Raw genomic sequence first — 144,179 nt, forward strand, 5'->3', positions numbered from 1 at the left:
GGGTTTTTTTAACTTTCTTTTCTAAACTGAAAAGGTAGAAGGCATACAAAAGCCTGCTACCTAAGATGGTTTTGAAATACAAAGGTTCTGTGTTTAGTTTACTTTTTGGATTAGATGTGTCAGTTCCAACAACCCCAACTAACCTATGCTCTCGCCTGTCCTCTGCACATCTTGTCTCTCTTGCAGAGATTATATCTCATCTATTAGGCCCTTTTTTATTTTTGTTCCCATTGCTTCCACAGATTTTCTCCAAATATTTTGCCACTTCTGAAGATCGACATTCTTTGTCATTTGTTTATTGTTCTCTAATGAAAGTATTGGAGTTGTTTATGGAATACTAATTAAAGTCTCTTTACCCCTTTCCCTTTAGAAATGAAACATTTCACATTGACTCAAAGAAAAGAAAGTGGCATGTAGTTAATTTAGCCTATTCACATTGCAATTTGCTGGACATTTTCTTGTCTTTTTCTAAAGCTGTATGAAAGCCTGTAAGAGTTAAGAAAACTTAAGAAATATCTGTTCTATATGCTTATCTTTACCCAATATATCTAATAAGTCAAAATTACTAAGTATTATTTTAGTTCATCAACATATATTTTCATTTTGAATTCTTAAGTCTTTGTAGTTATTTATAAAACCTAGTAATGCATCTTTCTTTTCCCATCTTTTCTGTGAAAAAATATTACTTGGAAATTATCATTACATTTATTATAAAATGTTCGCGAATAACAGTAGAATTCTGCTGACGTCACTGGAGATGCATTGGTTTTATCTAGTCTTAAAATTTGTAGTAACATAAAAAATTAACTAAATGACAGGAATCCATCATAATCTAATGAGCTAGTTCTTTTTCAGTTATTTTGAACAACAGAAAATTAAAATATAGCTGATATCTATTTCTACTGGCAAACTGCAAATATAGTATTCAGTATCTTTCCAGATCAGACACTTACAAACTTCATTTATGTAAACTTTCCTCTTGAATCCTTTAGCTAATACCTATTTGAGTAAGGGCTGCTTACCCAAGAAGGGATTTTCAGGCTCAAGTCTTGCCTCAATATTCTCCACTTTAACCAGACAATTATCTCACCCTCCTGAGCAGATTACAAATTATGCAAAACTATAAACAAGGTGGAAAGGGCAAGAGGAAAATAGAAGTAATGTATGAAGTATGCATCATGCTACTAGATTTCTTAAAACTAACACAACTTACAATTTAGATACAGCACAGCATTACTGTGAAGATGAATTCAAGACTTTTTGCTGGCTTGAAATTAATATTTCAAGCTTTAAAAATGTAAATAGAAAATAAACAAGAAAAAAGCTAAGGCACTCTGAGCTACATGCTACCTTGAACGATATTTGTAACTTGAAACAAAATGCAGTACACAAATATGAAAGTCAACTAATAAGGAAAAGATCATATACTATTTTATTTCCCAGTGATTCACAAACTTCCCTTGGTTCTGAGTTTTAAAGGCTTGCGATTTTTTCAGAGTAAAACTGAATGGATGTGAATTTGTGAAATCAGTGACACAAATAAATAAGAATTGCAGTTTGTAGGATGTGGTGTTGCAGAAGCATTTTTTTGCTATCTCCTAATGAATAATAGCATACATTAAAGATTTTTTTAAAATATTGCTGAAGAAAAGTGGGGTCTTTCACCAACCAATGAACTCAAATGGGATACAGAGATGATAGAAACCTCTGAGAATAATTTAAAAATAGTATAGATGGCTGAGCAGAGAAAGAAAATTAAGTTTGGGAAAATCTGGTGATGAGTAAATTTCCAAGGAATCTGCTGCAGTTCTACTTAAGTTTAATCAACAGCCATATATGTGTTTTTTTTTTCCTTTTCCTTTTCCTTTTCCTTTTTATTTTTTTTGAACAAATGATGTCTGATGTCCTTCCATGAGTGACTGAATCTCTAGCTGAATTCTGTTATAGGTAGATTTGAGAAAACAGTATTGTGCTTTTCACCAATTCATTCATCCACATTTAACAATTTTTGTTTTGATAACTCATAGTAACAGAAACATTGCAGTAATTACTGTAAGGGAAAAATAATGTTCTTGCAATGATTTCATATGCTCTGAACAAGATTATATGGTAACTGAAGTTACTGTCAATAAAAGCTTGGAATAAAATATTTATAATTTCTGCAATACTATTACAGAAACTGATCTTATAAAGATAAATGCATACGATCTAACACAAATCTACATCTTGATTTTTACACATTTTTAAAACTAGACTTTGTGAAACGAAGTCTGTGTTCTTAATGCTTTGTTTCAGGTGTAGGGAAGCAGCTTCAAAGACACTTCTCTGCTAATTAATACAATCTGGGTCAATTTATCTTTTTTATGGGAACAGTTTTCCTCGATTAACTTTGGCTAGGTGAAGTTCTCTCCAATACTGAAAAAAATGCAAATAGTTTAATCTTAATTTGTTGGAATATGAATTTCTTGGCACACATTTCATTCTAATGTTTATGTAAAAATTGAGCATCACTTTAGTTATTTGATACACAAAGCTGTCAGTCACACTACTCAGTTTGTATGCTCAGTTCTCTTAGTATAATTCTGTTTCTGTATTATTTTTTTTTTCACAGAAACAGTCCAAAGACTAATGAACATTTTTCTTCCTCTTTTCTGAAACTATTTTTGTGAATAATCTCTAAAATATATTTTTTCTTGAGATCTGCCAATGGAGATAAGAAAATTAAAACAAACTGGCATGATCAATCTGAACAAAAATTTTCTAAGAGTTTTTTTTTTTGTTTCTCACCTGCCTCTACAATTTTAAATACTATGGCTTGAAAATGGTTCCTGATCTGAACCTCAGCCCTCACTCTAAAAAAAAATATTAAATGGAGAAGTTATTCAGACTTACTGTTTCTGGAAGACTTAGTAAGCAATAGAGCTACTATAGTTCTGCTTCATAGAGAAGAAGGATGTGGGTAACAGTGTCTCTGTTCTGCAGATGTGTTTCATTTGGGCTTCTCTACCATTGGTTACTAGAGTGTCTGAAAGACATGGAATATTAGAACTATTAGATCACTAGCTAGAGCAAAGAGCGTTCTATTTTACAGTTTTTAACATCCAGTTATTTACTATACCTGAAAAGTAGAAACAGTTTTTTTAGAAAGTTGAACAGAATGCCTAATGATTTATTCATACCTCTCTAGTAACAGACCTTTTATCCAGACGAGATCGACATCCAGTACCACAAAGCATATCTTAACCCCTACCCTGCCAACTAACATAGGATAGTCTCAGTATAACAGTTCCAAATGACATAACACTCCCAACACTTTCTTTTTCTTTGAGTCAGTGTAAAATGTTCCCATTTCATTTACACTTGTATCATGCGTGACAGAAAATATCTGAACTTAAGCTAGCTATTTCATTAAATGTTATTAGAACATACGAGTTCAAAATAATGAGATTTTTCAGATTTGAAGATGATACAATATATATTATATCAATCCAATATTTATTACAAGAAAATACGTGATTATCTGGTTAAGTGATGGAAGGTACTGCATTTCAGACAGGTGTTGAGAAGAGGGAGATTCCACATGTTGTTTTGGTAAGTGGCTTGCTCATGATGGATCATTACACATGACTTTTTGACTTATCTTTATATAGCTCATTTCTGATTTATTTTAAAAAAGCAGAGAAAAAATAAAAACAAAATAATCTAATCCTAACAGACCCAATAATATGTATTTGTTTTAGATAGTATTTTGTAAATTCTTCACGCCTGATTATTTTGTTTTAATAACCTGATATTCATATTCACTTAAGTTATGGTTTGATGTCTTTTCTTATATTTTGGCTATGTTCTAAAATATGTTGGATTTCATGTATTGTTCTGCTGTACTTTCACATTGCTATATATAATGCACTGCTTCTGCACATGTAAAATACTCTAGTTATTTGTAGGGATTATTTTTCACGAAATAGACAGGAAGAATTGGATGAATCAAGACTAAAAACTCATTAGTTTTTCCATATTTCATACTGGAAAATGTTCAGTTTATTCCATTTAAGGATTTATTTATCCAAGACCTTCAAATTTTTTTTAATAGATGATATTTTGTGCATAGATAGTCAATGTGATTGTAGTGTAATAGTTCTACCACTAACAGCTTATTCCTTTATCCTAAATATTCACTGTCTTTGCATGTAGAAGACAGTAACAAATTTCATGTAAGCGCTCCCTAATGTTTGTTAGTTAACTTTGAACTGGGAAGAAATAGTACATGTAGACATCTGTTTTTAAAATGCAGTGGTGATTATATTTTTCTCATATATTAGAGAATAAATATTGCTTACTAAATTAAGCTGAGAGATTTCATTGAATAACTTGCAGTCTTTTTTGTCATCTAGATGGGAAAAAAAGTGTGAATACACACTTTAGATCACTGTGGAAGAATGGTTTATATACTATTGCACAGAAGAAACAAACTAGCTAGCTAACTGTAGATATCATTGTGATAGGATGATCTGTCACTCTTCACCTACAGTTTGAGAAAAGGTATGAACTTTTTTTCCATTTGCAAATCTATTTGCATATTCCTAAGATGATCTCTAAGATGATCCCACTACAAAAAGGGCAAGTCAATTACATCAAAATTACATTGCTTTGAAGAGGAAAAAGAAATGTACTCCCCCAATCAAACTTTAAATAATTATCCAAGTATAATATATGAACGATTTTCCAATTTTCTACCAGAAGTGAATAATTAGAATTAATCGATTCTAATTAATAATTAGAAAATGAATCCTGTCGTTCTGCTAGAGAGACAATGTCTTGACTTGGAGTAAACTTAGACTAAATTAGAGGAGTAACTTATTGTTATTATGGACTATAATTTCTATCTACTATATATTTTGGTCTCTTCATTTAATTACATATGTTAAAGTAACTTGTCTTGAACATACCTAGTTCAATTGCTTGTTTACTTACGTATTGCTATTTCTGTTATTTGAACAGTAATTTGTGTTTTTGCCTTTACTTAAATTTTTATTTCATTTTATAGTGGACTATGTGCATTCCTGAATGACTGTCTCCTAAAAATGGACCATTGATCAAAAATCTTCCAAATAAATTGTAAATTTGGAATCCAACTGAATGACTGCGATAAAGTAAAAATATTCCCTGAGTTATTTGTTATGAAGGTTCACTCTCACCGCTTAAGAAGAATCAGTCCACTGAACTGGTTACTGGGTGTCAGGGTCCAGGGACAGAATGGTTCAGGTCTACTGGTCCAGGTGCACGTAAAACCTCAGTGAGCTAGAGGATTGAAGCCATGAACTAGGAATTTCAGTTTTTAGCATATTTTCTAACCATTTTTATCTTTCTTTAACACAACCAATTCAGATTTTCTATTTTCTATTTTAACAGTTTATGGACTTTTGCTTCATTTTTCTTTACTTGAACATCTACAAGTGTTGAGAACACGGTCACAACTACATTATCAAGAGAAACAGAAGCCAGAACTTCCCCAGTGGAGATGCTTTATTCTGTGCTCTTGCAATCATAGTCTGAGAGACAATAAACATCTGTGGGCCACACAGGAACCATTTTGATCACTGTGAAGTTCACAGATTAGATGAGAGATATTGAAGGAAAACCAACATGAGAAAATTGAAAAACCTTGGTCCCTTAGCTGCATTTCTCTTAGTGATTTACTGGAAAACCCAACCATCTGCCACTGATGAGCAAGTAGTAGGGATGTAGTTAGAAATTAAGCTTACAGAGCCCTTAACACAATCTCACCTTCTCCATTTTGTAAACCCAATAGAACTTTATAGTTATGTGGGAGTAAAAAAAAAAAAAAAAGTATCTCTAACACAATATAATGAAAAGGATTGGGGGAAGTGTTCTTGGAATAACAATTTTTTATTCAGACAGAAAGAACAAATCTCTCTATGGAGCTATCTGTTTTTTCTGTACAACTTGTACTTGTTGTTTCATCTGCAACCTGAACTACATGTAAAAATCTCCAGTAAGATCAGTTGCATGTGGATGGGGAGGTGATGGGATCGAGGGCTGTAGAGAATTAGTAGATACAGGAGAGTTATGAACAAGCAAAGAACATAGGTTCCCTAATAGCGTGACCTTGAGAGAAGCTGAGATGCAATTTTTGGGTCAATTTTTGCCTGAAAAAGAAACTTGTTTCTAAGGGAAATCAGCCATCTCCTATTCGAATTATTCTGGAACTTGAGGTGTTCTCTTTTAAGTAAACAGGAGAAACACACTACAGAAGCAGTATTTTCTGCCATTGCTGCAAGCTGCAAATCTGTTAAATTCAGCTAGTCAGTCACATTCAAGAAAGACAATAGTACAGTTACAAGTGGATATATCTTAGTTTAGAATTTTATAGCCTGTATGTAAGATTCCTGAGACTGATTTCTTTGTTTCAAATTTATGTGATCATTAACATTTTTAATGACTGGAAAATGACAGTTTCTATTTTTTCAAATAACTCATTTATGCCTGTGTCCTTTTTATCAAATAAGAACATTATTTGTGAATGTACAGGGAATTTCACAGAAGGTAGTGAAAGACATCCCACATCATCCTTAGCCTGTATTCATTCATACAAAGATTACACAAAGACATCTCTAAGAATTTGAATTTTCTGTGATACCTTCAGTTGTTTCAGACAGCTTGCTGAGATGGAATTTTTTTCCAGACAGTTTGATGGCCCGATTTTACCCTTACTGTGAATCAAAAGACAAATGGCAGTGAACTAACAGTCTTGTAAAAAGTACATGTTCATCAAAGTCATTCTGGTAAACAAATTGTGTCAGCTCTATTAATCATGTCAGTTTATGCTCACTTCTTGCTTTTCTCCCCCAGCTCAGTGTAGTTGTCACATACTGTGTTTGCCTTATGTCAGAACAAGAATATTGGGCTGAAGATGGACAAACCAACATAGGACTAATACATTATTTAAGTAGTTGTCCTGATCCATACATCTATGTAGCTTTTGCTTAATAAGTCAAACAGCTACAATACCAATGGATGAAGACTGGGCTGTTTTTTTCCACAAATCAGTTTTGTTCTTACTTTTATTTTTATTCCTAAACTGATTAAGGAGCTCCTTGTCAAGCTTTGCATGTAATACTAAGTACATGTAGTCTGTTATCTATGTTCAGAAGTTGTGATTTTTATTTTATGCCTACAAATTTGCATCAGTAGGTAACAACACAATCTCTCACATGTAAATAGAGTTCCCATAAGATCTTACTGTTGGAGGACACGGAAGCATCTGTGGGAAATTGCATGCTCATTTTACAATCTGTATGCCTTTCTTGAAATTAGCTATGTGACAATAAGATTGTTTCCAGATCTGCAAGCTTTTCATTTTTATAAGAATACTGTGACCAAAATCAGAAAATAAATCTGTGGCTTTTTCTGTATGCATTCACATTTTTCCATTTTGCTGTGAAAACAAAACAAAAAAGACTTAAGTAGGACTTCTGGGAGAAGCCCCACATGTATAACCATCTGTTTTCTTGCTAGCTATTTTTTTCCTTGCTGTGAGGGTGGCTTCTTTAGGTTTTACCAATTGCCAGGCTCAGGTCTTCCGCCCCAAGGAACTACACACCTTGTAGACAGATGTGAGTATGGGAGAAACAGAACAACTCTCCCTCCCTCTCTCCCTCACTTCCCTACACATACACCCATCCCCACACACAAGTGTTTACAAGGGTAAGCCTCACATGACTTTTTATCTTTGCCCCATTATGGCCACTGTAGAATACCAAAGAGTAATTTCACCATGCAGCGATCTCATGAACTGTGGAAATGATCCTTCTGAGCAGCAGCCCAAGCATTAATAATTTAATGACTGCAGAACTGCAAGCAGTGAGGCTTATTTTACCTCATCCTGTAACTCGTGAGCTCCTTTAGGACATAGGTATGTGTGCAAGATCAGAGCATAAATTGAGCACTGTGCAGCCACTGTTTGACCTCCATATGTTCTGGTACATCAAGTAGTCTTCCAATGTGTGTTAGCGGGGGTCAGGCACAAGCCAGATTTCCATTTGATGAACAGGCACAATTAGGTAAAATTACAAAGTTTGCAAAGTGTTTAAATGAAAATAATAAGGCTCTAAACTATAAGTAATGACACTTTCAGAGTGACACTGGTTGTGCTTTTAAACATTTAGAGCAGAGATCTAGTTCACAGTAGAGGATTTCCACTTCCTATTCTGATATCTTAAGTGAATTTTGGCTCTGATGTAAGCAGTAATGGGTATCTGAGTTTTAGCAAAGAAACGAGAGAAATACCAGCATTTTCTTGTGTACTTAAAACAAATGGATCCAGTGCATCTATGCAATACTTCTTGGATATTTTCTATTATAGCAGTACTGCAAGAAACAATGGGAATGACAGATTAACAATACATGGAAAATATGGAAATATTTTCAATTTTTTCCAAGACTTACTGGCTTAATATTACACAAAGTACTGCTTACAAAATAATAATATTAATAATAAAAAAAAGCAGAGATGCTTTTAATGTAAACAAAAATATTTATTACTCATTCCGGCAGTGAGTGACAGAATGTTCTTCCTTTTGTTAATGAAAAAATATGAAAGAGCTTTATTTCCTTACAACTTATCTATAGAACTGGACTAATGCCTTGAGATAGTGATTTTTGCAGCACACACATAAGCACTTTTTGCATTTGTATGGAAATAAAACAACATTCAAACTGCAGACTCGATTCTGAATTTCAAGTTATTTTCAATAACAAATACAGAAATTGCCCAGGACTTGATTCTCATTCCAGCTCAAAAATATTTGTGCTGCTAAAGCAGTGAGAATTAGCTTTACGTGTGTCATGGTCTGAAGAAAAAAGTCATCTGTGCAATTCAATTACAGCACTCAGAGCCAAATATGCTACAGTTGGGGCTTCTCTCTATAAAAAGCTTTAGCGATACTGTCAGCCATTATACTGTTGATTAGATGTTAATGGCTGAATAAAAGCTTAAAAGGTAACCCAGCTGACTTTAATCAGTTTATCAATCCAAAACTATTCAAAAGTAACCAATTACAATAGACCTGACCAGAGTGAAGACTTACTTGAGTGCACTGCTGCTGTTTGCAGCAGCGCAAATCTAGCAGTCAAAATTAGTTGTGTATTTTTATAATGTTTTCATAGATTACTTTATATATAAATATTGCTTTATTTCACTGATGTGTTTTAAAAGCAGGAAGATTAGCAAAATGTCAGTTATCAGGATCATTTTTATAATATTTCATCTGGTATTCTAAAGATAGGAAGTATGATGTATACATAATACATAAATCCTCTATGAACTGAAAGCACTAGCTATCTTATGCCCTCGGTAAGGCAGAAAAATAGGGGACCTAAACGCTTAGGACCTAAATGTTAATAAACACTTAGGGTAGTAAACTATACTAAAGTTTAGGGGAATTTCAGCTAAATCCCAAACATAATGGAATTATCAAGGAAGTTTTGTTTAAAATTTAATGCAGATGTTAAAAGCTGCATTTTAAATAAAGTAGTAAGTAACTTAGACTAGGAATGAAGTTACTCAGTTAGTAACGTAAGCCAGCAATACAAGAGAAAACAGTAGGGGAAAATAATTTAAGTTCAGTAATTCAGATTAAAATACATGTGTTTTAAGAATCTTCATTTACCTTTCTGAAGATAAAGCCTCTGGGAAAATAAACATAGCAATTGTTGATGAGGCAGCAGTATGTCTGATGAGCAGAATCACTGCTTCTATCTAGCAGAACAGTATTTAATCCAAATAAAGTTTAGAGGTGTGAAGTTTGGCTTCTTGGAGTATGCTTGTAGTCTGCAAACTGCTTGCTCTAGTTTTAAGGATGTGTGAGTAGCATGAAAAAATGTTTAGTGCTCAGAATTAAAATTGGCTCCAGAGATTTACTGGCTTCTTATGTCATTGTTCAGAAACGTGTTTTAAGGCCTCTTTCTTTCTCACAGGTTCATTTGATTACTGATCACACACACTGAAGTCACAAGCAGATATAATTACCAAAAGGACAAACACAGTTTCTATTTTTAGAGAGTAGGAGTGTAGGGAACATAAGATTACTCTTTTAATACTAATAAAAAAAAGATATTCTAATGGGCTGAAACATAACATGATGCAAGAACCTCCTGATGCGTCATGTACCAACAAATTACCAGAGCAAGATGTTAATATCCAAATCTCATTAAAAATCCTACAAATGGATATGAAGTTTAGCTACTTACTTTTGACTGTGAAAAGCTGCAAAAGTTCTATTCACTGTCTAATGTGGGAGATAGTATAAAACTAAGAGGAGAATATACTTTCAAAGATTTATAGACCTTCAAGTTTGTCTTTTTTTTCCTCTGTAGACCTGGGAGCATCTTAAGAGCACTAAGCAGCTTGAAGCCTAACGCCTAGCCAAACCCCACTGTTATTCATAGGATTCATTCCTGAGGGACTTCGTCAGCTAAATGTTCCCAAACTGTCCATAAGGGATCAATATGTTTTGTGTGCTCCCCCTCAATGCTCACAAGTATTGCAATGGCGATGTCTCTTCCTGTGTTCTTCTAGATGATATCTACATTGTCCTCCTAATAAGCCCCACGTGGCTCTGTCAGGAACAAGTCCCTAGCCTTCTGCTTTGGGTTTGGCCCATGTGCCTTAAGCGTGGGTGCTGGGAACCCTGCAGAGGTGAGAAACTCAGACCTGATTGCTCAATACCCTCCTGCACAGAGCTTTCCCAAGACTTCCCACCTGAATGAGAATCCAAAGCTCACGGCTGAGCAGAAACAAGAACCTGCCCACTATCAGGTCATCTGAGAACTTCTACTCCTGAGGTAGGTCCCCTATTCAAAGAGTTGGTCCGTATGGTTTATATCTTCCAAAACTGACTACTGCATCATGTATCTGGATGGCAGGAGCTAATCACAGTGTACATAATGAAAACTGTATGCTTTAATCACTTAGTGTCCACAGTCCTGGTCACTGATTAGCTCCACCTGTCACAAGCTGGCAAAGCTGTTTTCAGCAGGTCCCAGAACCTCCCATTTTCAATGAGTGCAGGCAAGCAGGAAGAGATTAAGATTTACTAAAAAAAACCAAACAAATAAACATCAGTTCCCCTCTGCACACACACACACCAAACACCCCCACACCAAACAAACCCACACCAAACACCCAACCCTTCCAAACCAACAGACAAAACACAATAAACTCAAGAAAAGCATGTTTAGAGCAAAGAATAAATTTCAACATGCCCATTTCCCCATCCTACTTCCTGCAGCTACAATGCAAGCATGAGGCAGAGAGGAAAATTACCCTGAGCTTGGAGATATCCCACGCCATGTAGTTTAGACTGGAAACTTGATTCAACTTAAGGCAGCAGAAGTTATTCTAGGAAGTCACTGCTGCTTGATAGAGATAGAAATCCCATAGGCATTCTCACCTTCCACGATGACTTACTTTGGTGTTTGCTACCATACCCAGGTATGTGTATTTGTTATTTTTTCCCTTTTTCCCAGTGTGCATGCAGCCCTGCGCACTGTGGTTAAGGCTGAGGAATGATGAGGCAGCTGGGGCAGCATGCTCTCATTGGAAAAAGGGTTACCCAAGGAACTTTGGAAGTAAACCTCCAATGGTGCAAATTTGAATACAGCACACAACTAAGGTGCTACTGAGGTTTTGGACATAATCATTTGGATTAGGACTAATGCTTGAAGATATTTTCTGGTTAAACTGGAAGTGATGGGAAGGAAGATATACGAGGTTGCTTCTAACTCTACTGGGGAAAGTCACAGCAGAACAGCAGCCTAATACTTGTGGGAACTCTGCATATAGTGTTATCTGTGAAGTGCTCATATAGTAAACAAACTGATATTATGGGAAGGGAAAAATATTGTGAGCAAAAACTTGTACCTAGTGTGTGCAGGTTATCTCAAGAGTAATGAATGCATTTGCATTTGCACCAACGTGCGAGATCTTGCAGCATCTCAAAATTGATACTCTGGGGACATGCATTTGGTAGACCTAAGGGAAACAGTGGCAAGTGTTAATGAGTGACGGTCAGCTCTACTGAAATCTGTCCTTGTTGCACTCCCTTTATCCTCAGGTTCTGTTGCTTTTCTATTTTTTTTTTTACTCCTAAAAATGTGCCTGTTGATACAACATAGACTTAAGTAATGTGGCTGCAATGAGGTTGCCTGGGTTGGCACAATGAAGAGAAGATAGTTTCTTGCTATTCTGTGGGTTCTAAGGGGGAAGTGGTGCTGTTTGGTAAGTGGTATATTCTTAAAAGATAAAGGGCTTATTTTCTTTTTAATTGGAATGCTCATAAACAATTTAGCTGGTTGTTCTTTTCTATCTGGTGCAGACCTTTCTCTTAGAAAAGACTTCCTGAGGCAGCTCAAGTCCATTTAAAATCCAGCTCTTTGATGTATCTTAAGACAAGCTAAAGATTGGTGGGTAAAAGTGGAAGATCAGGACGAAAAAGGTCTCTGAAAAGCTATGGATGGTTGTTTCTTTTTTCTTTACAGTTTTTCCACTAGAGGGTGAGTTGTTCCGTGTCGTACTGACATGTCTGAGCAGAGGCTCCTTCAGCCAGGCTGAAAGGACACAGTGGGTTGTGTGCTTCTTGGAGATTCACTGCTGTTTCACACCAAAACTGCCAATAAGGGATTACAGTTAACTGAGGAACCAGGATACTCGTCCAATCTGTTATTTATAGCTTTTAGTTTTAACAGTGTGGAGCTGATTGCTCTTTTGGTGCCTATTTCCACACAAGCTAGAAGTGTGTCCTTTTCCAGTGCCTTCTGTAGCTGCTGCAGTGTGGCAGCACATCTGTATCACAGGAATTTTGCTTGGTGTTATTTTTATTTTTATTTTTTTATTTTTTATTTTTTCCTGTGTCATTTCTGGGCAAAGATAGCATAGGTGCTTTATCTAAGAAAAGAATGATAGTTTCACATTCATCTATGTTAAAGGGTGTCACCACACCTCATCTCCTGCTTAGCGCTGGGAGAAAAGAGCCCTTCCTGTCTTGTGGTTAGTCATTATGACAGCTTGTTGGGGGAGCCCTTGCTCCAATGAATACCTGATCAACCTCTTATTTCAATTTCAAAGCTCTCAGTAGGATCAGCTTTCTCCTAGAGTTATCAATTTTCTTCTTATTTATTTATTTACTTATTTATTTATTTATGATATAGAAAAAAGGCACAATTTAAGAAGCAGCAAATATCAAAAATTAGATTAGACTAGTAATATTTAGACAGATATTTTTTGTATGAAATAAGTATGGGGAGAAGATGATGGCACAGTACCAGTTTAACTGCTCCCAAATGCTGAGATGGAGCAATATGAATGAATTCTGCCAATTTTGAGTTCAGTGCTGACATTCAGAGAAGTAAACCTTGGCAGCACTGGAGTTGCCTCAATGAAATTCTCGTCTCAGTCAACTACTACAGCAAAAACAGCAAACAAAATATTGTAAAACACTGTGATACTGAAAAAGTCATAACGTTGTAGTGCTGATAAAATCAACTGTCAGTTCTCACCTGTGTTCCATTTGGGAGATGAGATCCTGTTATAAATATTTCCGATTTATAACAAATATTTTTACATGTACACATGAAATTCTGAAGCTGATATAAGAAAGTTATTGATGGAGTAGTCAGACATTGAGGAAGTTAGTGATTACTATAAAACTGATATATTTTGAGGTCAGCCTCCATGTATATCTTATTTGTGGCTAACTTACAGGATGTAAAGGGCATAACAGCACAGAAAAAAAGTGCACGGGCACAAATGGCACAGATGACAGCAGCATCATTTCTGCAGGAAATGGGGTGCCAAATATTCTTTCTGACTCTGTTTTGAAATAGATAATGAAATCACAGCAGCACATAGACTGGAGAGTTGGAATTCTTTTGTAAATCTTGCAGTCTTTTAAAAATATTGTAATGTTAATTTGATGTTTCCATCAACAGGGGGAGTATGTGAATGGTGTAGGGTACTTTCTTCCCTTGGTAAGGAAAGGCTTTATAGGATGCATGTATATCATTGGAAAAGCAAGGAATACCATTACTCATTCCACTAATGAGGGCTTGAGACAAAAACAAATGACTTGCTTTATGTGAGAACCACGTGACTGAGCAGGGATTTGCATTCTCATCTGCTGCCCCGTCCTGGCATGGTTTAGCTTGGACAGCAGGTAGCTCTGGTTTCACCTTTGTGTATATGCAACTTTCATAATACTTCAGAAACTTACTCCAAAACTCAGTAAATAGGCAAGACTTTTCCCTGTGTTACTTGTACTTTCTGATATTTTCCAAATACCAGAAACTGAATTCAGAATAGTCTTAAAGGAAGGAACTGTATGGAGAAGGTATTTCTCCTGCTTCAGCCCATTGTTAATTAGTCTGGATGGTTTTTGTTGTTTTCTTTTTATAACCCACCCTTCTTATTCATAGTGGCTTTTATTTTTATTTTGAGTAGTGCTGGGGAATCCAAGTAAGCAGTTTTCCTAATCCTCTGACTGATGGTGCTTTCCCTTTGGTATTTAACATATTTTTGACAGGGCATTGTTCTTGTTCCATATCTGAACTCACTTTTTAGGGATTTCTTCCACAGTACAGCCAAGAAATTAACCAGAACAAAAATGCCCCCTTTGTAATTAAGTTCCCGTATGAAATACTTTCTCATTGCAAACAACCCCCTCAGCAGGGGATTCAGCGATATGATGTTTGAGGGCCCTTCTCCCCCAAGCCATTCTATGATTCTCTGAAAATAGTTCCAGGAAACTATGAAAATCAAATATTGCTCAAGTTCTTTAAGAATACTGCAACGAAATATCCAAAAACCAATTTGCGCAGTAGCTTGTAAGTTGAAGTGTAGTATAATTTAAGAGGTTGTTTTATCATATGTTATAATGAAAACACTGAGATCTTGGAAACTGGACATTATCAGAGAAGAAACTACTTACAATGAAATGTATTCAAAGGGTTTGTAAAAATAAGGTATTTTTAATTTGCTGTTCAACTTTTACGCCGTTTGGTTGGTAGGCATTATGTTACACTGAATAACATAACTATTATAAGAGTAAGATAAATTTTCCCGATGAGAAAATAAGAGATTAAAATCAATGCAAAATGATGGTGACTAAAGTTTTCAGAGTCAATATGCATTATAAGCTTCAGAGATCCTCTTTGTTTCCTTAGCTTTTTACTATATCTGTAATTTGGACCAGCCACCAGAACAGTGTCTACTCAAATTGCAGGAAAGTGCCAGCAAGGCTCAGAAAGAAAGCTCTGCAAATTGCTAGCTCACCTCTGAGCTCTGGTGTGGATTATAGGATCAAAAGTCATTACAATACATGCTTTGTTTGCTATTGTATGAATGAAAACTAAGTTTACTGTGCAGAATGCTTGGTGGTTGGATTTTCACACTTCAAGTCAAAAAAGGAGTCTTCAAATTTCTGTAGCAACATTTGTAGGAAGGCTGAATTTATTTAGAAATATCCCCATATTTGTGGGTTTGTAAGTTTAGATCCTCTCCAATACACTGGTGAATATGGGTAATTTACTCATAATTGCCCTTCCCTGAAGAGATGCCAAGAAAAATGCAAACATTTCCATTTCCACTGTGTGTACAAGACTTTAGAGTATGATATATTTTATTGGAAAAAATTATGACAAAGGCTATTCTAAAAATCAGTCACTACTATGCTGATCACGCTCATCCTGAAGAAGAGAATGCTGAGAGGAGATCTTATCAAATGCTTATAAATATCCAGTGGGAGGGAGTCGAGTGGATGGAGTCAGGCTCTTTTCAGCAGCACCCAGCAACAGAATAAGGGTCACAAACTGGAACGTAGGGAGGTCCATCTGAACACGTGAAAACCTTCTCTACTTTGAGAAGGTGACAGAGCTCTGGAACAAGCAGCCCAGAGAAGACGTGGAGTCTTTCTGGGGTTATTTAAGACCCATCAGGCTGCTTTCCTACTGTAGGGAACCTGCTTTAGAGGGTAGATTGGAGTAAATGGCTTCCAGAGGTCCCTTCCAGTCCCTTCTATTCTGTGATTCTATGATCCCTGAATTGGTGGCAGACCAATGCAGAATACTTCAATAGTTTTTTCTATGAGCTTGCTAGATATCGAACACCAATGAGTGGACAAGGCTGCACTAAGAACCACTTCCTGAACTGCAAAGTAAGCCTCATGGATGACTTAATGGTACTTTCAAAGCAGTAATTAGGGGTGGAGAGAGGGGACTTTTATAGCTGTTCAAATGATGGATGCATCTGTTAAAATAATGGAAAAAAGTTCTGTAAAAATAAGATGGTATCAGGAAAAAAAATACCCATACAGAAGAATAACATAAAATAAAGATATCAGAAGCACTCAAAAGCAGGTCTTCATTAGGTCTGTTTATTTATTTATTTATTTCCAGTCCTTGTAAGAACAGTGAAACCTTCCTGTCTTTAACTCTTGGTGAAATACCAACTTGTGAATTCCCTGTGAGCTGGTTAGAAAATGAGACATCTAATACAATCAGATTAATCATTTTAATCTTCTAAAAATATGTTGGTAGTTCAACATGATTTCCACATGTAAAGCAAAATATTAGTTTTGATGATAGCTGTAAAAATAAATTTTTAGACAACTTCAAAACAAATTGCACCTTACCCACATCATCTTTTTTTCTTTTTTCTTTTATTTTCTTTCCTTCACAAAATAACTGCTTAGAAAAGAATTATCTCTCTGGTCAGAATAGTTTGATTAATGCTTTTTAATTTCCCAAGATATCGTGTTGTCTTAAGAATGTTTACCAAGTGGCAAAGGAACATCTGGATAGAAAATGACTTGGGGCAGAATTCCTTAACTTTGGTAGTCAGCCTAGCACCAGACTTGTAAGCGGAGACTTTTATTGCCAGGGATCAGTGTCACAAGTTAGTAGCCAAGCACCACATATGAGATGCAAGGACAATTAAAACCAGGGAGTTAATTATCAACCTTATCCTTTCAGCTATGAAACAAACAAATGGAATCAGAAACTTAGCTGATAGTCTTTTTTTTTTTTTTTTTTTTTTTGGTGGGGAATAAAATCAAATCAGTGTCTTTTGTTTTTTTCATTCACACACAAAAAAAACACACACATATATATATTTAACTTGTACATTGTTTTGGTGCTTACTGACCAATCTAAAATGAATATTATCAGCGCACTGGGATTTGGAGCACAAAGACTGCTAATTAATAAGTTAGATGCATGATTAGAGAATAATGCCCCCATGGCATTAATCGTATCTCAGAGACTTTGAATAATTATTTTGCCCTAACTTCATTGACCCCAGAAGAAAGTGCCTGGCTTGAATAAATGAGTTTAAAAAACTAAAAGCTGTATGGGATAGACATGGATCCAAACACCTAGAACATGAATTGGGAAAGCTTTTTAAGGCAGAATGCTCTGTAACTACAGGTGCACTGTGAAACTGTTTTCTTTGTTTTCTCTGGCCTGCCTGCAGTTTGGGGAGCTTGTTTTTATTCCCTGTGCTTGGACTGCTGCTGCAAGGTAACAGGAAAACAGGTTTCTTTTGGATATATGAAACTTAACATTCTTGATTCATTTGAAACAGCCTCAAGATATGTTTCTATTTGGGAACATCTCAGAGTAAACTCAGGGGTATTTTTGGACTACCACTTCAGATTATTTGCACATAAAATGTTTCTGGGTCTCTTCTTCCAAGTTCTACCTTATAATGAGCAAGAGAGCTCATTTTACCTTCCTTTTGCTAAAGGGAGGAGCTACTGAAGATCTGACTTAACTGAAGTGCCCAGAGAAATGCAGGAACAAGTGACATGCATTGAGTGTAAGCACCCTGAAGATAATATGCTGTTAGGAAACAACTGATGTAAATTGTCAAACCAGCCTAATCACCCCACATCAATGCCCTGGCACAGAAGATAAGGCTTCCCTGGATTTGTAAAGTTTCATGAAGACTTATATCCACCCAGCTGGCAGAGCTGCAGAAAAGTGCTTAGGAACTAGAATGGACCCCAAACTGAGCATGTATTCTCAATGTTAAACTTCTGCCAAAACTATTTTTAAAAAAGCAAACACTGTATCAGGATGTATAAACATGAGTATTATATGTAAACCAGCTGCTCTGTTGAATACAGGCCTCAGCTGGAGCATTACTGCATCCAATTAGAGGCAACATATTTCCAGAAATTTGCGGATCAACAGAAGAGGAGGGCAAAGCAGAGCAAAAACACTGATCTGAAACCAAGAAGATGTGGTTTTAAAGAAAGAAATGGGATGATGGTGTACAAGGAACAGAAAACTGAGGGGATAGATGTAAGCTTTCAAATATGTAAAAGGCTGCTGCAAAGACTTTCAAAATGTTTTCCAGGCATTATTTTGGGCATTGATTCATTAATCTTCGGGTCAAGGAATAACAGTAAAATGCAGCCAAGAAGATTTAGGTTAGACATGAGGAAAGATTTTCTATCACTAAGAATAACTACACAGTGAAAGACATCTTCGAGGTGAGCTAAGAAGTCTCAATTGCTGGAATTTTTTAAGAAAAGATAAGACAAACATCTGTCAGGAATTGTTTAAGTATAGCTGATTCCACCTTTAGATTAGTTGACCTTCCTACTACACTCTGTGATCACAACTGTTTATCCTGAGTGATTTGTAAGATACTGGTTTAAAGGTTATGAGGTCAAATGTGGTGGATATATTGATTTCCCACTGTCACTGACTAAGCTGGGTGCTGGTTGTGGAAACGATGAGCCAAATTTACCGGTAGCCAGAGAACACAGTGGAAGAGGGCAGAGTCTGAGGTGAGTACTAGGGGTAATTTCCTTTTCCTCTCTTGACCTCTGGTTTGAATTTAGCTGATGAACTCACCATCTGTACCTGCTTCTTAAAGGAGCATGCTTGCACCAGTGTGCTGTAACAAATGGCATTTCCAAGTTCAGAACTGATCACTTCAAGTGGGAAGAACAGCAGGGTAACAGAGCACTAGATAAGAGAGAGTGTAGCAGGGAAATAGACAATAAAGATCTAAATTTCAGTAAGACAGAATGGAGACAGTGGTAAGTCATTATCAAAGCAATTTAACATACAACATGAGGTCAATTGAACTTTGGTGGAAGTGAGAATAAGCCGAATTTGGGATCTGCAGCTAAAAAAATGAAACTAGCATCTTAGCACTCAAATCATGAGACATTGTGCCATATGGCCAAACTGTATTTTTAAACTGCCCTCATCACCTGAATATAAGAACTCTGCAGTAATGCATTAAGTGGGGTGATTTATATCTGCCAGAGAGGTTTGTTCTTTTGATCATTGCTTTTCCTGAAGGGCACTGTATTGTTCTGGTTTAGGAGTTTTTAAATGGTATGACTGATTAAAAAAATGTTCCCCAACATATGACTTTGATATCCATGTTTCATTCCCAGGATATCTTTAGGATTTATCAGTCCAGGCATGTGAAGCTAGTGATTTTCACTTGGCTGGTTTTGTTATTTCATTTTGAATGACTTTGTGAATACATATAGCTCAACTCCAAAAATCACCTAATTAATGAATTTTGGGTCATAACTTTCACAATTCCTACTTTTTAATATTTAATGAGCACCAGCACTTTCTAGCAAATTTAACATCCAGACAATGGAAAAATCTAAGAAAAGCAGGAAATGACCTTTTTCTTTATTAGAAACTTATTTATTATCATTATTAATACTACTATTGTTATTAATATAAAGCTAGTGCACTTTTCCTGCCTCATCTGTTACAAAAACAATGCTTGTGTTCTGTAACTCAAACATTATCTCTTTATGTGGCAAAAGAACAGTTTCCATGGAGCAAGCTGGCATCAGCTGAAAACTTTTAATATGTGATCAAAGAAGTTCAGTCATTTCTGGACTACAAGTCCTTGATGAATTGGATCCAAATGGTCTTTCAAAAATGTAGATTGCTACTGACTGGAGTGAATCACTTGCATAATAACATCAAAAGATTGGGTTCATCTAATTACTCTTAACAGTAGTAATTCCAGGAGCTCTTTTATACCATGTCTAAAGTGTTAGATATTCCTGACAGACAAATTTTGGAACATTTTTATTCAAGAAGATGTGATTATCAATTTCGCACATATTTCACATCTTTGTTGAGATGTTCATAAATATTGTTTACAGATATCATTCAAAGTTTTGTCAAAAGCAAATTGACTGTATTAGCCAACTTCACCTTATTTCCCTTTCCTTCATACTCACAGTGCACATCCTTTAAAGGCCTTTCATTCTTTCTCAGGTTTTCAGAATTGATATGCTTGGATTCTGATGCTCCTGCTGGTTTAAAAAAGAAATGCAACACTAATAAATTATAATAAATTGTCAGTCTCAACGGGTCTGTGACCTTTAATCTGTACGGGGTTACGTGCAACACTTCATTTCCCCTTTTTTTACCTCTGGCTGTTTCCCTTGCTGTTAGCCAGTGTCCTTGATTTATGGGTGGGCCACCAGCAGGATATCTCACCTGCAAAAATAGTTCACACTGTGTTGTTTATTGTACTAAGTAGACTTCATGCTGGCTGAGGATTTTTACAAGGGAAAGGAGCTGCTGTCAGTCTTTCTGTCATCTGAACAACGCTGACTCCAAAGTTCTCTCAAATTTCTACAAGTCTAGGAGCAATAAGCCAAAGCAAGCTATTGGCCCTTCTGCAGTGAGTCAGACTCTTTTGGCTTTTTGACTAGGAGTTTCACAGAAGATGAGAAAAAAACTAATGGAAAACAGGGATAAAATAAATTAAAACAAAACAAAGCTAAACAAACAAACAACAACAGCAACAACAAAAAACAACAAATCCACACTTAATTTAGACCAAATATTTAATGTTGCCCACATCTTTTAAAATATCTGATTTTCTCTCATGTTAAATTATTACCTGCTGTGACACATTGCTATTTCTTGTGATTAAGACAAAAGGTTTTGATTTGCTGAAGAAAAAAAACCAAACACGCCTCAATTGTCCCAGTGCTACAATTTTAGTGCAAATACAAGCCAGAAACATTAGTTGCATATTTAGCCTCTGAAACATGAGCTTAGAGGCAAGAAAAATATCCAAGTCAGTAGAATTACCTGCTTGTTATGTTTTTTCTGTCTTCATATTTATGATATTTTCTAAGACGAGAATAGTCTATGACAAATGTAACATTAAATAGAAGTAAAGATAATATCTATTGATTATTTTATACATTTACATTGCCAGGTTCTGATCAGGACTTCATATAAGAGTCTACTGTGTCACTCTAAAATTAATAAGAAGTTCCAGAAGCTGTCAGCACTTTTGGAAGGACATTCGTTATTGTTGGCAAAAATAAATATATAAGTAAATAATCGTTATATGTAGTTCAGAAATACCCTTTCTCCATTGTGATCTTTAACTGATTCTTATTGCTGGGCTTACAAGGCAATTGGTGACTATTGCCTGACATGGTCAGCTTTGTTGGATCGCTGAGTCTCGACTATTAAAATATTTTTTACATTATGGAACCTTTAACAGCCATTTTTCTGTATTAGACTGAATTCTGAGAGAATAAGAAACATGCCGTTGCACAGTGCCTTCTGAGGATCTCCTTAAGTGCAGATAGGATGAGCTACAATAATGACCAATTTTGTTGTTTCCACTATTCATTTTCTTTGTTACTTACCATGTGTTTCCAGTCTCTTTGTTTGATCCTGCTGCTACATTTCTTCTATTGTATTTGATTCCATGTTGTAAAATGAAATATTATTGTAGACATGTCATTTCTGTGTGTGTCAGTAAGGGCGTTTTACATCTTTAAGAATGTAATTGTGGTGCAAATGAGCAAGTGGAAGAACAGGGAGGGAATAATTCCTCCCAATCCATCCAAACAATTACTGGTGAATTCTGGAGCATCATGTTACATGTACATGACATCAAGCTACTTATCTCAATAAATAGGATGAACTGGCATGTAGCCATAAAATGAGGGATAATGGCTATAAACTGGAAGAGGGTAGATTTAGACTAGATATTAGGAAGAATTTTTTCTGTGAGGGTGGTAAGACAATGGAACAGGTTAGACTAGTGAAGCTGGGGATGCCCCCTACCTGAAAGCATTTGAGGCCAGGCTGGATGGGGTTTTGAGCATTCTAGTCTAGTGGAAGGTGTCCTTGCTCATGGCAGAGGGGTTGGAACTAAATGATCTCTAATGTCCCTTCAAATTCAAACTGTTCTATGATTCTGTGATATGATTCTATAAACAGAATATCTGTGATGCAGCCAAACAATATTTCTGAAGTTAAAAGCACAAATTAGATTAACAAAACCTAAAAATGAAAGTTAGGATTATATTTCACAAAGAGGGTAGTGGTGCACTGGAGCAGGATGCCCAGGGAGACCGTGGATGCCCCATCAATGGAGGCATTCAAGGCCAGGCTGGATGTGGCGCTGGGCAGCTTGCTCTAGTGGTTGGCAGCCCTGCACATGGCAGGGGGTTTGAAACTAGGTGATTTTTATCGTCCTTTTCAACCCAGGCCATTCTATGATATGTATGCTGCAGGCACTCCCCCTGAAAGTGTGACCAATTATATTCCGCTTTAGTAGTTCCTAATGTTTTTGTATACTTTCTTACTGTCTGTCCATTGCTAACACACACACTGGGTTCTTCACCTCAGATCTTTTCTGTGATTCTTTTATTCATCATCTGTCTGTCTGTCTCTGTCTGTCTCTCTGTTTGCCTGCCTACCTATGTTGTACCTTGCAATCATTCAACTTTGAGGAGGATTCTTACCTAGAGTATTTTTAAGCTTACCAAGTAAGTCATATTCTTAAACAAAAATATTTTATTGATGAAAGAATATTTTAAAATAGCACTTTAAAAATTGGTAAAGTAAGAAATAAAGTAGAAAGTACTATTTCTTAATTCTTATTAATCCAAATATTTGCTGTATGCATATGCTTTTCATAGCATAGTGGAAACACTAAGTCACAGTTTGAAACAGTGACTGAGCACCCTGTAGGAAGGCAAGGCCAACCCAGGAGAGTTCAGGTGCATGCAACGCACCTGAGTGACTGCAAGGGGTGGAGCCAGAGTCCACCTCTTCCCAGACCTCATTTAAGGGTTGGCAGTGGAGGCAAGGGTATCTCTTGTTGGAGATTTTTGCTTACCTGAGGTTTTCTAAAGGTAAACAAATTTTCTTTCTTTGTGGCTGCTGTGTTTAGGATTGTTCTCGTTTGCTGCAGCCAAAGTGTTTGTCACCCCACTATTATTGCTTTCCACCATGTTATAGATGTGTTGTCTCATTTTCCAAGCAAACTTAAGTAATAGTAATCTATGAACAAAATTCTGTTGGTTTAAATTCTTCTACTGATCCTAAGATAAGTTGCAACTGTCTGATATGTTTTCCTAAATAGAAATTAAGCATGAAGTGAAATATACCTTTGAAGTTATGCTTTCTGGGTTAGTCTAGGCAAATAAACATATCATGTGTTGTATAGTTTTGAATTTCAAGAGACCTGACTTGAGATTTGGGCTCAGTGTTTTATCAACAAGCCACAATGCAGTAACCCAGTTTTGTATACTGATTTTTCACCTTATAGAACGCTTATCTTGTTTTGCTCAGTCTGACAGAGGTTAGCAGAGACACAGGGAGCTCTTGCATTCCCTGCATGCATGATGCCTGGCTCTGTAATGTAATGGATACAGCTACACTACTCTCATTCTCCTAAACTGATATTTTGAACACGCAGTCAAAATATCCTGAGAATTTTATAATCCTTAGAGTGATCTTTGCTTGTCAACATTAAACATGATTTATGTTAATGTTTGCTATTGACTTCTTCCACGTTGCCTTAAGCTCTTCATTAGGGGTAGTATATGTGCTGAACAATACATAAGGTCAAAACCGCATCTCAACTTAATAGTCTAATATCTGTACATCTTAGTTCACAGCTGCAAGGAATAAACAAGAGAAAGATATATCTAGATATTCAAAGTGGTGGCAAAATCAGTTTATCTTGAAAGACTGTGGAGACTGGTATTTAAATCCTTGAATACTGCCTTCTTCTGACCTGTCTTGCTTCGGTGTCAGTATTTTCTTCTGCAACGCTTCCTATAAAATCCAAATACTCCATATAGACCTTAGCATATAAAGTGTTTTTCCTTATCTCTTTATTTGAGGAGAGAGGTCTCTGGAGAGACCTCACTGTGGCCTTGCAGTACTTGAAGGGAGCATATAAACAGGAGGGGGAATAATTGTTTACAGCGACTGATAGTGATAGGACAAGGGGGAGTGGTTTTAAACTAAGACAGGTGAGATTTAGGTTAGATATCAGGAGGAGTTTTTCACTCAGAGGGTGGTGACACACTGGAACAGGTTGCTCAGAGAGGTTGTGTGTCTCCCATCCCTGGGGGCATTCAAGGCAAGGCTGGATGTGGCTCTGGGAAGCCTGCTCTAGTGGTTGGTGACTGTCTTCGGCAGTGGGGTTGAAACTAGATGATCTTTGAGGTCCTTTTCAACACAGGCCATTCTACGTTTGTAGTGTGCCGAAAGCTAAGTTAGGAGTTATATAATTTTTATTAGACCACATAAGCAGCTGACTTCATTATGTACAATTTCTTTGATTTCTACCATGCTAAACCACCTTCATTGGTGAAGGATTCCTTATACTTGCTTTCTATTCTCTCTTCTTTCCTCTACTTCTATATTCACTTGTCCAGTTTGGCATCTCATAGACATCCTCTCACTCTTTCCCCTCCACCAGGGAACAGGATAAAGTAAGACTAAACAGTTCTGGGGTCAGTACAAATATGAAGGAGATTGGTTACATATTAGGATCAAGGGCAAAGTAGATTCAGCTTGGGAAAACTTATTTATTTATCTGGACAGGCTGGAGAGTTGGGTGGAGAGGAACCTTATGAAGTTCAAGGGTAAGACATACACCTGGAGAGAAATAACTGCATGCATATGTACTGATTTACAACTGAATTGCTGGAAAGGAGTCCTGCAGAGAAGTACCTAGGTGAACTGATAGACAACAGGTTGAGTATGGACCAGCAGTGTGCCAAGGTCAGTAGTATCCTGAGGTGCCCTAGAAAAGGCATGGTCATCAGGTCAAGGGATGTGATCCTCCCCAACAGTCCAGCCCAGAGAATACTGAGAGGGGATCTTATCAATGCTGATAGATATCTGAGGTGTGCGAGTCAAGCTGATGAGGCCAGGCTTTCCTGATGCCATGACAGGACCAGGTGCAACAGCCACAAACTGTGATGCTGGAGGTTCCATATAAACATGAGGAAGGTCATTGCTGTGAGGGTGGCTGAACACAGGAGCAAGCTGCTCAGAGGGGTTGAGGAGTCTCCTTCTTAGGAGATATTAAACTGTCTGGATACTTTCCTGTGAAACCTACCTGTGTTAGCGAGGGTTTGGACAAAATGGTCTTAAGAGGTCCCTTACAGTCTCTATGAGTCTGTGATTCTATGATTGTTTGTTTTAACAGAGCTGGATGGTGAGAAACAAAGACTAGAAACTAAAACACTCTCACACTTCACTCTATTATTTCTGATTTCTCTGTCATGTCCAGCACAGGAGGAAAAGGAGTTGCATCTACTCCATAATAGCAATTCTCTGCAGCTAATTTCTCCCTGTATCTTTTCTCTGCTCCAGTATGGGTCCACTCCATAAGCTGCAGTCCTTTAGGGTAAACGTAAAGGATCTGCTCTTCTCCATGTGCTGCTCTTCCATCAGGACATAGTTACCTGCTTGGGTGTTGGGTCTTCAGTGGCTGCTCTGGCATAATCCTCTTTATGGGAAATGCTTTTTCCTCTGCAGGGGAACACATGCTTTGGCTCCCAGAGCATCTCTTTCCCTTCCTTCTTCTTTCATCTTGCTGACTTCTGGGTTGTTCATCAGTTTTGTTTTTTTTTTCCCCTCTCTAATCCCTCACTGTTGACCACCATTTTGCCCTTTCTCAAATGCAATGCCACCATCTTGACTTCTGGGTCCACTGGTCCCTCTGGTGAGGCCATTAGAGGCCAGACTGATTCCAGCTGACTCAATTTACAGAAAAGCCTGGCAGCTCCTTGCCAGCACCTGTGCACCTGCATGCAATGTGCTTTTATATTATTATAAGTTAATTTGGTTCAGAACCTGAAGGTGTTCCTGGCACCTTTCTTCAACCAATGCTACATATAAGTGAATATTAACTTGAGGTCTGCTTTGTCTGCTGATTTCTTATTTGTTGCTCACTGCTAAAATGCAAGATGTATTCATCCTATAATAGTTATTAATTCTGATCATCCTATGTTCACTAGGACAAGGTAAACCAGTCACAGGGCACTAACTAGTCACCAAGAGTCCTTTGCCTGTTCTGAAATGTCTGCCTTGGCAACTCCAAGATCTGTGTTTGTGGGTTTTAAATGGTAAAAAATGAAAAGCATGAATATTAAGCAAAATGGTTACTAATTAACACTTTCTTAATCTCTAAAGCTTTGCAAATTTTAATGAAATTAGCTTGCTTTACTTTTCTATTTTGTGCTGAATAGTCCTTTTTTTTTCTTTTTAAAGAATGCATAATGTATTTTTTTTTTGTCTGTTTAAAATATTCTTCTCTTTTGGACTATGTAATCCAAAGTGTTCTGGAGGGGACATTAATATCATTAACACTATTGAAAAGGATTGGGTTTTTTTGCTGTTTTTCTTCCATCTCAACCCCCCTCCCACCCCACCCAACAATATTTGTCTTATGTTTAATATTTTACTTATTTTCCTTTTGGTGCTGAAACAGCAGTCAAGTAGGAAATCTGGAATATGTTCCACATTTTTCTCTTCTGTCTGTGATCAGTAAACTGCAAGAGATGAAAGGGCTTGCGACTTGAATGCTTCCTTTCTGTATTTTATTGAACCCTGGAAATAGTTCTGTATTCTTTTTCTTTCATTCATTTTTCTTCTATCAGCATAAATAAAAAAAGGAGAAAAAAAAAAAAAGGGGGGGGGGGCAGTTGTCTTCCAAATATATGGATCTTATTTATTTATTTAGCACGTTTAACAATGAGTCACATGAAAAAGATGAGTATTTTCATAAAGGCGTTGTGGGTTTTTTTTCTTTTTCATTAAGATGCATGGTATTTCTGAGAGTATGTTATCATCCATAAGGATATGACTATCATAGTGCGAGAGCTACATAGCTACACTCTATTTCTTGGGCTCTTAAATTCTTACCTTCTGGATTCAGATTTCATATATTACTGTGGCCAATTAAGTAAATCATCACAAAGTACACACTCTGACTGCATGTATTAGCATCTGTGTTAAAGTATGATCATTCTGTCCTCTTCTAGCTATCAAGAAAAAATTACACAGACTCTAAGAATTGTAATTTAAGTTTCATGTTGCTTACTTATAGCTATATGGCAAGTACCAAACTGTGATCAGACAGCTATGAATATAAATCAGATAAATGACTAAATTTACGGAGATCTTATTTAATAAATATGACATCATGAATTATATGTAAGTGGTTTGGAAATAGTTTTTCAATGAGCTAGAATGCTTGCTTCAGAAATAAAATACACCGGAGTTCAAATAGATTACACACAAAAGTTTCAAAATGTGGCTGAAGCCTGGAGATGGAACACTAAATGCACAGCACATTTAGAATAAAAGTTTTCTATTTTTCACAGTGTAGCATATTGGATTTTCTTTTTCCCTTTTTCTTTACTTGCATGTGAATCAAAGCAGGAAAAAGCAATTGAGGCCGTTTTTCCATTCTCTTACCACCAAAAATGCAAGGACTTCATTTTAATCTTCCCTTATTCCCAAATTGCTATAAGGTAACACTGTGAGGCCTGCCTGTCAGTGTGCCATTTCCAGCATAGCACCATGCAAAGATCTGCATTGGTATTCGTCAGTCATTTCTTGACGATTTATGACTGAGTTGAAGTCTTTCCTTTCCACCTCCCCCTTTCCCACTACTGCAGGAATTTGTGATGAATAGGATGGAAAATCTACAGCATGTGTATAAGTTAACAGGAGTCTGTGACTACAGTTTAAATCTGAGCAGAAATCAAGTAGCCTCTGAAGAATTAAAGGGGTTTTAATTCATTTAAGCTGACCAGCCCTGGTTTTACTACTCTACAACTGTGAGCCTTTGCCATCTAGGATATCTATTCTATTCTAGGAATAAGAAAATATACATTATTTTCCCTCTTCATGCAAAATGATGAGCTTCCTTCTTCATCCCCATGTCAAGCCATTCTCAGTGACAAAACTGGGAACTACATAAGTCAGCTGAAGTTGTTGAAGTTCAGAGCAGAGCATATCACTTGAGAAACTATGGTAAGTTATTATACAGATTACATAGTAAGAGCCAAAAGTAATCATGATGTAGAGGAAATCCTGTAACATTTAGACTGATTTTGGTCATTCACACTGAGAGCTTTCACTCTAGTCAAAGATATTGTAATAGAAAGCTGCCTGGACGTCTAGACTGTGGAGCAGGTGCTTTCAGTGGTGCACAGTGTCTTCCTAGTTCCTTAGATCTTCAACTCTAAGAAGCTGATGGTTTACCTCATGTCTTTTTCTGATGTGAATCTGCACACAGGAAGAGGGAGAGATGCTGTGTTTCTTGCATGAAGAGGAGAGGTTTATGGAATGAAGTCTGTGACACTGTCCTGCTGCAGCAATAAACTCTCTAAGGCAGTGTCAGGATACTGAAAGAGACAGAGTGCACTCTGGTGAACTTAAAACAAGGCATAAGTCTTCGTATAAAATCTGATCTAGAACCAAGTTAACAAAATCCACGAACCAATGTGAATTAGGGCTTAAAAGACTTTCTAGGCATTCTATGAGTTCTAATACAAAAAATCAATTTTGGCCAAAAGGGCGCATAGAACACAAAAGACAAAACCGAAGGCCATCACCAACTATTTTTTTTTCATGGTTTTTTATGACTCTGTGGATAACAGACAGTTCATTTGCAATCCTTTCTGCAGTCTGCTCTCAAAAGCCTGAATGCAGAACTGAAACAATAATTAGTGAGGGAAAGATTATGATGAAGAATCTGTAACAAAAAAAAAAAAAAAATTTAGTCTGGCACATATGTGGTGAAGTAAATATTAAGCTCATTATATGCATTAAAGAAATAATGCATGGGTTTTTAGGGTTATCACAATGTATTTTTTAGATACATTAGAGTCTTCACCTCTGGTAGATGAAGTTATTGGATTTGTTACCACAACTGTAGCATCACAGATGACTGTTTCACTGCTTTCAGGAGCAAAGGCTGACTTCAAATATCACAATAAACCATTTCAGCCTGTTAAGATTCTGGGGTTCTACGCCACTGATGAATGGCTCCTGACTGTTACAATTCACAAGTGTATTTTTCTTCTTGGAAGTTTTAGTTATATATTACAAAAAGCGATAGGGTATTTTATATTCTTTTACAACTTGCAGAAAGTCCAAAAAATATCTTGAATTGGAGGTTTACCAAGTTTCTTGATTATCATACAGTGAGGAAAGGAGCTTTCAAGCTATCTAATCTATCTAGGTAATGTATATGTAAAGTGGTTCTCATATTTAGCATTTCTCTTGAGCTGGCTCTCAACCAACTTTTGTAAGTGCATCCTTGTGCCAAAAGAAAAAAAAAAAAAAAAGAAATAGACTTATCTTCATTATGTCCAAGGAGTTTAAATGTTATTTGCTAAAAACTGAAAAAGCCACTGCTCTAGATCCAGAGCAGCTGCTGCTGCCCACATAATGTTAATGCACTTACAAAATTTCAGAGTACAACTTTACTTCCACATAATATATGTTTACAGGAGTGGAAAAATCTATTCTCAGTGGGAATGCATTGAGGAGGCTGTGAGAAACATTTGACAGCAGTTCCTTCCCTACCTCAGGTGTTCAGTCTCCAGCATAAGAGAAGCAATAAAATAATGTGGGTTATTGTCACCAAGCAACTTACTAGTTTCCATGAGTTGATAGTAGTTTCTGATATCAGAGAATGCTCACTTATGAAGTATAGAGTTACCATTTTCTATGCATCAGTCTCTACTTAGAATTTCTATGATGAGACTGACAGGGAGAAGGTGAAGAAAACATAAAGCAAAGGCTTTTGAACCTAATCTACTGTATTTTTATAGATCTGCAAATCTCAGTAAGTGCAGTAGTGTGATTTCAAGCAGTCATAATTGGGCTATCATTGTCCTTGAGAATTTCTTCCTCTGTTTCCTGTCCCTGAAATATTTCATTGTGAGTTTTAGGGAGATTATTCAAGCAGTTTTACTACTGTGCTTCTTAGTAATCTGTCTCCCTTTATTTCATAGAAAATAATAGACTGCATGTTATGTTTGTACTTTATGTTCAGTAAATATTGACAGAAAAGTACATAATTGTTGAGATTACATATAGGTCTGCTACCAAGGGCTTTCTATAAAGCTTTATCTTTAAAAAAAATCATACAGTACAAAACAACATAATATTAATGTAAAATAAGAGAAAACGGAGTTCTCTGAACACTTGCTAGGAAAGCAACATCAAGAAACATATTTAAAGTATAAACTGTACAAAAATATATTACCAATGTTGCAGTTGAATGGATGATGTAAAATGCTTAATAATGTAAATCAGTTCTTAAAGGATTTACCTTTGTCTCTTTTGTCTTGTGGAATATTATTGCAAATAATTCTATCAAACATGGATAGGAATGTTTCAAAAACAGTGACTGATTGCTTCGATCAATACACCAGATACTATTCACTATTGCTGAAAATAAACATCCTAAGAAAATTCTAAATTGCATGTGGATATTCTATTACAAAGTAACTGTTAAATTATGTGAATCCAACTGTAACTGTGTGAACACTAGATATGCAACAACAACAGCTTCATAGAGGAAGTTTGGAAAGGTCAAAACATTAAGGCACTTCTGTGACTAATAATCACTCTTAGCTGGAGAGAAATTCCATTTGATCAGTGGTAAAAATCATTGTAATAAAAAACATACATTTTCATTTAAATCAGTGTGAACATGATTAGGAGGCTCAAGTCAGTATTAGTTTATACTTAGTTGCATGTCAAATCAGAGCATTATATAATTACTTGCTTATGCTTTTTTGTGCAAGTTTGCCTACACAGGCAGTAAATTTGCACTGCTTTCCCTTACAATAAATACAACATTGTAGATTAAGTTCTCTGGATAACAAAAATAGATTAGATTTATGTCTATTCCCTGTACAAAGCAACACAGAAATTCCTAAAAATGTCTTCATGAAAACCAGGCACTGGAAATTACTATTGAATCTTTCATGTGATGCTGCACATTTTTATTACAATTCCTACTGAAAATTTTGGTTTTTATACCAGTGTTTATTTTTAATTGGAAAAATAATAATAATTTACAGAGTCAGAGCAGGGTGAGTACTGGAATGTACTTCTGGAGATGTCTAGTCCAACCCTGATGCTCAAAACAGAGGCATCTACAGCAGGTTTCCCGGAGTTGTATCCAGCTTGATCTGTAAGTTATGCAAAGGGGGAAACTCCACCACCACACTATACAACCCGTGTCAGTACTAAGGTACTCTCATAATAAAAAAAAAAAGTCTTCATACATGTAGATAGGATTTCAGTTAGTTCCTATTGTCTCTTCTCACTGGGCTACACTGAGAAGAGTCTGTCTTTCCCCTGCCTTGACCCCATCAGGTATTTAAACACATTGTCTAGATTTAACCTGAGCCTTCTCTTCTCCATGACAATCACCTCCAGCTCTCTTGGCCTCTCCTTGTATAACAGATGTTCCAGTTCCTTCATCATCTCTGATGTACTTCAGTAAGTTCATGTCTGTCTCACACTGTGTGGCTTAGAAGTAGATCACCAGGTCCTCCTCTGCAGAGCTGTTTCCCAACTGGTTGGCTTACAGTTTTTATTGGAGCTATGAGAAAGGAAATTTTTTTCTGACTATTCAACCTGTTGCAGATTTGGAAATATTCTGAGATATTTTTGTCTGAACGCATTGGTCAGAAACAACCATAGTCATAAATAAACTTCCAAGTGGTGTATTAATATGAAAATAAATGAAAAGAGCTGCCCAAGCAAACAATATCTATGTGAAAATTAACTATTGTTCTTATATATATTCTTCACATGTAAAAGTTATTTGAAGCTGGATTATTTAAAAAAAAAAAAAAAAGGTTTGACAACAGTTGCATCCTGGAAGTTAAGAATTAGATTAATCTTACCCTTCTTCATATGCACCCTAGGCTCCCTTTTTTAATCAATGGAAGGGGGAAGGCTGTTACTCTTATTGAGATATCGACTTAGAGGTATTGGATTCAGAAATGCAAAGGGATTAAATTAATTTTCTATGTCAGATAAAATAATATTTTATTTCTTTATGTATAAGTTTATGCATTTTATACTGTTCACATTTAGGTTGAAATAATAAAATTCACACACTTGAGGTAGATATTTTCTTTTTAAATCCTTCATTATTTGTAGATTAATAACAGACAAAAAAAACTTATTCTTGCCTAATACAAGGCAGTCTGATCTGCTGTGACTCCAATAACAGGCTTCACTAATGTCTGCAGTATTTGAAGTACCAGTGATTAAAGAACTTGGTAGCATTCAGATCTCCTGTCTTCTTGATCTCAATTCATTTATTTTGAACATGCTCAGAAAAGACCATAGAAACAAAAAAAAAAAGTAATTTAGGTTTATTAGCACATAAGCAGATATACATCAAGGCCTTTCCCTGCTATTTAGAATAGCAATTTGCTTGTCAAGTACCTTGATACCAGGAGACTGGTATTCCTTGTGATACGTCTCCTAAACATGAGTTTCTCAGCTGAAACCACAACATGAGAGGTGAGATGTTGATCCATGAACCTATTCTACTTTTTGGCAGAAAAAGATAGACATTTTCTGATTAGTTCAAAATAGAAATACAAAGAGGATTTGAGAAAACAGTAGGAATAATAAAAACAATAGCTTAGTCATAAACCAAGTAATTCTTAAATAGAAAATTTTTCTAGAGAGTAGAAGATTGCAGAACAGAGTTGGAAATGTAAAGTAGAACACAGTTTTCCTAAGAATGTCAAGAAGTGACCATAACATTTTTTGTGAGGAAACTTAAATAGGCTGATCAAGTTGATAGTCTCCATTTGACTTAAACAACTATGTCCAGAAAAAGGAGGAACAATAATACTGATAGATACATCTGATGATGATACATCTTAAGAACTTTCATTCTTAAAATAGAAAAGATGAGATATATTTTACCTCTGTTCAGTTTCTATAGGAGCATTTCCCCAGGTCTAGGGGAATATTCTCTTTTGCCCTAGGAACATGATACAAAGCAATATGACCTTGAGGCACAGACAATAGAGAGACTTTCTCATGTGATAATCATTATAACCAGGAGCAGATATTCACAGAAATCTCCTGCAGTAAATATTTTGTCCAAAGCTTACTGCAGCCACTGAAAGCTTTTCTGAACTTAACCTCTGGCTTAGAAACATCTAGTCCCTACCTTAATTTATTTCAGTCCTGTAACCAGTAGCAGCCATATGTAGTCCTCTCTATTTTCTCACTTTCCCTGAAATGTATCCATTATTTTTACCACCTTTTTTTACTAAATCATCACCTTTTCCTCATTGAAATCTCTTCTAAAATGACACTTCTTTTTAAACACACCAGGAGTAAATTTAAAAGTTAAAAGAAAACACTTAAACCCAATATTGCTAGCCTCAGGGAATATCTGTATTTGTGAATTTTATTAGATAAGGCTTCTGATAGTAGTTATTTAGTAAATAACTTATTAACAATAATGTTAAGATCACTTTTACAGTTGTCCATCTTCTTTGTTGTATTATATTGACAATCTCCCTTTTTTTTTTCTTTTCTTTTTTCTAGAAAAGAATGGTCTCCTGTACTTTGTACAAAGTTCTTTTCCTTGTTACAAGATGGTTATCCTCTTTTTGCTTCTAGCTGAGTCTTAGCATGGCTTCTCTAATTCAAATCAAATGTGCACACCACATTTTTCATCACAATTAAAGACTAGCTCCTGATAGAAAAATAGAATTAGAATGAATTAATTGTTGGTACAAGTTTGATACCAGATACAAAGAATCTGTTTTTAATTAAGTGTCCCTCTGGTGAAAATGCTGTGTTATAAAAATGACAACTCAGCATGCATATGAATACTGCATTATAACTTCGATGTCATGTTTGCATAGTTTACTGTTTTATGAAATGTATTGCTGTGCTCTGCCCTACTGGAATTGAATTAAATTATGAAACTCAAGCTGGCACAGAAATAATGGACTGAGGATGTATACAACATTACATTCTTCCCACTACTTCTAATAACAAATAAACTGAAATGTCATCTGGTTCCATTTTTTGGATGAAGTAGAGTAGTATAGAAAAGTCAGGAGGGATGCTTTCATGCTTCTTAGAACTCTTAAGATGATGTAAAATTCTGAAATAACTTTTCCTGGCTGAAGAAATACTCAGAGGAAAATGTTTCAAATGTGACAAGCAAGACGTCTTTTGATATGATTTTGTTTTGAGCAAAAATTATGCTGTGGAACTGTCAATGCAGCTGTGCATATAATTCAGGGTTGAAAATGTAGGAAATATATCTTCACTTCAAAACAGAGACTGAGACCTTAAGATTAGTTTAGCCCCATGACGCTTTTCACAACTGATAGATTTTAAGTGAGTATCTCTTAGCTATTTTAAACGTGGAAGCTTTCCTGCACATACACCATTCTTCCTCATTTCTCCTAGCTGGCATGTCCTACTTTTCCTTTCATCATCCTCTGCATGTGAGATGATACTTGAACTTCTCAACCTAGTTTTGGTTTCTTTCTCTGATTTATACAAGGGAGGAAGACCTAATTGAAAACTGATTGTTTAATGTGTGACTGTGTGATGTTTAACAGCCATTTCTGCAGTATATAATAGGGAGTAAAATGTTTCACTTGTCTGACTGGGCTTTTGGAACCTAAATGTTTCAGAGTGCCTGGAGAATACTGAAATAGGAGTACTTAATATGCTTGAATATTTTTCAATTTTATCATGGAAAAAATATTTATAAATTTATTGGAAGCATTTATACTATACTCTAAGATAAATATAAGAAAGGTTGCATGTCAGATTTCAATTGCTTAGAAAAACTGTATGAGTTGTTTGAAATATTTATGTTGCTTATAAGTCATGTTGTGGTGAACTAAAATGAATTTAGCCTACCAAGTGTAACAAATTTATTCGGAAATAGTGTATTAAAAAGCTGTAGTGGAGACTTCTTTCCTTGACTTTTTACTTACATAAAATATGTTAATTATTATTATTTCTTTATTATTATTATTATTTTTTAGAACAAAGCAACAAAAACATGTGAAAGAATCACAAGGCAAAGGAATGTTCTTAGCAGTCTCTCAGGAAGCTACCCCACTGATTTCCATCATCAAGATGAAGTTCTACAGAACTTGGAGCACAACCTGTCAATTGTGCCTCACCCATCTTTGGAAATATTGGCCACCTTTGTATACATTCCTCCTTCACATTTTCATCAGAGTCTCTGGTCCACCTGTGATCATATGTGCTACCATACTAACACCATTATATCCTATCATAATCTGTACAATGGCACTGAAGAAGGATCTCCAGGAGCATTTGAAATATGATACAGAGCAATTCTAAATGGCTAGAATTTGAGGCAGGAGAGGGGAGACCACTGCATTCAATAAAGATATCAGAGTGATTTTGATTTAAGGGTGTGAAACATCATAAATGAGTGATACATCACACGCACAGGTCAGGCTTTCACTTGGATATATAAAATAAAATTGATTTCTTAACAGATTAAATGATTGATCAGTAAGTAAAGAACCCAATAAGAGAAATAGACTGAATCATCAGTTATTTAGATATTCTTCCTCTGGAAGGAAGATTCTATCCTTATCTAAATGTAACATAAGCTTTGCCAGCTGATCAGTTTTTACTCAAGAAGCATTTTCAAATCACCTTCATATTTTATCCAAATGAGCATTCATTTCAAAATAACTACACTGGAATTGAGGACAACTTATTCTGAAGACTGTCTGTAGATGTGCTATTACTCTTTGTGCATGTTTGAATTTGTTAACTCACAGCTTCATTCCCAGTTATTTTTGCCTCTTTTATCATTGCAAATGCCTATAAATAGACTTCAAAATACCACTGTAGAGTGAACAAAACAGAAGATTTCAAGGCTCTATGTGGCTTGTTCAGAATCTGCAACTTTCAACCATATAGATTCTAATGCATTTAGGACATTATCTATTCCTGTGTTGCACTCTATGTTATTACTTCTTATATGAATAGTAAATTGGCTGATGAAAAAAAGGGTTGCTAAACCATAAACGTGGAGGGATTTTTTCAAGTTTTTAATCCTGTTTACTTGGAGAAACAGTTGTTGCTAATGTTAAATGTTAATCAGAGTAGCAAATCAATATTTCCTTACATGTAGAGAAGAGTAATCAGTAAGATAGGAAATGAACCATGTTGTTAAATCAACTGAAAATCAAAGAGGTACAAATGATTTAGAATGACTGAAGCAAAACTAAAATGCTAAAGAGTTTCAGGGTCACCACAGCAGACTGAGCACTGACTAATGCTGCTATATTAGCTGATTTTCTGGCTTTCTTGTAAATTAATTAATTTTACAGATTTGGAGGATATTAATCTCCCATAATTTAGGTGTTAAAAGTTGGTTTAAATCCAGGGTAGTCTCCCTAGGGACAGCTCATGGTGAATGAGAGAAAGAAGGCATTCTTTTAAACTGATTGCATTAAGATACACAGTATGAATTATTTCTTCAAGTTATGTGATTGACCACAATGAACATAGGGAATTAGACTTCTAAAATGAGGAACCTTAGGTTATAAAAGTTCAATCCCAATCTGTGCAGACTGCAAAAGCCTTTTTTATTGTTAAAAAATAATATTGTGTTATTTTTATATTATGAGTTTTGAATGTTTGCATATAGAATACTTTAATGTAAGACTATGTTGATAACTGATAAAAGACAACAGATATAAGAAATAAATATTTCAATTATAGTTTTGAAGATTGTTATTAGCCTTTGAATTATATTAATAACTAGTATTCTCTGAATTATAGAATTAAACATTAAGACTGTCCAGTTAGTGTGTGCTTGACATTGCTACCAGAGAGAAAGGTACAAAATACCCATGGCTGCTGGATAAATACTATGTCCTCTTGTAGTAAATCTTAAAGTGACATAATGATTAGAGATTGTTTTAAAATCTGAAAGCTGTTTTTTATGTCCCAATATAGTTGGTATTGTTGGTAGTATTAATTTGTTTGCTACTGGATTCTCCTCTTGTTATGTAATATTTGAATCCTTTTTTTAGGATACTTCCTGGGAATTTGGTACACTGTGTTCTACTTTTATTTCTTGATTTTTGTTTGTTTTGTTTTTAATATGGCATGCAGAGAGCTTTCATTTCTCTGAAGGAGAGTCCAAATAAGCATTTTATATGGTGTTTCCATAGATAGGGGTTATCTGATTCCTCTGTACAAAAATTTATAGCATAAAAATGAGCATGAAAATTTGGAAGCATCAGTACTAATTCTTTTTATACCTGCGACATTATTTAAAGACAATAAGCATTGAAGAATTTGCAAAGATTTAAGGAAGCCAAATGTGTTTTTTAAATGTGTGTACAATTTTTCCTAGTTTTTTTCCTTGTTTGCTGTAGATTATGGAGGATACATCTGTTGTCTCCAGAGAGTGGAATGCAAGGAGTATGTTTTCATAGAGATACACATTAGAGATACACATTCTTTTAGTGTATTTGTTCATTGCAAGGCTTGGATAAATTTTTAAGGATCACTTTTAAATTTATGAGATAGCTTTCTATGAAACTGTAACATTTTAAGAAAAAAAAATAACATCTTTAAATAAATTTAGTTAATTATGAGAAAAAGGTTGAAAAGTAGGCCCTTGATACTTCAGTGCAGGCCATTAGAAATTATGCTGTTGATTCTCTGGGTCTGGAATGTGCTCTGCTGTACATTTTGGATTTTGATCAATTGTTCAGTCTTGTGATGGTAACCAAGTTAAGTTTTTACAAATAAATGTAGTTGTTTCCAACATTTATGTTTAGTTTAAGAACAGAATGGTGATCTAATATTTCTTCCTTATTCTGCATTGTTGCTTTTTGGCTATTTTTATAGATCATTTAAATAAAAATGAATTATACAAAAAGTTGCAATAGTTTTCTAGACTAAAAAGTGAACATTTTTGTTAATTTTATTACTCTCATTTTATCATAAGCTGTTTGTTTTACTATTCAAAAGCTAGTCTGTTTTAATTATGTATACCTTGAATTTTGTGCTCTGCCATGCTTGCATGGAACCTCATTATGCAGCAGTCATATTATGGGCAAATCTCTCACATCGCTGAGAAAGTGCTGATACTTCAGTAAAGCATGGCAGGAAAACAATTTCTGTATGTAATCCATATATATATATACACACACACACATAATCCATATGTACATATACACACACACACATTTATATGCTTATGTTTCTGTGTGTATATATATGTACCTGGGAAACAGACAGGAAATATATTTTCCTTTTTCATTAGATCATCCTTTGAGAGGTAGGTCACCTACCTAATCAGAGACACTCTAGTCATCTTCCAGCACTGTGTAATCTCAATATGCTGACATTTGAAACCATTGAGTTTGCTCCATGCAGACAGCACAAAAAGTACACATGCGTCAGCATATTTAGGTTGAATACAAGGGAAAATTTCTTCTCAGAAAGGGTGGTAATGTGTTGGAACTGACTGCCGTGTGAAGTGGTGGAGTCACCGTTCCTGGAGGTGCTCAAGAAACATGTAGATGTAGCAGTGAAGATGTGGTTAGTGGGCAGAGTGTGGATGGGTCAATGGTTGGACTAGATCTTCTTAGAGGTATTTTTCAGCTTTAATGATTCTATGAAAACTTCCACCAATTTCTGATACTCTGCTAATTTGCAGAATAATTCTTTTTTGGTTGACTCAACCTTTATAAACGTACCATACATTTTGATAATAAAACTGGTCCTTAAGGAAAATAAAATCTGTAATAAGCACCTGAGCAGATAATCCTAATTTCTGTTATATATATATATTTTTTTTTTAAAAAAGGGGGAAAAAAACCAACAAAAAAAGCCCTGTAATTAAAAGTAATCCTTTCTGTCTGGCTGACCACAGGTTTAGAGTACACATCCAAGCAATGATTTCTCTTATAATTGAGGAGCTCATCTGCACGTGATTTGCCAGAGAGGTTGGGCTGTTTCTATATTGTTTGCTCAAGTTTCTTCTTTCTTTTCAGATAATCTTTCGGAGTATAAAGCAGGCAAGAATAAAATATCTTTGAAGAAGAAAGCACTGAGGTTATTCTCATAGCAAAAGGCATTGGGTCAGTAATTACAGTCAGTTTTATATAATTTTATATAATTTTAAATTATTATAAGTTATAATAATTTTAAATTGAATATTGACTTCTACATTGTTTTTACAGTGTCTCATCATTAAGTAATCTGTGAGTACTTGTGCGCATATATTGTTTTGGTTTTGTTTTGTTCTGTTTTCCAGAAGACTACTTAGTAGGATACAGTAAGTGGATATAAACATAACTGCTGTCTTGGAAGCATCAGTGGAAAGCAACTCCTTTTTTAAAAAATGAGGACATTAACAAAAGGAAAATAATTTCTACCCATAAGGTTTAAATATGCTGGATGCTGTTTGTCCTTGTTTGTTTTTTCTAGTATTTTACTGAAACTAAGTGTATTGGATTTATTTCAGGTAACTTGTTTCACGAGGTTACCATTAAGTTACAGTGCAATAGTCCATACATTGCTGCAAGCTCAGCCTGGCGGATGCATATTCTGCTAAACGGGAAAGCTGCCATTGGATGGACGTTTCCCCGTGCGCTCATTCTCAGCCCTAGCGAGGTGCCAGGGAGGATGCATCCATCGCTGCAACACCCTATGCTCGGGGTTCCTCCTCTTCCTTTCGAGGAGAGCTGCCTGTCTGGTTTTGGAGCTCTGGCAAAAAGCCTGAGCTCATTGATTACAGATCACTGTTAATAAAGAGCATTTGTAATGCAGCAGTGGTGATACAATCTCCACACGCCAGTTCATGATGGCCCTTCAGTCTCTACAATTAAGTCGTCCAGCAGGCATGCCCCCTGTTGCAGCTGCTCTGTCAATCTCATTTTGTAGTACAAATGATCTTAGACCCAGTGTTTGACATGGGGTTTTAACACCAAAGAAGGCAATTCTGCAACTTCAAATGAGCCTAATTGGTTGTGCGCTCAGGCGTTCACTCAAGCTGCTTCAGTCCATCAGAGAGAGATTTCCAACTAATTGAACAGCTCAGAAGAAAAAGAACCACGGAAATCACAATGCGCTGGGCCGATGGAGAGGGTTTTTTCTTGATAAAAACCTTCAAAATAAGATTATTTTTATTTTATTTTTTTTAAATAAGCCACCTGTCAATCTAGAAAGTGGTTTCATCGGTACAGAAATTCCTAATGAGGCATGGCCTAAAAATCAGGGTCTATTAATAGCAAGCTCTACAGGTAACTGTACATTTCTGTTGAAAAAGTTTATTTTGAATTGGCAATGTATTTTCTTTAGACTGGAATGCTTTTCTTACGACACATAATAATTATGTGGTAATGGACAGACAGAGGAATGCCATTCAAGCCAATCTTAGCGCTAAAGTGTGTAAAGTTATTCATGTGTACAAATGTTGAGACTGGGCTGGGTAAGATTCTGCTCACGTAAGTATTTGCCTGTGTTTTTCTTGTGTTTTGTTTTGGATTTTTTTTTTAGAGCATTTGATTTTAAAGTAGAATGTTTATTCTAGAAAATTATGAAGATGTTTTCTTTTCTGAATTGTATCTTTTTTACTTCTTGTTTTTGCTCTATTGATTTAAATAAATTCCCTTCCTAGGTTGATTCAACAGAGACTCTTGCCATGGTGTTTACATATTGTATGTCTAATAATTCCATATCTATTCCACAAGTGATTCAAACAGATAATTTATACAACATTTGTATTCGACGTTTGAGTTAGTAGTTCACATCTGAACTGATGACAGCTCAGTATCTAGTTTTTAAAAAGAAATAAAGGCGATAGAATGGATAAAACAGTATATATTTATTTCCTATTTAAATAGGAAGAACCCAAAGATTTTTCCTTCAGTAAATAATAGAAAACTTTATTTCAATAGACTTTCTGGAAGGAGCTGATTAATCCAGTCTAATAAAGCATTTCAATACCTGTTAATTGTTTACATGTAAGTAATCCTCTGGTTCCAACTGCCAGACTGTATTTGCTGCTGTTGGATTTTGATAGTATAGAGGACTGAACCCATCTTTAAGTTCCTGTTGAATGTTCTGTACACAGTCAGGAACAATGCTTGCCCCTGTGATTTTTTAAGTCCTATGACATATACGTATATATTTATGTGTGCGCATATACATACCTACACATGCGTAAAGATATAGCTACATAAGTAGATAATATAAACTAATTATTCCAGATTGTGGAAAATTTCTGAGGTTCTGAAGCTTGTGCCTGTACTTGTTTGTTTCCCAGGAATGTTTACACAATTAGACCATGAAATTATGGTATTTCCCAATAAAGTGAGTCCTCAAGTGGCTGTGAGGACTGCAAAACTCCATGAAGTCTGAGAGCACCTTTGGTCATTGACTAGGTAATTATGCCATCATTTATATATTATTTGCCATGTTTAATGCCCAGTAGCAGTGAAATCCAGCCCAGAGTACTGAAGTCACATAAACACATGTATGCTAACATTTTACAGGCATCCATAGAAGTTAACAGTCTCATTTGACTTCAGTGGGAACATAATCAAATGCTCCAGTTTCATGAGCAGAGAATTATTCCTGAGTTGTGCAGTGAAGAATAATATCTGCATGTTTAGAATGTGCTTTTCCCAATCACTTGAGGTGTTCAATTGCTCCAGTGTTGAATCATTACTCAGAATGTTAAAATTCAAGCATATGTAAGAGGATATAAGCATAACATGGTTACTTAAGTAAAATATCCTTTTATTTCAGGAATATTCCCTAAATTAAATTAAAACATCACGATGTTTATCTCTCTGAGGAAGTATTTCAGTGTAAACTATAGCCCAAGAATATTTTTTTGTAAAATCTGAAGACTCATATAATACATATGATATCGAATGCACTTGTAATCCTATAGTAAAGACAGTAATTGCCAAGTGCTTTGTAGGTCCCTTAACAGTGGGATGGAGCTGTAGCTACAGGGATCCCTGTTGCTGAACTCAGCAAACAAACTGTCCATGTAATTCCAGATGTTTCTGGTTTTTTTTGTTTTTTTTTTAGGGCAGGGGACCTCCCAAGATCAGAATGCCAGCATGTCTGAGGCAAAGAAGCCACCCTTTGACTCTGTAAACTCAGTGGTCCTAACCCTAAAGCTCTGCAAGAAATTGAGTTGGATCCTCAGGAGCAGATGGGCTAAACAGATCCATGTTGTCAACTTCCTTAGACAATTGCATCAGCCAAAAATCTCATGTTTGATTTGCACACAGACGGTATATTTCCAAACAATAAATATATAAATAAAAAGAACCGAAAATCTTATGCAGAAAAACAGCTGTACTCATTTGTGCTACAAACGAGTTGAGTCAGCCCCTGAATCGAGCCCTAATTAGTTTAGGCACACGTAGTAGTCAACAAAGAATGGCAACAGACAGAAGAATGGGCTGTGTTGAGGGGATTAATCTCTAGCAGAAAAAAATGCCTGAGAGAGGGAGCTTGATGACAGCTAATTGCTGCCCTGAGGACCAAAATAATGGGCAGCCTGAGAGAGACAGAAAAAAGAACGGGCTGGTGGAAGTAGTCATCAGGTGTTTGCAGTGATTAAGTTCATTGTCCACAATGTTTACTTTGGTGTTCAGCATTAATGTCCATTTGGAACTAGCACAGTAAGGAGCCTTGTTAAAATAATAAGATCTTAGTGTGAAATGTATTGATGGAGTCGGAACTCTGCGCAAGTGCCCCTGTCACAGTGGATATTCAACCTGAATGGCATGTAGAGTTCATGCGCTGGGAGCCTTGGAAAGAGCTGAATAGCCTGATGTTTTCACACCGCAGCTCCTGCAGACACTTAACATCTGCACTTAATACAACTTCCTCTAATGGCAACTGTTTAAGTGAGTGATGGCTGAAGAGATTTTTTGCCCTTTAAGATTTGTTCTGTCTGTTAACATCCTAGTTTCTTTAATCGCGGATATATGACACGATGCTACAAAACCACTAGTAGCTAGAACATTTTTCTGCACTATTTTGCAAGTATCTTTCTAGAGGTAGAAGTTAAATACAGTTTCTGTGGTTGCACCTAAAATTGTGAGGATGAATGTTTAATATTTGATTAACATGGAATGTATTATCCTAATCTTATGATTTTTTTATGAATGTGTTAATATTTGTTACTAAAAAAATTACAGTAGTACTGCTCTAATCAGAGTACATTGCCAGCATTAAGTGACACTGATATTCAAGCACTGAAAGCAGATGGTCTGGAAAACCTGAACTCTGGTCCATAAATGTATTTAGTATCTTGTTCTGCATATCCACCACAGCAGGACAGAAATAAACTGACAGAAAATTATGGAACAGTGCTTTCTAGAAGAGCAAGTAGCAATTCCAAACAAATAAAAATGTATCTCCATGATTAGCCATCCCACTCAGAAAGAGACATGAGAATGCCTTACATAATGTATAAATAGACACTGAACAATCCATGGAATCGTGTTCATCCATATGTAGACACATGAGTGGTTTATTAAAAATAAATGTCAGCAGTGGTTGATAATAGATGAGGTAAGCTATCAGATATTTAAAATTTAATCCTTAAAAAGAAGAGGAAAAAAATGAAAATCCTGTTGTTTATATAGTTCCAGTAAGAGATAAGAGATAAGAGTAGAAGAGTATGAAAAAATGGTGCAAGATCTATCATCAACTAGCCAGAATGTTAATTCAAATATGGTATAACAAGACAATTTAAATCCGCAGGATTGGAAAACTTATATCCACCCTTTACAGAAGAAAACCAGTGAAATTTCTCATTCATTTTTTCTTGATTTGTAAGAAACATAGGTATAATGTCCTGACATTAAAAAAAAAAAAAAAAGGTAACCAATGTTTTTTGAATAATGGTTAATCTTCTGAAAAAAGCCATGGAAAATCTCATAACAGGCATAGTCAAATAACAAATTAAGACATGTTCACATAATCTATGCCAGATGATTAAGTTAGCTATACTATATCATAAACAATATGAGGGCTCAGTACTTCGTTGTGTTATGGTAAAAAATAGTTTAATAAAAAATAGCATTATGCCTCAATTGAAGAAATTAAACTGATCTTCAAACTCCAGTTCCAAAAGGAAAATCTACTCCCAAAGGTGTCAAAAAGACTGGTTAGATCCTGCCTGTTTCTGTTCTCAAGTGACCTGTACCAGTTTTCTATTGTTATCTAGATAATGAAATCATTGTTCATGAAATCATAATGATTAAAAAAAGACAATAAAACTCAGAGGAAAAGTTTGCATGATAATGAATGTCCTAAAATTTCAGAATTTACCTTCATTCCAAGTAGAGAAGAAAAACTATGAACCTATATATTTTCTAATAAAGGAAAAAAACCCTGCATTTGACTGTATTTACTTTAGTTTAGCATCATTAGTCTTTTTTAACACCAAAACATTTCCCCAGAGAGGAATTACATAACACACCTTTTCTTCATATGCACTTGCATGTCAGATGCCACTTTGTCAGACTGCCCCTCTGCTGCCATCTGTCACATGACAATAAAATGTAATGGAATCCCGGTAGGAAGGTTCAACCTCTAGTGCCACATACCGCCAACATCCACCTCTGCCACTGTGGACTAACACAGTAAAAGAGGAGGTATTGTATTTGGAGCAGCCTCATACATTAGCACGACTTGAAAACAGTCCTGGTAATAGTGACAACCATAACTATCGTATGACTTTGTCTGTAGATCAGGCATGGCTAGGACTAGTCTCTGGCCTCAACCACAAACAGTAAAATACAGATCTTCATAAAGCTCACCTCATCTGTATCGCCTTGCTACCAAGTTCCCAGTCAGCCTGTTGGGTGCAGACTATAGCTTGTGTCCTTTCCTGAATGTATCAGGGTGCTGCCTGGATCTTGACCTGAAGTCCTGCCGGAAAATCTGATAACAGTTCAACAGTATGGAAAGGTCTGATCCTGGATAAGTTTACCATGAAACACGTAGTACATGTGGTCACATAAAATAAGCCTTCCTCCTCCTTCATTTTCTGTCCCGTTTGCCATTGATTTTCCTGTAATTCCCCTCATGGCTGACCACTAGCATCCCCAAAACAGTTAAGCAACTGTTCAGTTCTGCTCGGAAATTTATTATTAACTTGGCTACTGAATTAAGCTGCTTAAGAAGATTCTTTCTACTTGATCAAGATGTGAGGTGTGCTAGCTCTCCCATGGATAATCATTTTAATCTAGTAGCTACAGTGCAAACCTGGGCAAGGTTCCTCACTGAGGGATGTGAACTGGAGTCACTAAGTTACCTCCCTTAGGTAATGGAAAAAAGTAATTAGTTTTGCTTGGAGTGTTGGACTTGGAGTGTTAGCAACTCTTGGAGTGTTATCCATGAACAAATATTGTTCAGTTGTTGACTGTTATTTTTTTATGAGATGGTAACAGTGTACTCTGTGGAAAAGCAGTAAGCTGTTTTTGCTTTAATAGATTTCAGTCTTTTTTTTCAAATTACTGTTTATGAAGCATAGAATGTTATAAATCAAGCATAGGTGCTTAAGTCTCATACTGATAGTTTTCTTCTGCAAAAATCCTGCCAAATCCATTCCTTGCCAAAGGAATTTCTTTCTTGGGAAGTAATATTAACCACCAGCTGGAGTAGTATGCACTTCCCCAGTCATTGATATGGCTCCAAGCTCTCTCTACCTGGGAGACTCCTAATCTTGTAAAAGACTCAGATGTTTCTGTCTGCAAAGGTACAGATTGGTTTTATGTCTGTCCTTCAACTGCCTTGGCTCAGCTTCAGTTCCCTGGGGTATATTGAGCTTGGGCTTGAACAATGAACTTCCCCTCTCCTGCCATATTGAGGTGGTATCTAACAGTTTGTGCATCTCTGACTGTAAGATGGTCTTTTTTATGTGAATGTAATGGATGAGGACTCAGGGGCAAATGGTTGACCATTTCATAACACAGACCCTGTGATATGCAAAGCTTTCACAGAATAAGGATGTATGTTTGATTTCAACTCTGCACTTTCTGTCTGTTCTAATATCCTTTCAAATTGTCTGACAGGGTTGAGAGACACGGCAAGAGGAAAGTGCGTTAAGAGGTTTACAATAGTTCTCTTTTCCAGGAGCAGTGTTAACAAGAAAAGACCACATTCCTGGCACAGTCCCATAGCAGACATTAATCTCAGTCCTCTGGGATGGTAAGGGAATGAGACCCGTGAAGACTCGATGTCTTTTCTAAGAGTTACTTTTAATAGTCCAACTAAAATGGCCACACTGTCCAAATAATAGATCAGTGCAAACAAGAAGTGGCCCATTTAAATTATTTCTTGATTATTGCTTCTTCCATTAAAAAACAAAACAAAAAAAATTTTTTGATTGTTCTCTTTCTGTTTAATCATCTTTTTCCATATTGCTGATGCAAGCATTTACGAAACACTGGATGTTCTGTTTTCCAATACAACTTAGTGGCCAAGACTTATAAATAATAGTCAAGGTATTTTGCAGTTAAATGCACCAAGAATTTCAGTGGGAATGCACGCAATCATTTCTAAGTGTTGGCATTTTTTCTTCATAGTCCTGAAAGCAATGTGATAATGAAAGGTTTATTTGTGATGGCTAGCTAAATAAGTTACTGTTGAACAGAGGATAAATGTTGTGTGGTTTTGCTGTGTTCTTCAACGCGCTTTTCTTTTTCTGAAAACAATAATGCTCATGCTGTTTTTAGTTATTTGGCACAGTTCAGATCTTGACATATCAGATTTTCTTATTTTCTTGTCTTTTGCCTATTTAATACATCTATTTTGGTAATTTATGCTGGAGATTTCTCTATCAAAATCTTTCAGCTAGGTAGCAGTAAGAATGAAAGCCTCAGTTCCCTGCAACTCAACACTCATCACAGGACTCGGAAAGGAAATCAGAGGATTTTCAGGTTCTGATGAACCTCTTTTATCTGAAAGCATTTATTATACTCATTTCTAGAAGAAAACATTACTGAAAGTGTGCACAACAGAAATCGACTCAGAGGAAAATGTGATTATGCAAGTATTGACAAAAAAATGTATTCTGGAAATACTGACCATGGTTCTATTGAAAGCATAGTTTCTGTATGAAGCCTTGTGTTTGGCAAGCATGTGATATGATTACCTGACTTACACACTGTTTCTTTTAAAATGTTAGGTTCACAGCACTCTGATATTCTACTTGTAAAATATTACATTGGGTATTTATTTTATTATCCAAAATGTAAATAATATGAATCTCATGTTTCATTCATTAATTACAAATATTCAAATCAGTGTAAATGAACAATATGGACAAATTCAAGCCAGACTGCTATGCATGTGAAAATCAGTTTCATACATCAGACAGTATTTGCAAGTACTTCCTGTGACTTATAGAGGTTAGTTTAAATATTGAATGGCTATTTTTCCTCTAAGCAAAGAAAGTACATCAGACAAGAGATATTAGTAATTATCATTATTCATTAGTGTTTATTAGTATTTATTGAGTATAGAGATATTGTTATGAAGTCAAATACCATTTTTACATATTAAAAAAGCTGGATGTTATTTAATTTTTAAATTGATATTTAAATGGTTTGGAGTTGGTGCTCATTTTGATTATTATGTGTTATAATGCATGATGGAAACTATAGACAAGTGCTGTGTGAATATACGATATCATTAGGACAAATCTCATCAATTGGTGATATATTTGAAAGATAAAAACAACAACTAAATACCAGTTTTTGGATAGATATGAGTTTTGTTTTTATCATATTTCTTTTGCTTACATGTCTTACTAACTATGTAGTTTCTATAGCAACATCTATTGACCGTTGAAATAATGAAAGCAGCTCTCCTGCAGTGAAATCCCTCATGCTGACAAGCACAACTCCTATTTTCTTTGTCCAGTGTTGCCCATTACTTACATGACTGACTCAACTGTCAAGATGCTTGAGACATTCGATAATTATTTCTGAATTAGACTAAATTAGACAAGGCATTTAACCTTCACTGTACCTAACTAACACCCTAACACTTAATATAGGAATTATTTCAGTGTGCTGAAAATACAATTTCATAACAGAAAGAATTTGAAATATGTATTTGTAATATTAAAAACAAGGTGCTTTAATTTTGGAAAGCAAAACCAAACAGATGTTAGTTTCTGTAATATTTTTCTTTTTCTTGCTATGGCTTACCTTTGAAATACAATATTTTTGCTTCTTCAATTCTGCAAACAGTATCAGCACCTGGATTCTGGACCTGAAGGAAGGACATGAGTAGGAAAAGCAGGAAACTGACACTTTATCTTAGTATCTCCCTGAACTAATGGTTCATCATGAAGTTTGTGGGAACTCTTGGAGTTCCCACTGTTGGGCCAACATCTAGCTGAAATAATGGAATAACAGCTGATGCAATTTAAAGAGCTTCCTTCAATTTCTGTGTTAACTTAATGATGCTGGCTATCATTCCATTCAAGCAATTACATTTTTCAAATTAAATTCTTCAAATGGTCGCACTATGTAAACCAGGTTGATGAGCCCAAAGCACTCAGTCAGATGTAGCTATTCTGCAACTGAAATGAAGCATCTAGCTTCATTTAGCATTCTAGCTTCATTTCATTAGTTATGGAACAGATGATATTGAGGGAGATCACACGACACGTGCATGGCAATAAAGGGATTAGACCCAGCCAGCACGGGTTCACCAGGGGCAGGTCGTGCTTGTCCAACCTCATCTCCTTCTATGACTGGGTGACCAGACAGGTAGATGAGGGAAAGGCTGTTGATGTAGTCTACCTGGACTTCAGCAAGGCCTTTGACACGGTCTCCCACAGTATTCTCCTAAGGAAACTGGCAGCCCGTGGTGTGGACAGGTTCACTCTTCTCTGGGTGGAGAACTGGCTGGAGGGCCGTGCCCAGAGGGTAGTGGTTAATGGAGTTAAGTCCAGCTGGCGTCCTGTAACGAGTGGTGTCCCCCAAGGGTCAGTTTTGGGGCCCATCTTGTTTAATATCTTTATTGATGACCTAGATGAGGGAATTGAGTGTACCCTCAGTAAGTTTGCAGATGACACAAAGCTGGGAGGATGTGTCAAACTGCCTGAGGGTAGGGAGGCCCTTCAGAGGGATTTGGATAGGCTGAACAGCTGGGCTGAGCAAAATGGGATGAGGTTCAATAAGACCAAGTGCCGGGTCCTGCACTTTGGCCACAATAACCCCATGCAATGCTATAGGCTTGGGGCAGAATGGCTTGAAGAATGTAGAGAGGAAAAGGTCCTGGGGGTGTTGGTTGATGCTCGGCTCAACATGAGCCGGCATTGTGCACAGGTGGCTAAGAAGGCCAACAGCATCCTGGCCTGTATTAGAAATAGTGTAGCCAGCAGGAGCAGGGAGGTGATCATCCCCCTGTACTCAGCTCTGGTGCGGCCGCACCTCGAGTACTGTGTTCAGTTTTGGGCCCCTCACTACAAGAAGGACATTGAGGCCCTGGAGCGTGTTCAGAGAAGGGCAACAAAACTGGTGAGGGGCCTGGAGCACAAGTCTTATGAGGAGCGGCTGAGGGAGCTGGGATTGTTTAGTCTGGAGAAGAGGAGGCTCAGAGGAGACCTTATAGCACTCTACCACTTCCTGAAGGGGGGTTGTGGTGAGGAGGGGGTAGGCCTCTTCTCCCTGATAAGTAATGACAGGACGAGAGGGAATGGCCACAAGTTGCGCCAGGGAAGATTTAGATTAGACCTCAGGAAGCATTTCTTTTCTGAAAGAGTGGTCAGGCACTGGAATGGCCTGCCTAGGGAGGTGGTTGAGGCACCATCCCTAGCGCTGTTCAAGAAGCGTTTAGATGAGGTGCTAAAGGACTTAATTTAGTAGTTGGGTAGAGATAGTGATAGGAGGATGGTTGGACTAGATGATCTTATAGGTCCTTTCCAATCTTATGAACTTATGAACTTATCTAAACTGAGTGATATCTGAAAAATGGAGGATGAAGGCTGCACAGTTTGGACTCCTGGCTGTGTGCATAAGCAAGCCTGTGGAGAATTCTGCCTTGCTGTGGTTCACTGTAACCCCCTCTAGGCAGATGAACAGTGAAATCCATGGACAGCAATTGCTTTTCCTTTTGGACTGCTTTCCAAAACTTTCCTCTAGCTCTCCAATCAGTCTGGCTGCTGATATTGTGTGTTCATTGATATAAGACAAAGAGGAGTGATGGCTATTTCTGATTTAAAGTGATTATACTCTGGTTAGCTTCTTCTCCTAGAGTACTGTGCTATTTTTCTGTGAACTGTTAATTACTGTATGCACATTGAAGCTGGATGTAGCACTTTCTTATTTTTGTAAGATTTAACACTGATAAACTGATTTCAAATACAGGTGGAACTGATAAGCTGAGCATTGCTCATGACCAAATAATGAGTTCTGGTAAATTGTGAAGTTACTTGACTTGTTTCCCTTTTGAAAAGATTGTTTTGAAACCAATTCGCCACACCACAAAAATTATTTATTGATCCTTAGGATCTGCCTTAAAAATGCAAAATATGACTTTTGGGGCTTTTATTTTCTTGCTGACATGATTTATCCCTTTTTAAAATAAATGAAGTACAGGAAAATATAAGGATAAGAGTAAAACCTAAAACTATATTAAAAATCTAATTATTCATATAAAGTTTTGACTGAATACAGTTTGTGATTTCATCTCAAAGAACAGCAATGCAAGAAGCAGTGCTGATGAACAACAAAGTCTGCCAGGTCAGCACAGAGCAGCATGGCTGAAAAGGGTGACTAGTGAGAATGTAATGGAAAGGTTACTCCATTGGATGTGATCATGTTTTGAAAATGGTTAATTGGTGTTTTCTGGAAAGCAACTTTAATTGATAATGATTAATTTTTTTTGTTCATCTGACATGTATGTGTACACTTAAGGGATAAAATGAAAGTACCAAAACAAATGCCTTTTTTAGAATTTGGAAATTGACAATTTTGGAAATTGTTTGCCACCATCTAAAAAAACTTCAGATAAGTCTCACACAGGGAAAAGAAGGATCTTCAATAAACTGCTTAGTATTACTTTAACTCAATTGATTTTTGTGTTAGAGCTCGGTAAGCTCTTAAGAATTTAAAAGCCATCATGATTTTAACATACAAATATTCAATGCTCAGCCTTCTATCATCTTTCATCTGAAACAATCCAAGGAGATTCAGGTGCAGTTCACCAGAGTGTGTTCTAACTGGTTTGCTTATCATATCAAATACACTCTTTATACAGTGAGTCAATCTCAGGTTTAGTGGTGAAAACTGACTAAATTTATTAGTAGCATGGATTCTTCTCAAGGTTTATGCCATAGTAGCCAAAATCAGCTATGGTCTCTTCAGTTTAATAATGTGGTATTTGGACAGATGATTGTTCTCTTGAGTATTTTGAAATAGGAGTAAGTTACTGTGCAGAATCTGTTCAATCAATTTCATGGCTTGAATACATTGTCCTTGGCTAATGGGTATCATCTTAATTGCTGCATAGAAATGTTACTCTGCTGTACAGTTCTTGCCATGGTAGTATGCTGTTATCAGTAATCATCTCTCAGGAATATGTTGACGCTAATTTATGTATTTAAATTCGTTCATAACTAGCCAACCATTTACTAGGACATGAAAACTGAGAACTTAATTTGATTTTTTTTCAGATGAGCTTGTCAAGTTTGTTTATTGCATAGAACAACTTTACAGGCATAAACGTCTAGATATATAGATTACCTACATTGATAGATCTTTAAGACAAAAAAGAACAAGTAAATATTTTGGATAATCAGCCTTGATGATACAGACTAGTAGATATTTTACTGAAGTTACAAAAAAAGGTGAAAAAAAATTCTCAACAAACAAAAACAAAAAAATAATGCTGTAGCAGTGTTATATCACTTTTTCTTTCATTTTTAACTCATTGTCAAAACAAATAACCTTACCATCCATCTTTTGTGATAAAAAATTAAGATGAAAATTAGCTTTAAATTCATGTCTCTCCTGTTCATAGATTAATGTATTACACTGAACATACTGTATTCCCACTAAAACGGGTCTGCAGTGAAACTACAGCAGTTCTGATGCATCTGAAAATGTTTATGGTATATTAAAAAAAAAGTCATAGCATATTAAATCAATATACCAAATTTCTTCAAAATTTTTCAACTTTCTTTATTACAATATGTTTGTATGTTCTCCTCTGCTCCTGTGAATGAATGTCTCTGCTTGTCAGACATATTTTGTATATCTTCCTTCTGTCTAAGAACATATGGGTAGCTCAGATAATTCACTGAAACTGAATACCTAACTTCCTGATGAATGAACATAAGTGGTATGAAGAACATGCTATAGAATGAGCATACAAACAATATGTATTTGTTATTGTATTTTCTCTGTAGAATAATTCTCGTCTTTATTTCTTTCAAAATACAGTAGTGTTTTCATACCACTTCTGCCCTTGTGAGGCCTCACCTGGAGTACTGTGTCCAATTCTGGGCTCCCACATACAAAAAAAAGTCAGGGATCTCCTTGGAAGAGTCTGGCAGAGGTCTACAAAGATGATAAAGGCTATGGAACACCTCCCTTATGAGGAAACGCTGAGAGCCCTGGGTCTGTTCAGCCTTGAAAAAAGAAGACTCAGAGGATATTTACATCTGTAAATATCTAAGGTGCAGGAGGCAAAGGGACGAGGCTGGACTCTTCTCAGCAGTGTGTGGTTATAGGATAAGGGGTAATGATCACAAACTTAAGCATAGGAAGTTCCATGCAAATGTGTGTGAGAAATTCTTCACAGTGAGGGTGATGGAGCACTGGCACAGCTGCACAGAGAGGTGGTGGAGTCTCCTTCTCTGGAGATGTTCAAGACCCACCTGGACGCCTACCTGTGCAACCTGGGCTAGGGAGCTGCTGTGGCAGGGGATTGGACTAGATGATCTCTACAGGTCCCTTCCAAACCCTACAATTCTGTGACTGTGTGACTCACTTGAGAATCATAGTGTCAGGAACAAAAAAGAGAAAAAGAAGATGATGGCTCTGCAGGAAAGCATAGAGCCCAAAGGCTGACTCTTTGCATAGCACTCCTGGTTTTACCACACTCCAAAGCCAAGCCAAGTCATTTCTCAAGCATCTCTGTTTTTACCTCTGTAAAATGTGGGTAGCAATGCTACCCTGCAGCAAACCACAGATATGGAAGAGTGTATTAGGCTTCCCATATGACAGTTCTCATGCAAGTGCTAACTATTTTGTAATGCAGTATGGATGTTCTTGTATGTGGTTGCCTTTTGATGTTAAGGAAAGATTGAAGCAGCGTTAAGTACAGCACAGATTTATGGATGGGTGATATGGATAAAATTGATGAGGCAGTCCATCTGTTGCCCTTTGTGAAAATATTTTGTGTATTAGGAAATTAGTATTTAAGCATAGATACTTTCCACACCATGTAAGATCTTCTATAATTTTGAAAGACAAAATAGATCCAAAAGTCAAAGTTTTCCACTTTCACCCATAAAACAGAGTATGGATGTCTAGAATACGGATGAGACAACAAATTCAATGGTACTGGTAGAAGACAAGAAGTCTTTATAGATATTTAAGTAGTCCATCCACCAGTTTTCTCTGGCTTATACCCAGCTATGAACTGGCTTCCCTCTTGTCAGATTTTTATGACAACCAATTAAATCAATATGACTGTAAAACCATATGGCAACAATAATGCTCTGAATTTCTGTCCATTACCACTTCAGCAGTAAACCAAGAACACAAAGTATTTGTTATTGCTTATTTCAAGAATTCACTGAAGAATATCTCTTTCTTAAATAATGGATTCACTGTGACTGTGTCAAAGGTGATCAATGCCATGGATACTATCTGTGCTGCTGTTAACAAAGCAGCGTGCAGGAGGAGTTAGCTGTTTTTTTGCCATCTAGAGCCATATTCAGAAAATGTTGCTGGAATCTTAATGTGCATCTGTTCTTGCCAAGACATATTTTAAAATATTAGATATTAATCTTGCCACAGAAAACTCTAGGAGACAAACCTACACTAATGTGAATTTCTGGGATTTCTGTTTCATGGGTGACTAGACATTTGAGTGCTGCAGACTTCACTAAGCACAGCTTCTTTCAGTGAGTGCATTAGAGCTGTGATTTGTGGCCTTTATCAGCCATGAATTTATTTTGGAAAATATGCAACTTGCTCCCTGCACTTCTAGGTCCTGATGGATTTTAATTCAGATAATGCCATATTCACAGGGCTCATCAGGCATGGCAGTTTCAGTAAAAGGTTTGACTGTAATTCCCATTTCTGTTTAAGAGCATAAAATGGACATGGTCCAAAGTCTCTGCTTTTTCTGATTAGTCATTCTAAAATAAGGCTTGATGACTGAAGAAACCATTTGGAGGTCCCCCCATACTTTCATTTTTGGCAGGAGTTACGTTTTATGTTGCTGTGTTAAGAGGAGAGAGATCTGTTCTTTACTGAAACTGTGATTTATATACAGAACAAGTGTGGACATATTTAAGAGGAAGAAAACATATGGGATTGCACTATGTAAGATGACCATGAAGTTGAGACACAAGCAATGTGGTGGTATTAGATCCATAGAAAGCTGTAGGGTACTGTGATTAAGTGACTGCTAGTACCTCAGTTGGCTAGCTTCTGCATCTGTAGTCAAATGATAGAATAGTACATAGATATCCAAAATAGCATAATAGTCTCCTGTGACAATGGCTAGGAGGATGTTTTTGATGTTCCTTCTCATTCTCAAGTTGTTATTGTCTCAATCTCATATAGGTATTAATCTGTGCATTTAGTTGTGATTATAACCTCCCTTGTGTAATGTAATAAGAAATGGTTTTAAATAAGAGTGTAGACTCTTTAAAACTACAGTACAATTATGTATTGTAGGCAAGACACATGAAGAGAGATTATTTTGAATTTTTTTTTTATAGTTCTTTAAATGTCTTCCTACAAATTTAGGCTGGCATCTTTCAAGCTGGAATTAAAAATCTTCAAGATGTATATCTGCATACGTTTTGCTTGAAGTGAGACCACTTGAAATGTACTTAACCCTTGCTGTTGTAATAATTTAAGGGTTCTTACATCTGAGGTATCTGTGAGTGGAAGTAAGAGAATGCTTGTAAGAGTTTACAGGAAAGGTTGAAAGCACATTAAAGAACCATACTTGTTTTTTAAATTCAAACAAAGAACAAAAGGTATTAAAATTCAGTACAAAATGAATTCTAAAGTTTTGTCTTGGTTGCTTCTATTGACTTTTGTGTGTTTGCCTGACCAGAGGTGAACAAAACCTTTTGGATAAACTTCTTTGAATGAATGTAGGGTGTCAGCTTCCTTCAAGGCTAACTCAACTGAATGAGAAGAAAATTTATTATAGAATAAACTATCCTTCAATATTACTAAAAAAAAAAAAAAAAAAAAAAGATAGACTCCTTTTCTATTCCCCCCCCCAAAAGGTTAATATTAGCTTTTAAGCACACTTAAAAGGCAAAATAAAAGTCACAAAATCATTTTACATTCAGATGTTCATACAATGCTGACACTTATACCATTGAAGTGATTTAGAAAGAATATCCCCTGCATTGCATAGCTTTAGGAGCATATAGAAATTTCTAGATATCTTTCTGGATTCTTACTGGTGGTCCTGACATTTTGATAGATGATGTCTTAAGTTCACATTTTGTACATATGCATAAAAGCTCTGATAAACAAGCTCTCCCTAACGATCATGATACAACTGAAAAATGAAAAAACACAAGTACCTTATATCTGAGAAATACTAGAATCTACACTGGTAACAAAGAAAGTACAGATCCTGTTTTTGTAAAGAGAGAATAGCTATCGTGAGGAGTTAATGTGTGAATTTGGTTTTGTGTAGTGACTCAGTGGACTTCTGCAAAGCTTTTGACACAGTTCCTCAACACATCCTTCTCTCTAAATTGAAGAGGTATGGAATTGAAGGATGGACTGTTTGATGGATTAAGAACTGGTTGGCTGGTTTCAGCCAAAGTGTTGTGATCAATGGTTCTATGTCTGGGTGGAGGCTGGCCATGAGTGGTGTCCCCCAAGGGTCAGTCTTGGGACTGGTGCTGTTCAACATCTTTATCAGTGACATAGACAGTGGAATCAAATTCACCCTCAGCAAGTTTGCAGATGACACCAGGCTGAGAAGTGCACTCAATACTGGAGGGAAGGGAAGCCATCCAGAGGGACCTTGACAGGCTGGAGAAGTGGGCCCATGTGAACCAGATGAGGTTCAACAAGGCCAAGTGCAAGGTGTTGAAGTTGTGCTGGGGCAATCCTAGTACTTACACAGACTAGGGGAAGAACTCATGGAGAGCAGTGGAGAGGGACTTGGGAGTCATGGTTCATGAGAAGCCTGATATGAGTCAGCAGCAGGTGCTTGCAGCCTGGAGGGCCAACTACATCCCGGGCTGCATTAAAAAGGAGTGGCCAGCAGGGAGAGGGAGGTGCCTGTCCCCCTCTACTCAGCTCTTGAGAGGCCCCATCTGGAGTAGTGCATCCAGGCCTGGGGCCCCCAGCACAAGAAAGAGGCAGAGCTCTTGGAATGGGTCCAGAGGAAGGCCACTAAGATGATCAGAGGCCTAGAGCACCTCTTCTATAAGGAAAGGTTGAGGGAACTGGGCTTGGTTAGCTTGGAGAAGAGAAGGCTCTGGGGAGGCCTCATTGTGGCCTTCTAGTACTTGAAAGGAGTATATAAACAGGATGGGTAATGACTATTTACATGGGATGATAGTGATAGGACAAGGAGGAATGGTTTTAAACTAAGGCAGGGGAGATTTACGTTAGATGTTAGTAAGAAATTATTCACTCAGAGGGTGGTGATGCACTGGAACATGTTGCCCAGTGAGGCTGTGGATGCCCCATCCCTGGAGACACTCAAGGCAAGGTTGGATGTGGCTCTTGGCAGCGTGGTGTCATGGTTGAAGACCCTGCCCACAGTATCCCCCTGCAGGGGAGTTGAAATTAGATGGTCTTTAAGGTCCTTTTCAACCCAGGCAGTTCTATGATTCTATTAAAAAATCTCTAGCCAGCAGGGAGAAGGTGATTATCCACCTATGTTCTTCCCTTGTAAAGCCCCATCTGCATCCAGGCCTGTACATTACAGTGCTTCATATCATAATTTTCCCATGACTTTGCAAATTTGCAGGTGACTTTAAGATTTACCTCACTCATATCACATGAAGAAAAGGATTTGTGTTTGGAATTATCATTTTTCTGAACCTCCTTGACATTCTAGATAGCATACTCTCTCAGAGTGTGTCCCTATAATGCCTTTGTTATAATGCCTTTGTTTCATAAGGGAGCAGAGCTGACCATGGCTTTCTGATTTTTTTGTTTTTGAAACGATATAATGAAACTGATAATGATCACATGCAGCATTCTACCCCACATTCTGATGGATATTCTGATCCTAGGAAATTTCTTTCTTATTTAGAAAAACACTTATCTAAATGGTTTGGTGGAAAATGGCATTTTCATAACTTTTTGCTACTCATGCATGCCTTGCTGTATTTGACCAAGACTAAAATTTTTGTAGGTAGATCAGAAAAATAAATAATTCACTTAAGCATATGCTTCTAAAATAATATTTATATTATTAAATTAAATGTGTTGTTCCAGTTTCATTAACAGTGCAATTCCACAACAAAAAAGATAACATACTGCTTTTCTTCTTTACTGTATTGTTTCACAGTTATTCGTCTTGCAATGTGTAGTTGATTAGTCTTTGTTTTCATAGAGATAAGTTGCTTTATTTCCACAGTGGAACTCTGGAATTTCGTGCATGAGTACTGAGGAAATAACCAAGAACAGTAATTCAAGTCATGATAATATATGTAGTTAAATATAATATACTAAAATCTTATTTCAACTATTTTAGAAATAGTTTTCATTTTCATTAAAGAAATCTCACCACTACAGAGAAGGCACTGCCAGGTACTTGCCAGGAGGTCAAGAAAAACCTCTCCCAGACAGCCTTCATTAGAGACACACATTATGTGAATACATATGGAAAATGTCATCATTAGATGCTGAATCTTTATTTCTCTCATCTTCTTGGAAACTATCATAGCAGAAGGCTTTATTTGTAGTATGTGATTTTCATCTTCTGAAACTTAAAATGGATAATCATATTTTGGGCAGGGTCTAGTGAGATGCACATAAAATACAGATCTAGTTAGAGAAAAATGCAGTCATTGAAAATACTCCAGAGTAGAAGACAAAACCAAGTTAAATTATGTCTCTTTTCCAAATTACGTGAAACTGTTTGATAGTTTCCATAAAGAGGTAAAATGTGAAATGAAAACAGAAAAATTATTTCCCCAAGAGGCATTGAATGGTTCATAAGAACATAAAATACATATTTTCCAAATCAAATGTGGTAGTATGAAGTATAATTTGAAAAAAGTAACAACATTGAAAACTGTCTTTCCTAATGCCTTACCAATGTTTTCATATTATTTGTTCCAGTATCTCTTTTGGGAAGTAACTATCAGAGCAAGAAAGAGATGACGAAGAGCTACCATTGCCATAAGCACAGTCTTGGAATAAATTCACAGTATTTTTGCCAGATGCCTACAAGAGGCTTATCTCAAACTGCAAAATATTTATAATCAGTACCCACTTTTTGATCTAGATTTGAAGATTTGTACAGAAGGAGAATGTAGTTAATAAAAAGAGCAACAAAATACTTGTCAATTGAAATATTCTGGGTGTGAATGGGGAAAGTATTTGGAAAAATAATACAAAACAAACAAACAAAAAAATGAGATGCCCTTCTTTTCATATATCGAAAAAGATATGAAATTAGGAATTTTAAACTCTGCTCTCTTCAGACTATTAAATCCCTCCCATTTCCATCCTACCATGTGATGATGTTCTGCATTTTACTCAGTCTTACAACTGCAATGAATGTGTGGTCCTTTTTGTTATCTATCCAGCTAGTCAGAAGGGCCTTGTAGTACCTCTGTAAGTTAAAGTGTAAATATATAGTTCTGTAAATCTTCATATTTACTGACTTGAGAATGTATATTGCAAGGATGTGATTTAATATAGAATTTGGGAATTCTTTCCTTTCTTTGAGGTGTGTCTATTAGAAAATATTTAAAAAGAAATTTACATTGCAAAAGAAGTTTAAATAACCATTTATTCAACAAGCCATGCTGAGTAGTCCAATTATACATTAGAGAACAATTTTTCAGTTTCATAAGGACAAATTGTAATGAAAATTGTAAAGTCAGTGGGTTGGGTGTTCATATTTTGTATCATGTCTGCCTATGCTTTACTCGCTTCCAAAATAAGCATATCTGTATAATTGATTATGCAGGCAGCTGATCACTAATAACTGACTTAGTTGAATACAGAGCTGGAGCAATAGATTACCATTGGCATTATCAAGTATGACACTTCCAATAACTTTGTCATTAAGAGTTAAATCCTCAGTTTTACAGCATACTTGCTAGCTCATCTGAGTTATTCTTATACATATGGGTTGACTCAGCTAAACAGTACTTTTATTTATGTGGGTTGAGATCACATAGCATGTGTACTACTCTAAGTCCATTGATTTAGAGGAGTTTCTCCTGGTTTAAGGTTGCATAAGACAGATGCAAATCAGCTAGATGGCTCTGCCTGCCCAGGCGAAGTTGTCCTGATGCTGCAGAAGCAATTCCTTGCCTCCAAAACAAAAGGTGTAAGTTGGCCCTTAACTGTGCACAGCTTGTCTTTTCTGGAGCAGAGTGAGCATATTGAGCCCATGGCCTACACATTCTTCTAGACCTCTTGAAGTGCTCCTGCAAGTTCAGATAATGTTTTTTGGGTATTTGTCTTTTTCATCAAAAAAAATCCTTAAGCAGTTTAAAAAGTGTCACAACCACTAGAATACTGTTTTTTACAGTATGAACTAGATGCTATTTTTTGGAGAACTACCTATACTAGGTTCAGTATTTTCAGGAATTTTGCCAGCATTAAATCATAGAATAGAATCAGAGTCATCTACGATCATCTAGCCCAACTGTCCAGCTACTACCAATATTGCCCACTAAGCCATGTCCCTGAGTACTACATACACTCTTTCTTTAAACACCTCCAGGGAGTATGACTCCACCACTTACCTGGGCAACCTGTTCCAATGCTTGAATACTCTTTTTAAGAAGAAAGTCTTCCTAATACCCAACCTGAACCTCCCCTGGGGTAGTTTGAGGCCATTCCTTCTTGTCCTATAGCTCTTTATGTGGGAGAGGAGGCCGACACTCACTTCTACACAACCTCCTATCATGTAGTTGCAGGAATCTGTAAAGTCTCCTCTGAGCCTCTTATTTCTCCAGACTGAACAATCCTAGTTCCCTCAGCTGTTCCTCATGAGATCTGTGCTTCAGACTCTTCACCAGCTTTGTTACCCTTCTCTGGACATGTTCCAGGGCCTTGATGTCTTTCTTATTGTGAAATACCCAAAACTGAACATAATTCTTGAGGTGTGGCCTCACCAGGGCTGAGTACAGATGAACAATCACTTCCCTGCTCCTGCTGACTACACTATTTATGATATAAGCCAGGATACCTATGCAATTCTTGGCCACCTGGGCATACTGCTGGCTCATGTTTGGCTAAGTGTTGATCAACAGTCCCAGGCTTTTTCTCCTCACATCTTTCTAACCACTCCATCCCAAGCCTGTAGCATTGCATGAGGTTACTGTGATCAGCTCTTGGTTTTGTTGAATTTAATCTCCATTAAAATCCTAAATAAACCATCCCAGGAGGCATATATAGCATGATCTTGGATGAACTGTCCAGTTCTCTCCAAAAGAAAGCCTGAGAATAAGTGCTGACTAAGACGGGGTTGAAACATAGAGCCAAACCACGGAGGTAAAATATTTGTTGATGTAGCTCAAACTTGCTAAGGCAAGATGGTCATGCAAATGAAAGTCCCCTTAGGGTTGTTTAGTCTCATCAGTAGAAGTTTATATATCTGGTTATTAAGAGAATTGAATAGAAATAAAGGGATTTTGCAAAATAGAGAGTTGCAAGATGCACTCAATTTTATTTGAGATGGATGAAGTCTGCTAAATATATATTATTGTAATGTATAATTGTGACTAATTCAAAAGAAGAATTCTGAAAAGGTACCACTAATGTTTCAAGCTGAACTGTTTACTTTTTCCCCAGGCAAGTAATTGGATTTTGGTAATGGCTTTCAATTGCGTGCTTATATGTTACAAATGCTTTTAAAGATTTTAAATCTGTACCTGATTTATATTCAGATTGTGTCTCTCTGTAATTTAAATCTGGTACGGTAATAAGGAAAACAGTAAGCACAGTAATCAAAACAAGATCATGGAATAAAAGTGATTAAAGTGCAAATGCAACCTAGCTATATAAAATAGTACTAATACTAATAACTGAAGCAAGGCTATTTAAGATCTAAGGATCTTGCATTCTTTTTTTATGATCTAATAGAAGCTATTCTTACAACACTTTTTTTTTTGTTATAAGGCCTTTGACTAAATGGAAAAATATTCTTCCTGAATAACTTTACTCAGAGACTTAATAAGCTGTTTTAGCTGAAAGGACATCTGATAAAAGTTATGAAATTCCTGTGATAAATTAAAGCTATCTCTCTTAAAATTTTTCCACTCTTTTCTTTGCTGAGTAACTGTAAAGCCATTATGCTCACATTCACATACTCTACAGTAAGCAACTGGAAACTGTTAGAAGTTAAAGAACTAGTATTTGGCACTTATGTATGTAACTGAAACACTGTTTCTTCCTGCAAAATTCGGGTGTGCTTTTCATCAGCATGAATCTGAGTCTGTAGTGTGAAATTCCATTAGCTGATACTGGAATAGGCTTAATGCAATAGCAGCAATATGAAAAGGCTTATGTCTAATTCACTGCAGTACACCAGGCCTCTCCCTATCTCAGTGTATAACTGTGTGATCCATAAAAGAATGCTGGTAGACCTTCCTCCAAAATATGACTCTCTAGGATGAAATATGGGACTAGTTCATTTTTTTGTAGACTTCAGGTACCCCTGACCTCTTGATCTTTTGTATGTCTCTATTTTTTTGTCTTGACAGACCACATGCCAACGTGCAGCCCAGAATTCCTCACCCGGGTGATTTATTGTTTACAGCTGTCCCAGCATTTCAGACATGGCAGCTGCTTTTCAGATGTCTTCAAATTAGAACAAAACTCCTAGATAGAGGTCCTAATGCAAACCTGCATGCTTGCATAAGGAAGGGGGAAAGTTGACGAAAAAATCATCTGAATTCTGTTTTAAAAGCTCTCAAATGATTCTAGCCTCGAGGGCAAAGGAAAACATTTGGTTTATTTCGTAAGCTCATTAGGTGTGGGAGAGCCTATTTGGCATTTGCTATTGACTGAGCCTGGGCGAAAAGTGATCACTGGCAGGATGCTCAATAAGAGATCAATAACAAGCGTGTGATTGGATTAGCTACTTGATCAATGCTTTGTGCTAATATATTAACAAGCAAATTACCAGGCAGCCCATAAGAGCAGAGAGCTGACTATAATTGTATTACAAACTATCGTGATCTAATGACCCTTGAAGTGCAAAAGGTTATTTATACAGTGAAATGGCCTAAAAGTGCTTTAGGTGATGCTGCATTATTTCAGACAGAAAATCTTCCCCTCAATTAGCTAACGTTCAATCATATGGTTAAAAATGTAGTTTGCATTCTTCCCACGTTTTCAGGCTGGTTTTAGCCACAGAGCAGATAGAAATGGGAGAATCATTGAGAGTATTTTGGTAGAAAGTTAAAGGCGGCAGCATTTCCACAAGAATTCGGAAATAACCAGTGAAGAGAATGGGAAAAGAGATGGCTCTTTGGGGTACAAGGAAGCATTAGAAGTAGCAAGGTCCAAGTGGGAAGCTTGCTATGCAGCTGAGAAAATTGCTCAAAGGTATCTAAGCTCACAAGACACAGCTGTGCAGATACTTAAATTTAAATCTGAAAATTCTGCATGAAATTTAGAAGTTATTTGTAACATATTGTAAAAACAGAAGTATAACGCTTTCTAAAGAGACTGTGTAGATTTGATTTTTCTGCCACATGTCCAGAGTAAGGTATCTGCAGCTTGAAGTTGTATGTATGCTGTATCTTTAAGTTTCCATAAAGAGCAGGTGAGCATGTATAAATGCAGGATCAATGTGGGTTTTGAGACAAGGGATCAAATCTATCTTCTGAGTTTGAACCTCACAGTTATATTGAAAGGTAGGGGGAAAAAAATAAAAAACAGGAAAATAAAAACCAATGCTGTTCCTTTTGCAGTTAATTCTCCTTCCATTTTATAGTACAAAAATCTGAGATATTTCATTTCTATTCTTTATAGACATCATTACGTTTATGGGAGAAACAACCCAGAAAATTATACAAGTGTAAAAAAAAATTATATATATATATATATATATATTGTCACCACTTCTCATTCAGCTGGGCAGACTTTTAGCTGCAGTTTCAGACTTCCAAAGCTCTGCTTTCCCTGCTCACTTTTGCCTTCACCCCTGTCCTCCAAGGGAACTCATTTCTCAGTTATTCTCTGGGCGGGCTGCAGAGTAGATACAGCTGAGCAAACAATGGCTGTGCTGCTCCCCATGGTGCTCCGTGTGGCAGAGGAGGAAATGCTGTCAATCACCGCACATTCAGGCAGTGGGGAGCTGCTGAGTTAGTGATGGGCGTGTGTCATTTCAGTGATTTCAGACTGCCAAGGTGAGCCAGGATACTTTGCCCAGCACAATAGTGTCACAGTGCATTACCTGTATCATCAGCGTCTGTTCTCTGAGTGTGAATGCAGTTAAAAATGTTTGTCCATTTTGTCTCAGTCTGTATCTTTGTTTTTTTTTAATATAATTTTACATAAGAAGCTTCTCACAGATGTGTGTTGATGAAATGGCGTTCTCTGGTGATGATGGCTTTGAACCACATGCGATTCATTTGACTTCTGCTTTCTTTTATTTCCCTTTTTAGAATTCCAAAGTGACCATCTGAAAGTGAACGTTTTCACAGCAACCGACACCTTTACAAATGACTTCAAAGTAATCCATTTCCTTTTCAAAGCCACATGTTAGGAATTGAAAAAATAACTGCAGTCATTACTTAAGAGCAAGTATGGAGGAATTAAACATTAGAAATATCTCCTTATTTCTTTTACAAGCATTCCCTCCCTTTAAAATGTGTAGGCTCTGGACATGACAATGAACCTAATTTACTGTGACAGAACAGTTTAGTCAATGGATCTTCAAGTAATCAGATCTCTTAACATAATATCTGAACATACATTAGACTTTTTGCTGCCACAAAGAAATTACTCAAAAGAATATGTGCCTGTATATTGCTCTAACCAAGCACTTCCAAAATCTTTGTTTGCAATTTTAGACCTCAGTTTGAAGCGGAAGGCAGTACAGAAGTTAAAGGGTGTAATTTCAAAAAAGTGCTGAGCTACAGAACCAAGCTATCATTTGTACTCAGGTATTCTACTATGGGTCAGGAAGAGATACATACTCCTATCACCTGTAGTGTGAGGGAGAGAAAGTGGTCACGTACAGCTTGTCTATTTGGATAGTTCACATCCATACTAAACCTAGGCTTTAAAAATTCTTTGAAGATTCAGAGATCTTTTTTTGTTAAGTAATTTTATGCTCTTTAAATGACATCTGTGTGTGCCCATGTGTATATGTGTCTATATTTCCCCACATACATTCTGATAACTATCTTTGATAAAATCAATTACTTCTCAGATTTTGATTTTTCCATAAAGGGTTCTGTTAGGTTACTGTAGACTGAGAAATCCGGTAGTTGGGAATGCTGTCCATACTTGTGCAGGTTCAACATAGCTTAGCAGCTTAAAATAAATACATTTTTCTCTTTAGCAAATCTGCTCTGCCAGTCTTCACAGGCAACAGGTACTTTTCCAACAATAACAGTGATGAGGAAAATTGCAGCTCCTCACTAAATTAAGGTTCTCCATGACTGAATCAAGAGCATTTTTAACAATTTATAAATCACTGCCAACTGTAGACCAATACTGTTACGTCACAACCTGCAATATAAAACAAAGCCACAAAGTGGAGTTAATCATTACATCTTCAGTGGAAAATAATACTTCTTTACTAAACAGTAAAATCCCATTTAATTCTTAATCTTCCGTAACTCATCCACAGGTTTATCAAATGCTTAAAATGAGCCGTTAAAGATAATCCTGCATCTTAGCAAAGTTCCATAATGCTATTAGCACTCCGTGTGAAGCTGTAAGTTAATACTGCTCTCCATTGCAGACGAGGTGGCTAATGGTACTTCTAGGAATAACTGCTAGAGATGTTTCTTCCTACACGAATTGGTTGCATGGAGTGAACTGTCTTCTCCAGTGAGGGCCAATTGATGAAATCTTTAGGGAAAAAACTACTGCCTAGACTCTGTGCCATGTGGTTGGCTGCATGTGAGGAAGTAAAGGGGAGGGGGGGGAGGGAATAAATAAATAAAAACTTGAAGTAATCTATGACTGGCTAGGAAGATTATTAATACACTGCTAGACCATTTCAGTAATGCCATTAAATGAATAAATAAAAGTGAAATTGAATTGGAATTTTTTGACTCTTTTAATTTAAACAGTGACAGCCTCTGAAACACTATTTGTTATCCTTCTGCCAACCACATAGATAAAATTGAAGAGACCCAGGAACAAACTTTTCAAAACACTAACCCCAATCTAGCGTCATGGCCTATAGTGATAAGAACTGTGGGTCTCAGAATGAGTGTTAACTTCTTTCATCTCAGAGTAGAAACAGAGCCAGTGTGCCCTAGGGAACTATGGAAGGTATCCTGTCCTCTTCTGATAGGAAATAAAGTTTCATATCATGTTTATCTCAGCATCCTAGGTCATAACTTTCAGAGTCTTCCTCCTTTTTCCATCTGACACCATGTAATTCCCACTGATATGTTCTCATTTTCTGGTCTCCAGAAGAAATTGGTCTTGAGAGTAAAATCTCACTGAGATGTAACAAATTGCTTTCTTCTGATAAGGATTCTTCTAGGATTGCTTCAAAACCCAGACGGACATAACTGTGTTGGTTATAGTCAGTTTGAATTTCAACACTTCCCTGAAAAATGTGGAGAGTGAGAAGATGAAATTTCTTTTGAAATGAAAACTGAGACTGAGACATATGAAGCCACAGCTTATGAAGGCAGGAATTCAGACTAGGCTAGGCATAAAGTACATATCCTTTAATCAGGCATATCCCTAAACCTGTTTTATGACCTGGTTCTTTGATAGATCCCTTCCAGTGTTTCTTTTACGTTAAGTCTTCATTTACACTTTGAAAAACTAACCACTGTCACTGAGAATCTGTAACGGCATAACTGAACAAGAATGGGCAGCTTGTTCTCGTGTTTGGCAGCTTGCTTCCTGTAAAGTGGAGAACATAGAGTCAACATTTCCACATCCTTTACTACCCACATGAAAGCACTACATACAGCTCTGGTGGCTTGATCAGCTGGCAGTATGGTAACTCTGTATGGAATAATTATTAGAGGTGACTTACAGAGATGTCACCCCCTTGAGAGAAGATACAGTGCTGAGGAAACCTCCAGAGCAGAATACAGTGAATGTGAAAAGAATCTGTTTTATGATGGTTCCCTAGGCAACATAACCTGCAGTACCAAGGGAGCTTCGAAGATGTCTCTGAGAGAAACAACACAGAAAATGGAGTAGAAACACCTTGGCCAGGCTCTGTGTTAACAACACAGGGATAAGAAGTTGGTCATACTATGGAACTGGTAAACTGCATAGTTGTTACCCTGAGCCAGCAGTTTTCTTTCTTTTCTTTGTTGAAAACACGTATCTGGGCGACCTTTGCTCATTACAATGCCATTATAGTACCAAATCACACCTTCATCCCAGAGGCTACCTGCCTTCAAGATGTGATCACCTCTCATTGAGCAGGCACTTTGAATTTTTTAGCCTACACCTTTAGAAGCAAAGTGAGATTTTACAGCAACTGCAATGAAAAGTATGTATGACTAGTGTAATTCAAGCTCCATCTTAAAGTTAGAAAATGGTATTTAAATGGTTTAAGAGATGAGGAATTTTAGGAGAGATACTACTGGAGACAAACTGTGAGGATGTTGCTGACTACAGGGACCTGTCTTCCCCTCCATAGGGACACCTTTTGGGTGAGATTTGCATATTCAGTTATACTAAGTTCTTTCCCAGGAAACTTAGAAATCTCTAGAGTTATTCCAAGATTTAATGTGTTTGCAGTCACCTGTATTAATGACATTATTGGCACTTGCATGTGCTCTGCACAGGGTATTTATTACCAGTGATACAAAAGAATCTGCCTTCTGTTGCTTCAGCAAACAGCACTATTCATTAATCTAGCTATGAAAGTTCTTTCTCATTAAATGCAACCAAACCACTAAAGGGGTGGGGAGGGGGGAAGGTTGTATTTATTTGTTCAAATGATATGAGTTTGAAGATGCATCATACTATTTGTGTATCTGTAATCATGACAGTTCAGTATACTGAATGCAACCAGACTAGTGCCCAATTGGCTATCATTCAGTCTAAGCTCAATCTCATCCAGTCTTTCTGAGCTAAGGACAAGCTGGAACACAAGGGGATTTATTTTCTGCTATGCTTCCTTACCCTTTAATGCCACATCCTGCTGTTCTGAGAGGGTCCTCCACCTGAGACCCTTCCCTACTAGCAGCATGGTGTGGACAGGCAGGTTTGTAGGAACAGCTGCAGCACAGGCATCCTGTTCTCACTGCTCAGGTGTGTGAGGGGAGGATTGAGCACTTCATCATTTGGCTCCTTCTCTGCAGAGAACCCTCAGGGAAATGGAAGCCTCTCTGTGAGAGATCAAGGAAACCAGGCCAAGGGATTCATGTGGGCAGCACAGGTCTCAGAGCCAGTGTAAAGATAGGGTAAGTGAAGCTTTCTTCCTTCCCGCTCATCTGGAAGCTGAAGAGGAAGAGGGAGATGCTGCAGTGTGAATTCAGGGACTTAGGCAAAGGTAGCCAGTGATCAAGATCAGTTATCTGCGTGCAATTCTATTGTGTTGGATTTTTTAAGCAACAAATCTGAATTATTTGAATACATTCCCTGTGTGTTTATGATTATTATGATTATTCCCTTATGAATGCTCTGTTTTTGTTAGAGTCTTTTATAGTTCTGCCTTTCTGTTTTACCTCTACCTGGTATTTCTAATCAAAGCTCTTACTCAGGGATTTCTAACCTGACAGTGATCCAGGTACAGGTGTGACCCACCTGAGTATCCCACAGCCCTCATGAGTGCTCTGGGTGAAATTGTTGTCAAGGTCTCAATTCACTCTCATTAAAAAGAATATCTAATTAACGTAGGATATGGAACTTTTCTGAGTGTCTCCAAGTGAACTGGTTTCCACCTTTGTCTGTATACTGCAGCATCTTCCTGGATGCAGACCTCTGAGTAGTGAAATAATGATGATAATGTTTGTACTGTTATTATATTATCCAAACAATGAGCTCTAACTATACAATATTTAATAGATATCTATAAAAATATTTGACATATGTCATGAATAAGAGAAAAAAGGAAATATGTATGTCTATATGCTTGGAACATTGTGTGTGCAACTTTCAAAAATATTTGTAGAGCTTACTGTATACAAAATCAAAAATAGAGAAACAGGTATTCTATGTGTGACAGCGCTGACCTGGCATTTCTGCCTTCTTTTCACCCTAGTTCATCATAGAGCAATTCATTGCAAGATGTCTATGTCATGTACCTTGTTTAATGAGTGCACGTGTGCAAAAGTACTATAACACAGATATTAGTGAGAGTCGGTGGCATTTCTTATTCTTATTAGTACTTCATTAAAACAAATTTAATGGAATTAGCAAACATCAAAGTCTGCAAAATATCCTTGCGCTATATATCAACATGCCAAACAACTTCACAACATTGTTAACTGCAGAAAAATCATTGCAGAGCTTTACCAGCTCAATACACTTCAAAACAGTTCACTTAAAATCCCCCGTTCCTTTGATCAAATACCTGAAAAATATGTCTCAGTGCATTGACAGTCTGGAATAATCATGCCTTGCTCATTCTAATGCATAGTTAATGTTCAAAATAACATACAGATTTTTAAGATAAAACAACTTTTTTTCCTTTTTCTTCTTGCAGAATGTGTTAAGGTAGTTCAGTTGCTTTGCATGTTTGTGCTAAATAATTTTGCAATTAACATTCAAAAAGTATTTTTCTGGTTCTTTTGTACCCTCTGTTGCCACTAGCATTAAGGTTACCGTGATGAACGTAGAATTACAACTATTTATAAAAACTTATAAGCTAGATGTTTATTTCTTATTTTTCATATGCTTGGGGGAGTTCTAGAAGACCTACTTTTGACACCAAATGTTGTGAAAGATTTTGATATTTAATAATGTCCTACAGTCATTTCAAACCCCAATTTTTTTCTAATTCATAGGAATATTATGGTGTGCAATTATTTTCCACTGTGCTTTACTGTTGCTGGTTAATTTAATCACACTGCACATCCATAACACCAGCAATTATTATATTAGTTCAGTTTCTTATGTAGGAAAACAGACATTGAACATCTGTGTAATTTGTTCAAAGACTTACCTCAGCTAAATGGGAAAGCGATGAAGAACATCCAGATCTATCTTTAACCACATGATGATCCTGCCAGACCTAAAAAGACATATTGAATTCTACTTAATCACTTCTTGGAGCATGATAAAACACTCAGCGATAAACTTTGATGAAATAGACACTTTGAAAGTATTAATGATTGGACACTACCATTACTTTGTAAGTAATTAATTACTTCTGAAGACAGAATTGTCCCTCCCATTTGCTACATGGATTTCTCTATACACCATGCCTGCATGTCTGTGCTAAGGCATTTCTGTGTGCATGCCACTGCTAAAGAATTTGATATTCTGAAAACTATACGACAGTTTATATCTTTTAGATATTTCCTTCATGTTAAGCTTTTATTTTATATTTTAATTGAATTCTAGAGTATACTGCCTTAATCCTTGTAAATTGCTGAACTATTCTTGTTATTCCCTGTAGAAGAATTGATAAAATCTTTCATTCTGAGCATATCAGTCACCCTGCAAACTTTCCAGTGGTCTTCTGTGTAGCCTGCATTTCTATGAATACAAGATTAATACACAAATCTTTTTTGTGAGTCTTTCTCCAACCTGTCACTGTCATGCAAAATCAATAGAATGTGGACACATCAAACCTCAGACAGATGAGGAAATAGCTTTCAAATCCATTACGAGAGGCCATTTTGGAAAGTGTAGATGTTGATTTTTTTTCTTTCTCAAGCCAGATTTGGCTTCTGAGAAAACCAAGTCAGGACTATGAAGTACCTCCAGATGTATCACATTATTCCACATTACACTCTTTTTACAATGTATTTATTATCTGTATATATTTAGTTATTTTTCCACTACCTTTCAGTGATCTAGTAAATATGTGTCAATTTGGTAGTGCTGTAATGCTTAGAATGTCTTTGCATTTCTGAAAATTAACCTGTTCTTTGAATTGTACATTGCCATTGTACAATCTTCATTATTAATGAATAAGAGTATCAATGAACAGATTTTAGAATTCCTAGACACTAAGTGCATTTGTATATACAACAGCTTAGAGAGTTTCTAATATAATTTGTATTTGAGGAACACTACCCTGAGGTAGAGAACAGTAGAATATATATGGTATTAGCGGACTGGGCTTACAACATGTGCCTCACTACAATGGTTGTTTCTGAACAAGGAATGATATTAATACTTAGAAAAATGTATTGTGTGATGAAAATTCATGTATTTATTTATTTTTCCTCTTTAGAAATATTTCAACTTGATTAAGATTTTTGAGAGTGCTTAAGTTGAAAAGGGAGAAATATGTAGACTCGAACAGGAAGTAATAAAGACAATCATAACACTTTTGTTTGTTTGTTTGTTTTTAAGTATTATAGTAAAGTCTTTAAAAGGATATATAAGTCTTTGTTCAGTTCCCTGGTTTTGCCCATCTTTCAATGTTACTTTCAGTGGCAGAGATTAGGAATAAAGAGTGAATAAGTAGTTTAAAGGGCACTGTGTTTCCTTCTGGTATGCTTTCTGAGTTTTACAGGAAGTTTTACTAAGATTACATAACTTTGGAGTGAATCTGTAAAGAACTTTGCAAAATATTGTACCTTAAGAGTTTTCAAAATAGGGGAAAAAATATGTTAGGTGTGACCATCCAATTTTGCTGGTATATTCCATGTACTATTCAATACATGTAAGTGGCTCCTTCAAATGAACAGTCTATAATGAAAATCAGGGATATAGCATAAGCAGTGCTACTGCTCTATTAAGATGCTGGTTTGGAAGGGAAAGCAGTAATCCTTGTACACATAATTGTTTTTACCATTAGCGAATAAAATTTAAGGAAATTTGACATTAGCAGATTGTTACTGTTTAGTTACAGTTTAGCTACAGATGACAGCACATAGTAGTAAATTCACACAGTGCCCAATATTCACTTTTAAACAATCACTATAAGAGAATATAGTTGAACTCATGGCAATACCTGTTCAAACTTTCTATATAATTGAGTTCATCAGTCACTGGCCTTTTCTATTTTTATTTACTTATTTAGTTGTTTCAGAAAAATTCCCCATTGCACTAACCATGTTGAAATCCTTCTTCAGAATAAGATCAACATCTGAGGCTAGATTTAAACCTCAGCAAAGGTAAAAGAATCTTTAATTTATGAAACTGAACAAGTAGACTTATCTAAACATCTCTAGGGTTTTAATGGGGGATATCTATAATTCTCTGAATTGTATTCCTTTCACAGTGATATTTTGTAATTCCATTCTATTACCCTTGCTTAACATTAATGAGATAAAAAGATCACATTATGGCGATTGATGTTCTTCAAATTAAATGCACGTTTCCATGTACAAAGCTGTCTGCTAATTTAAAAAACATAGCATGTAACATAGAATCATGAGCATGGTCATCACTCAGCTGGGATCAGATAGCATTTTTTATCTATTCATTGGATTTAACAAGGCATGAGATGGAAGCAGAATACAAAATGTGGGTAGATTATCCCATATCCCCCTTTTGGCCACTTCTTGGCAATCTCAGCAAGGAAACTGAGGCTTCATGTTGTCATGGAAATAAACCTCAAGGTCAAAGGGGCATATGGAAGGTCAGGCAATGACAAAGGAACATCTGAGAGGCCATCTGGATGAGTGACCTGACATAATTAGTCATTAATCCCACTCTTGGGAACAATAGAGTTAGTCGAGAATGTGTTTGGACTTTGATCATGGTCAGGGTGATCTCATGGGGAAAAGGGAAGAAAGCTCCACTTGGTAACTAAGCAGATTACCCTGGCATGCTGTTAACTAAAGAAGAGTAGTCAGAAGAGGCCAGTGGGATATGCATTTTACATATGCTGTGTTTTCGTTTTAGTTACTACAGGCCATGTGGCTCCAGGATTAGCTTTTGGATAGTGATTTTTTTTCTTTTTTTTTTAACAATTTTCAATGAAAAGAGAGCAAGCGTCCCAAAATACTTCACTTAAAATTCCCAGGCAACAGATGGGAAGAGATCTGAAGAGCCAAAGGCATCAGCCAGCTTGGTTTACAGGTGTCAATATTTACTAAGTAGAGTTTGCCAGAGTGTCTTTGGGGAAAAAAAAAAAAGGAGAGAATGGTTGATCAGTAAAACAACAGCAATCATCCCTGTTGTCTGTTTTACACTGAATGGTTAGAATTATAAGATGACCGAGTGTGTGGCAAAAGCTCCCCATCAGCACCTGTCTTTCCATTCCCACTCTATTCCCCCTTGCATGTCATGTTTTCATTATGAGGACCAATGCCTTGATGAGAGGAGATCCCTTGCATGGAGATGGGATTCTTCTACTTGAAAAGTTGCTGATATTTGGTGATTGATTGTTTGCAGTTTTGTGGGGTATGAATGTGGTAATGGACTATACTAAATGTATGTAACCCAAGACATGCAAAAAATATTTTTTTCCTTGAATAAAAAAAAACATACTTCTGACTGTATCATCAAAGGATAAAGTGAAATACAGCACGTAATGTAATATATGCATTTGCATCTAGGGTATATTTTTTAAATATCTTTCTTTAAAGAAAAATAAAAAGATATTTGTTCTATCATACTGTAAAATCTCTGCTTAAGAGGATTGCATTTTCCTGTGAGAAAGGCAACACACCATGTTCCCAGGCTAAGGGCAAAAGTTAAGATAGTGATACTTATCTATAAAGACAAGTAAGTTATTTTTTACATTCAGGAACATTCATAGAGAAGATCAGATATGACATCAGCAATTACAATCCTTTGCTCTGCCTATGTGTAATAAATGCAACTTTTGCAAATGATTTCCACCATGAACAGGTTTCATATTTTAAATTGTCTTTATTAATTGAATACACTCAGGAGGAATGTGTGCCAATCCCCTATAATTAGTACTTGATTTAAGAGTAATAGAGAAAACAGAGCAGCTGAATAAAAATGGCCAAAGAGATTTTCCGTACCTTGAGACATGCTGTGAAAGGAGAGTTTTGAAGGGAGTGGAAGTTAATCTTTCTCCTGCTCACTTGGAGGCTAGCTGGGTATCTACTGGTGAGTGGTGAGAAATTGCTTGTGCATCACTTGTTATATTCATTCATATATATAAATATGCCTAATTATTATTATTTTCCTTTTCTCTATCTTAGTAAATAGTTTTATTTCAACACACAAGTTCTTTTTATTTTTTATTCTATTTATTTCCCATTCTCTCTCCCAACCCAGAGGGAAGGAGGGAGTGAATGACTGTGTGGTGCTTAGCCACCTGCCAGGTTAAACCACAAGACCTTAATGAATGAACTTTATATAAATAAAAAGAAACTAAATCTTGTCAACTGCATTGTTATGTAGAGGCAAACATGGAAAAATTTTAGCATTACTCTGGGAGGAATAATTCAGCCCACAAAATCAGTTGTGCTTGCACAATGATAAAACTCTATATGGGATGAGTGGTGCTTGCACAATGATAAAACTCTATATGGGATACATCTTTGAGCAACTGACAGCTTTCCTTTTTTTATTATTTTTTGCAAAATCTTGTTTTCATTGGAGAGAATTAAGTCTTACCCAATTTATTAGAGCAAAAGATTTCTACAGTGTCTCATTCTCTCTTTCTCTACTCTTAATCTTGAAAAAGAAGAATAAAAAAATAATGAGGAGAGAGTTTATACTTGGCCATTTTACATTACTTCACCACCATTGCCTTTAGCTGGAAGGATTCACATTTGTTTCAGTAACTGTGCTGGTGTCATGATATTTATTTCTCAAGAATATGCCATTCTTAACAGTGTTAAGGTTTTGTTTATGCTGAAATAGTTGGGCTAGATTTCTAGACACTAGATTATGAAATAACAGCCTTAGAGCTGCATCAGACCTGTGTCTGTTTCTGCTGAGACAAGACTAATGCTGTTACATGAAACACCAAGCTAATGTTTCTCTGTGGGCTGCATGATCTGAATGAGTACAGATAGCCCAGCTGTTTCTTACAGAACATTGCATGACATGGAATTCATGCACCAGATGTACTCCTAGGTAACTAAGGTCAGATTTTTCTTTTATTGTGAAGTCAAAATAAAGTTTAAAAAGTAGGAATGATTTACTGTCAATAAATTTTGTGAAAGGATCCAGTTCAATGGAAGGTTGCACAGCCATAGTTCTGTTATCTTCTTTTCACCATGTGCACGCAAAAATAGTGATCAGAGAGATTCAGTAAAATGTATAGTCATGATTTTTATATAAATATAAAATCACAGTCTCAGGATTGGAAACACATCTGGTGAGACTGAAGGCAACACCTTAGAATCATTGTGAGTTGGAATATATGGTTTCCTTATCAAACAACATCTGACATTTGTTTTTCAGATTTCAGGCCAACACAGACATTGGAAAGCTATTTCAAACTTTTTTTCCTCTTAACGCTTCTCCATTTTCATGTTTTATAGATATCAGTAGTAAGTTTTCCTAATATTCTTTTCATCAGGAAAAGCATGAATTCTGCACCTGCCTGCTAACATGCTGGCATCTATCCTCTGCATCCATCAGGATAGAACTTACCTTCATGAAACTGTACCTTCAGTATAATTTTACTATTATGAAATCACATAATTTTTTACACTGTAGTTATAATTCCCAGCTCCAATATCAGTATTTTCTTTGTTTTATTTCACAGACTCGTGTAACTGAGTAATATGAGCAAGCCCTTATTTCTCTGTCCTTTCCTCCTGCTCATAGCATTGGATACCGCTATTGTAAATGTGGTCCTTCCACTTTGAATAATGAAATTTCTCAAATTTCTGTTTTTCCAGATCATAAATTTTTGCAGGTCTGCCTCTACCATGTTCTAGTCCTCCAGCAAAAATAATGGTAAAATACAATACTGTGAAAATGCATTTGTTTTTTTTTATGCCATCAGTTAAAAGAGATACTTCACTAAGAGAAGGAATAATGGTAAGGAAGTTTATATTTTATGTTAAGAGTTGAGATAATATTCTTCCTTCAACATCACATTCAAATACAAGCCCTTGATTACAGCACAGAACTAATTAAAAGAAGCCATTGTATTGACAGAGAGGGGCATGAAAATGTGTATATTCTTTTATCTCCTCCTTATATGAATATGATGTGCTCATAGGACTCCATCCAAACTTCATATACCATATTATTCATTAGTAAGACAGAAAAGAGAGATTGAATGAGTATATAAACAAGCCATTGTTGAATAGCATTGTTGAATTGCTTAAGATTTGACTTGGAGCTGTTCAGATATTGTATTTCAAATATGACTCATCCCAATACCAGTGGTAACAAGCTGCATTTGGTTTCATTTATCAGTACTATTAAATAAAATACATTTTCTTTGTCCCCACTACTGCTGAATACCTAAACAATACTCAAAGGAGAAAACCTTTACCCTGCTGAGTTTGATTTAACAGCTCCATATCATGCAAGAAAGTGTTGTATTCATACTTATCAGTTTGTTTATTTCATGTCTATGTGGAGTTTTGAAGACATCACATACTCCTTGTTTTAATTGACATTTTGGAAAATCTGAAAGTGCTTAATTCTTGACCTTTGTGCTTGCTAGGATCACATAGGCATGCATCAGTGAACAATTTCTCCCCCTGTATGAATAAGACAATGTTCTATTGGAAATTTTGCACGAGTTTCTTATGTCCTTTCAGAATTATTAAATTCACATGCAAGAAATTAGGTCCTAATCTATCAGCTCATTACAGTTGTTGACACCTGAATGATGGCTGCCAGGCTCAGCTAAGTGGCATTGTAATGTAGAAAGAAAACAACTGCTGGAAACAATAGAGCATATTTTTCTTCAGTTTACACTCAATGGTATCAGTACAAGAGCTCCTTTACAGCATCAAAAAACAGTGGAGGTCAGAATGAAGCTCTGAAGGTCATCTGGTACAACTTCCTTGCTCAAGCAGTGACTCTAGCAGGTTTGATTCATTTGGTCCAATACCAGTCTTCCTTCTCTTCTCCCAAGTGAATGTAGCTGAAACAAACAAACAAAAATCAACACTACAACAACAAAACCCAACACCTATCTTTCAATTTTAATCTTATACTTTTTTTGCCTGATTTCTTTGTAATTCTGCGTTGTTGAAGAAAGTCTAGGTCGTTAAGCAGCACTGGCTAGTACCTTGCACAGGATCTCTGGGGGACTATGAACTGGAACTAGGGACAGCACTGATCAGGCTTAACTTTCAGCATAGGCACTTAATTAAGTGGTAGCGAAGTCATGTGTCATTTCATATGGCAAAGTTGCGGGACTGGACTGTTCATTTCCAGCTACCTCTCACAACATTCCATGATCCCTGGGTTACTCTATCTATTTTCACAATCCTTAATTGAAAAATGGCTTAGAAATAACAAGAAAGTTCTGATGATAATTGAAATATTGATTGAATACTGGTATTGATATTTTACCTTGGAAGATTCATAGGACTCTGAGGTTATTTCCAACCTTTATTTGTTTTCACAAAATGGAAGCCAGAGGTCATTAGCTGATTTCTTGTAACCTAGAAACATTCCAGGTATAGACAGATAAAGTGCAGTAAGAGTTTATTGCTTCTTTTGAATTTGTCATTTCATGTAAATGACAAAGAACTCCCAAGCTTCTGAACTCAGTTTTTACTGCATGTCTCAGAAGACTAAAAACCATACATTTTTAAAGGGAGTTCTGAAGCAATCTTTTCCAGAATTAATGTTTAATGTAAAAATTTAAATAATGAACAATTATGGATAAAAATAAGAATTCAAGCACTAAAAATTCATTACATGAAAGACTTGCAGCTTGGATGCTCTGGACTCAAATTCATAACAATGCAAGAAGGGATTATCTTCAGTCTTCTGCGTGAGCATACCAATTGCTGCATGCATGGGGAATCTAACTCTTCCTATATATTTTTTTAAAAATTTTCAGGACTATTTGAGCCTCAAAAACAGATACTTCATCCCAGAAGGATTTAAAATTATTTGACACTTCTATGTGTCCCTTCAGGTTAAAACTCTAAGAAGTTACTGATGATCCCAAATAAGTTTGAATTTGCTAAAACTATGTTTTCAAATGAGTCCTAAAAATGCTGAATATATAGCAGTTTACTCTTGCCTATATTTCACAGAGTCATAGAATCTTGGGGGTTGGAAGGAACCTCTAGAGATGATCTAGTTGAACCTCCTTTTTTCTAAAAAAGCTTCCCTACTGTACGTAGCACAGGTAGGCATCCAGAGGAGTCTTGAATATCTCCAGATAACAAAACTTCACAAACTCTCCAGGCAGTCTGTTCCAGTGCTCCATTACTCCGAGAGTAAAGAACTTCCTTTTGTTAGTAGAGAACTTCCTGTGTTCCACTTTCTGCCCATTGCCTCTTGTCCTAATGTTGTTCATCACCTATGAGTCCACACCCTTCAACTTTACTCCTGCACTTGAGGTATTTGTTAATACGGCAAAGTCCCTTCTCAGTCTTCTCTATTCTAGATTGAACAATCCTGGACCTGTCAGCCTTTCCTCATATGGAAGATGCTCCAGGCCCCTGATCATGCATATGTTAATTTATTTACTCAGATGTAGTATTTAGCAAAATGAAGTTTTATTTATAAAGTTATGATACCATTTTCTGGACTGAAATAAAATCTGGATAGATACAATTTGAACAAATTGTGTCTTTGATACTATTTATAGCTTTTTATTCTCTTTATAACAGCTGTTAGCTTCCAAATTTTAACAATTTCAAAAATATTTAAAGCCATATATTACTCATGCTGAAAACAGAATTCTGTAGAATTTCTTTATACACCTTGTATTTCTTTACAGTACTAAGAATGAATGTTTCCCGAAGCAGAACCTCTGCTTCAAGAATCACTAGCATAAAAAATAATAGAAAAATCTAAAATGATACATAAGCTGAAAAACTATCAAGCTTGGTATACGCATTTTTGGAAGGGCAAATAATTTAGGCCTGTGTGAGAAAGGTAAATAAACAGAGTCCATATAGTGCCTAAGGAATCTTAATAAACATATTAGGGGGAAAAAAAAAAGCAAAAACAAAAACAAACAAAAAAAAAACAAAAAAACAAAATAGCTGAATTTTGTGGGTTTTTGCTGTTTTTTGTTTTTGTTTTTTTTTCAGAAGAGGAAGACTGAATATTTATTTGCTTCTCATATTGGAAATCAAATTAGGTCTTGACACTGACATTTCAGAGTATTGACTGGCTAGGAATAAGTTTTACTGTATAAATCTTTCTACAACACTACAGAAAAAAGGCTCCAGAAGAAAATTTGTTTGACGTTTAATTCATATTAATACAGTGTTAAGATTCACATCGCACATAGCCTTAATTTGCCAGTGAAGGGCATGAAGCTTGTACTTGTATTGTTGTACTCTCATTGCAGAATACAGGAGAAGGGGCTGAAATCACCACTGACTAGATAAGCCAACTAATTAAGCACTAATGTGCAGATTTAATACCTGTATGCATAGTTCTGTTACCATAAGAGTAAGAAATAATAATTTTGATATTATAGTTACTTTGAAAGTATAACTGTGTGTTAACAGTTGGGCTGTCCTAGAATCTCCCCTAAATAAACATTAACTTTTTTGTCATGTGATTGAAAGTGTTCTAGACAGAGCTGTCAAGAAGACCAATGTAGAACCCAAGAAGTCAGTTTTTTCTTACTTTAAGGATGACACTGTAGTCTGAACCTCATTCAGTGTTTGATCTGTGGTGTTCTTAAAAGGAAAAGAATTGAAGTGCTCTATATGTGGAGAAATCACATTTGTCAGGTATCATTCAGACAAAATCAATGGCTACTGTATGCTTTCAGAAGTTAACCAGATGATTTCTTCCCACCTCTTAAAAGTTGTTCATTATCATCACCACTGCAACCTCGGGTATTAGGAGTGGGCTTTGCAAATCTGCAGTGGGCACTTTCCATCCTTATACAGCAAAGAAAAAAGATATACCTGAAAGATGGGTATCACAACAGTGAGCATGTTCACAAGAAAGCACACCTGCACCAGGAATCCTTCAAAGAAATTTTAGAAGACAGTTGTCTGAAAGTTTTCTTTATCAAAATGACCGGAGGCTCATATCACTAGGCCTATACTTTTTGTTCACCATTTTCATAATCTAAATAGAAAATGTTTTATGGCTGGAACACGGAGGAGAGTCTGGAGGAAAGATACAAGTGCTCAAGCTCTAAAACTGGGCTCTACCATTTTTGCAGCAAAGTGCAGATGCAGGTGGTTTACATGCTGTTTTTGATATTAATGCATAACAGGTTGCTTTTTATTATTTCTCAGCTTTGCATTACTGGATTTTGAGTAAACTATTCTGCTCTGTTTCAGAGCAAATTTAAAGATGCAAGTTTAAATCATTGGAGTCACAGCTTTCAGTCTTCACCTGTTTGATTTTGCTTTCAAAGGGACTGCATGCATCCTCAGTCAGTTACCAGGTCTTAGCTGGAAGCCAGGATCAAACAGCTGAGAGATGATAGAAAACAGTTCCAGAAACTACTTCTCACTTATTCCCAAACATATGAGCTCTTCCAACCTGCTTGTTTGATTTTGGCATGAGGCGAGTTCAATTTAAGTTTTAGTCTTATATTATCAGCTTGACTCTGTCTTGAAAAGGAAATGCTTACAGAGGTATTGCTGGGAAGCAGTTTAGGAAACTGCTCCTTACTGCCTCTCAGCTATAAGTTAATGGCTTCCAGATGAACTAGCTGCTTCTCCCACAGTTTATCCCCTGTAAACCACTACCAGGAAAGGACACAAGCTCCATCAGATGTCTTAGGTATCAGAGTTAGGAGCCACTGTTTCTTAACAGTAACTTTATTGCTTTCCTGCTTGTCTCTAAGTGAGTTCTTGTCTTCAGTTTTGCTCCTTGCAATGTTTTTTTTTTTTTTTTTTTTTTGTGAAACAATGTTAGCGCTTCCTAGTCAGTGTCTGCACTTCAGCTGGGAGCCATTAACTGAGAGCTTGTGAAACGCTAAGGAACAATTTCCTAATTGCCTGAGTCAGTAGCTGACTGAGGAGCTCTTGATACATGTGTCACAGCAAAGTCAAGTAGGTTTTTGGGGTTATTTCAAACAGCGCTCAGCAGAAACTTTGAATTTTCTGGTGTTATTTTTGTGGTGGAGCACACATTAAATCCTGTGGTGGAGTTTCTATACATCTTTAAAAACCCTCCTTTTTCAGTGACTTGCTCTCCACTCAGACATAGCTATCCATGATCGTACAATCACGTGTGTGAGTCACAGGGATAGGAAGCCCTCTGTGACTTGCCAGCAGCCCAGAGCACACCCTGGACAAGCACAAACATCACTGCCTTGCGGGCAACTCGTGTCCCTTTCCTTAGAAAGGCAGTGGAAGAAGGTTAGTGCCTGCTTTCTTCATGACAAATTACCCATGGAACAATTTGAGCAGGAAGAGAGCAAACTATGTTATCTATTCCAGGCTCAGCAACCTTGAAGCCATATCTCACAGGCTATTGTACCTGCCAGGATGCAGAGTGGCCTTGGCTGGGGAATGCTTCCCTGCTACATTTAAAGCTGAGCATCAGAAGAGCCAAGAGTATAAGGGCTTTCCTATCAGAAGAGCAGGGAACAAGTGAGTTTATGTGTCTGTATTCTTTTTTTCCAGAGCTATGAGTTACTAGACTGGGTTTATATCCTATTTCCTGAAGGGTTTCTGTATTGCATATTGGTTGTTTTTTTATCTTGCTATTTTGAGAGCTTAGCAAGTGGCAGTTAAACTGCATTGCTCTGGTTTTCACCACTACAAGATCTGTAATTGAGGATTTTCCAGTAACAGCGCTTTCTCACCTGCTATGGTGGGCCTAAGTTGAGGTGCTCCTCTACCATGTGCCATCAGAGCAGAGAGGAACAAAAATGGGCTAATTAAAATGAAACATCTAACTTAGAGTGATATCTGGAAATCTGGTGATGTAGAACCAGTATTTGTCCTGTTATGAACTTGCATAAACTGAATGTCTTCTTTCCTGGGTAAACGTAAAAGACAGAACCACTAGTCTGGAGATGAAAGAGTATGATTTACCTCAGTAGATCTACATTCAAGAAACATGCATTCATATTAGAAGTGGAAAGTGGACTTCCTAACTGCTGTCAGCCTGTAAAAAACTGATTTTTATTTCAGAAGATTCTTTGTTTCAGAAACTGCTTATACTAATAAATTGTATAGGTTAAAGGCATGACAGAGCAGAATTGGTCCCTTGCTTAAGATTTCAACAGGTTTCCAGGATGGAATGCAAGCAAACCTGATGGAGTAAGGCAAAGCTTTATTGGAAAGGTAGATAGCTGTTCAGTTTCATGCATTAAATTAGGAGAGAGCTTACAAGTGGTTAGTATCTATGGCCATTAGGTGTCCAAAGCCACCTCCCTAATGAGTAGTTCTCAATAGTAATCTAAAGGAAAAAAAAGTCTGAGGACTGAATGTTTATTGCACTGCTAGCTAGTAACTGAAACACGAGATGGCTTAGTTCTTCATCCTGCAAGACATCTCTGATACATTAGCATGACATAAGCAACCAAAACTGTAAATGAAAGTATTGAGTACTAAGAGTGTGTATCATTCAGAGAGTGAACTACACATGGATGTCTGTTGTCTCAGAGTTAAAGTACTCTGCCATTGAAAAACTTGTACTGGAAAAACAGAACATTCCTAAAGCAAAAGATCTTGTATATTTTTACAGTGAGTTTGCTTGAGAAAGAACTAGTTCTACTGGAAAAGTTAAATAGCTGATGCTGCTCAAATAACTGTTCTAGTTGTCACAAACTAATTAACTGCTTTCAGCTGTGTCTATATTGTGCCACTGTTTACTTGGTTTGTTCACACTCAGCTGTAGGTGGTTCTTCCAAACATTCTTGTATTTATTACCTTAGCCCCCCCTTGTTTCAGTGTGGTTTTGAGAAGATATTATATTGAAAAACATGTCAACCTTAAATTTCACACCTTGCCTTGCAAATAAAGGAGTAGAAAAGGTGCTGGTGGTCACTGTAGAGGAATTCACAGAATGCAGATGTGGGTGCTTGGGAGGAATCTTTGAAACTTCAAATCCATAGCTGCTTTCAGAGCAGATTCTTTCAAGATTGGAGTGCAATTCTGAAGATCAAATGCCTAGTACTATTTAGATGTTGCTATCTTTGTGGCAACAAAACATTAGTTACAAAAGATATGTTATGTTTCTATTTCCAGGTACAGTTCTGAGAAGTTCAACTTGAGAGCTCAACTTTTGCTTGTTCCTTTACACATACAAATTCATTGAGTATGTTAAATAAACTAGATATTCTAGACTTCTCAAGCTGACAGCAACCCAGTGTTCAACTCACTTCCAGTTGTATTACATCTGTATCTAAGTGAAATATCATTTTAAGAACAACTGAACACACAGCTTGTGTGAAGCAAGTAGCAAATACTGGCAGCTAATTTTGATTTATCAACTTCAACTAAATAGCTAGACATTGTAAATTAGAAATGATCAACAAATCCTTATAAAATTTGGCTTATCTAAAAACAGTTTGACAGAAAAAAAAATCAAACATGTACATGCCATTGTAATAAGGTTGTTCTCTTTGACCTTTAAACAGGGCTTCCTAAGCATGAGATGGCTGATAAAAAGAAATGCAGAAGTCCAAAGCTTGCCTACTCATCCATCCAAGATGATCCTCTTCTTCCACGCTGTTATGTCTTTCTTACTTATGTTACAGAAAAAAATTATAAAGTGTATTCTGTGATTGGAGTAGATGATGCCCAGAGGTCACTTCCAACCCAAATTAGTTTACATTTCAGAAGATAACTAGTGAATACAGAATATACAAAATTAGATTAGTAATTTTTGTTCACCTGCTTTCCTTGGTGCTCAGTAGCTACACAGTTATCAGAAAATTCTTTAAAGCTAGCTTAGCATGAGAAAGTTACAGTTTTTCTAGTGGAACTGCTCTCACTTTTAGAAGATAAATCTGGGAGTATATCTGAGGTGTCTTAGCAGAACCCAGTTTTTTCCTTCCAAACTGTTTAAGGTCATATCTTAGTCTGTAATGACAGCACGAGACAGAAGACAACAGATAGTTCTACCAGTGTTTGAAAAAAGGCCGTGTTCTGATCACACTCTTGGGTGAGTGAACTAATGGTGTACTTTTCAGAACAGTATGCTAGCACTGTAGGTACTATAGGAACATGCACATAGGATTCAAAGAGTTTTCTACAAAATGCCTATGATAAAGAGAAGCCCAATTAGGGATGTGAAATAACCTCCAGTGAAGACTTGGATACTGAAGGAATATCCGATCAGCTCTGAATTAACTAACCCATATGACACTGGCAGCCTGAACACCACTACCCAATGGTTTGCACAAGCTAATTTACCCTGTTTCCTATTTAACTGTTACCCTCACATTCCCGCTGCAGCCTATCCAGCTAAGATAAACCCTCAGCCTCTTACTGGGGCTGGGAAAAAGAAAGAATAAAAACTTAATGGGATGATAGTTCTCATTGTTCTCAAATTGCACTCAAATATGGTGGAAGCATTCCATTGCTGCTGCTTGTGTTCAGTGGTTACAATCATGGGCAGCAGTAGAAAATCCTTTGACAAATAGACGTTGATCACTTTTGAAAACATCACCATCAATTTTTGTTGAATGCTTCTGTAAGGAAACTCCTTTATTTTCCGTAGTGCAGGAATGTAATAAGAATGCAGTATGTATAACATTTATATATCATTATAATCATCATCATTATCGTAATGTGTTATCTGTCTGGCAATCTGTTTGCAATATGAATAACAATTCTTCATATTGGTTGTGTTTTTCCATGAAGCAGATAATTATTGCTGGCAGAGAAAGGCAGTTGGGATTTAAGAAGGCACCAGATGTTGCTAAAACTGCTTTTAAACTCCTCTTTGTTATTTCCTGGAGCTTGCACTGCACAAAGAAATTGCAGCAAAGTACTGCTTCACCAGAACTGGTAGCCTAATCTCTTCAGATGTTTTTGTTTCAGTTTAGCACCAGTGTCTGTGTTGTGGACATCCAAGGAAGCCCGTAAATCTAGTCCAGGTCCTAAGTGTAGTCCACTGGCATCAATTAAAGATATTGATGGCAGCTAGTATCTTCCTTGTTGAGAACAATCTTAACTGGGACCCATACCAAAAAGACAGCTCAGCTTGAGGTAGAAGAACTTCCTAAATCTATTCAAACACCACATGTCTTTCCTTTTAGCAAAATATTTTGCATTAAGTTTTGTCAGTAGAGGGCTAGGGTCTGACACTATCAGATATTTTGGAATGTATATATTTAAAACTGATCACCAGCTTCAGAGTTTCCAATTTAAGAGATTTTTTTCACTTGTCCAAGTCCTATATTTTGTATGTGTTTGTCCTAAGCTCCACATTACCTAAATACAGTTGGTTCCTTGAAAGCACCCAAAGAGAGATACAATCAAACATAATTTTATCATAGGTTTAAATAAAAATGTTGAGAAGAACGACAGAGAAGTTGTCTTGGTTGAATCTATTGCACCATTATGTTATGAATGGCAAGAGACATGCATACTCTACATTACAAACACAGTAATTTATGGATGTCATTTTTCTAGCTGTATGTTTTGTTTTCTTTTCTGTTAGATTTCCAGCTTATTAAAAAGTGGATTACACAATTTATTGTCTTTTGGAAATGGTAGTTTTCAGTTAGCAAAAGAACTTTCAGTTGTATTTTACGGAGAATTTCAGATAGCCTAACATCACAGTAAGTTTCTTTTAAAGGTAAGTTTGGTCTGATTCTTTCTTTTACAGACACTAAATTGCACAAATATGATTACTTCTGTGATATTTCAGTGAAGATATTCCTAGTTCCACAGCTGTAAGACAACAAGAAATAAAGTACTTCATGTAAATTTCATATTCATCAGATTGTCCTAAGGCGTAGAGTTAAAATGGCCATGAGAAAGTTATCCTGAGAAGAAAACTAAACACAGACCTTTTTAAAAACAAACAAAAACAAACCTCAAACAACAAAGTCATTCAATGAAATCATATCATCATGAAGCTTTTTGCATTGATAAAACATATAGCTATCCAATTGAAATATTGATTTTGATTATAGATAGCTATTTGTGTCCCACTTACATTTGTGAACCAGATCCTCAAACAAGACAGGTCAAATCACCCCCATGTCTGTACCTATCAACTGAACATTTTTATAACTGTAAGTGGAGAAAAGTTTGGTTCAAGGAGTTGCTGGACTGTTAGAAATATTAACATTTCATTGTTTTCTTCATTAAGATATCTCATAAAATATCTCATATGTAAATGCAGTGATCTCCTTTTCTAAAATGCTATGCCTAGAAGAAAAAGTTAGAGGTTAAAATTAAATACAATTATGTGCCCGAGGAATAAAATGGATGTACTTTAAAACTATAGTTAGGCTGTAAATTCATTTAAGCTGTTAAAAATTACAAAGGAATATATAAAATGCAAATTAAAGGAGAAAATCTTATTTATCCCCCCTGTTTGTATGGTAATTGGCTGCTTTTAATGAATCAATCTCATGCACAGACTCCTGCTAAATTAGACCACCTATAATGTACTGTCTTCAAGTAACTTCACATTCTCATTATGGCCTCCCTAATTTCTAAAGTAAAATTAATATAATTAGGGAGCAAATCAATACGTATTGATCTTGAGTTACTTCAATGGAACAAAAGAATAACAGATTAAAGGAAGTGATTTTTGTTAGCATTGATTTTGTTAGCATGCTAAAACAACAGTGCTGTAGAATTAGATCTTAAAATATTTCTCTTCCTTGAATGATATCCTCTGGACATTTTCTATTCTCTGCGAAGCACTTTTGTCTTGATGTGTTTGAAAGAAACAAACAAACAAAATCTTTGCACTACTTGTATTTGAGCACCTATAGCATCTTTTTCTTATCACAAAAGATATTGACTATATTTTCTTTTCATGAGATCAATTTCAGGCTGCAAATTATTTCATCAGATTATGTTTCTTTTTCTTAGTGTAAGTTAAAGGTGGATGCATGCTGGCAAACACTACTTGAATAAATCACTAATAGTATACTTGGATATAGTCAAGCATATACAGTAAGGAATTTGATATTTGTAATGAGAAATAATGGAAGCATTCACAGAAATTGAAAAATTGATGCTTTTCTACAGAACCACTAACATTTCATGTTGAAGAAAACAATACTTCCTATCAGGAAAGAGTAAGTTCTCTTTGCTGTATTCAGGAAGACATATTGCGCTATAATGGCATTAGACTGACATTTATTAGTAAGGTGTGAAGGGAAATATAATAAAGTGCTACCTCAACAGCTGAAGTCTGTATCCTAAAAATTGTAGCTGGAGATCAGAATGTCTCAGGTGGTGCCAGACAAAGGCATCGCTCTGTGTTCCTACAGAGCCTCTGCAGGGCACCAAGCTGCTGCTGCAGGTAGATTCCACCCAAACTCATAAGAGTATGTTGATTGAAGTCAGGCGCAGTTAATTTGTTTTTCACATCTTAAAGTCTCTACAGAACATAAACCCTTTTTCCTAGCTCATATTTCATTTCTGTATTTCACAGAGGCTTTATGATATGTGAACAGATTCCCTCGCTGCCTGTGATAAATCTAAATTGCTTTATTTAAAAAGGTAATTAATTTAGAGTTTTTCTTTCAATTTTCACACCATATGAAGACAAATAAAAACTTTTCATGGTGTATAAATTTATGTACAGCGATTACCCAAATGAATGGCAGAAACAGCTGCAACTTAAATCTTTACCCTGACTGTTCTGCTTTAGTTGAAGCTAAATTGCAGATTCAAGTTACAGTTCAGGCATTCATTGAAACATAATTTTAGGCAAACAATAATAGTACATGTAAGAGGTGCCATGAACATTAGAGGAAGAGCTTTTATGTTTTATTTGCAAATATACAAAAGCTTATGTGCTATGTAAGTTTTCTTACTTAAAACACATCTCTGAGAGAGGAAAGGCTGTTTCAATATTTAACAATATTCTGCATAAAGTTGTATGCCAATATAGTTCTAACTCAAAGTATTGTTTAAAAATATGAAAGAAAAAATACCTGGCCTTCTGCATGATGTGTGAGAAAGATGTTGCCTAATACTCGGTTTTATAATTGACAAAAGGAAGAATGTCTTCAACAAAAAAATCTTGGTGAAAACAAGGTAGTTGTAATATAATGTTGCTGATATCACTAAAACATAACATTTTTCTTGTATTAATACACAACTCCACCCTAAGAAGGCAAGAAGAAGCTAGTGACATCTTAAATGTTGTGTTGGTGGTTGCTTTTGTTTGTTTGCTTGTTTGATTAAAATGATAATCTAGCAAAAAAAAACTGTTATGGATAAAACCATCTATAGTTGTGTAACAATACAACATTGCTGAGAAAACGGAGAGATTTCCCCTGTCCTTCTTATTTAATCATTTATACTTAAGCTGTTCTTCTTTGTTATTGACTACTCTCTTTCCTTGTTAAGATAAATTAGGTTACCTTATTAAATATTATTTTCAAATATGCTTAATATTGGAGCCTATTTGAATAAATGAAAACCCACTGATAACAAATTTTACCTGAGGCAAGAAACGGGCATCTGTGCTGAAAACAGAATAACCTCATCCAAGTGCTACAGAATGACAATTATTTTTATCTTAGTTTAATAGGGAACCTTAAGAAAAATCTATCAAGGGAAAAGATACCACTTGCAGGAACAGGCAGATCCTGAAGCTTGCGAGATAACCGTCGTTTCTTGTTGGTGTCTAAGAAAAGAAGTTGCATAAGAGGGCAAGAGTATCACTACTAGGATAACTGTGGGTCTCAGATTCACATTCTCTCAAGCTGAAGTTAATGACACATTAAAAATCAGTACTGATCTCTGAGTTTGCTCACTGATAAAAAGCATTACTGAGAAGTGAGGATTTTTCTAATTGATTCGCTTAGTTGAACCTTGATATAAGTTTCTAATAGCAACTGATTTCTCTTTCTTTGCCTTTTTTCTTTTCTTACTTTTTCCTTTTTTTGCCATTAACTTTTTGCCTTTGTCCTTTCCTGGGTGAGTTGCTTTTTTGTTTGTTTGTTTGCTTTTGTTTTTGTTTATTTGGCTGTGGTTGTTTTGTTTTTTTTCTTTTAAGATCATGGACAACTTTCTCTTACAGAAGTCTTTTTGACATTGTATAAGTATTCCCACACTGAAAACTAAATGGGGGAAGCAAATCTTCTTATAAATGGAGGACATTTTATGGGCAGAGTTAGCATCTTACGTGTCATGCAAATTTCTAACAAGAAAAAGGAGGTACTAGAGAAATCATAGGTTCATTGAAACAAATAAAAAAAATGAACAGAAATTTTCTCAGGGGGCAAACAGCGAACCCTTAAGTTTAAAGAGATTTATTTTCCTTTTTGATGGAAAACTAGCCAAATTCATGTGTGGCCAAGGCAATTAGAGCAGTATCACTGAAATTAAGAAAAATATTTCTTCTTATGTTCTCTCCTATTGTCAATTTTTAAAGCAGAGCAAATACAATGCCTAGCCAGAGAAACAGGCAAAATAGACTGTAGCCATGATCATGAGAATAAAACATATTTCCCTTACTGCTTAGATGCAGCTTGGAGGTGGGAGAAAGAAAGCAACCAATGACAGGAAAAGTAGAAAAAATTGATTTCTAAAATTTGAAAAATAGAGAAGTGAAATTTGAAAGGCACAAAAAATATTTTGACCAAAAAAAGAAATGAGAAAACTGTGAATAATAACCAAGAAATTACAAAGCATGCAAAGAAGAGTGAAGCAAGTGCTCAGGAGCACTTGCCTCCTATTTTTTTCCTGTGGAAACTACAACTATTAAGTGCACAAAAATATTATTTGATACAAAACATTATTTTGTATCTCAGCTACAAAACATCATTATTCAACATAGTAATCACCATTAGCTATGCATTTTTGGCAGTGATGAACTGTAGCCTGCATACCATGCTTGCGAAATCTACACTCACTACAAGAAAGATATTAAGTCTCTGGAGCATGATGAAATAAGAACAAAGCTGGTGAATGGTCTGGAGAACAAGTCAAATGGAGAGTGGCTGATGGAACTAGAATAGTTTATTCTGGAGAAGAGCATTGGGGAGATCATATGGCTCTCTTCTACCTGAAAAGAGGTTGTAGTGAGGTGGTTGTCAGCCTCTTCTTCCAAATAACTAGCAATAGGACAAGTGGTAATAGCTTTAAGTTGCATCAGGGGAGTCTGAAGTTGGGTATTAGGAAAAACTTTTCTGAAAGACTGGATGGGCACCGGAACAGGCTGCCCAGGGAGATGGTGGAGTCACCATCCCTGGGGGTGTTCAAGAAATGTGTGAATGTGGAACTCGGGGACATGCTTTTCTGGACAGTGTTGGACAGTTGGATACGTGGAAAGTTGAACTAGATGATCTTAGTGGTCTTTTCCAAACTTAATGATTCTGTGTTTCTATGATTCATATGCACATCCATTTCAAACACCATTTTGTCAGACTGCTCCTCTGCTGCTGTCTGTCACAGCAACAGAATTTAATGGAATGTTGGCAGGAAGGTTCTACCTCTACTGTCATGCCATTAATATCATGGGCCAACCTAATAGGAGGAATTACTTTTGTAATAACCTTTGTAAATAGAAGAAAAGTAAAGAAAGGTAAAATAGGAAAGGTAAGTGATGCCATTCTAGTGCCACAGAGACAGAAGGGTATGGGTTTTGAGCTCCCAGGCATATGTGCATCCATCCTGTGAGTACAAATATGGAAAACCACTAGAAAGTCTGCATGGATGAGATTTGCTGAAAGCAACATATTTGTGTCTGAATAGTCATACAAATAAGTTAGAAATCAGTAAATCCAGAGTCCTGTGAGACATTTCTTGGGGAAATATCTGTGTGAAAATTCTTTTCTCCTTTTTCAGAAAGAGGTAATCTTGGTCACACTTCATTTCCTGAAGAAAGACAGAGGTCTTCTAGAAGGAGTCCAGCGGAGGGCCACAAAGATGATAAAGAGATTGGGGCATATCTCATAGGAGGAAAGACTGAGTAACCTGGGTCTGCTCAGCCTGGGGACAAGAAGACGGATAGGGGATCTGATAAATATTTATCTAAAGGGAAATGGGAGGCAAATGGATGAGGCCAGGCTCTTCCCAGTGGCATGTAGCAATAGGACAAGGAGTAATGGCCTAAACCATGTACTTCGGAAGTTCTGTACTAGCTTACAGGATAACTTCTTTATGGTAAGGGTGATGGAGCACTGGAACAGGCTGCTCAGGTAGGTTGTGGAGCCTCCTTCTATGAAGATATACAAAACCCTCCTGTGCACCTACCTGTGTGACTTATTATACCTGCTTAGTAGTGGAATTGGACTTGGTGATGTCATGAGATCCCTTCCAACCCCTGTGATTCTATGATCCTTACTTCCATAACCTTTATATATTTTCACCCCAGATAGTCATTGAGAAGATTATATTGATCAGTAAGTTAATTTTAGTCTAACAACACTGAGCTGAACTTCTGTTTACTTTGGTACTTCAAATATTTCTTAGCTTATTTATTTCTTGCTTCTAGACTTGCTAGTTCTTTGAAAAAAGCCATAGAAAGACCATCACCTTTTAGATTGGTAGAGAAAGAATATCTTTTAAAAATATTGAATGATATAAAGTGAATTGGAATACTCCTGATTACGCAGAGAACTGAATTTGGAAATCTAAAGTGAAACTCAGACATGGAAAATTATACAAGATGGATTGAATTCAGAGGATTTGGAGATGCTTGTTCTTATGCAAAAATAATAATAATTATTTTAAAATCAAAATTTAAACAACCTTTTCAGGTTGTTTAAGACTTTACTGCTACTGCAGGTATGAAATGAATCAGATCTTCAAAACTTCACCTGTTACAGAAGACATCAATAAATTTGATAGAAATGCTTCAATTCTGGTCAAAATGCATGGAGAAAAGTGCACTAGCAAACAGTGGTTGGAATGAGTCAAAAGCCTCCTGAGCCACAGCAATGATGACTATCAGGGACATTTAATGTTTAAACACTGGTGGCATTCTCAGACATAGAGGTCCCTGATGTATCCCAGCATGGCTGATATAATTAGTGATTACTTTACCCACATCATACCTTTGGAATAGAGCTAGCTATATACTTTACAATCTTGCCAAAGTAACTTTAATAGCCAATACATGAATTGGAAAGCTCAGGAGTTGACAGAAGGAAGGTACAGGTACATCATATAATGAGTTCACAGTTAACTTCAGAAAGGATACTGCTTTCTGAAGTTAATTGATTCCATAAATTAATGTTATTCTTATAAAAATGATAAGCCAATATTTCTTAAGAGCAGCATTTTATGTTTCATATACAAAGTTTCTCACACAAGCCCGTCCATCCTGTTCAGCTTTCCTCATTATTTCCCAGAAGGGAATTGGTCTAGTAGAACAAGGAGAGCAGATGTGTATGGACATTTTTTCATCTTTCCTGTGGCCTTTCTTTAATGGCAGGGGAAGTTAAATTTGAATTTAACAAGAAAAAACAATAAAGCAAACAGTTGGAGAAGGCAGTTTTCTCTTTCCTATCTTCCTAAAAATCATCAGAAACTATAACAAATTTAATTACGGAACATCAAGTCTATACAGCCAAAGTCAAGAAAAGTCAAGAAATCCACTAAGTTTTCAACAACTACTGATCAGATTCTATAAATATCCCATTTGTAATCCTGTTTCCTTTTAAAATGTGAAACTTAATAGATTATTGATTACGCTATAAAGTCTATACCATAAAATATACAAGATATGAGCAGTGATAACATTGAGGTAGCTCTTGCAGCATTAACTTTTATGTTTCCTGACTGTGGATTTTAGCTACAATCTTAAATGTTACATTTTTATACTGTCAGTTCATGTAGCTCTTACTAAAATAAATGGCAGCTACCTTTAGCATTTATCAACAGAACTATTTTCCTCTAGAAAAGTATGACAATGGTATTTTCATTCAAAATTTGTTGTGACAGTCATGGCAAACATAGACAGTAACAGTAGTTTTACTGGCAGGATGCTTATCTTTTTTACTCGTTCAGAATGGTCTGATTGATGTGAAAGAACAAGGTCTCTCTAAAGATAATTTAGCCATTTCCATACAGTTTACGCTTGTGTTAGCTGTATCCTGCAAGGGAACACCCAGGGGGATTTTCTCTGACCTTCCCTCTAAAAGGTAACACATAAGAGATTCCTAAAGGAACCATCATCTAACAAGACTAATGATAGCTTCCATGCCTATTATCATTCAGTGAGAGTGAAAGAGACTTTAAAAATGCAGTACCACATTCCTCCCTTGATGTTTCTCATGATCTATTAAGGTATTAGATACCAGATAAATTAATCATTAAAAACTTAAAGTTAAGACTTTACAAATAATAACCAGGTGTACTTTGATTATTTTTTATCTCACTATATACATTTATATATTTCTGTCACTAAGCAGAATCCACAAAAGACCATTTGTTTATTAATGCCTAATGGCTAGATAAAGTCCATGAAAAGGACTATATTCTACAGCTTTTCAGTGTGCTAGAAAGTCAGGAGGATTACAGAAAATCATCCTTTATTTATTTTTGAAACAGCGAATGATTTGTCACTCAGCTATTCTTTCAAGCTATTTTGGTGAGTGTGAACTACTGCAATAGTTTTTAATTAGCTCATATAGTCTAGCATTTGATTTATTTTTTTCCTAATCAGTAACACTTTGCTTGAAAGATCCTCTAGTACAGAGTTTCTGCAGAAAAATTGTTCGGAAACTAATTTTTATTAAAGAAGCATTTCTTCCTTACCATCTTTTTTCAGCATGAAAGACATGATCTACATTTCTATTTAACCCTTTGTCATCAAAATAAGATTACTGACATATTTTGCAATTAATACAGTTTACATTTGTAATAAAGATAAATAAACAGCTTTCAGTATAGCGATGACTTGTTGAATTTCACTGATGTCAGAAAGATCTATTTATTTTCTTCAGGGTTTGTGTTGAGTTAGTCCTATGGGGACTATGTGCCTGCATTTCTCTGGTGATCGTATTGTTTTCTACAGATTTCAAGTTTTCATTATAAAACAGAAAATGATTGATCTGAATGGCTATAGCTTAAGTTTCCTGATGTTAACTAGTTCAGCTGTATTTCTAGATCCCTAGATAGGCATACATTTGTACTGAGTATGGTGTTTCTTCACTGCAATATAACAAATACACATGAAATCACCAAGGTAATTACAAATATTATTTTAAATGTTGAAGCAGTATTCCAGGAATACTGCTTCTAAGTTACTTAATTAATCAGTACATTTATCATTTATTAATGTCTGTTTTGTTTTGATTTTTTTCAAGGTCTGGATTTTTGCACATGGATATTTGAAAAATTGCACCAGAATCTACTCTATTCATGCAGTTAAGGGCATGGGATTTCCCTGGGATATCAGCAGGATATATTGATATGGAGGTATACATACGTAAATACAAATATAGTAATATACAGGTGTACTTCTATACATGAAAGATCTTCTGGCTATTGCTAGTGGATATGTGTCTACCACAGATAGCAAATCATTTTGTGACCATTCCTGTTACAAAATTAGCTGGCCAAAGACTATAAAAGCACATCTTGTCTTGGAGGTGGTTGATCAAGGCATAGATTAATCAGAGAGGTCAAAGGGAAAACTATCTTTTTATAAAGCTTCTTCCTCCAGTCCAATGATTTGAATAAAATAGGAACATGTTTAACAAGTAAGAAGATCTAGCATGCTTGGAATGCTGGAGAGAATTTGGGAAGGAAATATATACTTTATTCATATTCAGACAGGATGACAGATGAACTTGTATGCTATTGCAATCTTTTGTTTCAAACTGTTGTTGGGTTTACCAAAGCTCTCCTCTGCCTTTCTCATAACTGAATGTGCAGAATGGTTCTTGTACAGCAGTGGCAAAGCTCCTGCCGAATACACATCTATACACAGTGTATCTACATCTGTGCCTTGACATGACATCTAAAATAGTTTGTCTTTGTGAGAAGAGTGTTTAGAAAGAGACGGTGTAGCAAAACGTAAGCCTAGAAGAAAATTGAGTGATCAAATGATGATTAGTGAATCAATGTATAATTAATTTGAATAATTATATCTTTTTTCCCATATTGTCTGAACAAAGTCATGACTTTCATGTATATGCTCTTTGACAACGTGGTCCTTATTTATAGAGATGATCCATACTCTGCCAAACTAGTAGAAATAGCTTAATGTATTTTTCATATTGAAGACTAAAAAAATTACTGATTAAAAGTTAAAGTGGTAGGCAAATCTATGATGCTTGAAACTTCATCTGCATTCATTGATATAACCACTTTGCATTTCCCTGGTCTCTGAAATATTTAGCTATTTCTTTCTAAGGCCTATACCTTGTATCCTGCAATGGGGCTCCAGTACATCTCTCTGTGACGCAGTGATATCTTCCCACCACTACAGTAATTTTCCATTAATATTATACAAATATAGGAGAAACTAATGAAAAAAATTCAAATGTTCTGTTAGTTAAGAAAAACCTTCATAATATATTCAAGTCAGTGCAGATGTATTCACCTCCAAACTGTGTGAGCTGACTAACACATAGCATACCTGAAGGTTAACTACAGTCAATTCACATAAATCAGTTCTCACACTAGGTGTAGGCTTTCTAAGAATTTTCTAAGAATTCTAAGAATATACCAGAGTAGCCATGCAAATATTTGAAAATATATTTGCACAATATATTATGAGCCATTTATCCACCTCTATTATTAACACTTGAACAAAGAAAAGGAGATGAGAATTCTCCTCATAGCAGAACTATTCTCAAAACCCTTACAAAGTGGAAGAGATAAGAGTCTATCAATAGTATCAGATATTCCTTTCTTCTAATACATTCAATTAGACATCAAGATGAAGTACATTTTTTTGCAGCAGAAAATGGGTTTTATGCGAGGCATGTTGTTAATGCCATTTACACACACGTCGGCAGAATTCAAGTACATACATGACATACAGACCCTAAGGGACACATACCTAATCTACTACTGGTCAGTAATAGAACCGAAGTATAATGTATTTTTCATATTGTTAAACAAAATACAAATAACTAGGAATTGTACTGAAATTTAATCAAAGAAGTCATCATCTGACAAATCTATGAGATAAGAAAAACAACAGAAAGACAAAACTGCACCTAGAATTTTCAGAGTCCTCATAAGAAAATAATCTCACAAAACAATTTAATGTTAGCCAGAAGGGAAACCATAAATAACGCCATCCTCAGTTTCCTCTTTTATGGTTCCAAAGCTGAAAAACAGCTTTGTCCCATTATGTCTGCATATTTGCCTGATTAGGAATCTGGTCTATTGGCATCAATGAGGACCATCAAGGACAGGTCAGATATTAGGCAGGCTGAATTACTCTTTGAAGATTCATTTTCTTCCCTGCAATTGAAAGCCCTAAATATAGAAGTCTCAATTTGATCAGCATTTTTCTGACCAAGAAAGGAAAATTCTATTCAGTGGAAAAGAATACCCATAAGTATTGACATGTTAATCTCCTTCAAGCTGAATTATACTGTTGTGGTCAGCACCATGGTGGCTTGATGTAAGCATTCTGGTAGATGAAATAAAACTTTTATTTCCTTCGTAGGGACAGATGGACTATGGTTCTAAACGTGTCAGAGATTAATACTTTGAATTCTTATGTTTTCTCTTCAGGCTGGATGCAGCAGAGAGGTGATTAGCAATGAAGTTGTGCAACAGGAGACAGAGAAAATCTGTGGAGTCTTTTACATATATAAAAACTGAGAGTTCTTTTCTGAACAGTTTGATGTTGAAGGTAGCACTGCATATCCAACAATTTTCATGTGATCTCCACACAAGTATTCAGTGCATTGATTAATTGTTTTTGGTAACCACATTGCTCTTTTGAACATTTCTCATTTGATTTTATAAGTACGCTGTTGAAGGCTATAAATGCAATAAATGTAGAAATGAATGATTGCCTATAGTGTTAATAAGCAATAAAGACTCCAGCATGACTTACTGATAGAAGGCAAATGTTTTATTGCAGGAATTAAAAAGGTGCAATGTGACAGAGATGTGGAATCTGGAGTGTGGAAATGATAGAGGTGCAGAACGCTGCTATATGAACAAAGGGGAACAAGGAAGTGATGGGAAAGCACATCAGAGAACCAACCTCTTCCTCTGTGGCCTAGCTGTTTCTAAGCATAATAAAAATGAGAGATATGAGGGTAATAAAATTCATGCTAGACACATCTCTAAAAGGGAACTGACCAAAGAATAAAGAAAGCACTTTCCTCCCATATGTTTTAAATTTTCCAAAGACAATTCGCCTCCAGTAGCAGAGTACAAAGGTACCAGTGGTCCCTGGCTAATTTAGAATATAGGCAGTTCTGATGAACTGCAATGTATGCATGGAGCAAAAACTTTAGTGTTTTTCTGAGGGACACTTTTTCTCCCCTGCTTGTTTTACAAATGTTTGCATTATCACAAAATACTGTGAACAGTTTAGGAAGAGGTTCATTTAGGACATCTGCAGGAACATTATGTTACAGGACTTGTGAGTATCCTTCTTAGCTTTATCAAAGATGTAATATCAAATGACTATGCCATGATTTCTTCATTTTATAAAATGTGACTGCTATGAAGCACTGTGCTCTGACTTCAGCCTTAACACTACAAAAAATAATTGAGAGGCAAATATTATTACTTAGTAGTAAATTAAGCTTTTATTTCCTCAATAATCTACATATACCTCGTTTTTGGCAGTTTTGAAACTTGAAACTCATGGACAATTAGGAAACTAATTTGCATGTATGTAAATGAATGTGTGTGGTAAGGAGTCCCTGGGCAGTAATGACTGGCCCCCCAGCTTCAGGGAGATCTACAGCATCTCTTCCACACGTCAGTGATGTATCAGCCTCAGACCCCAACCATGGCTTGACCACATCTACTGTCTCTGCTATAATTCTCCCAGGAAACATTAATATGGAAATCCATAAACGGGAGGAATACTAGAGACCCAAGTAGTGCAGAAAATATATGGAAATAGAAGAGAATTATTGTGAATATTAGAAAAAAAAAAAAGGGGGGAGGGGGAGAGGGGGGGAAGAACAGACAACTTTGAATGCCTTGCCTAAATAACTGGAAGAAGCAAACTGAAAATTCTAGAGTTTCATAAAGGTTTTGCTGCAGATAATAATACCCATGGAACAGAGAATCAGTCCAAGGCCAAGAATCCTCCCATGTTACAGTGTAGTTTTATAATAAACAAAATTGAAGAGTAACCTCACTCTGCCTGCTTGTTTCCATATTTGTGTTGCAGTTTGCCATCCACTCAGCTATACTGGAAGACTTGCTTTTTAACTCTGAAAAACCACTAGGACAACAGATTAGGATATGACACCAGAAGAATAGGAATGAAAGTAAGAAGGAAAAGCAGGCCTTGTACCTGCTCTGATAGAGATTCTATGGGCTCCTCTGGTAGAATAAGTGAGAGAAATGCAGCTCCAGTCATGGTTACAACCACACAAGCCTATGTATGAAGAATTCAGCCTTAAACTGATTTTTGTGCTGATTTTTTTTTCCATAGTTATTTTAGTCTTGAAAGCTACATACTTGGATTCAGAAATACCGTAGCACTCCATGGAAACTGCACATCTGTTCTGTGCATAAGTTCTCCTACATCACCCTCTTAACCATCATATGCTATGATATCACGTGTGCCTTAAAAGTAACCACCATGGTGAGATTGTAATGGAGAAGAAATAATGTCTACAAAAGAGAAGAGTAGTATTGAGTATCCAGCACTGAACTCTCATGTAGAACTGGAAAGGAGTTTTGTAAAAATGAGTTTCTCTTTTTTTTTCTTCAAAAAACACATTTTCAGCATAGGATGCTGCTACTGCTCTGAGAAAACTGTTCTTTATACCTTTTATTTGTTCAAAAGATTTTCAGTGTCCTGAAGAACTACCAGCTATTTTCTGAATAGGTAGACTCTAGTTGCTACAGTAATTAAACCCAAATCTAGTGCTCCAGTAAGAAGACTGTACAGCACTGTTTATTCCTGATCCAATATGGCAAGTAGGACTGTATTTAGACAAGCTCCCTTGACTCTTGTAGAGTAAATAACTCCTAATGACGATACTCCACCAGGGAATAGTATAGAAGATGGTATATTTTAAGTAGTTCTATACAAACAGTTATACAGGTAATACAAAAGAGAAGATGGCTCACCTTTAAGATGACAAGGCTCGCAGAGGACTCCACATGGGAGGGATCTCCAAGAAGAGATCCTTCCCTGGTGGTGGTCAGCCCTTAAATGGGGTTTGAGAGAGGAGGAACTAGGCTCCACCCCTTCCACCCACACAGGTATATCACCTTCACCTGTGCCCCCATGGCTGACTTGGTGCTCACCTCAGGTGACCAATCAGTGGTTCAGGCCGTGATTCAGCAGTTCCCATACTCCACCCCTTCACGACATGAACCACTGATCAAGTAACCATAAGGTGAGTTCCCCTTGATACAGAGACCCAATACATCGCGACGCTTACATAATTGCCCGTCGCAACGCATGCTGATGTAATCTGATATGAGTGATGATCGGCGCATCCGTCGAACTCTTCTTTGGGCCAGTGCTCGGTGGTATCTACTGGAAGCATGTAATCATACAGTGCAGGTCCATCTTACGTGTCATCAGTCCCGGTTAGACCATCACCAGATGCTTCACATGGTCTTATAACAACTCTGGAACACTGCAGTATTGTTTTGATTCCTTCTGGTGATTCATAGACTTATGGGGAGTAATACAAGTGTTTCAGAGGTACCAAGAGGGGAAGATCCGCTTTCCAGGGCAAGATACAGGCCGTATTCCTGTCTTGGGTTAACACTTCAGCTTGTACAGGGGCACGCCCTGGTCGCCTGTACCAAACCCTTTGACCCGATGTCTGTGGCTGTACGACTATATCAGGCACCAAAGGGGGTGTCCTGATCTGCCACAGAGACATGATAGGGGTCCCCTTAGCAATGAAGACTGGAGTGTTAACCATTATTTCAGTAGGCCATGTACCTATAACCGGAGGAGCTACCGAACCCCCCACCTCCAATAATCTCCCCCAAGGTGCAAGTAGGCCGCACCATCGTGGTCCTACCTGCACCTTCCAGGGCCATTTTATTCTATTGGTACCTGGTTCTAGGTCCTCAGGGGCAGGGAGCAGAAGGTTGTTCTCATTGCCAATCTGAGGTTTCACTTCATTATCGGTGCCCGTAATTTGGATCCTAAGTGGGGAGGCCCATATTGTTTGTAACATTTTCAAGGCACTGGGTCTGCCATCTCTAGGTCTTTCATTCAGGTCCCGCAGGGTCTCATGGAGTCTCTTTGTCCACCCCTGCAGGGACTGAGAGTCTGTCTTCAGGGCAGCCTTGAGAATACCATTGTAACGTTCGATAAGGCCTGCCCCCGTTGGATTATATGGCAGGTGGAATCGCCACTCAATATTATTTTCTTCTGCCCAGCGTTGTATCACTGCACCCGTGAAATGACTTCCTTGGTCACTCTCGATGACTTGCGGTGTCCCGTAGGCAGCCATCAACCTTGTGAGTGCCTTTATAGTGTATGCCTGGTTGGCTTTTGGTACTGGATAGGCCTGCATTAGCCCACTCGCGGTGTCGACACAGGTTAGGGCATATCTCGCCCCCTCAGACCGAGGGAGAGGCCCAATATAATCAACCTGCCACCTCTGTAGAGGATTGTGTCCTCTAGCAAGATGGGCTGTAGTTTCAGGCAACGACCTCGGTCTTATCTTAGAGCAGGCGTCACAGTCTCGGCATGCTTGAGCGATGTCCGATAGTTGTACGGGCAGTCCCCACGCTTTAGCGGCTGCCCACATGGTCTTCTGCCCAGCATGCCGCAGCTTTTGATGTAGCCAGTAAGCGATATTCTCAGATGGAGAGTTCTCAACCCATCTAACTCGGGCCAGTGTGTCGGCTTCATCATTTCCTGGTGACTGTAGGGGTTGATGACCAGAAACATGGTAGACACACACAGTTCTGTGTTTGACTGTATTCCATATGTCTAACCACATATCTTTGCCCCAGATCGGTCGGGAGTGGATAGTCCAATCCTGGGTGGCCCACTGTGCGATCCAAAGAGTGAGCCCCCGATACACAGCCCAACTATCTGTGCAAATATTCAGGATACCATCACCAGGTTCTTTGGTTATAACCATCCACACCGCCCGCAGCTCTGCCCACTGGCTGCTTTGACCATCCCCCTCTTCGAACCAGATTGTGTCTGTGGCAGGATGGTACGCTACTGCTCTCCACTTACTTGGGTTGCCCTTGCTGGACCCATCCGTGTACCAGGCATCTTCAGGAATAGGATATTTTCCTTCCTGGACGGGACTCTTCTGTGGTGGAGCAACCGAAGTTTGTTTTGGTGCATCACTATGATACGTTACTGGGCCAAGAATCTTCTGAAGCTCTTCTTTCAACGGTGAGGAAGATAGACTACTCCTCTGACTGAGATAGGCAACCCATCGTGCCACCGTCTGCGCCTGGGCCACCCCCGTCTTAGGAAGGTGGGTCAGATCTCTTACCCACCCCTGGATTGGCAATGTAGTCTTGACTATAACTTCGGCCGTTTGGGTTATTGGCTCTACCGCTTGTAATGCAGAATAGGCAGCCAATAACTGTTTTTCAATCATACTATATCTTTCCTCTGCTCCATGCCACACCTGAGACCAAAATCCAATGGGGGTCCGAACAGAACTCTGACGTTGCCACAGGCCCCAGCCAAAGCCATCTTGAGTTACGTGAACATCTAGCTCAGCTGGAAGGGTAGGATCAAATATACCCAGTGCCTGGGCTTGTTTAACCGCCTGTTTCGCCTGTTGAAAAGCATCCTGTTCTGTTCTCCCCCAGTCCCATAATTGGCCCTTTTTGGTAAGTCTATATAAAGGTCTCAGCAGCTGCGCCAAATGGGGTATAAAGGAACGCCAATATCCCAATATACCCAGGAATTCCTGCAGCTGCTTTGGTGTTGTAGGGACTGGAAATGCCTGAACCTTATCTATGACGGCATCAGGTAATACTTTGGTCTTTCCTGACCAGACTACCCCTAGAAATTTTACGGACAGTCCTGGACCTTGCACTTTTTGAGGATTGATAGCCCATCCTCTTTCACTTAGGTAGGCAGTTAATGAATCTGCTGCCTCCCCTACTGCTTCCAGTGAGTCGGATGTTAACAGGAGGTCATCAATATAGTGGTATAGGTTCACACTGTTTGGTTTCCTCCAATCAGCCAGGTCACGTGCCACCAAATTATGACAGTATGTTGGTGAGTGCACGTACCCCTGTGGCAAGACCTGAAAGGTCCACTGCCTGCCTCCCCACGTAAATGCAAATTGATCTTGTGATTCTTTAGCAATAGGTATGCTAAAAAACGCATTCGCTAAATCCAGGACACAATGGTAGGTTTTAATTTCCCTACTAAGAGTGTCCATTAAGGAGGCAATATTGGGTACGGCCGCATGGATGGGCGGCGTGACCTTATTCAGTTCCCTATAATCCACCGTCATTCTCCATGTTCCATCCGACTTCCGTACTGGCCATATGGGGGAATTATATGGGCTGTGTGCAGGCCTTATAATACCTACTTTCTCTAATTCCTGCACTGTTTTTGATATTTCTTCTTGTCCACCCGGGAGTCTGTACTGTCTTACATTAGTAATCCGGCGTGGTTTTGGCAAACAAATGGGCTCATGTTTCGCATGGCCCCTCAATATTGTCCGTATTGCCCGGATACTAATGTACCTCTGCCGTAGTCTGAACTCTCCCACAGTTGTCTGGAGAGCCAGACCCCATAGAATGTCTATGCCCAAGATATATTCTGGAATTGGGGCAATCGACACCTTATACTCCCGGGGCGGGAGACGCCCAACCCCCAATTTCAGCCACGTCTGGGTGACTGGAATAGTCTGTCCCCCTTGGCCCATTTAAACATATTCCAAATAAACGACATTATGGATTTAGTTAGAGCTGCCTGGCTCGCCAAATGTAGAGTAAATAACTCCTAATGACGATACTCCACCAGGGAATAGTATAGAAGATGGTATATTTTAAGTAGTTCTATACAAACAGTTATACAGGTAATACAAAAGAGAAGATGGCTCACCTTTAAGATGACAAGGCTCGCAGAGGACTCCACATGGGAGGGATCTCCAAGAAGAGATCCTTCCCTGGTGGTGGTCAGCCCTTAAATGGGGTTTGAGAGAGGAGGAACTAGGCTCCACCCCTTCCACCCACACAGGTATATCACCTTCACCTGTGCCCCCATGGCTGACTTGGTGCTCACCTCAGGTGACCAATCAGTGGTTCAGGCCGTGATTCAGCAGTTCCCATACAACTCTTCATACCTAGAGCAGCAGAAAAGAAATAAAACAGACATGCACACTCAGATGCACATGCACACACTGTTAGAGATATGAAGGGTGTGATCAAAGTAACAACCTTAGAAAATTCAGGTGTACATATTTGTCCTAAATTGCACAGCACACACATGTGAACTTACAGAGTGTGAATTTCAGGGGTGACTTTAATAATGTGTTTCAAATGTGTTTCAAATTTACTTCAAGTAGTATGTTTTCAAGGGAGTCCTTCTTCCTCCCTCCCTCCCTCCCTCCCTCCCTCCCTCCCTCCCTCCCTCCCTTCCTTCCTTCCGAGTTCCTTCCGAGTTCCTTCCGAGTTCCTTCCGAGTTCCTTCCTTCCGAGTTCCTTCCTTCCTTCCTTCCGAGTTCCTTCCTTCCGAGTTCCTTCCTTCCTTCCGAGTTCCTTCCTTCCGAGTTCCTTCCTTCCTTCTTTTGACAGTCATTTCTTTACTTAGAGATAAAAATAATTTGCAGGAGACAAGCAAGTCCTGTTCACACTGAAGTCAGTGTCAAAAAAATGCATTTTTATGCCAGCAAAGAAAGACAGAAAGAAGTTACTTTGGAACTATCTGTAGGAATGTAATTAATAACAAATAATTCAGAAATCCTTTCCTCAAATAAAAAATTATCAGAAATTATTTGACCATCTGGAAAGCTTGAGGCAAATAACATGTACTTCTTAAACCAGAAACAACAGATAATAGTTAGAAGTCTCAAGTGTGTTGTAGAGTCTGTTAACTGAAAAACATTTCCAGGTTTGGAAGAAAATACGAGTTTTTTTGCCCTTGGTGTAAATTTAGCAATTTCAAGACAACAACAAATATTTTCAAAATCAGGAACTGATTTTTAGGGCTGAAGTTCTTGCATATCTAATATGAAACTTGTCAATGTCTAATGGGCACATAATTTTACAGAACAGTATGAACCAATCAGACTTCAAAATACAGCACTTTGGGCACATGAAAACAGAGTTAGTAAAAAATCACAGGTTCATTAAAAATTGGAAAAAGAGGATTTTAAGTCAAAGTTAACAGAATTGTCAAAGCTTCTGCAGCACTTAATATTTTAAACCAAGTGGAAGAAGCCCTTGAGTTCCTTTCTGAGCAGAGAGCTCTAAAAGAGGAACTAGTAAATACCCACCCTGGTTTCTCCAGCAGTGTAGCCCTGAGTCATTTACCCATAGGATGGGAATCGATCACACTGAAACAGATGTGTGTGCATACAGAAACAGGGAAAATGATGTGACAGTAGGAAGAAAAGTGCAGACATACAAAGTACAAAGCCTGTGGGGCACTGAGGAAAAGTTGACAGGCTAAGGAGCCAGAACTGCAAATATGGAAAAAACTTCCACTGCTTGGTTCTTGCTGTCTTGAAGGAATTTGTGTTGGTTTCTTTTGGAAATAAACAAGATGACATTCAAGACATCGCTGATTCAATTTTTCCTCCCAAAAATCATACCCCAGAGGATCCTGAAATTCAGCTGAAGCATAGGTATAACATTTTAAATTAATTAATATTAAAATTGTAGGATGCTAACGTGTCCACCTTTCTACTTATATATACTAGACTTCCCTCCCAAATTACAATATAACACCTCTTCATAATAATATTTGTTTTTCTCTCGTTTTTCTCTTACATGTCCATATCTCCCAGATAAGATGCTATGATTCTTCTGCTGCATGATTCGGGATGAAAAAGGATTAACTATCAGTTTCCATATCTTAAAATACCATGGTTTTGTTGCATTTAGAACATCAGATAGTAGTGGTTTACCAGCATTTGTTAATAATTACCAGATGAATCATTTTAGCAGCCACTTCCCTGCAAAGATTTCAGTATTTCTGAGCACAAAGGACTGTGTCATTTTGCTAATCTGTTTATTTTATTGTCCAAGCCAAAGCTTGCTCATTCTTTGAATTTCATGTTTGCATTCAGAATCCTTTTGACTGCAGGTTTGGGAAGTACCAAATGCTTACCCATATGGGAAGGACATTTTAATCCCCACAATGGACTTGTTCACATGGAAACATATTTGGAATCACTCACAACTACTGAATAGTTCTTTGCAAATGGCACTTCAGGCATGGGGTATGGGAAATGTACTTTTATTACCTTTATTATTAAGTAGTTAGTAAAGCATATTATTCATATTTCGTCTATTTTGTGGTGTTATTTCCATTTTGCTTCTCATCCAGTAACCTTCTACTGACCAGCAGGATCCCTAAGTAGCTCTCTGCCATCACAGCTGCCGACGGTAAGTTGCATCTTACAATGCTGAGTCCAACCTCTCTTGAAGGGAGTGATATATAGGCTCATATCTGACAACATGAGAAAATAAAAGCAGGTCTGTATAACTACACAGAGCAGGAGGTTGCCTTGGGCAGCAAAATATAATGGGCTGCAAAATGTTAAGAGACTGTTTACACACTGTCTGCCTACTGTGCTGCCTGAACACAAATCATTTCATTCCGATAAAATTGCACTGAGGTATGTAGCCATATATATGTACAGCCTTAGGGAGTACATGAAATGTCCTTCAGCTCCACGCCTGGTTTTCCTTAATGCAATTAGAAGTTTAGATTTCAACTTTACCTTTACTTTCTGAATTGCCTTGGCTAGAGGTAGCCACATATTTTTTCCAGCTGGGATTTGCGCGGTTCCATTGGTTCAAACAGTAAGAGCACATACAGACTGTTCAGAGTGAAGCAAATTACAGCTGCCCCCAACAAATATGAGAACTTGTGTTATAAACTGTTCCACAGTTCCCATCTCAGCTTGATAGAAGCAAGTCTTCTAGAACCAATATAGCATATGGGATCTCACTGGAGTGTTCTAATGCACCACCCTGCCCTCAGCTGTAGATGCCATGTCTGGCCATATAAGCTTTAGGACCTAGAAAATATCAAATGTTTTACAGAGTTTTTCATATAAATGAGCAGCATTAAATATTAGATCAGATAATTTCCTGATGCCAACAGTGTAGAAGAAACAGCTGCTAGGACATAAGCTATCTTAAGCTTCAAGTCTTTATAAAATCTTGTCCATTTGACTTGGAGGTACATCTCCATTTTCAACATCCACATTTACTTTTCTATCTTTAGATTTGCATCAGTATTTTCAGCATTGTATGCTGTATAGATCTTTGGCCATTGTTGTCAGTGTATCTGTCTAAAAGCCAACAAAGAAATACATAAAAAATCCTAATTTATAGAGAAGTAACTCTAGAGTTACTAACCTATAGCTTCTTGGCTCATAGTGCTCACTTTGGAGTAAATATGTGAAAATCTACAGCTATCTGATCAATAGTGGTTTTAATTCTCTCCTGTCCTGAATGAAATGAAATGGCATTTCTACAAGAACAAAATTAAAAGAAGCTCAATGAGCTATACAAAATTTTTCCATTGATACCTTCTTAAAATTTTATACAATCATATCAAGATACAATTGTGGGTTTGCGTACTTATTCTCTGGAAACACTGGAGACATTGAATGTAAGAGGCACAAATATAAAACCAATTTCAAAAAGATAGATATATAATTTCAGACAGAAACTAAGCTTTGCATTCACATATAGCAGTAGTTTGTGCTGGAAACTCTAGGGGGCTCAACCAACATGTGAAAAACCTGTTCTGTTCCAAGTAGCTTAGAGCACTTAAGGTTTGAACACTTGCATGCATATCTATTTACACAGACAGAACCTATGAGTGTAAATTTCCCTATGCAAACATGCTATTTTAATGTAAAACACATCAGTCCTTTAATGTTTATTCTGCAGCTGAGAAAATCGTTCATCAGTTATTTAAAAGCTTGGATCCTTTCAGCATCAAATTGACACAAGAAAGGGCAGGTGTGAAGAAAAAAACACAACTTCCAAAGCAACTCAAACACATAGGAGATGAGCCCTGAAAAAGAATAGATGTGAAAAAGCCTTTTCTTTGAGTCATTAGCTTGCTGCAGTGGTTAACTTCGAATATATATTTACTTTTCTTTTAACACTGAAAGTCTAGGACTATACTACTACATTTTTCATTTTGTTTTTAGTAATGTTATTGGTTATTTTCTACATCTTTCTCATCTCTTAAACTCTTCAATGTTGTACTTATGAAAACTCATATTTTCCCACGTTCCCAGGTCCTTAAGGTTCAAAAAATATTTGAAATCTTTCACTGCTTGAGTTCTGTAACAAGGTAACATGGAAGGCATCCAATAAAGGAAGATAACAGAGGGAAAAGAGAAAGTGAAAAATAGGATTGAAAAGGCAGCATCAGCTGTCCTCATTCCCACAGAGTAGATTTTAAAATCAGGTAATATGGATATCTATTTCAGTGCGATAAGATATAGAAGGTCTGTTTTATACTGAAATATTCAAAGCATAGAGTTTCAAGAAGTAAAATTGAATAACCTGTAGATAATTTAAAAAGTTTTGCCTGCTGGAACAGCATTTTTCAAATGTTTTCTAGAATCTAGAGAGAAAAATATGTCAAAAATGATGGATACTAATTTAAATTAAAAAGCATTCATTGGTATGATTATTTCAAACAATGCATCAGTATGGTAGATATCCACAGTTTTGTTCTTCAATACTGTGCAAGTGCCAAAATGTTGAGTAAAGGACATCAGTGGAATTTAATAAATAATAGGATAGGCTGACTCAAAGAAAATTGAGAACAGTGGTAATGAGATGCCTGTTAAAAAGAATATTGAAATAAATACTTCATTTGAACAAAATATAGACAACAAGAACTAGAATGAAGTAAGGAGCTATCTTGCCAAAGATTATATGAATTTAAAATTTTACATTTTTTATAACATTAACTATTTACAGCACAGTTAACACAGTATAACTCTGTACCTACGATAAGTAAGTGTAGGTTGTTAATAATCACCATCTTTGCCTCATAATGTTAATCCATTTAAAAAAGAAATAAAATATTTAACTGCAAAGTCTTGTAAAAACTTTTGTATCACTATCAGAAAAAATAACTGAGCACACCACCCTACTACAGCTCAGCTTAGCCTTTTATGAAGGTTTTCCCAACAGATGTCACCAAATGATTCTACCTGTCTTCATTATTGCAATAATAGAAACAAATGCTGCTGGGAGAAATCAGCATTCATTGACATCATTGATCTGACATGCTGAATTATAACTTAAGTTACAGTTAATTCCCTGCACATGGTAAAATGGAAATCCCATCACAGGGATTAACATCTCAGCATTACTGAGCAGAATAAGAATGATAAGCAACAGGTACATATAAACTTCTCTGACGTTTCTCAGTTCTTAAAATTGAACAACTTAACTGCAAAATAGTATCTTCACTCCTACTCAGCCTTTTCTCATTCAGCTAGACTATTTTCCTTACTCTTTACTGTTGTGGTGAAAACTCCAAGTGTAGCTTCTTTTTAAGTCTTTGAACAAGATGCATTGAAGGCTTTTATAACCTTCTTAGCAGACTTTTCCCCTAGGATTTGAAGAACAATTTCACTTGTTATTTGCTTTCATATTTCATTGGGAGTTACAGTCAAACTAATAATTTTGTGTTATTTTACAAGATAGGAAAATAGTTATTTTGCATATTCTTTTGCATTTAATAATAAAATTCCCACAGGATTTCACTCAACAATGGCCTTGATTCAGTATAAATAATTCATGTTATGTCACAGATTCATAGATTCATAGATACATTAGGTTGGAAAGGACCTACAAGATCATCTAGTCCATCCTCCTATCACCATCCCTACCCACTGAACTACTAAATCAAATCCCTTAGCACCTCATCTGAACGCTTCTTGAACAGCGCTAGGGATGGTGCCTCAACCACCTCCCTAGGCAGGCCATTCCAGTGCCTGACCACTCTTTCAGAGAAAAAATGTTTTCCTCAAGTCTAATCTTGAATCTAATCTTCAAATTTAATCTTCCCCAGTGCAACTTGAGGCCATGTCGGCCTCTCAGAGTGAGGTTGAAGGAGCTTCAGTCTGAGCAGCATCAGGAGTGAACCTGAACACAGCTGTTCAAAATTCACTGCACTCTCTCCAATTACTATTAATTCAGAACTTTCAAGTAAATCCCATGTAAATGGCTCAAATATGGTTCAAGCCACACAGAATTCATTTTCTTTTAGATTATTTCTTATTTTCAAAAGTTGCAGGGAAAAATTTAACGAGGAAAACTGAATAGCTAACAAGAGAACTAGTATGTTCAGGGCCAAGAGCTTTACTTTTGTTCTTTTATTTCAAAATAGAAGTCCCCCTGAGTGTTTTAGAGATTGATTTTTAGTGAGTAGATCTCTATTCCACGTGTTCTCCTAAATTCTGCCTAGTTTAGAAATGGATACAACTGAGTACATGTTCATATAAACACAGATATGCATCCAACAATGATAGCTTTTACGTTTTCCTGTTAGGTTACTCCAGTCTTCTCTTTTCTCAGAGAATTTCCCCTCAGACCTAGCTTTGGGATAAATAAACTGTCCTAAAAGTGCTCTGTTTCTACTAATTCCAGTATAATAAAAATAATAACATCTCATTATTTTCTTTAGATGATAACCAAATCCAGATCACAGGCTCTGTTTTTCCCTTTTTAGCCTTTTACATTTGGTTTTCTTTAACATATAAGAGGTCTGCTTAGAAAGTAATGCCTCTTATTTTATTACATTGGCCCACAGAGTCAAAGATGGATGCTGGTGGTGTGGCAGGTGAGGTTGAACCTTCCCACCAGTATTCCATTAAATTTTGTTGCCATTTGACAGTTGGTGGCAGAGGGGCAATCTGATGCAATGGTGTCTGATGTGGTAATGTATATAAAGGAAAGGTGTGAAACTGAATTCCTCCATGCAAAAAAAATTGGAGCCACTGACATTCATTGGTGCTTATGGAACATTTATAGAGACCAAACAGTGGATGTCAGCATGGTGTTGTGATATGTTTCAGCAGTGGTGACATTGACATGGAAGACAAACCATATTCTGAATAACCATGCGCAGTTGTCACTCCACCAAATGAAGAGCATCTCAAACATATTAACAGACAGATTACAGCAAGGGAACTGTACAGAACTGAATATCATCTTCAATGTGTTGGAAACTGTAGTGGCAATGTTGAAATATCACAATGTTTGTGCCAGATGGATCCCACAAATGCTCGCACTGGAACATCATATGCAAGTTTGTCAGAGCTTATATAGATAGAACATTATATATAAACATTATATAGATAGAACATAGAACGAATATGAGGCTGAAAGTGATGGTTTCCTGGATTGCACCATTACTGGTGATGAGATGTGATGTCACTTACTACAAGCTTTAGCTGAAACAGCAGTGCATGAAGTGGTGACATGAGAATCCCATACTGAAATAAAAGATAAAAATGGCAAAATGATGTTCTCTTTCTTTTGGGATAGGAAGGAGGTGACACTTCTGGATTCCCTGAAACCCAGATGAACCATCAACTCTGTCATGATGTTGACTAAGCTGAAGGCTCAAATGTCTAGAGTCAGGTCAGAAAAGAAACCTTTCTCTCACAGTGCAATAAAACCAGGCCCCATTTCAATTTGAAGACCATGGAGCATATAGCTGATCTTGGGTGGACTGTCTTACCACGCCTAAAAAAAGTCCAGATTTGGTGCCTTCTGACTTCCATTTGTTCAGGCCAATGAAAGATCAACTGTGTGGGCAATATTTTCCTAGCAACACTGCTGTCATAGCAGCTGTGAAACAGGGGGTCACCTCCACTGCTGCTGGTATTTATGAGCATGACATGCAGATAATTCTTCATGATGGGTGCAAATGCATAGCTAATGAGTGTGACTATGTTGAAAAACAATGTTTTGTAGCTGAGAATTTGCTTTATCAAATAGTGTCATTGTGATTTCTGTATCTGCTGTGGTTTCCACGAATATAAATAGGAGACATTGCTTTCAGTGCAATGTATGTATTGTTGTATGTTTTCTCTTTCCTTCTGATAGTTTTACATTTCCTTCCTGTACTTTTACTCCTGCCAACCATTTGCAATGAGAAAAATGCACACATCAGCACAGTCTTTTAGATAATATGCTTTTACAAATTCCAACAAAAGCCCTTCCATTTTCTTTGTTTTAAATGTATATTACAAATTCAAATCTGATTTCTTTCTGAATATCAATGTTTAAGATGTCTAAATTTGGACACCATTAATTTTAAACTTCAACTTCTTAGTTATGATAGAAAACTTTCACCTAAATCTAATTGTGCTGCTAAATGGGAATGTATGTAAAATCAATATTGTGTCAAAATACGTCTATGTAATACTCTCTTTAGAATTTTCTTTTAGGGCATTTCTGTGCTGGAAAGAGGGGGGTCAAAACCTTGAAATATAGGATACAGTAAATGTTGTACTGGGAAGTGGCAGAAAAAAATGTATAGTGTACATCTACCTTTATAAGGCAGCATAGTAGAAGAAATTTTAAAAACAAATCTTAAAGTAGTGTACTAAAAAATGCATTTGAGGCAAACTAATTCAAAATAGGTGGAAAACAGTGTTGCATTTGAATGAATGAAATCTAAATATTTCTACTTTAAATGCAGAAGAATAATAATCTCAAAAATAAGAAAATGATGCTTATCCTTCTGAATATTACCTTACTTAACAGAACAATTTCAAATTAGAGCTATCCAATTGGAAGATAGAATGATGCTCATCCCTGTAGGCTTAAACTTACGAAGAACATAGGAGGAAATTCTGGTTAACGTCCATATAATATTTGTACAATAATGAAAAAATATAATAGTAAAACAGAAAGAGTCAATGAAATGCCAAACGTAAATTGAGAAGCTGAAGAGTGCATGCAATCTAAACCCCTGGAGATGTTTCCACAACAGATTTTGCATGGGAGATGAAGGGATAACCTCAAACTATATCAACATATTGTTTGTTGATTGGCTGCCATGTGTGGCAGAGTCCTTTTGTATTAATCCCATAGCAGATGCTGGTGAATATTCAGCATAAAATAGAGAAGTTCATGTTAGCATTCCTAGAGCTGTGATTATAGCCCATGGAGTCATGGTTGTAAATAGCCTCTTGGGATAATCTGTGTATAAAAGAAGGACTCCAGATTGAGAAAATAAATCATGACGAAATATTATATAATTTACACCATTTGCTAAGAGAGAGCATCCGTCTATTAGTCTATGCAAATAGAAGAACAAATGAATAAAAAGTATAGCCAGGGGCATTTGAGCATTCAGCTTAATTTTTGTATTTGATGTGATAAAAACTATGCAAAAATCCATCTTGACTTTTGTTTTGTGTTCTTTTATCTACGAGTAATAGTAGTATGAAGGCAAAAGACAGTACTGAACTATAATAGTAATGATTTGTGTGCTCCATCAGCTACTCCTCACCAGCTACAAAGCTATGCCCCAACCTCTGCTCCAGAAAATTGAGCAGCTGCCATTCCTGTAGCCAACACAAACAACTGCGGCTACAATGGACAAGCGAAACAATGCTGCGGCACCTGCTACCCTGGCCCACTGAGGGATGGTAGGCTATCATTCAAGCCAGTGGCAATTCGGCTACATAAATCCAAACATTCCCTTGCGAACTCAGCTGCTGCCCTATCTAGGCACAGGCATATGGCCGCCAGCGAGGTTCCCTCTCCTTACAACTCCTAGTTACAACCTCAGCCTGGTATCATCCTGCTGGAAAGAAGAAAAAGCAAACCAGGCTACCTAACCACGTGGCAGAGAGCAAAGGCCAGGACGCTGTCAAATTACACTCCTCATTTTCAGGTCATACCATTTGGTCATCAAATAAGCCTCTGAGAGGTTCTCCAGAGGCAACATTTTCAACTGCTCACCTTCTTTCTTAGCCAGTTTAACAATTTTCCTTATTACTTCCTATAGAAACGGAACCATGACTGTAGAAAATCTGTACTAGATTCTGAAGTATCATTGGTTTTTCAGCATCAGAACTCCCTGGAGAATGACAGCCTCTGTCCTGAGTCCAAATTTATTCCTAAGAACTATAAAATTCAAAGTAATTAAAAAAATTAAATTCTCTCTCTTCTCACTGATATAGCATAAAGATAATTATACATCAGATAACGTATTAAAAAAGGCTTGACAAGTTCTAGGAGAAGGTGCAGTACTTGTATTTCCCTCTAAAAAGTTTCAGATTGTTTCCTCCACTTTTCCTCAAACCTTGCATGACTGTAGGACTCTGGAGAACCTAAAAAGGGAAGTAATTTAGAGGAAAGTCAGTAAAATGATATTAACATTTTCATTGTTTTTGTGCTATGTAAATAAGAATGATTAGTCATGATAAGCATGACTGTGTTTTGAGTAGTCTTAAAATGATTTAGGATTTGAATAAAATCTAAGAACAAGCAAAACTCGATTGCCATGAAGTGTGGGTATCAAAGCTTTAAAAAAAACAAAAAGTTTTGAAAGCATTTGAAATATATATATCCTTAACTTATTAATTATCAATTGCCTTGCCATAGGCTATTATCCCAGCTTTTTGTTTCATTTTGCCTGTAAAGAAGAAAAAACAGACAAGTTGAATGTGGGTTCCCATTGAGATCAGTCTGACTTCTTTTCAGTTTACCTAGTAGAGAGTTCCAGTATTCTTGGCTCCCTACCATAAAGCTGAGCATATGGATACCTGAGCATCCTGATTCCCATACAGTGAAGCCAAGTTCTCTTTATTCTAGCAGGACTGGAAGCCATAACTGAGATGAAATTTTCAGAACAAAGTATTTTGATTGAGTAAATACTGAACAAGTTTTGATTTTCCACTCCACGGGAAATTTCGAAGCAGATATTTCCAAATTCAGATGGAAGAACTTTTTTCCCAGGATCCTCAACCAAATATGATCACTGGCTTTTGACAAAGCCTCTTAAGAGCTCATTCCAAAATATATAATGGAAAAGTAGAATTCAAAGCTATTGAGAGGGTCATACTCCAAGGTACAGGTTTGTGAATTGAAAGAATATCTCTTTCAAGTACTTAAGGTTTGAAGAAGTCATCATGCTAACTGTCTACATGGTACATTTTCCAGCAGCTGAGAGCTTGATTCCAGTGTTCAGGTCTGCAGAACTCAGTAGAAATATTTCAACACAACTAAATGTGTGTGTTTAAGATAGGATATAGTTGCTCCAGTTTCTCTTCCCACCTAAACCCACTTGTAACCTGAAGGGCCTTGCCTCTCCACCTTCCTCTTGTGTATTTTTAACACAGTGGTGTTCACGTGGTGTTATGCAATTTTTGCAGTTATATTCACATCTTGTTTTTTGTTCTCTAAGTATAGCTCACTTTTCTTTTTATATCTAAGTTTTTTCCCATATGCTTTTATCTATTCTCAACTCCTCTTTTCAGTTCATTTTTATAAATACATTCCATATTGAAAAGTAAATATTTACCATGACATGATATAAATACAGACTTGTGGTATACATGCATGCTAAATTTAAGAAATACTGTGGTAAATGTGATGCCACAGAAGAGTATTTGTTTACCTTTTCGGGGCGCCCTAGTTATTTAAAAAAAATCAAGTTTGAATGTTTTTTCATAGCTTTTACCCCATCACTAGAAAGTATTATTGGTGCTTAAAAAATAGCAACAAAATCCACAGATTTATTACTGTTCTTTAGAAATAACTTTTCACTCACAGTAAGAAGTAACATGACACATTCTTGCTATCATTTTCTAGATTGGGTGGATCATTTTCCCAGTTATAAAAAGGGAGGTTGTAACAAATGTGGGTAATAAGTCTACAGTAAAAATAAAAGTATCTGGATGTATAACAAATATGTTAATATTTACTCTTATGGAAAAAATATCTTTCAAACTTTTAATTTGATATGCATTTTACAAATACTATTTGATCATCAAAATTTCAAAGGATGTAATTAATTGGAAAAGTGAGGCTGAAAAAAAAAAGACTGAAAAAAAAAGTGAGGCATTTTCTTAGCAATATTCAACTAGCAAATAATTTCCATGCCAGACATGCTTTCTGGAAGTAATTCTTTTTTTTTAAGTAGTTGCCAAAATAATTTCTTTCAATAATTTCAGAATTTGGCAATAGTGCTACATTTTCCATCGTGCTAAATTCCTTACAAGTCATATGTGACATAAAATTGTTTCTGACATTTATTTGTTGTCTTTTTCTTAATATCCTTTTGTTAAGGAACTTTTCCAGAATAGTAAATATTCCTACGTATTTCTGGTATGAGTTTTTGGTCAAATTAAATATTTGTATGAAAATGAACTTAGTGATTTAAATCATTTCAGCTTTAGCAATAAAGAAGAATTCATGCACCCCTAGTTCAGATGGAAAGAAAGATAAATAATCCAAGTCATCTTTGAAGCATAACATCAGTAATTTATTTTTTTTATCAGGGTTATAATCACAGCTACACTTTTCAAAGAACTTTATCAGATGACTCTGACATTCTTGTTTCTATGATTTCTTTCTTCTTTTAACTTGCAAAAGTTCAAATGAAAAGTTGCAGGGCTTTTCAAATTTAATGCATACAAATATCCACATTTTTTTACATAATTATTGATTTTGTTTTGCCTTAAAAAGACTAATAACATTAATATTTCCAAACTTGAAGCATATTTCCTATTACACAAAACTGAGTTAGGCACTGGAGTCCCTAATGTTTTACATTACCTGTAGAAAATGCTCTATTGTTTGAAAAATAATTTATTTGAATATGTAAGAACATAAGTGTGTGAACAAGATGGGAAAAGGTAGAAGCCCATCTAATTTTGTGACAGTCACCAGCAGAGAACAGTGGAAGTACAAAATAATCTTTCCCTCACTGTCTCTTCTAGTTCCTTTCTTGAAATTTGAAGATATTCACAGGCATATGTGATATCAGAAGCATGCAATTTAATAATCCTTGACAGACTTTTTTTCCTGATTTTTTTGATGTTTTTATACTTCTTGCATGTTACTTTTGCATAGGAAGAATAACTTCCTTTAGCTTTTTTTATGCATGCTATTTAATCATTTTATTTGGTGTCTTCCATATCCTGAGCAATGTGAAACATCAAATAATTATTTCCCACCCATCTTCTCTCCAGCATTCAGGATATTATATTTTTTCTCATATCTATTGCCTGCTCAGCTGAGTCATTTCCAGAGTGAACTGTTCTGGTCTGTTTAATTTCTTCTTGTCATCCTTTTCATCTTTCTCTGTACTGGATTGATTGTATCTTGTTTCATTTGTTGGAACCTAAACACAAAGGCATATTAAAAATCTCTTTTGCCAGTGATAGGCAAGAGCTTGTGTGCTGCATTCTCACAAAACTGCACCAGTGGAAGTGACACAATTGTTGTCTCCACTGCTGAAATGCATTACTCACCACCTCACTGTGCTCATATCCACTGTTCGGTCTCCACAGATGTTCAGCAAGCATTGATGAATGTCAGTGGTTATTGTTTTTCTGCATGGATGAATTCAGTGACACACCTTTGCTTCAGATGCTCTTCCATGTCAGACGCCATTGTGTCAGACTGCCCCTCTGCTGCCATTTATCATATGACATCAACATGTAACAAAAAACTGACAGGAAGGTTTAATCTCTACTATCATATCACCAGCATCCATCTCTGATATCATGGGCCAAAATAATAAAATAGGAGTCATTACTTTTGGAGCATTCCATGTACATAGTTCATTACCTGTTTCTGATTTAATACTTTTCAGTTATTTTTCCATTACTGCATTATTTTGCATGCACTGACATTGGCCTTCATCCCCTTATTGATAATTTCCGTCAATTGGATGTCACACACCAATGTTCTTAGTGCAACACCTCTCTTCTTTTTCAGCCCACATGTGACCTTGCTAAGTACCACATGTTGCAGAGTTGATCCTTGAGAGAACTGAGTGGCAATCATCCTGTTATAAATGCTGACCATTTATTAAATGATGTTCAAATTTAAAAATTAAAAAGTAACACTCTAAAGATGTAAGTGTACTGATATAGTCTCAGAGCTCAGATTATCGTATGTTTTACAAAGAATAATTTACATTATTGGAATGTATCTTTTGGGTGTGGTACTATTTAAGCAATAATCTGATGGCAAGAGTAGTCTCTTGACAGATAAGAAATCTTGGTTCAAATCAGGTAGGCACGTATTTGAAGACAGTTCAACAGTCCTTGAGTTTAGTTAATCACCAAACTACTGAGTGTTCCCTAAGACACTTGATGTCTTAGGTGAGGGGTTTTCTTGTTGCTGTTGTTTTCCTCATTTGTTTCTCGGGTTTTTTAAACGAGTTTTTTAAAGAGTGTCCTGATTATGGTGCTTAACTCCACAGGGTCATTCAAGAACCTCAAATATCCCTAGAAATTGAAATAAATGCTTCTGGAAGAAAATACCTGAAGATGTTTGAAGGAACAAGATTGGTCTTTGCCAGTGCATCTGTGTACCTTTTTATTCATTATTTGTAGCTATATGTAATCTTAGGCCACTCCCTTCCTAATTTTCTGGCCTCTATCTCTCTTGGTTGCAGAACTAGGCTGAAGACTCAAAATTATGACTCTGCGTAGGACACCACTGACATGTTGAGTTTAAAAACTTTTGGACTATTCTATAAAGTATATGGACAAAAGCTACAACATATTTTGCTGTAGCTCCCACCTACCATGGCCACTTTGAATATGTTTTGATCCAAGATATGTTTTGATCCAAGGTTTAAATAGTGTTCATTACAAACGTAATTAAAAATAAGTATAATTTTACTTTTTATATGTATTTATAGATAAACGATTTTAAAATATGCCCTTCTTTCTGATGGAAATAGAGCACTTATACTGGGGGACTAGAGTGAGACTGAGAAGGGTGGAACAGGCTGATGGGTGAGTTTCAAAGCTATTGAAGACCAAGACAGCTCATGTTGACAAAGCACTTGTAACAACCTCAGACAGGAAAATGCTTAACTAGGTGTTCACATGGCTTAGATACTGAAGTCAGTGACAAGACTCTAAGCTATACAAAGGCATGCTTCACATATTTGGTGACTACCAAGCTGTTTTTCAAACAATTATAGTATTAAATTACTTCGTGTTTTTCACAGAAACTTGAAACATAAAAGTTATGTATATATGGACATTATATACACTGTTACACTTGTTGCTATTGGGTATTCTAATGACAAGTAAAAATTGATGGTTTTATTTTTGTTTGTTTATTTGTTTTATAGTTAAGCCTAAGGAAGGAGGTTAGATTTCCACCTCCACATTCAGAGGAAAAATGAAACCAACAACAAAAACACCTTCATTCTAACAAGGCTGACTGTGGAAGGATTTATAACAAATTGTTATCAGAGCATTGTGACTAGCACTGAAACAAGTATGTCTGCTTAAGATTTGTGTGTGTGTCTGTAATCTTGACGCTAGGATTGAACATCTGCTGTGTACCTGTTGGTAGTGAATGTTAGCAAGGGTAAAGCAATCTTTCCCTTCTTGCACTTTCCTTTGCTGGAATGAAACCAACTTTGTTCTGTAAAATATAGGGGATGAAATGGAAATACATAAATCAATGTCTAGTAATTGATTAATTTGTGTCACTATCCTACTAACATCCTTGTCTATCATTATTCTCTCTGTATTGCTAAAGACAAGCATGGAGTTGTCAGAATTTTCACACTTACACTGGGAGCTCTGCATTGTTTAGACCAAGCCTGAGGTCCTAGTCAATAGCTACATCCTTTGGATGGCAGTCCAAAGACTTTCAGAGGCAGTTCCTAAATTCCTATGGAAAAATATTTCAGATATTTGTATGGAAAAATTCAAAGTCATAAATACAGAGTCATTGAACTAAGGAGAGAAAAAGTCAAACTCCATCGCTGCTAGTGTAAAGCAGCATTAGTGAAGAGGATCACCTCTCCTGAAATGCAGCCAGCACACATCTGTTTCGTCTGTGTAGAACTTTTGAAAATAAAGCAAAGTAGCACTATTTTAATTTTTTGTTAAATATTTTGTAGGGATAACTTCACGAAAACAAGCTCAAAAATAGTAGTGCAGAAGAACTTCAAAGTAACTGAAGAAGTTCAGATCTCTACCACATGTTTAAAAATGTTTTATGAAGACAAATGTGCTGTTTCCACAAGCCTGAGTGACATCAATCCACCCTGCAATTCTATCCATCTAAAGCACACGGCTAAAATGACATTTAAATGTTTCTCTCTACTCAGAAAGGTGGGACACAAACTGCTGTTTTCTTCACACAGATGAGCACCTTAACCACTGCAGACTACACAATATTCTCATGTATTCTGAACACTCATAATAGACTCTTTATAAAAAATTGATAAACAGCAAACTGACTGGGATGCTTGGCACTCCAATGGTAATTCTATTTCCTTCAGAAAACAATGGACATGCTTACAGTGTTCATACAATTAGAGCAGCCATTAATGAGACAAATGAAATCTCTAGTTTCCTATAGTTTTGGCAATCATATTTTGACTATATACTATTTCTTTTCACTAAATTATTTGATTAATTTAACTTGAATGTCTAGACAAGTTTGGAATTATCTACAATATTTTCACATAGTGATTTTTCAAAGCTCTAATTATCAGCATAGTATGATGAGTTGGCCAAATAATCATCACTGCAAATGAAGGCAATGACACATTATATATTAGGGTGGCAACACACTGGAACATGTTGCCCAAGGAGGTTGTGGATGCCTCATCCCTGGAGGCATTCAAAACCAGGCTGGATGTGGCTCTGGGCATCCTGGTCTAGTGGCTGTCGACCCTGCACATAGCAGGGGGGTTGTAACTAGATGATCATTGTGGTCCTTTTCAACCCAGGTCTAAGATTCTATGATATTGGAATATCTATTGGAATGAGAGCAAATTCAGGAGTGGAAGGGATTATAAAGTTTTTTGTCAATCAAGTAAAACAATAAAATTTTGTCAATCAGTAAAATAATAAAATAACAACAAATAATAACAAATAAAATAACAAAACACTGTGGTAACAAGGGAATGTATCACAAGGAACTGTGAGGTTAAAAATGACTACAGGGATCTAGGTAGAGATCTGAGACTAAAAATAGAGTTACTAGTTATTTTTCAAGTATCATGCACATTAGAGAAGAAAAAATAGATTACTGTGAATGTTGAATGTGACGGCTGTTAAGGACCACTGGACATTCTGCCCAGTAGACTAACATGTGGAAAGCAGCATGGATTGTATCTAATCACAGTGATAGTAAATCATACTGGAAAATTATCAGAAACAGCCATGAGCACACCAAACAAGCTTTAAAAAAAGGCAAATGTAGTCATGACTTTAACTCAGAATGTGGTAAATAAACTGAGCTCAAGATGGAAAAAAGCTCAAAATGAAGAAACTTTGTAATGCCTGATATTATTCCTAGAGTCCTGAGTAATGAAAAAAAAGAGTTTAGGATGATAAAATGAAATTTTATGTAATTGGCATTTTCTGAAACTTGTTTGGACATTTCACATAGACTTTTTAAAGTTCCCTTCTGTTTAGGAAGGACAATGTGTATAGAAGATTCTGAGCTGGCCTTTTATGATGTGAATGCCATTATCTATTTCATGGATGCATGTGGCTTAATATATTATCTAATGTAGCCCAAGATAGTACCTGATGAAGGACACAGAATCAAATCAAAGAACCATTTATTTTCAACATTTGACTGTATTATCTGGAAATACCCATTGTGGTGGATGCCAGCATGAGCTGGTAATTTTCTAATGTAACACAATCAATATCTACATCCAAAGTAAAGCCACTCTGGATTTTATTATATTGATGTCATGCATCAGTGGTCTAGAAGTTTGTGGTTGCTTAGAGAGCCAAAGATACCAGTGACAGGACCAGTAGCAAAAGAAAAGTGCTTAGAGAAACTAAGGGTAAGAGAGGCATGAAACTTCATTTCAAGATATACAAGAAATGCCATTGGAAGGCAACTCAAAGAAAGAGGCTCAAAGAAATATGTTTCCTGTCTATAAGTGGGAAAGAACTAGGCATCATCAAACAAAGGAAAATTGATGCACTAAGCAGACAACTGCTTCAATCTGGTTAATGAGCAATGTTAAGGATAGGAGTTATCTGAACTACAATTTTTCTCTTAAATTCACAGGACTGTTTCTTGTTATCTATGAGACATTTCTATTGTTGAAAAGATAACAAAATGTCCTAATATAAACACTGGAGAGTTGTCCATTCCTCCACAGTACTTAATAGCTACAACTGGAAAACTTGCCTACCAAGTAGGTGGCTGATGAAGGCAGATCTCCTTCAGGTTAAGGGGCTCAATACCTTCCTTTCTGTAGAAGTCTCCCATAATGTCTCAGTGCAGGAGAAAAGATACTTCTCCACTGGGCATGCTAGTATGCTAAAATGAATGCCAGACCCAGACATGTGTAGACACTTGACGCCCTTCATCTGTAGCATTTTTATTAGATCTCAGTTGGAAAAGGTAAATCAAGGTTTTCAATCACTGACCCATTGTTCATTCTGTTTGGATCTGTTTGTTCATTTAATTTTAAATAAGCAGTGTAGGACTGTGCCTCTGGGCAATATGGAGCATAACCCAGGCTTCCTCATCTTTCTGAAGAGCTAAACATTGAAGAGAATATTTAAAGCCTTTATCTAGAGATGGGACTAATTCAAATCCTCTTTGTGCTCCAGCTACTTCATTTATACAAAATGAACACATGCCAGTGATATGTTTGGCATACTGTAGAAGTCTAGCATAGAATTTTGGTGTTCATGTTTGTACAGGAAATCTTACATAGAAGAATGATGGAAATATACTCGATGAAGAAGGAAGAGTTGTAGTTTCTACTGGTGTTAAAACAGCCCATTAGTCAGGCTAAAAAGAAAATTGAGTAGTGACTTGATGACAATTCAGAAATACTTTTTGAGAGGGAAAAATATTGAATGCTAAAGCACTTCTTAGGCCAGGGAAAATCTGTAAAAAGAAAACAACAGCTGAAGCTGAACCCAAGCAGTACTTTAGCAATTACCCTTGAATCCTGGTCACTATCTGAAAGGCATGCCATAGCCCAAACTGTATCAAGCACAGCCATGCCATCCCCAACCACTAGTGGAGCTATGTTTTGAGTGGATTTAATAGCTTGTAGAGTAGCTCTTGGGTGGTAAAGAAGCTTTACTGGTTTTTAGGGAAAAAAATTTTGAAGGTTTTCTGGACACAAACAGAAAGCGTTGGGGAAAATGTAGTATATTAAGACCTTGGGTAGGATTTGTAGCACTACTTTCTTTGACTTGTTGTTCTCCCTGTGTTGTATTTAGATACCTAAGTGATATCTCAAAATCCACTGTAAAACCAAGCATCTGAATACTTCTTTGGAGATTTCTAATTTTGGAGCTGTGAGGGTCCAGATCCTAGAAAGAGAAATGGCAGACAGTGCTACTTCATTACATACCAATTATTTTTAACTTTTATAGCATGCTGTTCTTCTGTTGCCTCCAATGCAGAGCCAAAATTAAAAGTTATGGGTATGAGAAATAGTTTGTATATACTAACCCAGAGAAGAAAATCTGCAAAACATATTTTGTTGAAAAAGGTAGTAAAACTTTTATTTCCTAAACTCCAACGATTCTCAGTATTTGTAACTGAATCACTACTGATTTCTAGTTACTAATATTTTGAGAAAGGTCCACTGCTCCAAAGCAGTTCAACATGCTGCAAAACCCAAACCAGTATCCAACATGGAGCCAGGATCTGTGTGCTCAAAGTAACTGGTAAATCTCCTGCTGTAGGATGTAGTCCTTATCACTCCACATCATCCCTGTCAGGCAATTTGTGCACAGGCATGTAGCAGCAGTTAAATGAAAAAACCTTTAAGCAATCCTTTGGAGTTGAAGGTGAGGTGCTTCCTGCACAGGAGGCAAAATTGAAAAATAAAAAATAAATATGTCACTACAGAACAAGTAGGAGAAATCCATAATTATTTCTACTTTAAGAAGTATTACAGGAAAATCTCACTGATGGAAGAAGCAGGATGCTATTTCAGCATAAGCTGGGTGATGTTCCTAAGACTTCTGAATAAAAGTCATCCATATTGCTTAACAAATTGATCACTAATTTTTTTTAAATATTGCATTTTGATACATGAAACATTATCTACACTACTCTAAAAGCCCACTTTTTGCATCATGCCTGGATTATTTTGCCCCATGAGCTACAGTATTATGTTTGGGGAGAAGCATGGAAGACATGCCCAGGAGAGATTTACAAAGTACCTCAGCAGGAGAGCAGTGTGAACAGTGGGACAAGCACCTGCACTCAACTTGTGGGAAGAGCAAGACTTGCACTGCAGCACTAACTCACATTATAGAAGGATTTTGGAATTTTCAGCCAAATAGTCTTGAGACTAAAAAGTGTTGTCATTTTCCCTTTAAAAAAAGAAAAAAGAACAAGAAAATCCACTAGTTCAAAAGCGGGTTTCTTGACTGATTTGTGAGAAACCTATATTCAAGTTCCTCTTATAGAGTGACTCTTTTTCTTGGATATGGGCCCATCATGGTCATAGTTTGAATTAAACAGATTTTCCAGGCAAGTACTTTCTCCAGTGCTTTTTGTTCATTCATGACTAACTTAAAAGAAGTGGATTGACTGTATGGTATGAAAGGAATTTCCATGCAAAGAGGTTATTTTGATGTTTATGTTGCAGTTATCCTTCACAACTGAAATAGTCACTGTTGGGTAAAAACAAGTTATAAACACTCTGAACAGAAGCTGAGGCACCTCAGCTTTGGCCTTCCCTGAGTGCTTAGAACCAGAGTGGCACCAATGCACATCTGCTGCATCTTCTTCCATCTTGACCCTTGCCTCACCAAAATCTGATGTCCTGCACAATGCGTTTATTAATACTTTTTTTACTTGTCAGTGTGGGATGCAGTACTCCTGGCTCCTGTGACAAGTCAAAGTTTTGGTCTAGTTGCAAACATTATCACATCATGTAGAGTAAGCAAGGAGCACTAGATTAAAGTTGATATAATGCTCTGGTTTATGTTAACTTCATGTGTTTGATTTTGGGATAAATCTTTAGTAGTTGACAGGTCACCTTGTGCCTTTACTAGTCCTCCTCAGCTTATATCCCCTATGTACAAGCCCCTCTATCTTCAAAGATATCTGCAGATTGCAGCTTTCCTTTCTAGAACAATTCGGGTAGTTGGCCCAATTTGCAGATTTAGGTTATTAAAGTCCCACAGACCTCCATAAAACAAAATATAACCTGAATGACCTGCCAGAGATGTTGTACCTTCTTAGACAAGCTCCTTACTATCTCAATGCTGCTCTCATTCATCAGTAAAAAAAAAAAAGAAAAAAAGAAAATAAAAAAAAGAAGAAATAAAAACTTGGAAGCATTTAGATGCTACAATGTGCCTATTTCTTTTCCGAAAGGAAGTAAATAACCTGGTATACTAGGTGTGTGTTTTTTTGGCCATTACTTTTATTATCTGAGGACCCTGCAACTTACGTAATATAGTAAGATCCTGGATTTTAGAGAGCTTGGTGCCTCAACATACCATACTTTTTTATTTTTTTATTTTTTCCATAAATGGAAAAATACAGCGCAGAAATTTGTAGACCAGAAGGATGAGGAGTGATATTTACAAAGAGGTGTTTGTAGCAAAGAATTGCCACAGATTACATGTACTCTTTTTTTTTTTTTTAGTTTTGTATGATGGCGAAACAAGTTGCACATCATATTTTCACATTTAACAATCTATATATTGTTGAACCTTGGAGAAAAAAATCACAGATAATTAAGTGAAGCATGTTGTTGTCTAGGTGAGTTTGTACAAATCTTTCTAAACCTTTTTTTAGCACCTCTTTTTCCTTTTTTTTTTTTTAAGCTGGTCTTTATTTTAGGCATGCAAGAGGCTGCCAAATGTGTACCAGAAACCAAACTGTGTATTAACATCTACTGATTTCTCCTTATCTACCATGTTAGTAATGCTTTCAAACATGAGATCCCTTGCCCAATTTTATGCTTCCCATCTTTAATCAAGCTGTGTCCTCCCAGCTGTTGTCCATCTTTAAGATAGTTTCTGGGTATGAGCTCTGTTAAAATTCTTCTGGGGTAAGGAAAGAGGTTGGCTCTGAATTTACATTTGTAGAAACTTGTTTATAATAGATCTCATCAAAGTCAAGAGTGGCAAATGTAAAAATGTGAATTTGTGCCTTATTTAAGGTTTTCCAACTGAACATCTAGTGACATAAAGTACCTGCTATTTTCAAGCCCTTCTGAAGTTGAATCACCTTTAAAAATGGTGAATTTAAAAGTTAATGCATGGATTTCAATTTTCATTTTCTGAAAAGCATATGGAAAGAAGAAACATGGATGATGTTTTTCTATAAAGAACAGAGCCAAATAGGTTCTCAGAATAGATAATTAACCTGTAGTACTGAAAAAATGAATACCTTTTAAATTTTATTTTTGTTAAGTGTTTTAAATAAACCAATTTATTTAATAATTACCTCAATGATATTAGTATTAAGATAACCAAATGTGCAACTACTATTGTTAGTAAAAGTGGAGCATCCAAGATCATATAAACCATAACATTATTTTTAGAATATGCATCATTTCTAAATTCAGAATTTGTCAGACTAAGTTTAGAACTATTTAGTTGGAAACTAAATATCCATTTAGACAGATGATCTGAGTATCAAAGGACACGTTAAAGTAAAATAATGGAAGCTTCCTGCCATTTTCATCATTGTTGATGTCTGCACATACTGTAGGCAGTTTTCCTTGTTTATAAATGATGTCATATTAGCAATAATAAAAAGCATTCATGAGAAAATGCTCTCTTGCAACACTCAAAGCAATTTGTAGGATTAGTTCTATATGCCGGAGCGCAGGATACTGCACACTTTCAGTCCATGTATTCATTATGGCTAAAACTGAATTAGATAGGATTATATTTGAACAGTATTTTGTGTAACAGAGAATTTAGATTAGTGAAGAGCTAGTGTATAAGATGGGTATATAAAGTAACTTGGAGTGTGGGGAGATTTTGTGTCTGATACAGTGTGTGTTTCTGTCATGCCTAGCTAACCAGACCATTTGTCTGTGGTATGAGAAGTAGCAAGAGCTGTGATCATACCTGTGCAAGTGCAGGATTGCATAACAAAATCCATATTTAGGAGGGTCTGAAAGATAAGATTGGGTACGTATGCCTAAATATTGTACAAAGTCTGTAAACCCCATTTTTTTTCATGCCTGGATAGAAGACAAATCTCAAGTTTTGTTTAAGTTGTAGCACCCTATTTTTCAGAACTTGCTTAAGGATGCCCAAAGACGCTGTCTTTTTAAAGCTGCCAATTTTCAGGCCCAAAGGAAAGCCATGGGATTTACTAGTAGGGTGTTTGTTTACTATTGGGTACAAATTTATTTAAAAGAAGGTTCACCTTAGCAATGCTTTGTTTTCAGGTGCTTGGTTTTTTGGTCGGTTTACCTTCAGAGCGGGTTGTGAGTTTAAATATTGAGGCCGTACTGCCACCTTGAGGATTTTCTAAAAGCATTTCCCTTAGCATAAGGGAAAAATTCATACACTAATTTCAGACAGTTTTTGAATTCACTTGTATACTCATAAGCTATATTAAATAAAACTATCATATTAAACATATACATTCTATAGAAAATGTACTGGAAAATATAATAATGCTGTTAAATGTTTCTGTAAACATAACTAAGAAAATATAGCAAGGAGCTGTATTGTAGACAGACTTTAAAATAATTTTAATTTTCATTATCCATAGATCAAGATCTACAATACTGTGCACTAAGGGTCGTTCATACAGGTGTCTGATCTGTATGTGAAATACAGGCAGATTGGTGAGTTTCAAGGGAACTTGGGATGATTACAAGATCAATATCATTTACATGACCTGGGACTTAAAGGAATTGACTGTGATTATGGATTATCTGTGATTTAGGACATGTAGTTTTAGATATCTTCTGTTCGTGCCTAGCTGAGATGGGAGGAGCTACGCCCCTGGAAGATCTCCCAGGTTGTAGCCTTACATCAGAATCCAATGTCAGTCACTGCTACAGATCCACATTTGAGGAAATTAATGGGAGTACACTCACATGCAGGAGTTAGGTTTTTTTGTTTGTTTGTTCATTGTTTGTTGCTGATGTTGTCTCTTTGTCTCTTTGTTTTCCCCAGGGATTTGATACTAGATGTTGATTTTCACCAAATGCAATGTTTAACACTGTTCATCTGCAAACAACCACAGGCAAATATTAAGTGCTTAAGGTTAGAGAAAGTTTTCATTGGGTTTTTGAATTAAGACTACCGATGGGTGTGATAAATACACATTACTGAGAAGAGGAATGAAGTCCTTATGAAATGCTGAGTCTCCTAAAAGAGACTTACATTCACAATTTGAAATCTCTTCTGTTAGGCGTCTGCACCTGCCACTTAGAGAGCAGAATGCTGACTTGGTCTTTTTGGATAAAGAGCTACAGAAAGTGTTAGCACTACCCTTTCCACGCTGTTATCTAGTGAACATAACAGTCACTTAGGAAATAAAAACCAAGAATTTTTGTTTCTCTTCAGTCTGAAGTTATGTGAAGCAATCTCTTTTAATATTCAATTATATTGTGTTTTGCTACTGGGATTTTTCCCTGAGTAAATGCTAAAAAACAATTCCTCTAGCATCTCTATTTCTGGCTTTATGGGATGTGAGATAACAGCAGGTAATTTCAGCAGCAGAGACGAACAGTAGCCCTTCCTGTCATATTATTAAGGTACATTCTGTTAATGGGAGATTTGAACTTGACTAGAGAATAGAACCAAGAATTATTACTGTGGGGAAATGGTATTTGATAATTGTGTAGCTTCGATGCCAGCTATTCCAAAGGTGAGTGAAAGTGAAGACAGTTGCCATGTTTTCCACTAAGTTCAATGCTTTGGACCAGTAGGATTTAACAACACTGATTAAGCCAGATTTCTCTGTGAATGATGCAAAGGAATGCCTGGAGTCACCTGTCTCACATACCTTTAAGCAGGGAGTTGCTGTCCTGGGAGATGTGTGGTAATAAATTTATAAAAAATGAAGAAATTTCACTGATGAAAATTTCATCACCACAATTTTATGGACTTGAAGAGGATTAGTAGAGTTGGAGCATCACAACCTTCAAACTCAGTGTTCAAACTCTTGTCAACTCCCACTTTAGTATCCAAACCTCTAAATAGGTTGACTAAATATACGGAATTAATTAATATTTAATTTATTCAAGGGTAATGAAATTAATCACTTGAGAGAAATGTTTCATTAGCTCGAGTATGTTTTTAACTAGGCTAAAAAATTGTGATTGTTCATTGTCAGCCAACAGCAAAAGACCTAGTGAGTATTTATAGTGCATGAGTCATTACTAATAGGAGACTAGGCAGACAAACATTCCTCTGCCAGATTATGAGTACTGTGAGGTATTGTGAGTGATTTACTGGTAGGTAAAGATATTACATACCTGCTTATACTGCATAGAGAGGACTGTATGTATCAAGAAGAGATGAGAGCTTAAAGAAACTTGATACCAAAAACCTACATTTGTCTGAGGCAATCAGTGACACAGAGATGGTTTGGTGGAGGGAAATGATGATACTCCTTAAACTTCAGTTGAACTTCATCTCTCCATGCATCTCAAGGCATAAATATGCTCCAAGCAAATTTTAAAAGCTTTCAATTGCAATCAGCAGATGAAGTTACATCTGCTTTGCATCCATTCAGTTTACATCACTGCAGAATTTGGCACAACTACTCCACCAGGTTCTTACAGGGAAAATATTTCATTATTGGAATGCTTTTATTTATTTGTTGCTGCTTAAGATAACACAATGATGAAACAACTGGATTTTATTCACTTACTTAAATGCATTTCTTGGTCTACTCATTAAACAATAACATTAAAATAACAGGGAGAACCATCTGGCTTTTTGAAGTTTTTTTCAATACATTACCAAACCACATCGAGTATTTTACCAGGAAATAATGTCTTCCTGGATAGTCTGGATACTTTTCCACATGTATGGAGGGAAATTGTCTATATTTCTGTCCATTTCTCACTTCAAAATAGCTGATATATGGAGTTGAATGTAGAACGATATGACAATATTTTTATATGTGTGCATCTATGGGCTTGTCTATGTGTATGGTTATATCACTCACATGATTTAAGCTAACTCTGCTTTAGGTTGTTTCAATTGCATGTGTACAGTCCAGCCACCTGAGTCATCTAAAGGAAGAGTCAAAGGAAGAGCAGAACTGCTGGGTTTAATAAGTTATAATAAGATCTTTCATGAAGTCACACTTTGTAGAATCAAAGGATCCGTCTTTTATAAACCATATACACAAGAAAGTTGCTTTTTAGTAACTCTACAGAAGAATTTACTGGATATTTTCTGGTTTTCAATCTTGTAGGTGCTGATACAAACCTTGAAATCAGAAAAATACAAGATTAAAGATAAAAATGAACAAACTGAGAAATAATGTGAGAAAAAAATTAGCGACTGAGGAATGATTCAGGTGTTCTACTGAAAATCACTTTGGTTATAAGCAGACAATCAGTCAAACACAAGTCACCAATGCTGTGATGTTTTAAAAAAAGATAAACATCATATTAATGTATATGAAGAGTATCATATGTGAGCTGTACAGTTTCTTTCACTACAAGGACTAGAATAACTCATCCATCCGAATGATCTACATTTTAAGGAATGTGTGAGCAAGTTGAAGAAAGCATCAAGAGCAATAGGAAATATCAAAGATCTAAAAGCACTGCCTGTGAGGAATTGTCGATAGTGGAACAGGAGTCATTTAGTTCAGAAAATAGATAAGACTGAGAAGAAGTTTCATAAAGTTTCAAATACATGAACCAGATACACAGAACATAAAATCTAAGTGCAAAGAGGAGAGTTCCCTGTGTCCATGAACAATAAAGCTCTGAGGGACTTGCAACACATCCTTCACTTGTTTTGAAGAACAATTTGAACATGTCTTTCAGGATACAGAGTTGACTTTCCTCTTGAGGCATGAGGATGGAGTAGATTATCCTCTGGCATCTTTCCTTAATATATTTTCCCTATTAAATTGCTTAGAAAAAGAGCATCAAAGCTTTTCAGGCCCAGAAAGTCAAAACTGTAGATACAATGATCACTATTCTATTAATCAAATGCTCTTGGAAAATGTCTCAAATTCCATTGCCAACAAACAATTGGAGTACAGTAGACTCTCTCAAGGCCATTTGCTGCTGAATTTTCATATTTCCTCCTGTGTTTGTGGTGAACATTATAGAGGCAAGAATATTTTCTCTTTATCCCCAGATTATTGTCTAAGAGGAAGTGGTGATGGTCAGCTCTTCCTTAAGCAACCAGGGGGGTTTCGACATCCAAGTATTCTCTTTGTGCTATTTATGAACTAGCTTTCAAATCATCAAACACACAGCATCTTGAGATATCCTAAATTCTGGCCATCATTTGAGCCAACTACAGAATTGCTTTCTTGCACCAGAAGAAAAAAGCTCTGTTTAAAGATCTGACTCTCTGCAATGTATTTTTTGCCTGCTTCATAATGTTGGATGATGTAATTTAGCCTGGGGGGAAATATTATTCTTTCAAGAACTGCTGGTGGCATTCCATTTTTCTCCTTGTTTTGCCCTATAAAATTGATATTTTAGCAATATAGTATCCCAGCTCCTTGCAAAAATGTAATCTAACATCTGAGGAAAAATAATTACTTATGTAAATATTCAAAGAATGGGCAAAATTTGGAAGGTTCAAAATTTATATAGAATACAAATGTGTACTTGTCTGTTCTTATTACAGAATATTTAATCCAGCAAATTGTTTTTATTTATAAATTCAATTTACTTAGAATATGCATATTTTCTCCCCAGATACCTGCAACTGTATTTGTGAAAGTCACTTAACTGTTCCTACATCTTTTAAGATGTATATATTATGTACACATGAATATATGCGTACATTATGCATCTCATTTCAGTTCAGTGCTGGCTCTCAACTTAAAGATAAACACAATTCTGTTTAATCTACTTTTACATCTATAAATAGCGGGGATATAAATGCTTTTTGCTCTCATAAAATTCTTGGAAGGCAAACGACAAGGTAAACACAGATTTTTTTTTTCTTCTATATTTTGAGGTAATGATTTTTTAAAAGAACATCTTTGTCCTAAATCAAAACCACATCGCCTGTCAATGGCTTTTGGTGATTTAGAAAACAACTGTGAATCATATGGCACACAAAGGAAGAACGAGTTCACTGAAACTACCACCAAACAGAATTTTAGAAACAGAAATAGAACTGAGTAGGAAGTGGTTTTCCTGTCCCGCGAAAATTTTCGAGATCTCATTTTTCCCATTATGCATCAGAGCAAGCCCAAAGCCTGCCAAAGATGAGACAGGGAGTAAGGTAATAAACCAAGGCCTGTTAAAACAAGTGAGAGAAATAGATGGGTGGGATAAAGGAGTGAGGTCGCAACCTCAACCTCTGGGTAGCTGGTTATGTAGGGCACTTTCCTGGGACAAGGAGCACTGTTGTAGAGGCTCCAGTTCTGATTCCAGCCGGAGTTCTTAGTCTTCAGCTCAAGTGTTAACCATGAGCAATAGAAGGATAGTAGAATTGGTTACCAGACTATCAGTTATTTTGATGCAGATGTCTTGTTTGTCCATATCTCATTAAAAAAAAAAAGTTGACAAATTGCTGTTTTGAACCAAATATTTTCCTCTGCTGAGAAATCTCTTGCTTTAGTTCTCACAGAAATAGTTTTTACTTACAATGTCCAACACAGGGGATGCAAAATTTGTCAGTGTTCTAATAGCTACACAAACAAGAGATAAAATCTTGGACCCAAACCCTCAGGCATTTAGGCACCTAACTTCCATTGAGAGATGAAGACCAGACAAAACAGAGGGAGGTTTGGGTATCATCACTATGAGCCTGCTGACCTCTGATACCTGCAATAAAATGCAGATGGACAATTTCTGCCTCAGTGTAGATGCACATTACAACACTACACCAACTTTGGTAATTCAGTCTCCAAGACACCCTGTGCACTCAGGGAGCAGTCATGCTGAGGATGATGGAGAACTATCCATCCCAAAGCAGTTTAGAGCTTCTTACACCTTCAGAAGTGGTACAGCAGCGATGGACTACAACAGCTGGCCTGAACCTGCCCCCTCTGCTTCATCTGCTCTACTATTGATATCTCAAGACATTGAAGATAACAAATTTATTTCTACCCAAGGCCAATTCAAATTTAAAGGTATTCAGTGCAGAGGCACACACACCCACCCTTTGCTAACTTTAAGGATTAAAAGGAGAATAGTCAGAACAAGGAAGGTCCTTTAGCACCAGAGCTGCTATATCCACACAACATAGGTACAGATTAATTTTCTCATGTGACATTTCTTGTTACTATATAGCCATATTCAGATCCAAGTGTTAATCTGAAACTGCTTTAGGTGCATTTCATCTGTCCTCTCCACATCAGAGCCTCCAGCACCCACTTATATTGCAGAAGTGAGAAACACATCCACACATTAACAGTCTCTAGCAGATAAGCTAGTTGACTGCTGTTGGTTTTCTGGTGACATCGCTGTTCCATTTCTCCAGATTTCTCCTGACATGGACTGCTCATGATATCACTACAGTCTCAGGTGCTAGTTCAGCACTGCAAGCAAACAGGGTTACTTCTGGAGAAACCTGTTTGCCTTTCTCTGTTTCTCACTGATATAATTTAATTCCAAAATCACTTGATGGCAAAAGATGACTGGATGCTTTTAACAACATAATTCTTACAGAGTAGAAAGAGAACAAGTGGTCTGCTGCACAGCTGTGCACAACCCACCCACTACACACGGAGTGTAGTACAGCCTTACTTTCTTATAAGGGCAATAAGTGTGCATATAGAATGAAATTAAGAACTCTTCCAAGTTCCGGGCCAGGTGCTGGGCAGATGTATGGCAAGGGGGTGGAGAGACTGTGGGGAAGCACTGAGGAGAAATCTCATAAACCACAGGCAGCTGAAGAACCCCTGAAGAAAGGTTCATCCAGTGGCTTACCTGGGCACCCACAACAGAAGATGATGGGAGCATTATGTTCAGTGAATTTGGTCTTGTCATGCTGCCCTCCATGCAGTAGCAGCACCATTGTTTCTTCTCCTCCCCCACAGTAGTGCCACAGGACTCTGCTATGGCTGCACATCCTCTTTTGAGTCATGCTGACACTCACTGACAGCTTTCAGAAATGGGCATGGTATCATGTTTGTCTCCTGGTAGCTGCTACCAGACTTCTACAGTACTGCTTTTTAAGACGACTGGGTGGAAAGAGTTTCTGAAATATGCATTCTGTTGCAAGCATTCAATTTATAAACATTCACAGATAAGATTTACTGTCACATAAAAACTGATGAAGACTACACCTAAAAAAATGAACTATTTACACACATTTTCTATATAATTCAGGTTATCACTTTCTGTTAACTAACTACACCAAGATTTGCAGTGACAGTTGAACAATCAAAGAATGCAGCAGTATTAACAGAGGCTACACTTTTATGTAAACACACTTTTATTGCTGCCTAAAAATAACGTGGTAACCACCAGAAAATATTTGTTCTCTAGTTCCTTCCTTCAACTCATTTCTACAATTCTTTATTTTATACTTGAAAAGAACAACAATGACATCCAGTGGCTATAAAATTCTCCAGCATTTTTTTCTTCTGTATTTATCACCATATCTAGTGTAGAGGATAGATCTATTCTTATTAAAATTGTAAACTGAGATACAAATTTCGTTTTATCTTTAGTAGATACTAAATAGAAGTGAATAGCCTAAGGCTAAACCTTGGGACATTTTATAGTAAATCTCTTTTTAGAATATAGGCATGCTCTTTAGCCTTTTGCCTTTTTTCTAAAAGTGAAATAAGCACAAGGAATTTTCCATAGAACTCCAAATCCAACCAATGTAATAATGAAAGTAGAATCTTCCTTTCAAAACTACTTTTCATCCGTAAGTGCACACTAGCATGAAATCCTCCTAGCCTGCTTTCTCTGACTGTTTGATATACGTATAGAAACGAGTACCTGGTGGCTTTTCTAAGCTCTGCTTTGTGGACAAGAATCTTCTCAATACTTTTCACATTTTTCCCAAAAAATGCAAACTCTTTATGAGTCTTCTGAATCCACATGTATCTCAAACGATCAAGATTGACATCACCTGCAGACACCTTCATTTTACAAGCATCCAAACAGCATTTGCTATTGTATATGTACTATACCATACTAAACCACTTAGAGATGGGTATGCTTAGGAACAGCTAGCTCTACATCATAATTTCACCCTTCCCCCCCCAAAAAAGCATGATACAGATTCCCATAAATATTGAGGGTGGAAAAAAAAAAAAAAAAAAGGAATGTAGTAAAGCCTACATTATTTTCCAAGGTTTTTTGAATAGGGTTTGAAATGAGTGGAAATTCCCCCAGCTGAAGAATAATCCACCATACAACTTAATTTTAACTTCTGGTAAAAATTCAAAATGTATTATTACAGTTATTTAGGAACTAATTTGAACAAATCTTTTTTCAGCAGGTAACCTAATAGAGAACTCTAAGAAATGTACCACCACAGTCATTTAGCCATTTTTGTTTCTACAGACACCTTCTTTCTTCTTAGAATACCAGCACTGCTGAACCCACCTCAATGGGAGGCTTTCAAACCTCCTGCTCAGAAGCTGTTGGACTGACCAAGTCATTAACTCAGACTGAGGTAGCCCTGTGCAAGACCAACAACCAATGCCGTTCCCTGTTTAGTCTCTCTCACACAGCATACACCACCTGAAATCCTTCTCCTGGGCTCAGACAGCTTCAAGGCTCCCAGGCTCTCACCCTGCAGTAGGTAAATCACTTAGCTTCAGGAGCTGGAGACAATCTAGGGACTTCCTAGGGAGCCAATAAAACCTTGAGCTGCAGCAGGGAACACACAGATTTCAGTTAACCATCAGTATTTTAAGAAACAATGGGCTTATATGAAGGAAAAGGGATTCATTTCTCTCTCCTGTGGCTGGTTGGGTTTAATGAGATGGCTCTTGCTGTGGGGATTTGTTTCACAATCTAGTAGTCCAGCAGGGATACATTCATAGGAGGGCTGCTATTTTTTGTTACTTAATCTTTCCTTTTTCTTTTAGATTTAGGTAGTGCATGCCAATGCATTTGAGAACACTAAAATTGGTGTGAGAAAACTGACTTTAAAGAAAAAAATAAAACTTTTGAAAGAACAGTGCTGTATTTCTTTTCTCCTGGGAGTAAGTCTGCATTTTGTGTCATAAGATTTTGTGGTGTGAAAATGTGTAAGACTCTTTCTATTTTGCTTTAAAAAGTACATTTTACTTCCATTTATTTGTGTGAATTTGGCAAAGGTACAGACTGGCTTTATAGTTTCAGAACAGTACCTAGATTGACATATTAACTGCACTAGAGAGTGAAGTAAGCTGCTCTCAGCCTTTTCTTCTTGCTAGTGGTATGTGAAAGCTTCTTTCACCCCAGCATGGAAGTATTTACTGACTTTGATCAACATATTTTCTCTGTGAACCTCTGAATGAATTGAAAATATCCACACTCAAAAAATCGAACCATTACAGTGAGGTATAAGACACAGACTGCATGAGACTGTAATGTATAATTTTTTCTCTGAAAGGATTGGCAAGATATCCCATGAAGCATGGAAATGCAATTGCTATTTCTTCACCTACTGTATAGATCGGTGAGGAATCAGTGCTCCTCCTTGCATATCTCTTAGCAAATTATTCTCACAACTGAAAGGAAAGAATGATGGCCCTTGGTTTCTTCCTACCATAGTATATGTTACTGGTAAAGTCTCCTCCAACTACATTAGTGCTACAGGACTTGACAGGAAACAGGCACAGTCCTGCCAGGCACCATATATAGCTTCAAACACTTGAAAATATTGCTGAGGATAAAAAATATAAGATGCAAAGGTTAAAAAAAAAAGGTTCGCTAATGAGCAATGGAGCCCGCTTGCTTACTCTAAAGACTGATCAATAGCAAAAATGGCAACATCTCTGACACTATGTAGATCTCAAAGGGGAAGAAACATCTTCCCAAGATATAAGCAGCACAATACTCTTGTTGTTCAGCATTACCTTTTATCTATGGCAGCCAAAAAGAGAACTCCATAGGCATCAGACAGCATCATTTTGTTGACTTTATTTACATGAAACCAATTTACAGTTGTGAAGAACATACTCCTGTTATCTATAGGGCATTAATGCCCACTACCATCTCCATCACTCAGCCTGACCTAGATAGAGCTCACCTCCTTCCGTCTCCATTCTTTCCCTGTCTGACTGGTCCCCAAGGACTCCAGCTTGGTGTTCCTGCCCAAGCACAATGGGGTACCACATCTGTGGGCATCACATCTGTGGGCAGCACAGGAATGTTACAGAGCACACACTGGAGATCAGTAAGTCAGTGTTTTCAGTGCAGAACAAACCTCTCTTGGAAATCAGCTAAATGGTTTCCCTATGTGAGTGGGAATTGTGGGTTAACTTTCCAGGTGCATCAAAAGAATTACAGCTTATCTGTGAAAACATTATTAGTTGACTTCACTAGCTGAAGTATATGTTCTCCTCCCAGGAAAAAAGAAAGGATCCATGGATACTTGCAGGCACACAGCAGCAGCATTTCACATTTTATTATTGTTGTTAATATTACCTTTGTGCTTAGCAGTCCAGTCAATACTGAGGGACAGAAACATGCAACCACCGAATAAAACTCGTGTCCCCATACTAACAAGTTCTCAATTTAGAGGCAGCAGATGGACCCAGAAAAATGGCAGGGTACAAGAGCACTATGGGACAGGAGATCTCAAAGCAGCCTCCTGCCTAGTATTGTTGACATTCACTATCACTAAAGTCCAGGTTTTACATGCTACCTGAAGAAAGGGGAGGCAGGATCAACAGCTGAAATTTTCTGTCCCTTGTAATGAAAAATGTTTGGTGAGTATAGAAATACATATACCTGTACACATGTATATGTCAGCCTCTTTGTCTCAGATTTTAACATTACATGGAATACATGCAGCACCAGGCTACATTACAAAGTACTAAGGATACTTCCTGCATAAAAAAATGCATTGGTTTGGGCTCCATCTACTTCTTTTTTTAATTAACTTACCAAATTTGAGCAGTTTTCTCTGTCAGTCACCAATTCAGCTGTTTTTATGTCATGAAGTGAAAAATGGATACATAAACCTTGGTCATCTTATAGCATTTTCATTTAAAAAAATAAAACATACAAAAAAGCAAAAGTTACTTTGTTAAGAAATATTATGTTTCAGTTTGCCTAGTACCCTAACTCTTAAAAATAGACAAATTTAATGCTGTAACATTCTGAAAGCTATTACCTTTGTCCTAAACATCAAAAACAACTAAATCAGGCAGGAATGTCAGTGTAACACAATAAAGTTGCTCAGGGGTTTGAACTGTCAAACTTCTTAAGTTTTGTTGTTGCTGTATCGTAAACCAAGGAAAACTGGTAAAGTCATTTATTAGCCGCTCAGACCATGCAGGATCTAACCATAACAGCTCCCAATAAGCACATTTTAGATAGGCCAAAATCGTAAAGTTTGAAAGTGCCAAGAGTACAGTAGCTATGCTTGTAAAATAGATGTTTCCAGCTTAACTGATAGGTCAAAGTTTCTTCAGGGGCCAAAGCAGACAAAGCCTCTGGAGCCCTTTTTTTTTTTTTTTTTTTATTGAAGACAAGTCTCCACTTTATCTGCCAGCCCACAGCTTTTGCTGATAGGCTGTGCCCTTCTTACAAAGTTTCCATATAGTTCCAAGTCCCGTTTTAACTTGGGAGTCCGAATGGCAGCAGAATCTTAACATGTAAGGTCTAGTTTATTTTCTGAGTCCAACTATCCTGACTTTATTTTATGAGTTCAAAAAGTAGACAATCTGTCTCCTTTTTGTCATTCTTTATTATGTAGGACAAAATGGAATACATTTTTTTCTTTTCCTTGGTATTTTATTATTATATCTTTTCTTATTAATGCTACATACTGAATATTCATCCCTGCTGCTATTTCACACATCCAGTGTGAAACATCTCAGTGCTGTCTTCTCTTTTAGCACGCTTTCTTCAGGGTTGAATCTTACCCCAGCCAATTTTTGTGTTCCTCTGGAATACGAACTCTGGAATACCATACCCTGATTCACAATCATGAAATCTCAGCAGATGTAGCAGAATGTGATCTTCCTCTTGAGATTTTGAGAATAGTCATTAGTATGGGTGACTAGCTGGCTTACCCTTAACAAGAGTAACTTAGCCTATAAGAAATAGCTTTGAAATCACAGAAGGGATACAGACACACTTATCTCATCCTGAACTCTGTCTGCTCTCTGATAACAGATACACAGACACCTTGGTTATTGAAATAAACCAGTAAAACCCACTTTTGGACAATCTGTTCCCCATAAGTATCTTGTTCAGTCATACAGCAGGGCTTTCTCATTCACCATGCTGGCAGCTGGGTTTTCCCAGCTAAATGTGAAAGATTCCTAGCTGTGAGGAACTTTCCCAATGCAGAAGTTTCAGTTGGAGCAAGTTATTGGCCAGCTTACCCTTCACAGAGCAGTCCTGTTATTAGCAGCAGGGATATCATCCAATCAGAAACTTAGAACAACAGCAGCCCCTTACATTCTGCTTGCAACTTTGAATACTCCAAACACTCAGCTTACCTACAACTGCTTCCCTTATACTCCTTGGTTCTTCTTGCTGTCCCCGCTGAAAGTGAGTCCTTCTTTTAAAACCATAAACTCCCATAAGTTTCCCTATATGTTGACTGGGGGCTGCAGAACTGGGGGCATCAGTGAAGAAATTGCTGGTAGACAGTGAATTAAACAGGAACCAAAAAACAGCAATAGAAGTTAATGTTATCTGGAAATCCAAAAACTCTTGCAGGTTGTACACAGCTTTCTTTTTTATAACTGGTTATTAATTTATAATTTATTCAAAGGATAAATAACAACACTAGGAAGGAATACTATCATATGCTGAAGTGTTGTTTACTACAGTTTAGTAAGCTTTTTAATAAACAAGCTGAATTTATTTACATGTATAAATTAATCTTTCAAAACAAGCTTCTAATTATCATCATTGTGAAATCCATGTAGGATATTTTTTGTGTTCACTTATGCTCAGACAAACAGAAAATTATTTTAAGTTCACAGTAATAAGCCCAGTGAGCCTCACCTTCTCATTCAGACAGATTTGTGGAATAAAGACTTCTAGAAAAATACATAAAGAACTTATTACTTTAAAAAAATGTTATCTTATTAAAGCCAAGGTAAAATATATTATTATTATTAATTTCATTTCTGCATGGGCTGTTGTGATTTAAAAAAAAAAGTTTAATTCTGCAAACCCTGAAACTAAAATTGTGATCTTCCCAGTAACAAAAATGAAATGTATGGTTTTGTTTCAAGACAGCTGACTGGCCATATGTCTTTCAACATTAAATCCAACTATGAATTGTGAACAGGCAGTTCTCACCCTGCAGAAGTATTCAATGATAGCCTTATTCCTTCTCTCCGAATGTTACTTCAGTTAGCCACGTAGATATAAATATTGAGTGGATTATCACAAAATCACAGAATCTTCTGAGTTGGAATGGACCCTTAATGGTCCCCTAGTTCAACTCCCCCACAATGAACAGGGATACCTGCAGCTAGATCAAGTTGCTCAGTGCCCCATCAGCCTGACCTCAAACATCTCCAAGGGCAAGTCATCCACCACCTCTCTGGGCAACCTGTTCTAGTGCTTCATTACCCTTATTGTTAAAAACTTTTTCCTTATATCTAATCTAAATCTCCCCTCTTTTATTTTGAAAACTTTTTTTATCCAGGTAAGGGTAAAAAGAAAGGAGAATGAGCTGGAAATGAGGAAACAAGGAAAATAGGCCACTTGCAGGTCTTACAGTAGTTGCTCTGCCTTTGCACAAAAATCTCCATTGAAACTGGTTGCTGTAGTGGGTTAATGTTCACAGCCAGCAGGTCCTATGGGCCCCAGCAGAGTGAGAAACACACAAGGCAGTATTTTTTTAGAGTTTGGTCCAATGCAGCTTCAGTTCATTTTGATCAAAGAGAAATACTGACTTTCTTTTATTTAGTATTATTTTTTATTTTTTTTTAAGCATTGGGGGCATTGTAACCTCCAGACTCTCTACTTTGTCTTTCCCATGTGCAGACTGAGAGCTGGTGTGATCTATTGTTAATATTTGAATGGATTTCAATTTGGGCTGGGATACCAAATGTAGGCTTGGTGAGCCACACAAAATAAATAATGGACAGGAAAGCCCGTTTTCCAGGCTGAAGTGCAGTGGGATAGGGAGTAAGGGTTATTGAAGGTGGGGATGGAAAGGTAGTTGGTTAAGATTTATTTGACAGACATGTACAACTATCCTTTTTGAATTGTATTTGAATTAATTAACTTCATCTGTGTAAACTGGGTCAGTATCCTGTAATTTCCTAAGGGTATGGCTGTATCAGGAAACTGAGTAGTCAGCAGAGCTGGTTGAATAGTTAGAATAACTGATTTACAAATATTTCCAGGAATAAAACCACTGAGTTTTGTTTCTTATGATTTATAGGGCAATATAGGAAAATTTATCTTACCTGAAAAATGTCCTTTCTGTTAAGAGGGGAAGTCCACAGCTCCTTGGGTTTTGCTCTCATGCTTTCTGCTCTCTTGAGGCCGAGTCAGACTGGTCAAATGAGGCCATACATCAGTCCCACAAGTTTCCAGTACAGCTTCAGAGAATGGAGTCCTTTACAGCTTAATCCACAACTAAGCTGATAGAAATTTAAAAATAAATAAATAAATAAATAAATAAATATGCACAAAAATCCTCTGCTGCAGAATTGTTTAAATTTCCATGAAACCTGCTTCTTCACTCCATAGTGTCTCTGAAAGATCTGTATAGACAATAGACAGAGGCAGTATTCACAATGAAAACATAAGGCAGCCTGCTACCAAACACCTTGACTCTGAACTTCACTTCTTGTACCAGCTGGGCAGAGAAGAACTTCAAGTTTTCTTGCCAGAAGAAGTGAAATGGGTATAATTTTCCTCCAAGGAAAGACTACACCTTTACTACAATACTTTACCCATTATACATGTCAGGTAATTTGAGAAAATAGCAAATGCAGGAAGTATACCTTATTGCCTTTCCTTAAAAAATTAAAAATGTGTGATTTCAAAAACAGTTTGCCTAATATGCTGTTTCCTTCAGATAATGGCAGGATCTGAGGAGGTTTGCCTACATAATTTGGAGAATTAAAGAAAATAATAATAAAAATTATTTTTATGCTTTTCTACACTGAAAAAAGCCACCTAGACTGAAGGTTTCTATAGCTAGCAAGGAATAAACACAAATATTTGAAAAAAAGATTGCTGAAGCTATGTAAAACTTCTTTGCAAATTATCCATTTAGTCATCTAATAACTGGCTGGAGAGTTACTGGGATGATGTTATTTTTAATTTCTAATTAATGAGTAGGACTAAAGATTATCATGATAGGTTTCTAGATAAGATATACTTGTTTTTATAGATATTCTGATACCAAAAATATATCAAGGATTACTACAGGAATTTCTTTTAATTGTTTGTAGGTTTTCTGTTTCGTACATGTCTGAATAGAACATGATAAAAAAAATTAAACTAAGTTCTTTCAACCATCACTGCTTCTCCCATTAAGACCACAACCTTAAAGCACATTTATCAGTGAAATGATTGGAAGACCAGCAATCTTCACGCATGAAAATATATCAGCATTTCTGAAAGAGAAAAACATAAATATAAAAATGATAAAAGTCTGCATAGTCAGCACATTTTATTTCCAGGTAGGAATTGTTTTCATTAACACAGGTGTGACAAATTTTGTATCCAGTTGTAAGCATAGCTCCCCAGGATTACAAAGTCTACAGTGCTCTAGGAAGTGACATCTTTGAATATGGCTGTTTGTTGATTGTTTTCTCAATGTTGCAAAAAGTGTGGTCAGTCCATAGGTTCATAGGTTCATAGGTTCATTAGGTTGGAAAGGACCTACAAGATCATCTAGTCCAACCATCCTCCTATCACTATCCCTACCCAACTACTAAATCAAATCCCTCAGCACCTCATCTAAACGCTTCTTGAACAGCGCTAGGGATGGTGCCTCAACCACCTCCCTAGGCAGGCCATTCCAGTGCCTGACCACTCTTTCAGAGAAAAAATGTTTCCTCCGGTCTAACCTAAATCTTAGGAAGTGGTAGAGTGCAATAAGGTCTCCTCTGAGCCTCCTCTTCTCCAGACTAAACAATCCCAGCTCCCTCAGCCGCTCCTCATAAGACTTGTGCTCCAGACCCCTCACCAGTTTTGTTGCCCTTCTCTGAACACGCTCCAGGGCCTCAATGTCGTTCTTGTAGTGAGGGGCCCAAAACTGAACACAGTACTCGAGGTGCGGCCGTACCAGAGCTGAGTACAGGGGGATGATCACCTCCCTGCTCCTGCTGGCTACACTATTTCTAATACAGGCCAGGATGCTGTTGGCCTTCTTGGCCACCTGGGCACACTGCCAGCTCATGTTAAGCCGAGCATCAACCAACACCCCCATCTAGATATTCTGTTTTATTACTTCCTCCCATATCAACTTAATTTTTTGCTGACTAAGAGTAAAATTCTGTGGGTTACAATACCAAGAAGAAATTGTGAGTGAATCTTCTGTCTTAAAGGAATTACATTCAATAATGAGTGTTTTCCTTCATCTTCAGCCATCTTACTTTCTTCACAGACTTCAGACATGAGGACAAAATGAAGGGCCTTGACAATTAATTTTGAAGATAGATGACCAGAAGTTTCCCTATTTTTTCCAGCAAATCAAAGATATATCAAAAAGCTGTATAGTCTTGCAGATTGCAGATGCAGACACAGATGTGAACTGCTTCAGAAACTGGAAGGAGCGCAGTCACATCAACATAACCTCATTGTATTTAACTATCATAATTAACTAATGGCATGATGGCTTCAACAACCCTAACATTTTGCAGTGCTTTATGCACTATAGATAGGTCATATTTTGCTAACCTTTTTGGCTATCTTAACATGCCACTGCAGTTCATATAGAAATATCAGTAAAGTTATATTGAGACACACTAAAATAATGTGTAAATAAAGACAAAAAAAGTTTAAAAAGTGGATAGCAAATCTTGGATGAGAGTATGATGTTTCACTATGCTTCCCTAAGATACATTTTCCAGTACATTTCACTGTGCGTTCAAAGAGTTAGTAGCATTATAACAAGTAGTGTGGGCAGTGACATTTAGTTGAGTAAGAATCCATAGTTTCCTTTCTCAGAAA

This window comes from Cyrtonyx montezumae, unplaced genomic scaffold (genome assembly GCF_038088225.1).
Source record: "Cyrtonyx montezumae isolate F1298 unplaced genomic scaffold, pur_monq_1.0 scaffold_0, whole genome shotgun sequence".
NCBI classification, from domain to species: domain Eukaryota; kingdom Metazoa; phylum Chordata; class Aves; order Galliformes; family Odontophoridae; genus Cyrtonyx; species Cyrtonyx montezumae.